Source organism: Lithobates pipiens, unplaced genomic scaffold (genome assembly GCF_037356315.1).
Source record: "Lithobates pipiens isolate NorthernLeopardFrog02 unplaced genomic scaffold, aLitPip1_a1.2 Scaffold_30, whole genome shotgun sequence".
NCBI lineage: Eukaryota > Metazoa > Chordata > Amphibia > Anura > Ranidae > Lithobates > Lithobates pipiens.
Genome location: NW_027507791.1, coordinates 171,277,275 through 171,412,142, shown reverse-complemented (window position 1 = coordinate 171,412,142; position 134,868 = coordinate 171,277,275). Strand labels below are relative to the sequence as shown.

The window sequence follows — 134,868 nt, the reverse complement described above, 5'->3', positions numbered from 1 at the left end:
CGTGCCTTCTACACTTGACCGAACAGCCTGTTCGAAAATACAAAAAAACCCTCACGATGCAACTCCTGAATGCCGCCCGGGCCTGCATTCCCGCACTGTGGAGGCAGCCTCAGCCCCCATCCAAGGTGCTGTGGTATTCCAAAGTCAATCATATTCTCCGGATGGAAGAATTGACCGCCACCCTTCACAACACTGAAGAGGCATTTAGTGTTACATGAAGGCCCTGGAGGTATTTTACTGCTACTCGAGACTACATTCGGGAGGTGAGCAGTGCCTCCGTCCCAGAAAACGACTGAACATCTAACGTTTACCTACGTAGGCCATGTCTGCCCTGGGTGGCATTCCCCCCTCCTTTTTGTCTTTATTTTTCTTTTTTTCCCCGTCGCCATCCCCCCACCTCCTCTCTCTCCGTCTTTGCACTCTCTTCTTCCCCCGTCCTCCCTTTTGACTATGCCTTGTCTCCTTACTAGCCTTCGGGACCCAGAAGAACCCCAGAGGCCGGCTAGTTTATACAGAGAGGCTAATGTGTACAAAAGACAGGCTAGTGTATACAAATAGGCTAGATTATAGAGAAGAACGTCCTGGGTATGCAGAGATGGAGGCTGGGTTACACAGAGAGGCTAGTGTATGCAAGCTTGCTAGTGTATACAGACGGACTAGTGTATACAGTAGACCAGCTAGTTTATACAGGGAGGCTAATGTCTACAGAAGACCGGCTAGTGTATACACATAGGCTAGATTATAGAGAAGAACGTCCTGGGTATGCAGAGATGGAGGCTAAGGTATACAGAGAGAGAAGTTGAGTTACAAAGAGAGGCTAGTGTATGCAGACTTGCTAGTGCATACCGGTGGACTAGTGTATACAGAGAGGCTTGGGTATACAGAGAGCTAATGTATAAAGAGATGCTAGTGTATACAAAAGACAACCAAGAGTAGACAGTGAGGCTCGTGTATACAGAAGACCGGCTACAGAGAAGCTAATTTGTACAAAAGACAGGCTAGTGTATACAGATAGGCTAGATTATACAGAGGAAGGTCCTGGGTATGCAGAGATGTAGGCTAGGGAATCCAGAGAGAGACTGTGTTACACAGAGAGGCTAGAGTATGCAGAAGAACGGCTATTTTTTTTTACAGATAGGCTTGTGTATACAGAAGACAGTCTGGGGAATTCAGTGAGGCTAGTGTATGCAGAGAGGCTGGGACACCGAGACTATTGTAAAAAGAAGGCAGGCTAGTGTATATAGATTACGGGCACCTGTATACAGAAGACAGAGAGGCTAGTCTATATTGAGTGGCTGGTGTACACAGAGAGATTAATGTATACAGAAAAGCTAGCGTGTAAAGAAGACAGGACTTTATTTTTTGCTAATGCAACTACTTTTGAAACATATAAAGTGCTTTTTTCATATTTTGGTGCTGTTAAAAAGTGGTGTGTTGTCAGTGGTGATATCAATGTGACAGTTAATGTGGAGAACTACAACTATTCAAAATAGAGCAAAAGAGTGCTAAGTTTACTTTGTTAAGTCATTGACTGATAGACGTTAAGTAATTGGCCGTTATTGGTTTGGCAGTACATGGTTTATTTTGATGTAAGATAGTTTTATTCTCTACTTATAGCCGTGTTTTAGACGACTTTATTATTAGCATTATTCGCATTATTCATATATATTATGCAGAGTGTAAGTATTGCAGTGAGACGATATTGCTTTTAAAAGATTTGTATTATTATACATAGCATTGTTAGCAGACCAATAGGACAATTTACATGGCTTAATATTGCAGAGCGTAATTTATCAGGAAAGAGATTCAAAGCGTTAGTTGCAGTAGCTTCATAAAACTGAGAAATCGTTGCATTACTCTAAATTTAAAATATGTTCCGGCAGCACTAAAAAGACGATATTAGATGAGTGATCTACGCATTTCGTTTACTATTTCACTATACCGGCTAAAAGTTAATATGTTAATATGTGCTGCGTGTAAGGTAGAAATTAGATGGTTTAGTGTGAGCTGGTTTACCAGGATTTAGAGATAGTAATCTTTTTATACTAGTAATAAATATAGCAAAATAACTATAACGGGTTTAAGTGAAAATACACGAAATAACAGCAACAACGTGTGTAGGTTTTTATCAATCAAGTTCATTACGTGTCTTTAATCATGTAGTGAATATACCCCAATATTGGAGCACAAGGATGAGAAAGCATAATAACTAACAGAGGATGACATGGCAAAAAGACAAACTGCATTAGAAATGTGAATATGAATTAGAGTTGAAATGCCAATCGCCACGGCTACGTACAGCAAAGTGTGAGCTAAGCAGCTAAATATTCTACAATAGCAGAGATTAAGTATTGCAGTCGAAATGAGATCGGAAGCGTTAGTTGCAGTAGCTCCAAAATGACTGAGACATCATTTCATTACTCTAAATGTAAAAGTTATCCCAGTAGCACTGAGTGGACTGATATTAGATGAGTGATCGTTCTAGTACAAATTCAGTTTCCTATAGCAGAGAGATACCAGCTAAATGTGAGACGAGCAATTAAACTGTTCACGGTAGCATTGCATTACTCTTAATATGTGCAGCGTGTAAAGAAGCAATAAGATGGTTTTGTATTATCCTAAAATTAGCAGTATAAAGGTGAGTAGGTAACCTGGATTTAGACATAGCAAACTCTATAATCTAATTTAGCAAAATTAGAAAAGATAATATTGAGACAGTATATACAGGTCGAGTTTAAGTGGAAATACACAAAATATCTAGCTTACCTTTACATTGTTCAATAGAGTAAATTGACGTAGCTTGAAAATTCCAACGTGTAAATCGTTCCATTAATTATGTTACGCACGAAGACGGCTTACACTGACTGTTTTCCGTTTCCACTGGTCATCGGCATAATGTATCAGTAACCATGAACATTAATAGTGATAGACAGCTTACATTAGGATGTATGCATGATGTGAATGTAAAATGAATGTAAAATAGTTGCATTATGTGTTATTAATGTAATCAAACTGTATTGTTATGCTTTGCTACTGCAACCACTTCTCAATCAAGTAAACCGTCCCACTGATTTTCTCACATTTTGCCGCTGTTAAAAAATGTGTTGCAAGTGTTATGTGTTACAAATGGTTATCAGTGTGACAGTTAATGTGGAGAAGAAGTAATACACAAAATAGAGTCAGAAAGAGAATCCTATTGCATAGAGGTAGCGAGAGATGGTTGCATTAATCTTAATGTGCAGTGTGTAAAAGGTTTTAAAAATATGGTTTTGTGTGACTTTTGCTTTAACGTAAAATTAGCTGTAGACATTATAACTTGTTACAATGATTTAGAGATAGTAATCTCTATAAAATAATAATAATAAGTATAGCAAAACAAATTAGGAATATTTTGAGGCAGTATGTATAGGTCGAGATATAGTGAATACACAAAAGGGATCAAGGGATAGTAGCAAAGTCAAGGGATAAATGCAAAGGTACTCTATTTAACAGTAAATTGACGTAGCTTGCAAATTCCAACGTGTAAATCGTTCCATTAATTTTGATGCTCAAGAAGACGGCTTACACTGACTGTTTTCCGTTTCCACTGGAAAGAGAATCCTATTGCATAGAGGTAGCGAGAGATGGTTGCATTACTCTTAATGTGTAAAGGTTTTAAAAAGATGGTTTTGTGTGAATTTTTCTTTAACGTAAAATTAGCTGTGGACATTATAACTATGGTTAGGTTTACAATGATTTAGAGTTAGTAATCTCTATAATATAATAATAATAAGTATAGCAAAACAAATTAGGAAAATATTGAGGCAGTATATATAGGTCGAGATAACGTGAATACACAAAAGGGATCAAGGGATAGTTGCAAAGTCAAGGGATAAATGCAAAGGTACATTATTTAAGAGTAAATTGACGTAGCTTGCAAATTCCAACGTGTAAATCGTTCCATTAATTTTGTTACGAACGAAGACGGCTTACACTGACTGTTTTCCGTTTCCACTGGAAAGAGAAACCTATTGTATAGAGGTAGCGAGAGATGGTTGCATATGGCAGAAAGACGGCTTACACTGCTTTTCTCACATTTTGCTGCGGTAAAAAGAAATGTTTTGTCACTGTGTTTTAACTGTGACAGATAAGGTGGAGAAAAAGAAGTAATACAGAAAATAGAGTCAAACAGTGGAAACGTTAAAAAATACAATTGGTATACGATTTTGGTATAACTGAGGTACAGGGCAATTACTATAGTATGACTTGCCAATGTTTATCATGTCTTGTTTATATCACACAAAGATGTATACAGTCTGACTAATTATATATGTCTGTGCCAACTATTGTTAATAAAAAACGGAGTTAAAAAAAAAAAAACAGTGGAAACGTTTATTTGTCATGACAGCTGATACTGGTTGAGCAATAAAACTGTTTTATTAAGATGTAAGACTAGTTTTATTCTCTACATATTGTTGTATAATATAGGCGACCAATAGGACATTTAAATGGCTTAATATTGTAGGGAGGAAGTATCGCTGTTCAAAGGTAAGAGATTGAAAGCTTAGCTTGAAAATGGCCGAGAAATAGTTGCGTTAGTCTAAATTTAAAGGATATGCTGGTACCAATGAGAAAGCTTATTGATTGACTAGTTGATCTTTGCATTACACAATTCTATTATTATTATTATTATTATTAAGATCATAGTGCAGAGAGATACTCAGTTAATGTCAGAGATACTCGGTCAATGTCAGAAAAGCAATAAAACTGTTTACATCGTTAGAGAGCGATGGTTACATTACTCTTAGTATGTGCAGCATGTCTGGTAGCAAATGGATGGTTTTGTGAACATTTTGCATTAAGGTACAATTAGCGGTAGAAGTGAATAGATTTAAGCGGATTTTGAGATAGTACTCTCCATTTCTAATAAGAAATAAAGAAAAATAAGTCAGGATGGTGTGTCAGGACTGTCACATACTCACAGTCCCGGTACAAATATGCAAAATAGAGCAAAAGAGTACATGGTTTATTTTGATTTATGATAGTTTTATTGCATGCTTGATGTTCTGTATTCACTAGCCTTTCTTCTGTATGCTGTAGTCTTTTATATATACTAGCCTCTCTGTACACCCTTGCATCTCTGTAATACACTAAATCCTCTGTATACCACAGCCTGTCTTCTGTATACACTAGACTGTAAACACTAGCTAGAATACACCAGCCTGGTTTACTAGGTTCACTAGATTCTCTGTATACACTACCCAGTCTTCTGTATACACTAGTCTCTCTATATCCACTGTCCTATCTGTATACACTCGACTCTCTCTATACACTAACCTCTCTATATACACTAACATCTTTGTATATACTAGCCTCTCTTTAAATTAGCCTCTCTGTGTACCCCAGCCTCATTGTTTACTCTAGCATCTCTGTATACTCAAGCCTATCTGCATTCACTAGCCTGTATTCACTAGCCTTATATATACTAGCTTCCTGCTTCTCTGTACACCCTTGCATCTCTGTACACTAGACTCTCTGAATACACTAAACCCTCAGTATACCACAGCCTGTCTTCTGTATACATTAGACTGTAAAAACTAGCTAGAATACACCAGCCTGTCTTCTTTACCCAATAGACTCTCTGTATGCACTACCCAGTCTTCTGTATACACTGTCAGCTTTGATGTATACCCAAGCCTGTCTTCTGTATACACTAGTTTCTCTATATGCATTGTCCTTTCTGTATACTCTCGACCTTCTCTATACATTAACCTCTCTATATACACTAACATCTTTGTATATACTAGCCTCTCTTTAAATTAGCCTCTCTGTGTACCCCAGCCTCACTGTTTACTCTAGCATCTCTGTATACTCAAGCCTATCTACATACACGAGTCTTCTGTATTGTGTATTAACTAGCCTTTCTTCTGTATGCTGTAGTCTTCTATATATACCAGCTTCTCTGTACACCCTTGCATCTCTGTAAACACTGTGTAAACTAGCCAGTCTTATGTATACACTCGCCAGCTGTATACACTAGACTCTCTGAATACACTAAACTCTCTGTATACCACAGCCTGTCTTCTGTATACACTAGACTGTAAAAACTAGCTAGAATACACCAGCCTGTCTTCTGTACCCACTAGACTCTCTGTATACACTACCCAGTCTTCTGTATAGAATGTCAGCTTTCATGTATACCCTTTCTGTATACACTAGCTTCTCTATATGCACTGTCCTTTCTGTATACACTCGACTCTCTCTATACACTAACCTCTCTATATACACTAACATCTTTGTATTTGTCTTTAAACTAGCCTCTCTGTGTACCCCAGCCTCACTGTTTACTCTAGCATCTCTGTATACTCAAGACTAGCTACATACACGAAACCTGTATTCTGTATTCACTAGCCTTTCTTCTGTATGCTGTAGTCTTCTATATATACCAGCTTCTCTGTACACCCTAGCACTGTAACAGTACTAGGTTCCTGTATTACAGAAACAGAACACCAGCAATAAGGTGTATACTGTGCAGGAGGCACACAACACCGACTCTAACTTCTGCACTGCAGATGCATGTATTGCAGAAATTGAACACCAGTAATAAAGGGTAGCTTCAGGTGTGTACTGTGCAGGAGGCACATAACACCCACTGTAACAGTGCTAGGTTCCCAAGCAGTAAAGACACTGTCCCTGCCTATCGTCCTCTTTCCCTGACCACCGCAACACACTATACAAGGCCGCCATGCTGGCGGCCTTATATAGTGTGGGGTGTGTACTAAACCCCCCTGAGCTATAATTGGCCACAGGAATCCTGCCTGTGGTGAATTGTGGCTCTCCTCACACAGGATGTCACATCTGTTCTTATTATATAGAACCTATTATGCTCCTCGTAAACTTTTTCAGTTTGGCCGAACGGCCGGACGCAAGTTGCCCCCGGTGCGGGAACATGGGGGGAGACATGATGCACATGTTTTGGAGATGCCCGAAGTTGATCCGCTACTGGACAGAGGTGACAGGAACCATTGATCGGGTGGTTGGAACCTCCACCAGGATGGAGGCGAAGTATTGTCTCCTGGGATTAGTTGAAGGAGTTGGAAACCCGGGAAGTAGCCAGATGGCAGTTCTGAGATGCCTATTTCAGGCAAGGAAACTGATTGCCCAACCCTGCTTAGCCTCCAATGTTGGCAATGACTTGGTTTTTTTCGCTTGTTTCCCAAGATGACCATGTTGGCGTTTGTCAAGATGGTTGAGAGTGCCCGAAGAGATCGCCTATGGCCCCATCACCTTGAAAGTGCCTGATCTTGTCTGATCTCGGAGGCTAAGCATTGTCGGGCCTGATTAGTAACTGGATGGGAGACCAACTGGGAATACCAGGTGCCGTAGCATTCTTTTTATGTTGTTGGCGTTGACATGTTTTTTTTTTTCCGCTTGTTTCCCAAGGTGATCATCTTGGCATTTGTCAAGAGGGCTGAGAGAGCCCAAAGAAATCTCCTACGGCCACATCCCCCTGAAAGCGCCCGATCTCATCTGATCTCAGAGGCTAAGCAGGGTCCGGCCTGGATAGTACCTAATTAAAGGTGCCGTAGGAATCTTTTTATATTGTTGGCTTTGACCTGTTTTTCTTTCGCTTGTTTCCCAAGGTGACCATTTTAGCATCAGTCAAGAGTTTTGAGTATGTCCCAAAGCGTTCGCCTGAGGTCACATCACCCTGAAAGCGCCCAATCTCAGAGGCTAAGCAGGGTCTGGGTCAGATGGGAGACCGCCAGGGTCTATGTTGTTGGCGTTGACCTTTTTTTTTTCACTTGTTTCCCAAGATAACCATCTTGGTATTTGTCAAGAGGGTTGAGAGTGTCTAAATAGAACACCTATGGCCACATCACCCTGAAAGTGCAGAATCTCATCTGATCTCGGAGGCCTAGCAGTGTACGGCCTGGTTAATACCTGTATGGGAGACCATCTGTGAATACCAGGTGCCGTAGGCTTCTTTTTATGTTGTTGGCTTTGAACTGTTTTTTTCGCTTGTTTCTCAAGGCGACCATCTTGGCGTTTGTCAAGAGGGTTGGCCGTGTCTTGAAGAGAACGCTTACGGCCACATCACACTGAAAGCACCCGATCTCGTCTGATTTCAGAGGCTTAGCAGCATCAGGCCTGGTTAGTACCTGGATGGGAGACTGCCTGGGAAGACCAGGTGACATAGAAGGATCTGGTCTGGTTAGTGTCTTGATTGGGAGATCGCCTGGGAATACCGGATGCCGTAGGATTCTTTTTATGTTGTTGGCTTTGACCTGTTTTTTTTCCCTTGTTTCCCAAGGTGACCATCTTGGCATTTGTCAAGAGGGTTAAGAGTGCACAAAGAAATTGCCTACGGGCACAACACCCTGAAAACGCCCAATCTCGTTTGGTCTCAGAGGCTAAGCAGGATTGGGCCTGGTTTGTACCTGGATCGGAGACCGCCTGGGTTTTCCAAATGCTGCAGGCTTCTTTTTATGTTGTTGGCGTTGACTTGTTTTTTTTGTTTGTTTCCCAAGGTGACCATCTTGGCGTTTGTCAAGAGGGTTGAGCGTGCATTTGATCTCAGAGGCTAAGCAGGGTTGGGACCTGGTTAGTACTGGGATGGGAAACCGCCTGGGATTTCTCGATGCCATAGGCTTTTTTTTTAAGTTGTTGGCATTGACTTATTTTTTTTTTTTTTGTTTTATTCTTTTATTAAGCATAAGTAGAACAATATAAATATAACAGTCAACCATACAGCATGACCCAGGGTCACAATTACATGCTAACAAAAAATAGGCAGCCAAATAACTCTGGGTTCTCAGAGGGGAGTCCTACAGTTTCATGCAGAAAATAGAGAAACCCCACCTCCGACATGTAGTACAGTATAACTAGTGCAGCTCCGTTCGGACAAATGTAATCATGGAGAACAACTGGGACCACAGCGAGCCAGCTTATCATGACCTACGTGAACCAGAGCAAAATATGAGCCGGTCATGTCCAGAACCCTGGGGTTCTTCTGGGTCCCGAAGGCTAGTAAGGAGACAAGGCATAGTCAAAAGGGAGGACGGGGGAAGAAGAGAGTGCAAAGACGGAGAGAGAGGAGGTGGGGGGATGGCGACGGGGAAAAAAAGAAAAATAAAGACAAAAAGGAGGGGGGGAATGCCACCCAGGGCAGACATGGCCTACGTAGGTAAACGTTAGATGTTCAGTCGTTTTCTGGGACGGAGGCACTGCTCACCTCCCGAATGTAGTCTCGAGTACCAGTAAAATACCTCCAGGGCCTCCATGTAACACTAAATGCCTCTTCAGTGTTGTGAAGGGTGGCGGTCAATTCTTCCATCCGGAGAATATGATTGACTTTGGAATACCACAGCACCTTGGATGGGGGCTGAGGCTGCCTCCACAGTGCGGGAATGCAGGCCCGGGCGGCATTCAGGAGTTGCATCGTGAGGGTTTTTTTGTATTTTCGAACAGGCTGTTCGGTCAAGTGTAGAAGGCACGCTACTGGGAACCCAAAAGTTCCTCAAGGTCGGGCATGCCCAGAAAGGGTGTCCCATGGTCCCCATATCTGAATTTCACCTCCAACAAACATCCGGGATCGATCTATCCATTTTATTCAGAAGGTATGGGACTCTATACCAGCGTGAGACTATCTTGTATCTTGATATTGGTTTGCGATGGAAGCTTTATGTACGAAGGTCAGGATCTTCCCTATCTGTTGTGGGGTAAATGTGATGCCTAAGTCCCTCTCCCATTTGTGGATAAATGGTGGGGGTCTACTCCTCCTCCTGACTACTTAATAGGTTGTACAGGAGGGAGAGGGTGTGTCGCACAGGTTCCCTTTTGTGACAGATGGATTTATAGGGTGTCAGGTCTCTAGGAGTGTAGGGGGCCCTTTGTATGGCCAGAAGAAAGTGACGAAGTTGATAAGCACTAAACAAGTCAAGCGGAGGGTCAGAAAGCTCGGCGACCGTTTACGTGGTCGGGAGCCCTCCCGTGGGCCACACCTCTCCCAGACGCTGTTTCCCCACCACTGTCAACTGTCGCAGTTTCTTGTTGGTAAATCCCGATGAAAAGTCTGGATTACCTATAACCGGAGTCATTGGTGATGGCAGGGGAGCAATGTGTGTGCAGCGGAACAACCTCCGCACAACAGCCAACGTAGCTCCCACTACGGGGTGACCTCTGAGGTCTTTTGGTAGGGAGGACAGGAGCCACGGGGAGGTCAATAGGGGAATGGATCCATCCTCAATCTCCATCTCCACCCACTGCTTGTGTGGGCCATTACAATGCCAATCAACGACTCTCGCTAGCAGAGTCACTCTGTAGTATTGTCTGAGATCTGGGAGACCCAGACCCCCCTTGTCCTTTGGTCTGGCAAGCAATTGCAAACGGGCTCTGGGCGGTTTGCGCGCCCAAATAAAGTCCCGGAGCAGCACCTACAGTTGTCTGAAAAAAATTGGGGGTAACCGGATCGGTAATGTCTGGAACATGTATAAGATCCGAGGGAGGGCCATCATTTTGAATGCATTACAGCGCCCAACCCAGGTCAGTGTTAAAGCATGCCAGTTTCCCAAATCAGATTTCAGTCTATCCAGGAGAGGGACAAAATCAAGCAGGTACAATTGCGCTAAATCCGCTGCGATGTCAACGCCCAGTTAACGTATAGATTTTTCAGCCCAGTAGAATGGAAAAGAGGAGCGGAGCCTCTTGGCCTCACCATCCGAGACCGATATATTCAATACAGCCGACTTGGCGCAATTGTTTTTATAGTGTGATAGGCTGCCGTGTCGCTGTAGAGACGCAAGTATTTTGGGAAGCAAAATGTGTGGATTGGAGACGGAAAAAATTAGATCATCAGCGTACGCCGCAATTTTGTGGTGTGCCGAGGGTTTGGATATGCCAGTAATATTCGGGTCATTCCGAACGTGACACATAAGTGGTTCCAGTGTCAGAATTAAAATTAGGGGAGACAGAGGGCACCCCTGCCTCGTCCCATTAGTGATGGGGAAAGAGTCTGAGCACCCCTCGGTCACCCGTACCGCTGCCGATGGCGTGGAGTAAAGCGACATTACCCAGCTCATCATGTTGGGGCCAAGACCTATATGTTCCAGGGTGGCCTGCATAAAGTGCCAGGCCACCCTGTCAAAGGCCTTCTCCGCGTCCGTTGACAACATAAGCAAGGGCCTTCCCTGTACATGCGCCGCATGGATTAAATTGAGGACTCGGGCCGTATTGTCTCTAGCTTCCGACTTATTTTTATTTTTTTGCTTGTTTCCCAAGGTGACCATCTTGGCGTTTGTCAAGAGGGTTGAAAGTGCCTGAAGAGATTGCCTACGGGCACATCACCCTGAAAGCACCCGATCTCGTTTGATGTTGGAGGCTAATAGAGTCGGGCCTTTTTTTTGCTTGTTTCCCAAGGTGACCATCTTGGCATTTGTCAAGAGGGTTGAGAGTGCCCAAAGAGATCGCTTACAGCAGCATCACCCTGAAAGAGCCCTATCTCTTCTCTTTTCTGAGGCTAAGAAGGGTTGGGCCTAGTTAGTACCTGGATGGGAGATGGCGTTGGAATACCAGGTGCCGTATTCTTCTTTTTATGTTGTTGACATTGACCTGTTTTTTTTTCACTTGTTTCCCAAGGTGACCATCTTGGCATTTGTCAAGAGGGTTGAGAGTGCCCGAAGAGATCACCTACAGCCCCATCACCCTGAAAGCGCCCAATCTCGTCTGATCTCGGATGCTAAACAGTGTCGGGCCTGGTTAGTACCTGGATGGGAGACCGCCTGGGAATACCAGGTGCCATAGGCTTCTGTTTTTTTTGTTTTTTTATTTAGTAGTATGCGACATACAATGCAAAGGCAACTTCACAGAATGTGTGATACAAATAGTTATAAACAAACGATCATATTGCATGGATATCAGAGCCAATGGTAAGAAGTATGAGGAGAATAGCACGTGTACAGCTTTGCGGTCATATCAAGATGAGATTAAAGCTCCATCTCGTTGGGATCCTCTACCACTTAAAATATTATTGATACTAGCCCTGCTACCCTCGAAGAGTTTAGATATCCATAGATAGGGGAAGAGTATTGTGTAGTAGTCAAATGGGGTCGGAACATACCATTTTCTTTTCCCTTTTTTGAGTTAAGAAGGGAAATAGTAGAACTGAAAGGAGGGAGAAGGGGAAAGAGAAGATTGGGGAAGGAAATGGCAGAAAAGGAAAAGAAGGGGTAAGGGGGTGTCGTGGGTAGAGTGGATAGGGTGGGGTCCCCTCCCAGGGAGCAAGAGACGCCCTCGGCTCACCAGCTCATCAGCTGTCCAACGTTTGGAACAGCGATCTCCAACGATCACCATGAGCTTACTATGTCTCGCGGAGGTATTCTTCCGAAAAGCGAAACTGGGTCCAGTAGAACCATCTGTTCCCATGCTCCTCCATTTTATCCCTCATTGTGGCAGTCAGGTCTGCCATTCGTTCAATATCATTTACCCTTGCGAACCACTGGGTCACCATTGGAGCAGATTGCTCTTTCCACTGACTTGGGATGCAGGCCCTAGCTGCATTGAGGAGATGTTTAAGTAAGGACTTATGATAACGCTTTCTCGACATAGGGGTTAGATTGAGAAGAACTGCTGCGGGATCATTGGCTAAGGAAATGTCTGTGAACTTGTGGATGAGTCTCAGGACAGGCTGCCCGAATGTTTGTAATTTAGGGCATTCCCTGAAAATGTGGAGAATGGTGCCAATCTGTTGCCCACAGCGACAGCAGCGGTCAGATTGACCGGGGAATATTTTGGCCAACACCACCGGTGTACGATACCAGCGTGTGATCAGCTTATATGAGATCTCCTGATATTTACTGCAGAGTGACGACTTATGGGCGAAAAAGAGTATTCTGTCCTTCTGTGGTTTGGAGAATGTAGTTTGTTAGTCCCTTTTCCATTTAGCTAGGAAGGGTGGATCCGTGGAGGATTGTGCGTCTGTCAGGATTTGGTAGGACCTAGAGAGGGAACCACGAATTGGGCCATCATCCAGGCAAAGTTCCTCGAAGGGGTGGAATTGGCTAGAGAAGAACGAATGGTTAGGTAGTGATCTGAGGAAATGGATTAGCTGTCTAGCTCTCCAGCTATCCAATGCAACAGGTACTTGCTCTAGCAGTATGGTCCCCATGGGAATCAAGCCCGTGGGTCCAAGAAATAGGGCTGCTCTCAGAAGCCCTTTCGGGGCTTGCCTGGTAAAGGCCTGGTCAGACAGGCCCGGAGGGAATCTAGGATGTCCAATAATTGGGGTCATAGGAGAAGGGAAGTTAGTCAGGTGGGAAAGATGAAAAAAACTATCCATCTCGGCGAGCGAGGGGCCAATTAACGGGTGAGTAGTCACACAGGGCTCCAATGGCCTCCCCGCCCAAGGCAGACCAGCCAGTGGAACCCGCGCCTTCTCCTGCTCTAGCTTGACCCATAGCTTCAGTTCCCCATGCCGGTGTCTTATCACATATGGTCCCCCATCGGATAGTGTCCGCTGTGTACTGCGCATGCGCAGTACACAGCAACACAGATTCCGAAAATTGCCGAGCATGAACGGCGCCTGCGCACTGAGTCCAGGTTCTATCCCCACTATCCAAGTGGACATAGAGTAAGAATATAAAAGAGCCGAGCGCAGCGAGGCCGAGCCCGAAGCGTGGCGAGCGAAGCTCGCCTGCGAGGGGCCCTCTAATATTCACAACCCTATGTCCGCTTGGATGGTGGGGCTACCACCTCCACTCACCGCGCAGGCGCCGTTCAGCTTCGGAGATTTTCCGAAGCTTCGTCTGCTCCGTACTGCGCATGCGCAGTACGGTGCGGACACTATATCATGGCCGGACAGTATATGGCAGAACACCGGCACCAGTCAACCACCGGTGTCATGTGCGTTGCTGTGTAATATAGAGCAGGGTCCGGGCAGCCAATACCTCCCCGCAATTTCGGTCGCAATAGCATTGCCCTACCAATACGCATACCGTATATACTCGAGTATAAGCCGAGATTTTCAGCCTCTTTTTTGAGGCTGAAAGTGCCCCCCTCGGCTTATACTCGAGTCATCGCTGTCTGCCCGCTCGATCAGCGTGTCGAGCAGACAGACAGCGGCCATTCTATTCAAAAGCCGCGCCTCCGGCTCCGCCTTCGCCTGTGACAGGCGGAACACTGAATTTCCCAGCAGCCTGTGTTCCGCCTATCACGGACATCGTATCATCCTCGTACTACGGACGAGGATGATACGACGTCTGTGATAGGCGGAACACAGGCTGCTGGGAAATTCAGTGTTCCGCCTATCACAGGCGAAGGCGGCGGCGCAGCTTTTGAATTTTACAATGGCCGCCGACGAAGAGGGCACGGGACGGAGGCAAGGCAAGGCACGGCACGGCACGGGACGGGACGGGACGGGGGCAAGGCAAGGCACGACACGGGACGGATGCAAGGCAAGGCACGGCACGGGACGGAGGCAAGGAGGCAAGGCACGGGACGGAGGCTCGGGACAAAGGTAGGCTGGACACACACACACACACACACACACACACACACACACACACACACACACACACACACACACACACAGGGATGGATGGAGACACACACAGGGATGGATGGATGGATGGATGGATGAAGACACACACACACAGGGATGGATGGATGGATGGATGGAGACACACACACACAGGGATGGATGGATGGATGGACACACACACACACAGGGATGGATGGACGGACACACAGGGATGGACGGACACACAGTGATGGACGGACACACAGGGATGGACGGACACACACACAGGGATGGACAGGCATGTCTCACCCTCGGCTTATACACGAGTCAATAAGTTTGCCAGTTTTTTTGGGGGTAAATTGGGGGCCTCGGCTTATATTCGGGTCGGCCTATACTCGAGTATATACGGTATGTTTCCCGCGCCAGAGGAACTTGATAAAGATTGAGCGAACCGCATGAAAGAAAGTCTGGGGTATTTTGATAGGTAAGGCTTGTAGTAGATAGAGAAGTCGTGGCATCGCGTTCATCTTCAACACATTACAGCGTCAGAACCATGACAGAGCTAGTGGGTCCCATCTTTTAAGGTCCGCTGTAAGCCCATAGGCTTCTTTTTATGTTGTTGGCTTTGACCTGTTTTTTTTGCTTGTTTCTCAAGGCGACCATCTTGGCGTTTGTCAAGAGGGTTGGGCGTGTCTTGAAGAGAACGCTTACGGCCACATCAACCTGAAAGCACCCAATGTCGTCTGATTTCCGAGGCTAAGCAGCGTCAGGCCTGGTTAGTACCTGGATGGGAGACTCCCTGGGAAGACCAGGTGCCATAGAAGGATCTGGTCTGGTTAGTGTCTTTTTTTTTTTTTTATTCTTTATTTACGGATTGCAGGTAATACAGAGACAAACTGTAAAAGACATAGATCCCTCAGTTTTCCAGGTTAACAAAAATACATAGTTAATACTTCGTGGGGGACCGGGGGAAACCTAACAACTTATGTCAGCAGCAGCCCCAGCCGTGGCTAGGCCACCACATTATCCCACTCTAATGATCTGGCACCCTAGTGTCTACTTATAAACCAGGGCAGTCCGCGGGGCGATCCCCCTCAAGGCCCAGACTGAGGGGCCTCTAACATCGGTCACCTTCATTCTATTGGTCAAAGAGCTCAGCCGGGACCACCCCGAGGGCCGCCAACCCCTGGCTGGGAAATCGAGGGAACAAAACGAAAAGATCCTTGCAATCACCATGTATTTTAATTATACTTGGGAGTTAGGGGGTAGGGAAAGAGGGGGGAGCAAATGGGCAGGAGAAGGGGATGGGGTAGAAAGAATGAAAGTTATAGGGGGCTAACAGTGCTACGAGGCAGACGGGGGAGAGAGTGAACCAGGGTGGTATACGAGAAGGGAGAGAAAGAAAGAGGACTCCGATGGGTTCCCACGGCCGGACCCTTCCCTCTATACACGTGCCAGAGCCTACAGATAGGATCTGTATGCGTCGGAAAACCTGAACAGGCTCCAAGACAACCAACAAGCAGTGTGCTCTTCCTCCCTGTCGCCTAACGCTGATGTGAGCTGTTCCATACTGTAGATGTCGCAAACTCTTGCAAACCAGTGAGACACCAGTGGAGCGGCCTGCTGTTTCCACATGCTAGGTATACATGCCCTGGCCCCACTCAGAAGATGTTTTAAGAGAGATTTATGGTACTTCTTGCTCGAGAGTGGGGTCAGATTGAGGAAGATCGTAGCTGGGTTGTTCTGGAGATCAATAGCCGTGAGGTCATAAATGATATTGAGAACCTGTCTCCAGAAATGGGCCAGTTGAGGGCATTCCCAGATTATACGTAGTAACGTGCCGGCTTGTTCACCGCATCGCCAGCACAAAGGGCTGTGACTGGGAAACATAGTCGCCAGGACAGTGGGGGTCCTGTACCATCGGGTCAAAATTTTATAAGCTATTTCCTGGTATTTACTACATAGGGATGACTTGTGCGCAAAAAGAAGCGCGCGGTCCTTCTGGTCTGGCGAGAGCCGGACATGCAGGTCTCGCTCCCATTTTTCCACGAACACCAGGTTACCCTGGGAGAGTTGGTCCAGTAGGATGCGATATGACAGGGAAAGAGACCTTCGGGTCGGTCCCTCTCCTGAGAATACCTCCTCAAACGATGTTAGGGGTCTGCAGAATTCGCCACTGTTTGGCAAAGATTTCAAGAAGTGGGAGAGTTGGGAAAGCTTCCACTGTCCCAGGGCCGTGGTTACTAACGCCTCGTACATAGTGGAGACCGCTGTCCACGTCCTAGGGCCAAGAAAAGAAGAGGCCCGCACAAGGTCCCAGTCAGGTTCGAGGCGGAAAGACTTTTCCGTCATGCCGGGTTCAAAGCGTGGGTGTCCAATAATAGGAGTCATGGGCGAAGGGAAACTGGGCACGCCCGTCAGGGTAAAATATCTGTCTAGCTCTTGTAACGTTGGCTCAATGTGTGGGTGTGCCCGCGTCGCTCCCGACCAGCCCGGTCCACTCCAGGGCAAACCCTCAAGTGGAAATGGTACGGATTCATGCTCCAGACGAACCCACAGCTTATCCTTCAGGTGTCTGCACCAGTCAACTACTCTGTTCATGTGCACCGCCGTATAGTACCATGCCGGATCTGGGAGGCCAATCCCTCCCTTGTCTTTTGGTCTGAGCAGTAATGTTCGGCTGAGTCTTGGAGGCCTGCCCTGCCATACGTATCGAATAAAGATGGAGCGCATGGCTTTAAAAAATGATTGGGGGATTTTTATCGGTAAGGCTTGTAATAGGTACAAGAGTCTGGGCATTACATTCATTTTGAGCACATTGCATCTCCCAAACCAAGAGGTCGCCAACTTTGACCACCTCTCTAGATCTACGGCAAATTTTTTTAGAAGCTGCTGGAAATTCAATTGGAAAATCAGATGTGGGTCCGGGGGAACCTTGGTACCCAGATATTGTATAGCCCCAGTTGCCCAACGAAAGGGAAAATTAGTGCTTAGACTCGTCTGGGCATTGGTAGACAGGGAGACGTTGAGTGCTTCCGATTTCTGTAAGTTAATTTTAAAATTTGACAGGGTGCCATATCGTCTTATTTCCGCTAAGAGATTCGGCAATGTAATGTGAGGCTCTGAGACATAGAACAAGAGGTCATCTGCAAAGGCTGCGACCTTATGGTGGTGTGAGGGGGTGTCCAGTCCCTTGATGTCTATGTTCTGCCTGATGTGGTGCAGCAAGGGTTCAAGCGATAGGACAAACAAAAGGGGGGACAACGGGCATCCCTGCCTCGTTCCATTGCCAATAGTGAAACGCGACGAGGCAAACCCATTGACCCTAACCATCGCCGTCGGTGACGAGTAAAGAGCTGTAACCCATGAAAGCATGGGGGGGGTACACCCAGGCTTCGCAGGGTGGCTAGCAAAAAAGGCCAGCTCACCCTGTCAAACGCTTTTTCTGTGTCCACAGAGAGCAACATAATCGGTAGTTTAAGGCGTCTGGCGCGTTCTATAACATTGATTGTCCTGGTAGTGTTGTCTCGGGCTTCCCTGTTACGAATAAACCCCACCTGATCCAGAGGTATCAGGCGTTGGAGAATGGGCACCAACCGCTCCGCCAGTATCTTAGTGAAGAGCTTAAGGTCGCTGTTTAATAAGGAGATGGGCCTGTAGTTCGCACAGAGAAGCGGATCCTTCTCCGGCTTGGGTATGACCGAGATGCTTGCCTGCAACAGCTCCGGTGGAAAGGTCTGGCCCTCCAATAGGGCGTTAAAAGCTGACACAAACGGCGTGGACAACAGGGAGAGGAAGGCCTTATAATAAGGGACCGTAAACCCATCTGGGCCTGGTGCCTTGCCCTTGGGTGAGTCTCTTAACGCTGCCGACAATTCCTACGGGGAGATAGGTTGCGAGAGAAGCTCTATCTCTTCCTGTGTAAGCGACGGGAGGTTTGCCGAAGCTAGGTACTCATCAATGGCCGCTGTGCCGGCCTGGAGGGCATCTCCTGAGTCCCGGGGGTGCAAGTTATAAAGGGCTTCATAGAAAGATCGGAAACACTCCGCTATCTCCCGTGAATCATGAAGCTTGGCACCCGAAGGGGAGGTTATGGTTGGAATGAAGGACGCGTTGCGTTGGGCACGCAGGGAGTTCGCTAGGGACCTACTACACTTGTCTCCATATTCATAATACGTCCTGCGGACCCACATGAGTCTGGTTCTAGCCTGAAAGAGAGAGAAATCTCTGATTTGTTCTCTAAGATCTCTCACCTCCAGCGCAGCAGTCGGCTGGGATTTGTGTCGTTGTTCACACGCATGCAACTTGGCAATAAGTTTGGAGAGAGCCTCAGTTTTGGCCACTTTGAGTCTATGACCATGTTTAATAAGAATGCCCCTAATGTAGCATTTATGAGCCGCCCATAACATGAGGGGGTTGGAAACAGAATCACGGTTATGATCAAAGTAACTTTCTAATTCCCTAAGCAGGTCTGCGTGGGTCTCAGGGTCCTTCAGGAGAGACTCGTTCAGTCTCCACCAGGACTGACCACGCGACTCCTGTTGTAGCTTCAGCATAAAAGAAATCGGGGCATGGTCAGACAGGGCTATGTGGCCTATCTGAGTGTCTGTGACCGCCGGGATAGCATTGTGGGTCGACTAAAAACATATCTATACGTGAGTAAGAACCATGAGCGGTGGAAAAGAACGTATAGTCCCTATCCTGTGGGTGAAGCGTACGCCACACATCGATCAGTCGGTGGGAGTGTAGCAGGTCTCTTATGTGTGAACGCGTTCTCGCAGAAATCGCAGAGGTGCCCGATGATGAGTCTCTGCGGGGGTCCAAGGTGAGGTTAAAGTCCCCCCCAACGATCAAAGTACCCTCCGAGAATGCAGCCAGGGCATCCAAGCATGCTTCTAAGGCCGGCAGCTGGTCCACATTCGGCATGTATAGGTTGGCAAGAGTAAAAGTTTGCGAGTGGAGAGTTCCCTTAATGAAGAGATATCTCCCTTCACTATCGGCTTGGACAGCTAACAGGCGCCACGGCAAGTTTTTAGCAAGAAGAACACACACTCCTCTCGATTTGGAAGTAGGGGACGTGCTGTGGTGGGCCAGGGGGAAGTGCTTACTATAAAGCCGTGGTATTTGGTCTGTCCTGAAATGGGTCTCCTGGAGGAAAACTATTTGGGGCTTCATCCGCCACAATTCTGTTAGGCAGCTGGACCTTTTTTCAGGTACATTCAGCCCTTTCACATTCCAGGAAACCAGCTTCAGGGCCATGACGGCAGTGGTACCCGGCCGGCGGTCCCCACCAGAGTCAGTAGTAGATATAGAGTTCAAGCACAGAGGAAGAGGAGGAGAAAAAGGAAAAGCAGTAACGAAGCGGAGAAGGTCCGGAGTTAGTAGGGAGGAGGAGGGTAGGAGGGGTGGGGATAGATCGGGGAATTGCTAAAGCTCCTATCGGAGAGAACCTGCCGGTTAGGGCAGAGGGGCCTAGTGGGGGAAGAGGTAAGGCACTGCAGAGGGAGGAACTCGTCGGTGCAGTACCCCTCCAGCATCCCATGGTCCATGCAGTCGCAATCGGGCGTGCACGGAGCTTCTTTGGCATCTTAACTACGACATCAAACGCATTATAGAACATCACTGCAGCAGGTATCGGGCAGTTAACAACAGTAGAACAGTGCATAATTAGACCAACATATTAAACTTTTCAACACAGAGTATAGATAAATTTATACCACCCAGGCACCCGCCCCTCCCCCCCCCAAAAAAAAATGGAAAAGGGGGGGGGGGAGAGGGGGAGGGAGCGGGAACGCCGCCCCGGGGCACCCGGGGGGCACCACCAGGCAGTCCAAAAACACAAAGAGCGCCGAGACTAGGGCACCTGTAGATAAACAGTAACGAGAATGGTGAACAGTACCGCCAATGACTCAGGGCTTCGTCCAGGAAGCGCAGTGTCCAACTCTGTTCTTCCAATGTCCTTCCTCTCCCCTAGCGGGGGCACTGGGAACAATGGCCCGTGGCATGGTAAACAACACAAAGCTGGATACTCCAGCCGTCTATGTTGGTAGAGAAAAAGAAAACAAAAAAAAAAGGGTATAACACAGGAATAATGGAAAATTACTGTACTCTCTCAGGGTTCACGATCTTGGGGGGCCTGCGATCTCTGACGTTGGGATCGACGGTGGCGTCTCACTCTCTGTGGCCTGGTTGAGGGGTTGTTCGTCTGGGCCACTGCTCCCTGGGGGACAACAGGAGCCAACCAGTCGGGGACCTGAACCGAGGGCAGGCCCAAAGCCTCCAGAAAGGACGGGACCTCCGAAGGGTGTCGTAGCGCAAGGGGCCTCCCATTTTTGCGCACTATAAGGTGAAACGGATGGCCCCACTTGTATGGAATCCTCCGTTCAGTTAGGTGTTCCAGAAGGGGTCGCAGACAGCGTCTCATCTGGAAGGTCTTGCGGGATACATCTGGCAGAAGGGTGACTTGGGCCCCGTCAAAATCAATGCTGCCTTTGCGGCACGATGCTTGCAGGACATCCTCCCTAACTGAGTAATTGTGGAGACAGCATAAAACGTCACGTGGCCGGTTCTCTGTGGGGCTCCTGGGGCCCAGGGTCCTGTGGACTCTATCAATGGCTATTACTGTGTCAGCAGCGCAGTCCAGACAGGCGTTAAATATAGCTGTAACTGTGGCTTTGAGGTCTGCCTGGCCAGTGGCTTCGGGCAAGTCTCTGATCCTGATGTTGCATCTGCGGTTGCGATTCTCAAGGTCATCCACTAGGAGTTGCAACTGTGCCACTCTGTCAGCAAGGGTATCATGTGCGGCTTGCAGGCCAGAAACATCAGTGGTCAGGGAGGTCACATCCGATGCCAGGGTGGTCACCCGCTCGTTCGTAGCCGACACGTCACGTTTGACCCCTGCGATTTCATGTCGCAAGGTCGTTTCAATCCTGGCTGCCATACAGCTAAAGTCTGCTTTAGTGGGAAGGTTTTGGAGTAAAGCTAGGATGGCCTTGTCCCCCAATAATGCTGGTGCTGGTGGCAGCGGTGGGTCCCCCTGTGTGTCTGAGGCGAGAGCAGCCTGGCCATTCGGTCCTGGGATGAGGCTTCCACTGCGGGAGGGTCTCTGGGACAGTTGGGAGTTGTGAGGGAACCAGGGTGGCAGGCCGCTATGGTCCGGGCTGTCAAGCGAGGCCATGGACAGTGAGCGGGGGAGACACGGGGACAAGTCACTAGGCGGGGAGAACGGGGGCATGTCGTGTCCCTGCATAGCAGTCTGCTCACCTTCCCTCTGTGCCGCGTGTCCTGGAGCGCCGGAGGCCGCGGGCGCCATCTTGGCTGGATCCGGCGTGGAGGCCGGAGGCTGCAGCGGGAACAAGTACCTGTCCATGGCAGCAGCGGCGGACCCCGCTCGGCTGGCTGTGTTCCGCCGAAGCGCGGAGATGTCGGCGATGCCGAAATATGCGACCAAACTGTGGTAAAGGGGTGCGGAGGGGTCACGGACCGGGAGCTCCGGAAAAGAGCGTCCTCACTCCTTCATGCCTAGGCCACGCCCCCCCTGGTTAGTGTCTTGATTGGGAGATCGCCTGGGAATACTGGATGCCGTAGGCTTCTTTTTATGTTGTTGGCTTTGACCTGTTTTTTTTAGCTTGTTTCCCAAGGTGACCATCTTGGCCTTTGCCAAGAGGCTTCAGAGTGCCCAAAGAGAGTGCCTACGGCCAAATCCCCTATATAGTATCTTATATATAATAACTAAAAATATTATTTATTATTATAGATATAGATATATAGTATAGTGATTTGGCCGTAGGCACTCTCTTTGGGCACTCTGAAGCCTCTTGACAAAGGCCAAGATGGTCACCTTGGGAAACAAGCTAAAAAAAACAGGTCAAAGCCAACAACATAAAAAGAAGCCTACGGCATCCAGTATTCCCAGGTGATCTCCCAATCAAGACACTAACCAGACCAGATCCTTCTATGGCACCTGGTCTTCCCAAGGAGTCTCCCATCCAGGTACTAACCAGGCCTGACGCTGCTTAGCCTCTGAAATCAGACGAGATCGGGTTCTTTCAGGTTGATGTGGCCGTAAGCGTTCTCTTCAAGACACGCCCAACCCTCTTGACAAACGCCAAGATGCTCACCTTGAGAAACAAGCAAAAAAAAACAGGTCAAAGCAAACAACATAAAAAGAAGCCTATGGGCTTACAGCGGACCTTAAAAGATGGGACCCACTAGCTCTGTCATGGTTCGGACGCTGTAATGTGTTGAAGATGAACGCGATGCCACGACTTCTGTATCTACTACAAGCCTTACCTATCAAAATACCCCAGACTTTCTTTCATGCGGTTCACTCAATCTTTATCAAGTTCCTCTGGCGCGGAAAACATATGCGTACTGGTAGGGCAATGCTATTGCGACCGAAATTGCGGGGAGGTATTGGCTTCCCGGACCCTGCTCTATATTACACAGCGATGCACATGACACCGGTGGTTGACTGGTGCCGGTGTTCTGCCATATACTGTCCGGCCATGATATAGTGTCCGCGCCGTACTGCGCATGCGCAGTACGGAGCAGACGAAGCTTCGGAAAATCTCCGAAGCTGAACGGCGCCTGCGCGGTGAGTGGAGGTGGTAGCCCCACCATCCAAGCGGACATAGGGTTGTGAATATTAGAGGGCCCCTCGCAGGCGAGCTTCGCTCGCCACGCTTCGGGCTCGGCCTCGCTGCGCTCGGCTCTTTTATATTCTTACTCTGTGTCCACTTGGATAGTGGGGATAGAACCTGGACTCGACATCTACAGTATGGAACAGCTCACATCAGCGTTAGGCGACAGGGAGGAAGAGCACACTGCTCGTTGGTTGTCTTGGAGCCTGTTCAGGTTTTCCGACGCATACAGATCCTATCTGTAGGCTCTGGCACGTGTATAGAGGGAAGGGTCCGGCCGTGGGAACCCATCGGAGTCCTCTTTCTTTCTCTCCCTTCTCGTATACCACCCTGGTTCACTCTCTCCCCCGTCTGCCTCGTAGCACTGTTAGCCCCCTATAACTTTCATTCTTTCTACCCCCATCCCCTTCTCCTGCCCATTTGCTCCCCCCTCTTTCCCTACCCCCTAACTCCCAAGTATAATTAAAATACATGGTGATTGCAAGGATCTTTTCGTTTTGTTCCCTCGATTTCCCAGCCAGTGGTTGGCGGCCCTCGGGGTGGTCCCGGCTGAGCTCTTTGACCAATAGAATGAAGGTGACCGATGTTAGAGGCCCCTCAGTCTGGGCCTTGAGGGGGATCGCCCCGGGGACTGCCCTGGTTTATAAGTAGACACTGGGGTGCCAGATCATTAGAGTGGGATAATGTGGTGGCCTAGCCACGGCTGGGGCTGCTGCTGACATAGGTTGTTAGGTTTCCCCCGGTCCCCCACGAAGTATTAACTATGTATTTTTGTTAACCTGGAAAACTGAGGGATCTATGTCTTTTACAGTTTGTCTCTGTATTACCTGCAATCCATAAATAAAGAATAAAAAAAAAAAAAGACACTAACCAGACCAGATCCTTCTATGGCACCTGGTCTTCCCAGGGAGTCTCCCATCCAGGTACTAACCAGGCCTGACGCTGCTTAGCCTCTGAAATCAGACGACATCGGGTGCTTTCAGGTTGATGTGGCCGTAAGCGTTCTCTTTAAGACACGCCCAACCCTCTTGACAAACGCCAAGATGGTCGCCTTGAGAAACAAGCAAAAAAAACAGGTCAAAGCCAACAACATAAAAAGAAGCCTATGGGCTTACAGCGGACCTTAAAAGATGGGACCCACTAGCTCTGTCATGGTTCGGACGCTGTAATGTGTTGAAGATGAACGCGATGCCACGACTTCTGTATCTACTACAAGCCTTACCTATCAAAATACCCCAGACTTTCTTTCATGCGGTTCGCTCAATCTTTATCAAGTTCCTCTGGCGCGGAAAACATATGCGTATTGGTAGGGCAATGCTATTGCGACCGAAATTGCGGGGAGGTATTGGCTTCCCGGACCCTGCTCTATATTACACAGCGACGCACATGACACCGGTGGTTGACTGGTGCCGGTGTTCTGCCATATACTGTCCGGCCATGATATAGTGTCCGCGCCGTACTGCGCATGCGCAGTACGGAGCAGACGAAGCTTCGGAAAATTTCCGAAGCTGAACGGCGCCTGCGCGGTGAGTGGAGGTGGTAGCCCCACCATCCAAGCGGACATAGGGTTGTGAATATTAGAGGGTCCCTCGCAGGCGAGCTTTGCTCGCCACGCTTCGGGCTCGGCCTCGCTGCGCTCGGCTCTTTTATATTCTTACTCTATGTCCACTTGGATAGCGGGGATAGAACCTGGACTCGGTGTGCAGGCGCCGTTCATGCTCAGCAATTTTCGGAATCTGTGTTGCTGTGTACTGCGCATGCGCAGTACACAGCGGACACTATCCGATGGGGAACCATATGTGATAAGACACCGGCATGGGGAACTGAAGCTATGGGTCAAGCTAGAGCAGGAGATGGCGCGGGTTCCACTGGCTGGTCTGCCTTGGGCGGGGAGGCCATTGGAGCCCTGTGTGACTACTCACCCGTTAATTGGCCCCTCGCTCGCCGAGATGGATAGTTTTTTTCACCTTTCCCACCTGACTAACTTCCCTTCTCCTATGACCCCAATTATTGGACATCCTAGATTCCCTCCTGGCCTGTCTGACCAGGCCTTTACCAGGCAAGCCCCGAAAGGGCTTCTGAGAGCAGCCCTATTTCTTGGACCCACAGGCTTGATTCCCACGGGGACCATACTGCTAGAGCAAGTACCTGTTGCATTGGATAGCTGGAGAGCTAGACAGCTAATCCATTTCCTCGGATCACTACCTAACCATTCGTTCTTCTCTAGACAATTCCACCCCTTCGAGGAACTTTGCCTGGATGATGGCCCAATTCGTGGTTCCCTCTCTAGGTCCTACCAAATCCTGACAGACGCACAATCCTCCACGGATCCACCCTTCCTAGCTAAATGGAAAAGGGACTTACAAACTACATTCTCCAAACCACAGAAGGACAGAATACTCTTTTTCGCTCATAAGTCGTCACTCTGCAGTAAATATCAGGAGATCTCATATAAGCTGATCACACGCTGGTATCGTACACCGGTGGTGTTGGCCAAAATATTCCCCGGTCAATCTGACCGCTGCTGTCACTGTGGGCAACAGACTGGCACCATTCTCCACATTTTCTGGGAATGCCCTAAATTACAAACATTCTGGCAGCCTGTCCTGAGACTCATCCACAAGTTCGCAGACATTTCCTTAGCCAATGATCCCGCAGCAGTTCTTCTCAATCTAACTCCTATGTCGAGAAAGCGTTATCATAAGTCCTTACTTAAACATCTCCTCAATGCAGCTAGGGCCTGCATCCCAAGTCAGTGGAAAGAGCAATCTGCTCCAATGGTGACCCAGTGGTTCGCAAGGGTAAATGATATTGAACGAATGGAAGACCTGACTGCCACAATGAGGGATAAAACGGAGGAGCATGGGAACAGATGGTTCTACTGGACCCAGTTTCGCTTTTCGGAAGAATACCTCCGCGAGACATAGTAAGCTCATGGTGATCGTTGGAGATCGCTGTTCCAAACGTTGGACAGCTGATGAGCTGGTGAGCCGAGGGCGTCTCTTGCTCCCTGGGAGGGGACCCCACCCTATCCACTCTACCCACGACACCCCCTTACCCCTTCTTTTCCTTTTCTGCCATTTCCTTCCCCAATCTTCTCTTTCCCCTTCTCCCTCCTTTCAGTTCTACTATTTCCCTTCTTAACTCAAAAAAGGGAAAAGAAAATGGTATGTTCCGACCCCATTTGACTACTACACAATACTCTTCCCCTATCTATGGATATCTAAACTCTTCGAGGGTAGCAGGGCTAGTATCAATAATATTTTAAGTGGTAGAGGATCCCAACGAGATGGAGCTTTAATCTCATCTTGATATGACCGCAAAGCTGTACACATGCTATTCTCCTCAGACTTCTTACCATTGGCTCTGATATCCATGCAATATGATCATTTGATTGTAACTATTTGTATCACACATTCTGTGAAGTTGCCTTTACATTGTATGTCGCATACTACTAAATAAAAAATAAAAAAAACAGAAGCCTATGGCACCTGGTATTCCCAGGCGGTCTCCCATCCAGGTACTAACCAGGCCCGACACTGTTTAGCATCCGAGATCAGACGAGATTGGGCGCTTTCAGGGTGATGGGGCCATAGGTGATCTCTTCGGGCACTCTCAACCCTCTTGACAAATGCCAAGATGGTCACCTTGGGAAACAAGTGAAAAAAAAAAACAGGTCAATGTCAACAACATAAAAAGAAGAATACGGCACCTGGTATTCCAACGCCATCTCCCATCCAGGTACTAACTAGGCCCAACCCTTCTTAGCCTCAGAGAAGAGAAGAGATAGGGCTCTTTCAGGGTGATGCTGCTGTAAGCGATCTCTTTGGGCACTCTCAACCCTCTTGACAAATGCCAAGATGGTCACCTTGGGAAACAAGAAAAAAAAAAAAACGAATCAACGCCAACAACATAAAAAGAAGCCTACAATAACTGGTAATCCCAGGTGGTCTCCCATCCAGGTACTAACCAGGCCAGACTCTTCTTAGCCTACAAGATCAGACGAGATTGGGTGCTTTCAGAGTGATGTGGCCATGGGCAATCTCTGCAGGCACTCTCAACCCTCTTGACAAACACCAAGATGGTCACTTTGGGAAATAAGCGAAAAAAAAAACAGGTCAACGCCAACAACATAAAAAGAAGTCTACGACACCTGGTATTCCCAGGCGGTCTCCCATCCAGGTACTAACAAGGCCCGACTCTATTAGCCTCCAACATCAAACGAGATCGGGTGCTTTCAGGGTGATGTGCCCGTAGGCAATCTCTTCAGGCACTTTCAACCCTCTTGACAAACGCCAAGATGGTCACCTTGGGAAACAAGCAAAAAAATATAAATAAGTCGGAAGCTAGAGACAATACGGCCCGAGTCCTCAATTTAATCCATGCGGCGCATTAACAGGGAAGGCCCTTGCTTATGTTGTCAACGGACGCGGAGAAGGACTTTGACAGGGTGGTCTGGCACTTTATGCAGGCCACCCTGGAACATATAGGTCTTGGCCCCAACATGATGAGCTGGGTAATGTCGCTTTACTCCACGCCGTCGGCAGCGGTACGGGTGACCGAGGGGTGCTCGGACTCTTTCCCCATCACTAATGGGACGAGGCAGGGGTGCCCTCTGTCTCCCCTAATTTTAATTCTGACACTGGAACCACTTATGTGTCACGTTCGGAATGACCCGAATATTACTGGCATATCCAAACCCTCGGCACACCACAAAATTGCGGCGTACGCTGACGATCTAATTTTTTCCGTCTCCAATCCACACATTTTGCTTCCCAAAATACTTGCGTCTCTACAGTGACACGGCAGCCTATCAAACTATAAAAACAATTGCGCCAAGTCGGCTGTATTGAATATATCGGTCCCGGATGGTGAGGCCAAGAGGCTCCGGTCCGCTTTTCCATTCTACTGGGCTGAAAAATCTATACGTTAACTGGGCGTTGACATCGCAGCGGATTTAGCGCAATTGTACCTGCTTAATTTTGTCCCTCTCCTGGATAGACTGAAATCTGATTTGGGAAACTGGCATGCTTTAACACTGACCTGGTTCGGGCGCTGTAATGCATTCAAAATGATGGCCCTCCCTCGGATCTTATACATGTTCCAGACATTACCGATCTGGTTACCCCCAATTTTTTTCAGACAACTGCAGGTGCTGCTCCGGGACTTTATTTGAGCGCGCAAACCGCCCAGAGCCCGGTTGCAATTGCTTGCCAGACCAAAGGACAAGGGGGGTCTGGGTCTCCCAGATCTCAGACAATACTACAGAGTGACTCTGCTAGCGAGAGTCGTTGATTGGCATTGTAATGGCCCACACAAGCAGTGGGTGGAGATGGAGATTGAGGATGGATCCATTCCCCTATTGACCTCCCCGTGGCTCCTGTCCTCCCTACCAAAAGACCTCAGAGGTCACCCCGTAGTGGGAGCTACATTGGCTGTTGTGCGGAGGTTGTTCCGCTGCACACACATTGCTCCCCTGCCATCACCAATGACTCCGGTTATAGGTAATCCAGACTTCCCACCGGGATTTACCAACAAGAAACTGCGACAGTTGACAGTGGTGGGGAAACAGCGTCTGGGAGAGGTGTGGCCCACGGGAGGGCTCCCGACCACGCAAACTGACGCCGAGCTTTCTGACCCTCCGCTTGACTTGTTTAGTGCTTATCAACTTCGTCCCTTTCTTCTGGCCATACAAAGGGCCCCCTAAACTCCTAGAGACCTGACACCCTATAAATCCATCTGTCACAAAAGGGAACCTGTGCGACATACCCTCTCCCTCCTGTACAACCTATTGAGTAGTCAGGAGGAGGAGTCGACCCCACCATTTATCCACAAATGGGAGAGGGACTTAGGCATCACATTTACCCCACAACAGATAGGGAAGATCCTGACCTTAGTACATAAAGCTTCCATCGCAAACCAATATCAAGATACAAGATAGTCTCACGCTGGTATAGAGTCCCATACCTTCTGAATAAAATGGATAGATCGATCCCGGATGTTTGTTGGAGGTGAAATTCAGATATGGGGACCATGGGACACCTTTTCTGGGCATGCCCGACCTTGAGGAACTTTTGGGTTCCCAGTAGCGTGCCTTCTACACTTGACCGAACAGCCTGTTCGAAATTACAAAAAAACCCTCACAATGCAACTCCTGAATGCCGCCCGGGCCTGCATTCCCGCACTGTGGAGGCAGCCTCAGCCCCCATCCAAGGTGCTGTGGTATTCCAAAGTCAATCATATTCTCCGGATGGAAGAATTGACCGCCACCCTTCACAACACTGAAGAGGCATTTAGTGTTACATGGAGGCCCTGGAGGTATTTTACTGGTACTTGAGACTACATTCGGGAGGTGAGCAGTGCCCCCGTCCCAGAAAACGACTGAACATCTAACGTTTACCTACGTAGGCCATGTCTGCCCTGGGTGGCATTCCCCCCCTCCCTTTTTGTCTTTATTTTTCTTTTTTTCCCCGCCGATATCCCCCCACCTCCTCTCTCTCTGTCTTTGCACTCTCTTCTTCCCCCGTCCTCCCTTTTGACTATGCCTTGTCTCCTTACTAGCCTTTGGGACCCAGAAGAGCCCCAGGGTTCTGGACACGACCGGCTCATATTTTACTCTGGTTCACATAGGTCATGATAAGCTGGCTCGCTGTGGTCCCAGTTGCTCTCCATGATTACATTTGTCCGAACAGGGCTGCATTAGTTATACTGTACTACATGTCCGAGGTGGGGTTTCTCTATTTTCTGCATGAAACTGTAGGACTCCCCTCTGAGAACCCAGAGTTATTTGGCTGCCTATTTTTTGTTAGCATGTAATTGTGACCCTGGGTCATGCTGTATGGTTGACTGTTATATTTATGTTGTTCTACTTAATAAAAGAATAAAAAAAAATAAAAAAAATAAGTCAATGCCAACAGCTTAAACCTAAAGCCTATGGCATCGAGAAATCCCAGGCGGTCTCCCATCCAGGTACTAACCATGTCCCAACCCTGCTTAGCCTCTGAGATCAAATGCACGCTCAACCCTCTTGACAAACGCCAAGATGGTCACCTTGGGAAACAAACAAAAAAAACAAGTCAACGCCAACAACATAAAAAGAAGCCTGCGGCATCTGGAAAACCCAGGCGGTCTCCCATCCAGGTACAAACCAGGCCCAACCCTGCTTAGCCTCTGAGACCAAACGAGATTGGGCGCTTTCAGGGTGTTGTGCCCGTAAGCAATTTCTTTGTGCACTCTCAACCCTCTTGACAAATGCCAAGATGGTCACCTTGGGAAACAAGGGAAAAAAAACAGGTCAAAGCCAACAACATAAAAAGAATCCTACGGTATCCGGTATTCCCAGGCGATCTCCCAATCAAGACACTAACCAGACCAGATCCTTCTATGTCACCTGGTCTTCCCAGGCAGTCTCCCATCCAGGTACTAACCAGGCCTGATGCTGCTAAGCCTCTGAAATCAGATGAGATCGGGTGCTTTCAGGGTGATGTGGCCGTAAGTGTTCTCTTCAAGACACGCCCAACCCTCTTGACAAACGCCAAGATGGTCGCCTTGAGAAACAAGTTCAAAACCAACAACAAAAAAAGAAACCTATGGCACCTGGTATTTCCAGGCGGTCTCCCATCCAGGTACTAACCAGGCCCGACACTGTTTAGCCTCTGAGATCAGATGAGATTGGGCACTTTCAGGGTGATGGGGCCATAGGTGATCTCTTTGGGCACTCTCAACCCTCTTGTTAAGCGCCAAGATGGTCACCTTGGGAAACAAGCGAAAATAAACAGGTAAAAGCCAACAACATAAAAAGAAGCCTACGGCACCTGGTATTCACAGATAGTCTCCCATACAGGTATTAACCAGGCCGTACACTGATAGGTCTCCGAGATCAATGAGATTGTGCGCTTTCAGGGTGATGTGGCCATATGTGTTCTATTTAGACACTCTCAACCCTCTTGACAAATACCAAGATGGTTATCTTGGGAAACAAGTGAAAAAAAAAGGTCAACGCCAACAACATAGACCCTGGTGGTCTCCCATCTGACCCAGACCCTGCTTAGCCTCTGAGATTTGGCGCTTTCAGGGTGATGTGACCTCAGACGAACGCTTTGGGACATACTCAAAACTCTTGACTGATGCTAAAATGGTCACCTTGGGAAACAAGCGAAAGAAAAACAGGTCAAAGCCAACAATATAAAAAGATTCCTACGGCACCTTTAATTAGGTACTATCCAGGCCGGACCCTGCTTAGCCTCTGAGATCAGATGAGATTGGGCGCTTTCAGGGGGATGTGGCCGTAGGAGATTTCTTTGGGCTCTCTCAGCCCTCTTGACAAATGCCAAGATGATCACCTTGGGAAACAAGCGGAAAAAAAAAACCATGTCAACGCCAACAACATAAAAAGAATCCTACGGCACCTGGTATTCCCAGTTGGTCTCCCATCCAGTTACTAATCAGGCCCGACAATGCTTAGCCTCCGAGATCAGACAAGATCAGGCACTTTCAAGGTGATGGGGCCATAGGCGATCTCTTCGGGCACTCTCAACCATCTTGACAAACGCCAACATGGTCATCTTGGGAAACAAGCGAAAAAAACCAAGTCATTGCCAACATTGGAGGCTAAGCAGGGTTGAGCAATCAGTTTCCTTGCCTGAAATAGGCATCTCAGAACTGCCATCTGGCTACTTCCCGGGTTTCCAACTCCTTCAACTAATCCCAGGAGACAATACTTCGCCTCCATCCTGGTGGAGGTTCCAACCACCCGATCAATGGTTCCTGTCACCTCTGTCCAGTAGCGGATCAACTTCGGGCATCTCCAAAACATGTGCATCATGTCTCCCCCCATGTTCCCGCACCGGGGGCAACTTGCGTCCGGCCGTTCGGCCAAACTGAAAAAGTTTACGAGGAGCATAATAGGTTCTATATAATAAGAACAGATGTGACATCCTCTGTGAGGAGAGCCACAATTCACCACAGGCAGGATTCCTGTGGCCAATTATAGCTCAGGGGGGTTTAGTACACACCCCACACTATATAAGGCCGCCAGCACGGCGGCCTTGTATAGTGTGTTGCGGTGGTCAGGGAAAGAGGACGATAGGCAGGGACAGTGTCTTTACTGCTTGGGAACCTAGCACTGTTACAGTGGGTGTTATGTGCCTCCTGCACAGTACACACCTGAAGCTACCCTTTATTACTGGTGTTCAATTTCTGCAATACATGCATCTGCAGTGCAGAAGTTAGAGTCGGTGTTGTGTGCCTCCTGCACAGTATACACCTTATTGCTGGTGTTCTGTTTCTGTAATACAGGAACCTAGCACTGTTACAGTGCTAGGGTGTACAGAGAAGCTGGTATATATAGAAGACTACAGCATACAGAAGAAAGGCTAGTGAATACAGAATACAGGTTTCGTGTATGTAGATAGGCTTGAGTATACAGAGATGCTAGAGTAAACAGTGAGGCTGGGGTACACAGAGAGGCTAGTTTAAAGACAAATACAAAGATGTTAGTGTATATAGAGAGGTTAGTGTATAGAGAGAGTCGAGTGTATACAGAAAGGACAGTGCATATAGAGAAGCTAGTGTATACAGAAAGGGTATACATGAAAGCTGACATTCTATACAGAAGACTGGGTAGTGTATACAGAGAGCCTAGTGGGTACAGAAGACAGGCTGGTGTATTCTAGCTAGTTTTTACAGTCTAGTGTATACAGAAGACAGGCTGTGGTATACAGAGAGTTTAGTGTATTCAGAGAGTCTAGTGTATACAGTCGGCGAGTGTATACATAAGACTGGCTAGTTTACACAGTGTTTACAGAGATGCAAGGGTGTACAGAGAAGCTGGTATATATAGAAGACTACAGCATACAGACGAAAGGCTAGTTAATACACAATACAGATGACTCGTGTATGTAGATAGGCTTGAGTATACAGAGATGCTAGAGTAAACAGTGAGGCTGGGGTACACAGAGAGGCTAATTTAAAGAGAGGCTAGTATATACAAAGATGTTAGTGTATATAGAGAGGTTAATGTATAGAGAGGGTCGAGAGTATACAGAAAGGACAGTGCATATAGAGAAACTAGTGTATACAGAAGACAGGCTTGGGTGCACATCAAAGCTGACAGTGTATACAGAAGACTGGGTAGTGCATACAGAGAGTCTATTGGGTAAAGAAGACAGGCTGGTGTATTCTAGCTAGTTTTTACAGTCTAATGTATACAGAAGACAGGCTGTGGTATACTTGAGGGTTTAGTGTATTCAGAGAGTCTAGTGTACAGAGATGCAAGGGTGTACAGAGAAGCGAGAAGCTAGTATATATAAGGCTAGTGAATACAGGCTAGTGAATACAGAATACAGACTCGTGTATGCAGATAGGCTTGAGTATACAGAGATGCTAGAGTAAACAATGAGGCTGGGGTACACAGAGAGGCTAATTTAAAGAGAGGCTAGTATATACAAAGATGTACGGCACCTGGTATTCACAGATAGTCTCCCATACACGTTTAGTGTATTACAGAGATGCAAGGGTGTACAGAGAAGCTAGTATATATAGAAGACTACAGCATACAGAAGAAAGGCTAGCGAATACAGAATAAAGGCTGGCTTCTACGGAGAGGCTACCACTACGGAGATGCAGAACACTATCTAGGGTATATAGAGAGGCTAGATTATACAGAGAGGCTAGTGCATAGAGTGAAGCTATTGTATATATAGAAGCCTGGTTAGTGTATACAGAGAAGCTAGTGTGTACAGAAGAAAGGCTAGACAGGCTATAAAGAGAGACAAGTTTTTACAGAAGACAGTTTGGGGTATACAGAGATGCTAGTTTATACAGAGGATACAGAAGACAGAAGACGGGCTAGTGTATTCAGAACATAGGCTAGTGTATATCGAAGACAGGCTATTGTATGCAGAAGACCGGCTAGTGTAAACATACTGGTGTATATAGAGAGGCTAGTGAATTTAGAGGGTAGGCTAAGTGATAACAGAAGACAATCTGGGCTATACAGAGACATCTCATCATTTCATCTAGCTCACATCTCTAATGGAGTTTGTCTCATTGCCATGTTATGCCTTTTCATTCTTATGCTAAATATAGATCACTACACGATTTTAATCATCCACATCAAGCATGCAATAAAACTATCATACATCAAAATAAACCATGTACGCTTTTTCTCTATTTTGCATATTTGTACCGGGACTGTGAGTATGTGACAGTCCTGACACACCATCCTGACTTATTTTTCTTTATTTCTTATTAGAAATGGAGAGTACTATCTCAAAATCCGCTTAAATCTATTCACTTCCATGAGTTCTACCGCTAATTGTACCGTAATGCAAAATGTTCACAAAACCATCCATTTGCTACCAGACATGCTGCACATACTAAGAGTAATGTAACCATCGCTCTCTAACGATGTAAACAGTTTTATTGCTTTTCTGATATTGACCGAGTATCTCTGACATTAACTGAGTATCTCTCTGCACTATGATCTTATTATTAATAATAATAATAATAATAATAATAGGATTGTGTAATGCAAAGATCAACTAGTCTAATATAAGCTTTCTCATTGGTACCGGCATATCCTTTAAATTTAGACTAACGCAACTATTTCTCGGCCATTTTCAAGCTAAGCTTTCAATCTCTTACCATTGAACAGCGATACTTCCTCCCTACAATATTAAGCCATTTAAATGTCCTATTGGTCGTCTATATTATACAACTCTCTGAAAAGCCTATATGTAGAGAATAAAACTAGTCTTACATCTTAATAAAACAGTTTTATTACTCAACCAGTATCAGCTGTCATGTACTGTATTACTTCTTTTTCTCCACCTTATCTGTCACAGTTAAAACACAGTGACAAAACATTTCTTTTTACCGCAGCAAAATGTGAGAAAAGCAGTGTAAGCCGTCTTTCTGCCATGTGCAACCATCTCTCGCTACCTCTATGCAATGGGATTCTCTTTCCAGTGGAAACGGAAAACAGTCAGTGTAAGCCGTCTTCGTGCGTAACAAAATTAATGGAACGATTTACACGTTAGAATTTGCAAGCTACGTCAATTTACTGTTAAATAGAGTACCTTTGCATTTATCCCTTGACTTTGCTACTATCCCTTGATCTTTTGTGTATTCACTATATCTCGACTGCCTCAAAATTTTCCTAATTTGTTTTGCTATACTTATTATTATTATTTTATAGAGATTACTATCTCTAAATCATTGTAACAAGTTATAATGTCTACAGCTAAATTTACGTTAAATCAAAAGTCACACAAAACCATCTTTTTAAAACCTTTTACACACTGCACATTAAGATTAATCTCTCGCTACCTCTATGCAATAGGATTCTCTTTCTGACTCTATTTTGTTTATTACTTCTTCTCCACATTAACTGTCACACTGATAACCATTTGTAACACATAACACTTGCAACACATTTTTTAACAGCGGCAAAATGTGAGAAAAGCAGTGGGACGGTTTACTTGATTGAGAAGTGGTTGCAGTAGCAAAGCATAGCAATACAGTTTGATTACATTAATAACACATAATGCAACTATTTTACATTCATTTTACATTCACATCATGCATACATCCTAATGTAAGCTGTCTATCACTATTAATGTTCATGGTTACTGATACATTATGCCGATGACCAGTGGAAACGGAAAACAGTCAGTGTAAGCCGTCTTCGTGCGTAACATAATTAATGGAACGATTTACACGTTGGAATTTTCAAGCTACGTCAATTTACTCTTAAATAACCTTTAGCTGCTTAGCTCACAACTTTGCTGTATGTAGCCGCGTTTACATGTAAATAACCAATGGGGATTGACATTTCATGTCCATCTCACATCTCTAATGCAATTTGTCTCTTTGCCATGTCATACTTTGCCAGTTATTATACTTTCTCATCCGATAGAAACCTAGTCGTTGCTGATATTTCATGATTACAGCAATCATCTCATCGAATTGCTATTCCGACATTTTGCCTTGGTATTACTTTGCAACGCTCTATTGAACAATGTAAAGGTAAGCTAGATATTTTGTGTATTTCCACTTAAACTCTACCTGTATATACTGTCTCAATATTATCCTTTCTAATTTTGCTAAATTAGATTATAGAGTTTGCTATGTCTAAATCCAGGTTACCTACTCACCTTTATTACGTATACTGCTAATTTTAGGATAATACAAAACCATCTTATTGCTTCTTTACACGCTGCACATATTAAGAGTAATGCAATGCTACCGTGAACAGTTTAATTGCTCGTCTCACATTTAGCTGGTATCTCTCTGCTATAGGAAACTGAATTTGTACTAGAACGATCACTCATCTAATATCAGTCCACTCAGTGCTACCGGAATAACTTTTACATTTAGAGTAATGAAATGATTTCTCAGTCATTTTGGAGCTACTGCAACTAACGCTTCCGATCTCATTTCGACTGCAATACTTAATCTCTGCTATTGCAGAATATTTAGCTGCTGACACGTAATGAACTTGATTGATAAAAACCTACACACGTTGTTGCTGTTATTTCGTGTATTTCCACTTAAACCCGTTATAGTTATTTTGCTATATTTATTACTAGTATAAACAGATTACTATCTCTAAATCCTGGTAAACCAGCTCACACTAAACCATCTAATTTCTACCTTACACGCAGCACATATTAACATATTAACATTTAGCCGGTATAGTGAAATAGTAAACGAAATGTGTAGATCACTCATCTAATATCGTCTTTCAGTGCTACCGGAACAACTTTTAAATTTAGAGTAATGCAACGATTTCTCAGTTTTATGAAGCTACTGCAACTAACGCTTTGGATCTCTTTCCTGATAAATTACGCTCTGCAATATTAAGCCATGTAAATTGTCCTATTGGTCTGCTAACAATGCTATGTATAATAATACAAATCTTTTAAAAGCAATATCGTCTCACTGTAATACTTACACTCTGCATAATATATATGAATAATGCGAATAATGCTAATAATAAAGTCGTCTAAAACTCCGCTATAAGTAGAGAATAAAACTATCTTAGATCAAAATAAACCATGTACTGCCAAACCAATAACGGACAATTACTTAACGTCTATCAGTCAATGACTTAACAAAATAAACTTTAGCACTCTTTTGCTCTATTTTGAATAGTTGTAGTTCTCCACATTAACTGTCACATTGATATCACCACTGACAACACACCACTTTTTAACAGCACCAAAATATGAAAAAAGCACTTTATATGTTTCAAAAGTAGTTGCATTAGCAAAAAATAAAGTCCTGTCTTCTTTACACGCTAGCTTTTCTGTATACATTAATCTATCTGTGTACACCAGCCATTCAATATAGACTAGCCTCTCTGTCTTCTGTATACAGGTGCCCGTAATCTATATACACTAGCCTGCCTTCTTTTTACAATAGTCTCGGTGTCCCAGCCTCTCTGCATACACTAGCCTCACTGAATTCCCCAGACTGTCTTCTGTATACACAAGCCTATCTGTAAAAAAAAAATAGCCGGTCTTCTGCATACTCTAGCCTCTCTGTGTAACACAGTCTCTCTCTGGATTCCCTAGGATACATCTCTGCATACCCAGGACCTTCCTCTGTATAATCTAGCCTATCTGTATACACTAGCCTGTCTTTTGTACAAATTAGCTTCTCTGTAGCCTGTCTTCTGTATACACGAGCCTCACTGTCTACTCTTGGTTGTCTTTTGTATACACTAGCATCTCTTTATACATTAGCTCTCTGTATACCCAAGCCTCTCTGTATACACTAGTCCACCGGTATACACTAGCAAGTCTGCCTACACTATCCTCTCTTTGTAACTCAACTTCTCTCTCTGTATACCTTAGCCTCCATCTCTGCATACCCAGGACGTTCTTCTCTATAATCTAGCCTATGTGTATACACTAGTCGGTCTTCTGTAGACATTAGCCTCTCTGTATAAACTAACCGGTCTTCTGTATACACTAGTCCGCCTGTATACACTAGCAAGTATGCATACTCTAGCCTCTCTCTCTGTATACCCTAGCCTCCATCTCTGCATACCCAGGACGTTCTTCTGTATAATCTAGCCTATCTGTATACACTAGCCTCTCTTTTGTACACATTAGCCTCTCTGTATAAACTAGCCGGTCCTCTGTATACACTAGTCCGTCTGTATACACTAGCAAGTCTGTGTAACCAAGCCTCTCCCTCTGCATACCCTAGCCTCCATCTCTTGCATAAACCAGGACCTTCTTCTGTATAATCTAGCCTATCTGTATAAACTAGCCTGTCTTTTGTACACATTAACCTCTCTGTATAAACTAGCCGGTCCTCTGTATACACTAGTCCGTCGATATACACTAGCATCTCTTTATACATTAGCTCTCTGTATACCCAAGCCTCTCTGTATACACTAGTCCACCGGTATACACTAGCAAGTCTGCATACACTAGCCTCTCTTTGTAACCCAACTTCTCTCTCTGCATACCCAGGACGTTCTTCTCTATAATCTAGCCTATTTGTATACACTAGCCTGTCTTTTGTACACATTAGCCTCTCTGTATAAACTAGCCGATCCTCTGTATACACTAGTCCATCTGTATACACTAGCAAGTATGCGTACTCTAGCGTCTCTCTCTGTATACCTTAGCCTCCATCTCTGCATACCCAGGACGTTCTTCTGTATAATCTAGCCTATCTGTATACACTAGCCATACATCTCTGCATACCCAGGACGTTCTTCTCTATAATCTAGCCTATTTGTATACACTAGCCTGTCTTTTGTACACATTTGCCTCTCTGTATAAACTAACCGGTCTTCTGTATACACTAGTCCGCCTGTATACACTAGCAAGTATGCATACTCTAGCCTTTCTCTCTGTATACCCTAGCAAGTCTGCATACTCCTGCCTCTCTGTGTAACCCAGCCTCACTCTCTCTCTGTATACCCTAGCCTTCATCTCTGCATACCCAGGACGTTCTTTTGTATAATCTAGCCTATCTGTATAAACTAGCCTGTCTTTTGTACACATTAGCCTCTCTGTATAAACTAGCCGGTCTACTGTATACACTAGCAAGTCTGCATACTCCTGCCTCTCTGTGTAACACAGTCTCTCTCTCTGTATACCCTAGCCTCCATCTCTGCATACCCAGGACGTTCTTCTGTATAATCTAGCCTGTGTTTTGTACACTTTGCCTCTCTGTATAAACTAGCCGGTCTTCTGCATACACGAGTCTCTCTGTATAACCTTGGATGTCTTTTGTATACACTAGCTGCTCTTTATACATTAGCTCTCTGTATACCCAAGCCTCTCTCCTCTCTGTATACAGAGGACCGACTAATGTGTACAGATAGGCTAGATTATACAGAAGAACGTCCTGGGTATGCAGAGCGCTCAGCTTCAAGGTATGGCCAACGCGAGTAATATGAGGGACACTCCTCACCCCCGCCCCCACCTACCAGATCTGACTTTCATCCCCTTGCCCTCTCTGCCCCGGTCATCTGGTGGCAGTTTTATGCACTCCCTGGCCCCCACCCATTCATAATCCTTACCGACCTTTCTTTCCGCTGCTCACAGAAACACACTGGATGACTTGTCTAATTAACCAACTTGTACAAGACACCGCTATCCTCCTGTCTGACACCGGTCCCCCTTGGAGGCTTTACCCCTCACTGTTTGGGTAGTCCCTGCCTCTCCCTGGATGCTCCACATATACCACAACGACATTGTCAGAGGGGCACCACTTGACAGGACACGGGGCTGTCATGCCGGTGGCATCTCCCATTGGAGGAAGGGATGATGGCCCCAACCCCTTGGCAGCAGGTTCTTTCATATACAGACCAGGGCGGCTCATCTTCCCTTCTGGAGTCTTGACCTTAGATGGGGGATTTGCACTTTGGGGGGTCTGAGTGATACCTAATGCGCTGTACTGGAAGGGCTTGACATTCCCGCATATGTGTCCCCTCCCCCTGGATGCGCCCCTTGTCCCCCCCTCTGGCTCCCACCTACTCTTTGCCGACATTGCCTTCTGCAGCTTTCGGGGACCCTGGATGACTTATTTATTGAGCCTATTGGTACGAGACACTGCTTCCCTCCAGGGTGACTCTGGACCCCCCTGGAGGATTTACCCCTTACTGTTTGGGCAGTCCCAGCCTCCCTCTGGATGCTCTACACAGCCCCCGATGGCGATGCAGGAGAGACACTAATTGGCGGGCCCCAGGACTGCTGCTCGGGTGAAGTCTCCCATTGGATGGAGGGATGGTGGCCCCAGCCCCTTGCCTGCCGGATTTTCCATGCACCGACCAGGGCTGCTTCTCTTTCATCTTGATGTGGTGACCATGGAGGGGAGGAGTTGAAATTTATGGGGTCCGGGTGTTTGCTGGTGGGAGTGCGCTAAAGGACTTGACATTTCTGCATGTTTGTCCCCTCTCCCCTGTTTCCCTCCTCCCTTCCCCCCCTTCCCATCCTTCCCTTCCCTCCTTTCCCTCCCCCTTTCCCCCTTCCACTCCCCATTTCCCCCCTTCCACTCCCCCTTTCCCCCCTTCCCTGCCCCTTTTCCCCCCGGGGCGTGGACGGGGGAGAGGGGGTAAGGAGAGGACAATCTGCCAAAGGGAGAAATGCATTTGTTCGGGGACTGCATGTACTTTAGGGGTATGGGACGGGGTGTGGTGGATCCCATTCTGTGATGCCTTTTCTGTTGTGACGGACTCCCTCGTGCATGCCTACGTTTAGGGCGAGCCGAGGAGACCCCTCAGTGCTAACAGTTATATGCTCTACCTCTGTTTTGGTTATACTATTGTTTTTTGTTTCTTTGATGTTACTGATTGTCTTTTATTTGCATACCGGTATCAGACGTGACATTTACCACTGCCGGGACTGGGGGGACTAGGATTCGGGGGCTCCCTCTCCAACCTGTCTACCCAATTACCCAAGTAGGACAGCGCGTTAAACCCAGTGTACATCTGGTAAGCGCTATAGCATAATTGTGCTGTATTAGTATACCCTTCCTGTACTGTACTGTACAAATGCAGAAAAATCTTAGCCAGGTCGGTAAAGGAGTTGAAATCTGGCTCTTACATACCACAGTTGATAGATGAGAATGGCCAGAGGGCCTCTACCCCAACCCAAATAGTCGAAGTCTTTGAAAAATGTTACTCTGATCTCTACAACCTGCCCGATTCAGGGTCTGGACAGGACAATATAGACAGATATGTAACCGGTTCTGGTCTACCAACCCTCTCATCGGAATCACGGGAGTACTTGGAGGACCCAATCACACTGGAAGAAGTCCAGACGGCCGTGGGACCTCCGAAGGTGGGTAAGGCTCCGGGCCCTGACGGATATACCGCACAATACTTTAAGACCTTCCTCCCTATTCTCGGCCCGCGCTTGGTGAATTTATTTAATACTCTGAGCTCGAATGGGGATTTTCCTGAGGATACCCTTAGAGCCCACATCTCGTTGATACCTAAGGAGGGCAAAGACCCGGGCCTATGTGGGAGCTACAGACCCATTTCCCTCCAAAATTCGGTCCTAAAACTATTCTCTAACTCCTCGCCACGTGATTGGCACATCACTTGTAGTCCCTTATACATATTGACCAGTTAGGTTTTATTCCCACCAGGGAAGATAGGGACAACACCACTAAGGTGCTTACCCTGATCCATAAAGCAAAGTCATCTGGGACCCCTTGTCTTTTCATGAGTACTGATGCCGAGAAGGCTTTTGATCGGGTCAAATGGACATTAATGTTCTCGGTCCTTCGCCATATAGGTCTGAGTGAACGGATGCTGGCATGGATAAGTAAGATATACTCACGTACTTACATTCCACCGGACATCGCACGTACGTTTATGTTGAACTTCCCCCCACCCCTTGTCACTAAGATCCGCAGTTTGCTTCACGGGTGGCATTCTGACCTCCATTCCTGGTTCAGCAGATGCAATCTCATTAAAATGAACATACTCCCTAAATTTACTTATCTTTTCCAAGCTCTCCCGATCCAGATTCCAGTCCTGTTTTTTAAGCAAGCTCAATCCTTGCTCACTCAATTTAACTGGGCCCACAAAAATCCCAGACTTAAGCGGTCACAGCTGACATTGTCTAAACAACAGGGAGGGTTGGTTCTCCCTAACTTGCGACGCTACTACCTGGCCTCCCATCTGGGGCGTGTATTGGACTGGAATCGAAACAAACTTTCTAAGCTCACTCCCGAATTCCGCTAAGAAGCGCCATGTGGTGCTATAAGTATTTACCCACAGAATTTATGTCACATCTCACTATAGGGGCTTAGTTGAAAGTCAGTCACCTGATCGCTACCCAAAACACACTCACGTCTTTGACTTCCCCCCTATTCCCTATACGTGGCCATCCAACCTTTGAACTGCGGACCCACTTAGAAATTCCAACCTAGTCAATGCGTCTAAATTCATCATTGATGGAAAATGGCCTTCTTTCTCAACCCTAACAGATCCGACAGGGCTTTTCCAACTGCCTTTTTGGAGAGCGGCGCAACGACATCATTTTCTCCATTCCATCCCCAATCCTCAAACGTTCGCCCGCCCTCAGACGGAGTTTGAGACTCTATGCAGGAGCGAAGGCCCTTTGGCCCACATTCTCTCTCAAACAGATTACCCACACTTAACCTGTCTGGCCAACTGGGAAAAGGACCTTAATTGCTAATTTTCCCCAGCACAGAGACAACGCATTATCACTTTGGCTCTCAAAATGTCGCTGTGCACGAAGATACAGGAGACGAATTTTAAACTTCTCACCAGGTGGTATTTGACACCATCAAAGCTGCAGAAATGTTTCCCCTCTTCCTCGAACATATGCTGGAGGTATGGAGAAGAAGAGGGCACGTTGCTGCACATTTTTTGGTCCTGCCTCAGTTTGGTGGACTTCTGCACAGAGATCCGATGCATGACACAAAAATTCACAGACTTCTCCATCCAGGAAGAGGCTGCATTCTTTCTCTTGCACCATTCACAGATTCCCATTAAGAAGTACAAAAAAATCTATTTTACGGCATGTGATAAATGCGGCGAAATCCTGCATCCCTCTCTATTGGAAAAAATGTTCCCCCCCTTTCATTACTCACTGGCTTAGGAAAATAGAGGACATTAAAAAAAATGGAGGACTTGATCCTCACATCACAAGGTAAACAAGAATTTTTTAAACAAACCTGAGACATCTGGAATACCTTTATATTCTCGCTGGAAGGATGTCGCTTGCTATCGCCTTAGTGCTCTGAGCTTTCCTTGACTGGCCCCTTGGACAGTGGCTGCCATCGTGTCTCGTCCCCTCTTCTCCTTTTCTGATGTTTCAACCCTTCTCTTTTCGGCCTTCCTCCCCTATCTCTCACCCCCTCCACCCCCTCTCTCTTTTGGAAAGAGTGGAAAATTGGGAATGACGGCCCCACACCCCCCTCTGGATGGATTATGCCGGAGGGACCTGGGGTTTGTGTGACCCTGGATCTTGGTACAGTACTTTATCCGTGCCTCGAATCATTGTGATTGATGGAAGGCAGACTCACAGTTGCGAATATACCTGTATCAAGTATTGTTCAGCTGCTTTTTGCTCTGTATTTCTCTGTTGCATTATGTACTCGGGGGACCGTCTTCCCCTATTTGGAGAAAAAATTATATTTGAAAAAAAAAGAAGCCTATGACACCTGGTATTCCCAGGCGGTCTCCCATCCAGGCATTAACCAGGCCGGACCCTGCTTAGCCTCCAAGATCACATGAGATGGAACAGATTCAGGGTGATGTGGCCGTAGCCAATATCTTCAGGCACTCTCAACTCTCTTGACAAACACCAAGATGGTCACCTTGGAAACAAGCAGAAAAAAATAGGTCAATGGCCACAACATAAAAAGAAGCCTACGGCATCTGGAAATCCCAGGCGGTCTCCCATCCAGGTACTAAACTGGTCCCAACCCTGCTTAGCCTCTGAGATCAGATGAGATTGGGCTCTTTCAGGGTGGTGTGGCCGTAGGAGATTTCTTCAGGCACTCTCAACCTTGACTAACGCCAATATGGTCACCTTGGGAAACAAACAAAAAAATCAAGTCAACGCCAACAACATGAGAAGAAGTCTACAGCACCTAGTATTCCCAGGTGGTCTCCCATCCAGGTATTAACAAGGCCCGACCCTGTTTAGTCTCTGAGATCAGACGAGATCTGGTGCTTTCAGGGTTATGTGGCCATAGGCGAGCTCTTCAAGCACTCTCAACCCTCTTGACAAACACCAAGATGGTCACCTTGGTAAACAAAAAAAAAAAAAACAAGTCAACGCCAACAACATAAAAATAAGCCTCCAGCACCTAGTATTCCCAGTTGGTCTCCAATCCAGGTACTAGCAAGGCCCGACCCTGTTTAGCCTCTGAGATCAGAGGAGATCGGGCGCTTTCAGGCTTATGTGCCCATAGGCAATCTCTTTGGGCACTCTCAACCCTCTTGACAAATGCCAAGATAGTCACCTTGGGAAACAAGCGAAAAAAAAAACAGGTCAATGTCAACAACATAAAAAGAAGACTACGGCACCTGGTATTCCAAAGCCATCTCCCATCCAGGGACTAACTAGGCCCAACCCTTCTTAGCCTCAGAGATGAGAAGAGATAGGGCTCTTTCAGGGTGATGCTGCTGTAAGCGAACTCTTTGGGCACTCTCAACCCTCTTGACAAATGCCCAGATGGTCACCTTGGGAAACAAGCGAAAAAAAACAAAAACGAATCAAGGCCAACAACATAAAAAGAAGCCTACAATAACTGGTATTCCCAGGTGGTCTCCCATCCAGGTACTAACCAGGCCTGACTCTTCTTAGCCTCCAAGATCAGACGAGATTGGGTGCTTTCAGAGTGCTCGGACTCTTTCCCCATCACTAATGGGACGAGGCAGGGGTGCCCTCTGTCTCCCCTAATTTTTATTCTGACACTGGAACCACTTATGTGTCACGTTCGGAATGACCCGAATATTACTGGCATATCCAAACCCTCGGCACACCACAAAATTGCGGCGTACGCTGACGATCTAATTTCTTTCGTCTTCAATCCACACATATCGCTTCCCAATATACTCGCGACTCTCCAGCGATACGGCAGCCTATCAAACTATAAAATCAATTGCACCTTTGTCTGTATTGAATATATCGGTCCCGGATGGTGAGGCCAAGAGGCTACGCTCCGCTTTTCCATTCTACTGAGCTGAAAAATCTATACGTTACCTGGGCGTTGACATCGCAGCGGATTTGGCGCAATTGTACCCGCTTAATTTTGTCCCTCTCCTGAATAGACTGAAATCTGATTTGGGAAACTGGCATGCTTTAACACTGACCTGGTTCAGGCGCTGTAATGCATTCAAAATGACGGCCCTCCCGCGGATTTTATACTTGTTCCAGACATTACCGATCCGGTTACCCCCAATTTTTTTCAGACAACTGCAGGTGCTGCTCCGGGACTTTATTTGGCCGCGCAAACCGCCCAGAGCCCGTTTGCAATTGCTTGCCAGACCAAAGGACAAGGGGGGTCTGGGTCTCCCAGATCTGAGACAATACTACAGAGTGACTCTGCTAGCGAGAGTCGTTGATTGGCATTGTAATGGCCAACACAAGCAGTGGGTGGAGATGGAGATTGAGGATGGATCCATTCCCCTATTGACCTCCCCGTGGCTCCTGTCCTCCCTACCAAAAGACCTCAGAGGTCACCCCGTAGTGGGAGCTACGTTGGCTGTTGTGCGGAGGTTGTTACGCTGCACACACATTGCTCCCCTGCCGTCACCAATGACTCCGGTTATAGGTAATCCAGACTTCCCACCGGGATTTACCAACAAGAAACTGCAACAGTTGACAGTGGTGGGGAAACAGCGTCTGGGAGAGGTGTGGCCCTCGGGAGGGCTCCCGACCACGCAATCTGTCGCCAAGCTTTCTGACCCTCTGCTTGACTTGTTTAGTGCTTATCAACTTCATCACTTTCTTCTGGCCATACAAAGGGCCCCCTACACTCCTAGAGACCTGACGCCCTATGAATCCATCTGTCACAAAAAAGGAACCTGTGCGACACACCCTCTCCCTCCTGTACAACCTATTAAGTAGTCAGGAGGAGGAGTCGACCCCCACCATTTATCCACAAATGGGAGAGGGACTTTGGCATCACATTTACCCCACAATAGATAGGAAAGATCCTGACATTAGTACATAAAGCTTCCATCGCAAACCAATATCAAGAATCAGGATACAAGATAGTCTCACGCTGGTATAGAGTCCCATACCTTCTGAATAAAATGAATAGATCGATCCCGGATGTTTGTTGGAGGTGCAATTCAGATACGGGGACCATGGGACACATTTTCTGGGCATGCCCGGCCTTGAGGAACTTTTGGGTGGAGGTGACCGAGACGATAAAAACTCTCAGAAATGTAGATATCGCAGACAACCCAGCAGCCTGCCTTCTACACTTGACCGAACAGCCTGTTCGAAAATACAAAAAAACACTCCCGATGCAACTACTGAATGCCGCCCGGGCCTGCATTCCCACACTGTGGAGGCAGCCTCAGCCCCCCATCCAAGGTGCTGTGGTATTCCAAAGTCAATCATATTCTCCGGATGGAAGAATTGACCGCCACCCTTCACAACACTGAAGAGGCATTTAGTGTTACATGGAGGCCCGGGAGGTATTTTTCTGGTACTTGAGACTACATTCGGGAGGTGAGCAGCGCCCCTGTCCCAGAAAAAGACTGAACATCTAACGTTTACCTACGTAGGCCATGTCTGCCCTGGGTGGCATCCCCCCCCCTCCCTTTTTGTCTTTATTTTTCTATTTTTCCCCGCCGCCACCCCCCCCCTCCTCTCTCTCCGTCTTTGCACTCTCTTCTTCCCCCGTCCTCCCTTTTGACTATGCCTTGTCTCCTTACTAGCCTTTGGGACCCAGAAGAGCCCCAGGGTTCTGGACACGACCGGCTCATATTTTACTCTGGTTCATATAGGTCATGATAAGCTGGCTCGCTGTGGTCCCAGTTGCTCTCCATGATTACATTTGTCCGAACAGGGCTGCATTAGTTATACTGTACTACATGTCCGAGGTGGGGTTTCTCTCTTTTCTGCATGAAACTCTAGGACTCCCCTCTGAGAACCTGAGTTATCTGGCTGCCTATTTTTTGTTACCATGTAATTGTGACCCTGGGTCATGCTGTATGGTTGACTGTTATATTTATGTTGTTCTACTTATACTTAATAAAAGAATAAAACAAAACAAAAAAAAATAAGTCAATGCCAACAACTTAAAAAAAGCCTATGGCATCGAAAAATCCCAGGCGTTCTCCCATCCAGGTACTAACCAAGTCCCAACCCTGCTTAGCCTCTGAGATCAAATGAGATTTGGCTCTTTCAGGGTGATGCAGCCATAGTAGATTTTTTCAGGCACGCTCAACCCTCTTGACAAACGCCAAGATGGTCACCTTGGGAAACAAACAAAAAAAAACAAGTCAACGCCAACAACATAAAAAGAAGCCTACCGCACCTAGTATTTCCAGACGGTCTCCCATCCAGGTATTAACAAGGCGCGACCCTTTCTAGCCTCTGAGATCAGCGGAGATTGGGCGCTTTCAGGGTGATGTGCCCATAGGCAATCTCTTTGGGCACTCTCATCCCTCTTGAAAAATGCCAAGATAGTCACCCTGGGAAACAAGCGAAAAAAAACAGGTCAACGCCAACAACATAGAAAGAAGACTACGGCACCTAGTATTCCAAGGCCGTCTCCCATTCAAGTACTAACTAGGCCCAACCCTTCTTAGCCTCTGAGATCAGAAGAGATAGGGTGCTTTCAGGGTGATGCGGCTGTAAGCGATCTCTTTAGGCACTCTCAACCCTCTTGACAAATGCCAAGATGATCACTTTGGGAAACAAGCGAAAAAAACAGGTCAACACCAACAACATAAAAATAAGCCTGCGGTATCTGGAAAACCCAGGCGGTCTCCCATCCAGGTACAAACCAGGCCCAACCCTGCTTAGCCTCTGAGACCAAACGAGATTGGGCGCTTTCAGGGTGTTGTGCTCGTAGGCAATTTCTTTGTGCACTCTCAACCCTCTGGACACATGCCAAGATGGTCACCTTGGGAAACAAGGGAAAATAAAACAGGTCAACGCCGACAACATAATGAGAAGCCTACGGCACCTGGTATTCCCAAGCTGTCTCCCATCCAGGTACTAACCAGGCCCATTGCTGCTTAGCCTCAGAGATCAGATGAGATTGGACTCTTTCAGGGTGATTTGGCCGTAGGCACTCTCTTTGGGCACTCTGAAGCCTCTTGACAAAGGCCAAGATGGTCACCTTGGGAAACAAGTTAAAAAAAACAGGTCAAAGCCAACAACATAAAAAGAAGCCTACGGCATCCAGTATTCCCAGGCGATCTCCCAATCAAGACACTAACCAGACCAGATCCTTCTATGGCACCTGGTCTTCCCAGGCAGTCTCCCATCCAGGTACAAACCAGGCCTGACGCTGCTTAGCCTCTGAAATCAGACAAGATCGGGTGCTTTCAGGTTGATGTGGCCGTAAGCATTCTCTTCAAGACACGCCCAACCCTCTTGACAAACGCCAAGATGGTCGCCTTGAGAAACAAGCAAAAAAAACAGGTCAAAGCCAACAACATAAAAAGAAGCCTATGGGCTTACAGCGGACCCTAAGAGATGGGACCCACTAGCTCTGTCATGGTTCGGATGCTGTAATATGAACGCAATGCCACAACATCTGTATCTACTACAAGCCTTACCTATCAAAATACCCCAGACTTTCTTTCATGCGGTTCGCTCAATCTTTATCAAGTTCCTCTGGCGCGGAAAACATATGCGTATTGGTAGGGCAATGCTGTTGCGACCGAAATTGCGGGGAGGTATTGGCTTCCCGGACCCTGCTCTATATTACACAGCGACGCACATGACACCGGTGGTTGACTGGTGCTGGTGTTCTGCCATATACTGTCCGGCCATGATATAGTGTCTGCGCCGTACTGCGCATGCCCAGTACGGAGCAGACGAAGCTTCGGAAAATCTCCGAAGCCGAACGGTAGCCCCACCATCCAAGCGGACATAGGGTTGTGAATATTAGAGGGCCCCTCGCAGGCGAGCTTCGCTCGCCACGCTTCGGGCTCGGCCTCACTGCGCTCGGCTCTTTTATATTCTTACTCTATGTCCACTTGGATAGTGGGGATAGAACCTGGACTCAGTGCGCAGGCGCCGTTCATGCTCGGCAATTTTCGGAATCTGTGTTGCTGTGTACTGCGCATGCGCAGCACACAGCGGACACTATCCGATGGGGGACCATATGTGATAAGACACCGGCATGGGGAACTGAAGCTAAGGGTCAAGCTAGAGCAGGAGATGGTGCGGGTTCCACTGACTGGTCTGCCTTGGGCGGGGAGGCCATTGGAGCCCTGTGTGACTACTCACCCGTTAATTGGCCCCTCGCTCGCCGAGATGGATAGTTTTTTTCACCTTTCCCACCTGACTAACTTTCCTTCTCCTATGACCCCAATTATTGGACATCCTAGATTCCCTCCGGGCCTGTCTGACCAGGCCTTTACCAGGCAAGCCCCCCGAAAGGGCTTCTGAGAGCAGCCCTATTTCTTGGACCCACGGGCTTGATTCCCATGGGGACCATACTGCTAGAGCAAGTACCTGTTGCATTGGATAGCTGGAGAGCTAGACAGCTAATCCATTTCCTCGGATCACTACCTAACCATTCGTTCTTCTCTAGACAATTCCACCCCTTCGAGGAACTTTGCCTGGATGATGGCCCAGTTCGTGGTTCCCTCTCTAGGTCCTACCAAATCCTGACAGACGCACAATCCTCCACGGATCCACCCTTCCTAGCTAAATGGAAAAGGGACTTACAAACTACATTCTCCAAACCACAGAAGGACAGAATACTCTTTTTCGCCTATAAGTCGTCACTCTGCAGTAAATATCAGGAGATCTCATATAAGCTGATCACACGCTGGTATCGTACACCGGTGGTGTTGGCCAAAATATTCCCCGGTCAATCTGACCGCTGCTGTCGCTGTGGGCAACAGGCTGGCACCATTCTCCACATTTTCTGGGAATGCCCTAAATTACAAACATTCTGGCAGCCTGTCCTGAGACTCATCCACAAGTTCACAGACATTTCCTTAGCCAATGATCCCACAGCAGTTCTTCTCAATCTAACTCCTATGTCGAGAAAGCGTTATCATAAGTCCTTACTTAAACATCTCCTCAATGCAGCTAGGGCCTGTATCCCAAGTCAGTGGAAAGAGCAATCTGCTCCAATGGTGACCCAGTGGTTCGCAAGGGTAAATGATATTGAACGAATGGAAGACCTGACTGCCACAATGAGGGATAAAACGGAGGAGCATGGGAACAGATGGTTCTACTGGACCCAGTTTTCGCTTTTCGGAAGAATACCTCCGCGAGACATAGTAAGCTCATGGTGATCGTTGGAGATCGCTGTTCCAAACGTTGGACAGCTGATGAGCTGGTGAGCCGAGGGTGTCTCTTGCTCCCTGGGAGGGGGCCCCATCCTATCCACTCTACCCACGACACCCCCTTACCCCTTCTTTTCCTTTTCTGCCATTTCCTTCCCCAATCTTCTCTTTCCCCTTCTCCCTCCTTTCAGTTCTACTATTTCCCTTCTTAACTCAAAAAAGGGAAAAGAAAATGGTATGTTCCGACCCCATTTGACTACTACACAATACTCTTCCCCTATCTATGGATATCTAAACTCTTCGAGGATAGCAGGGCTAGTATCAATAATATTTTAAGTGGTAGAGGATCCCAACGAGATGGAGCTTTAATCTCATCTTGATATGACCGCAAAGCTGTACACATGCTATTCTCCTCTGACTTCTTACCATTGGCTCTGATATCCATGCAATATGATCGTTTGTTTGTAACTATTTGTATCACACATTCTGTGAAGTTGCCTTTGCATTGTATGTTGCATACTACTAAATAAAAAAAAAAAAAAAAGAAGCCTATGGCACCTGGTATTCCCAGGCAGTCTCCCATCCAGGTACTGTTTAGCGTACTGTTTAGCATCCGAGATCAGACGAGATTGGGTGCTTTCAGGGTGATGGGGCCATAGGTAATCTCTTCGGGCACTCTCAACCCTCTTGACATACGCCAAGATGGTCACCTTGGGAAACAAGTGAAAAAAAAAACAGGTCAAGGCCAACAACATAAAAAGAAGCCTACAGCACCTAGTATTCCCAGGTGGTCTCCAATCCAGGTACTAGCAAGGCCCAACCCTGTTTAGCTTCTGAGATCAGAGGAGATCGGGTGCTTTCAGGGTTATGTGCCCATAGGCAATCTCTTTGGGCATTCTCAACCCTCTTGACAAATGCCAAGATAGTCACCTTGAGATACAAGCGATAAAAAACAGGTCAATGTCAACAACATAAAAAGAAGAATACGGCACCTGGTATTCCAACGCCATCTCCCATCCAGGTACTAACTAGGCCCAACCCTTCTTAGCCTCAGAGAAGAGAAGAGATAGGGCTCTTTCAGGGTGATGCTGCTGTAAGCGATCTCTTTGGGCACTCTCAACCCTCTTGACAAATGCCAAGATGGTCACCTTGGGAAACAAGCAAAAAAAAAAAAACTAATCAACGCCAACAACATAAAAAGAAGCCTACAATAACTGGTATTCCCTGGTGGTCTCCCATCCAGGTACTAACCAGGCCCGACTCTTCTTAGCCTCCAAGATCAGACGAGATTGGGTGCTTTCAGAGTGATGTGGCCATAGGCAAACTCTTCAGGCACTCTCAACCCTCTTGACAAACACCAAGATGGTCACTTTGGGAAACAAGCGAAAAAAAAACAGGTCAACGCCAACAACATAAAAAGAAGTCTACGACACCTGGTATTCCCAGGCGGTTTCCCATCCAGGTACTAACAAGGCCCGACTCTTCTTAGGCTCCAACATCAAACGAGATCGGGTGCTTTCAGGGTGATGTGCCCGTAGGCAATCTCTTCAGGCACTTTCAACCCTCTTGACAAAAGCCAAGATGGTCACCTTGGGAAACAAGTGGAAAAAAAAACAGGTCAAGGCCAACAACATAAAAGGAAGCCTACAGCACCTAGTATTCCCAGGTGGTCTCCAATCCAGGTACTAGCAAGGCCCAACCCTGTTTACCTTCTGAGATCAGAGGAGATCGGGCGCTTTCAGGGTTATGTGCCCATAGGCAATCTCTTTGGGCATTCTCAACCCTCTTGACAAATGCCAAGATAGTCACCTTGAGACACAAGCGAAAAAAAACAGGTCAATTTCAACAACATAAAAAGAAGAATACGGCACCTGGTATTCCAACGCCATCTCCCATCCAGGTACCCACTAGGCCCAACCCTTCTTAGCCTCAGAGAAGAGAAGAGATAGGGCTCTTTCAGGGTGATGCTGCTGTAAGTGATCTCTTTGGGCACTCTCAACCCTCTTGTCAAATGCCAAGATGGTCACCTTGGGAAACAAGCAAAAAAAAAAAAAACGAATCAACGCCAACAACATAAAAAGAAGCCTACAATAACTGGTATTCCCAGGTGGTCTCCCATCCAGGTACTAACCAGGCCCGACTCTTCTTAGCCTCCAAGATCAGACGAGATTGGGTGCTTTCAGAGTGATGTGGCCATGGGCAATCTCTTCAGGCACTCTCAACCCATCTTGGCCTTTGTCAAGAGGCTTCAGAGTGCCCAAAGAGAGTGCCTACGGCCAAATCACTATACTATATATCTATATCTATAATAATAAATAATATTTTTAGTTATTATATATAAGATACTATATAGGTGATTTGGCCGTAGGCACTCTCTTTGGGCACTCTGAAGCCTCTTGACAAAGGCCAAGATGGTCACCTTGGGAAACAAGCTAAAAAAAACAGGTCAAAGCCAACAACATAAAAAGAAGCCTACGGCATCCAGTATTCCCAGGCGATCTCCCAATCAAGACACTAACCAGGGTGGGCGTGACCTAGGCATGAAGGAGTGAGGACGCTCTTTTCCGGAGCTCCCGGTCCGTGACCCTTCCACACCCCTTTACCACAGTCTGGTCGCATATTTCGGCATCGCCGACATCCCCGCGCTTCGGCGGAACACAGCCAGCCGAGCGGGGTCCGCCGCTGCTGCCATGGACAGGTACTTGGTCCCGCTGCAGCCTCCGGCCTCCACGCCGGATCCAGCCAAGATGGCGCCCGCGGCCTCCGGCACTCCAGGACACGCGGTACAGAGGGAAGGTGAGCAGACTGCTATGCAGGGACACGACATGCCCCCGTTCTCCCCGCCTAGTGACTTGTCCCCGTGTCTCCCCCGCTCACTGTCCATGGCCTCGCTTGACAGCCCGGACCATAGCGGCCTGCCACCCTGGTTCCCTCACAACTCCCAACTGTCCCAGAGACCCTCCCGCAGTGGAAGCCTCATCCCAGGACCGAATGGCCAGGCTGCTCTCGCCTCAGACACACAGGGGGACCCACCGCTGCCACCAGCACCGGCATTATTGGGGGACAAGGCCATCCTAGCTTTACTCCAAAACCTTCCCACTAAAGCAGACTTTAGCTGTATGGCAGCCAGGATTGAAACGACCTTGCGACATGAAATCGCAGGGGTCAAACGTGACGTGTCGGCTACGAACGAGCGGGTGACCACCCTGGCATCGGATGTGACCTCCCTGACCACTGATGTTTCTGGCCTGCAAGCCGCACATGATACCCTTGCTGAAAGAGTCACACAGTTGCAACTCCTAGTGGATGACCTTGAGAATCGCAACCGCAGACGCAACATCAGGATCAGAGACTTGCCCGAAGCCGCTGGCCAGGCAGACCTCAAAGCCACAGTTACAGCTATATTTAACGCCTGTCTGGACCGCGCTGCTGACACAGTAATAGCCATTGATAGAGTCCACAGGACCCTGGGCCCCAGGAGCCCCACAGAGAACCGGCCACGTGACGTTTTATGCTGTCTCCACAATTACTCAGTTAGGGAGGATGTCCTGCAAGCGGCGTGGCGCAAAGGCAGCATTGATTTTGACGGGGCCCAAGTCACCCTTCTGCCAGATGTATCCCGCAAGACCCTCCAGATGAGACGCTGTCTGCGACCCCTTCTGGAACACCTAACTGAACGGAGGATTCCATACAAGTGGGGCCATCCGTTTCACCTTATAGTGCGCAAAAATGGGAGGCCCCTTGCGCTACGACACCCTTCGGAGGTCCCGTCCTTTCTGGAGGCTTTGGGCCTGCCCTCAGTTCAGGTCCCCGACTGGTTGGCTCCTGTTGTCCCCCAGGGAGCAGTGGCCCCGACGAACAACCCCTCAACCAGGCAACAGAGAGTGAGACGCCACCGTCGATCCCAACATCAGAGATCGCAGGCCCCTCAAGATCGTGAACCCTGAGAGAGTACAGTAATTTTCCGTTATTCCTGTGTTATACCCTTTTTTTTTTGTTTTCTTTTTCTCTACCAACATAGACGGCTGGAGTATCCAGCTTTGTGTTGTTTACCATGCCACGGGCCATTGTTCCCAGCGCCCCAGCTAGGGGAGAGGAAGGACATTGGAAGAACAGAGTTGGACACTGCGCTTCCTGGACGAAGCCCTGAGTTATTGGCGGTACTGTTCACCATTCTCGTTACTGTTTATCTACAGGTGCCCTAGTCTCGGCGCTCTTTGTGTTTTTGGACTGCCTGGTGGTGCCCCCGGGTGCCCCTGGGCGGCGTTCCTGCTCCCTCCCCCTCTCCTCCTCCCCCCCCCCCCCTTTTTTTCCTTTTTTTTTTTTCTGGGGGGGGGGAGGGGTGGGTGCCTGGGTGGTATAAAGTTATCTATACTCTGTGTTGAAAAGTTTAATATGTTGGTCTAATTATGCACTGTTCTACTGTTGTTAACTGCCCGATACCTGCTGCAGTGATGTTCTATAATGCGTTTGATGTCGTAGTTAAGATGCCAAAGAAGCTCCGTGCACGCCCGATTGCGACTGCATGGACCATGGGATGCTGGAGGGGTACTGCACCGACGAGTTCCTCCCTCTGCAGTGCCTTACCTCTTCCCCCACTAGGCCCCTCTGCCCTAACCGGCAGGTTCTCTCCGATAGGAGCTTTAGCAATTCCCCGATCTATCCCCACCCCTCCTACCCTCCTCCTCCCTACTAACTCCGGACCTTCTCCGCTTCGTTACTGCTTTTCCTTTTTCTCCTCCTCTTCCTCTGTGCTTGAACTCTATATCTACTACTGACTCTGGTGGGGACCGCCGGCCGGGTACCACTGCCGTCATGGCCCTGAAGCTGGTTTCCTGTAATGTGAAAGGGCTGAATGTACCTGAAAAAAGGTCCAGCTGCCTAACAGAATTGTGGCGGATGAAGCCCCAAATAGTTTTCCTCCAGGAGACCCATTTCAGGACAGACCAAATACCACGGCTTTATAGTAAGCACTTCCCCCTGGCCCACCACAGCACGTCCCCTACTTCCAAATCGAGAGGAGTGTGTGTTCTTCTTGCTAAAAACTTGCCGTGGCGCCTGTTAGCTGTCCAAGCCGATAGTGAAGGGAGATATCTCTTCATTAAGGGAACTCTCCACTCGCAAACTTTTACTCTTGCCAACCTATACATGCCGAATGTGGACCAGCTGCCGGCCTTAGAAGCATCCTTGGATGCCCTGGCTGCATTCTCAGAGGGTACTTTGATCATTGGGGGGGACTTTAACCTCACCTTGGACCCCCGCAGAGACTCATCATCGGGCACCTTTGCGATTTCTGCGAGAACGCGTTCACACATAAGAGACCTGCTACACTCCCACCGACTGATCGATGTGTGGCGTACGCTTCACCCACAGGATAGGGACTATACGTTCTTTTCCACCGCTCGTGGTTCTTACTCACGTATAGATATGTTTTTAGTCGCCCACAATGCTATCCCGGCGGTCACAGACGCTCAGATAGGCCACATAGCCCTGTCTGACCATGCCCCGATTTCTTTGATGCTGAAGCTACAACAGGAGTCGCGTGGTCAGTCCTGGTGGAGACTGAACGAGTCTCTCCTGAAGGACCCTGAGACCCACGCAGACCTGCTTAGGGAATTAGAAAGTTACTTTGATCATAACCGTGATTCTGTTTCCAACCCCCTCATGTTATGGGCGGCTCATAAATGCTACATTAGGGGCATTCTTATTAAACATGGTCATAGACTCAAAGTGGCCAAAACTGAGGCTCTCTCCAAACTTATTGCCAAGTTGCATGCGTGTGAACAACGACACAAATCCCAGCCGACTGCTGCGCTGGAGGTGGAGGTGAGAGATCTTAGAGAACAAATCAGAGATTTCTCTCTCTTTCAGGCTAGAACCAGACTCATGTGGGTCCGCAGGACGTATTATGAATATGGAGTCAAGTGTAGTAGGTCCCTAGCGAACTCCCTGCGTGCCCAACGCAACGCGTCCTTCATTCCAACCATAACCTCCCCTTCGGGTGCCAAGCTTCATGATTCACGGGAGATAGCGGAGTGTTTCCGATCTTTCTATGAAGTCCTTTATAACTTGCACCCCCGGGACTCAGGAGACGCCCTCCAGGCCGGCACAGCGGCCATTGACGAGTACCTAGCTTCGGCAAACCTCCCGTCGCTGGTTCCCCCGGACCCACATCTGATTTTCCAATTGAATTTCCAACCGCTTCTAAAATATGTTGCCGTAGATCTAGAGAGGTGGTCAAAGTTGGCGACCTCTTGGTTTGGGAGATGCAATGTGCTCAAAATGAATGTAATGCCCAGACTCTTGTATCTATTACAAGCCTTACCGATAAAAATCCCCCAATCATTTTTTAAAGCCATGCGCTCCATCTTTATTCGATACGTATGGCAGGGCAGGCCTCCAAGACTCAGCCGAACATTACTGCTCAGACCAAAAGACAAGGGAGGGATTGGCCTCCCAGATCCGGCATGGTAATATACGGCGGTGCACATGAACAGAGTAGTTGACTGGTGCAGACACCTGAAGGATAAGCTGTGGGTTCGTCTGGAGCGTGAATCCGTACCATTTCCACTTGAGGGTTTGCCCTGGAGTGGACCGGGCTGGTCGGGAGCGACGTGGGCACACCCACTCATTGAGCCAACGTTACAAGAGCTAGACAGATATTTTACCCTGACGGGCGTGCCCAGTTTCCCTTCGCCCATGACTCCTATTATTGGACACCCACGCTTTGAACCCGGCATGACGGAAAAGTCTTTCCGCCTCGACCCTGACCGGGACCTTGTGCGGGCCTCTTCTTTTCTTGGCCCTAGGACGTGGACAGCGGTCTCCACTATGTACGAGGCGTTAGCAACCACGGCCCTGGGACAGTGGAAGCTTGCCCAACTCTCCCACTTCTTGAAATCTTTGCCAAACAGTGGCGAATTCCGCAGACCCCTAACATCGTTTGAGGAGGTATGCTCAGGAGAGGAACCGACCCGAGGGTCTCTTTCCCTGTCATATCGCATCCTACTGGACCAACTCTCCCAGGGTAACCTGGTGTTCGTGGAAAAATGGGAGCGAGACCTGCATGTCCGGCTCTCGCCAGACCAGAAGAACCGCGTGCTTCTTTTTGCGCACAAGTCATCCCTATGTAGTAAATACCAGGAAATAGCTTATAAAATTTTGACCCGATGGTACAGGACCCCCACTGTCCTGGCGGCTATGTTTCCCGGTCACAGCCCTTTGTGCTGGAGATGCGGTGAACAAGCCGGCACGTTACTACATATCTTCTGGGAATGCCCTCAACTGGCCCATTTCTGGAGACAGGTTCTCAATATCATTTTTGACCTCACGGCTATTGATCTCCAGAACAACGCAGCTGCGATCTTCCTCAATCTGACCCCACTCTCGAGCAAGAAGTACCATAAATCTCTCTTAAAACATCTTCTGAGTGGGGCCAAGGCATGTATACCTAGCATGTGGAAACAGCAGGCCGCTCCACTGGTGTCTCACTGGTTTGCAAGAGTTTGCGACATCTACCGTATGGAACAGCTCACATCAGCGTTAGGCGACAGGGAGGAAGAGCACACTGCTCGTTGGTTGTCTTGGAGCCTGTTCAGGTTTTCCGATGCATACAGATCCTATCTGTAGGCTCTGGCACGTGTATAGAGGGAAGGGTCCGGTCGCGGGAACCCATCGGAGTCCTCTTTCTTTCTCTCCCTTCTCGTATACCACCCTGGTTCACTCTCTCCCCCGTCTGCCTCGTAGCACTGTTAGCCCCCTATAACTTTCATTCTTTCTACCCCCATACCCTTCTCCTGCCCATTTGCTCCCCCCTCTTTCCCTACCCCCTAACTCCCAAGTATAATTAAAATACATGGTGATTGCAAGGATCTTTTCGTTTTGTTCCCTCGATTTCCCAGCCAGGGGTTGGCGGCCCTCGGGGTGGTCCCGGCTGAGCTCTTTGACCAGTAGAATGAAGGTGACCGATGTTAGAGGCCCCTCAGTTTGGGCCTTGAGGGGGATCGCCCCGGGGACTGCCCTGGTTTATAAGTAGACACTGGGGTGCCAGATCATTAGAGTGGGATAACGTGGTGGCCTAGCCACGGCTGGGGCTGCTGCTGACATAAGTTGTTAGGTTTCCCCCGGTCCCCCACAAAGTATTAACTATGTATTTTTGTTAACCTGGAAAACTGAGGGATCTATGTCTTTTACAGTTTGTCTCTGTATTACCTGCAATCCGTAAATAAAGAATTAAAAAAAAAAAAAGTCACTAACCAGACCAGATCCTTCTATGGCACCTGGTCTTCCCAGGGAGTCTCCCATCCAGGTACTAACCAGGCCTGACGCTGCTTAGCCTCTGAAATCAGACGACATCGGGTGCTTTCAGGTTGATGTGGCCGTAAGCGTTCTCTTCAAGACACGCCCAACCCTCTTGACAAACGCCAAGATGGTCGCCTTGAGAAACAAGCAAAAAAAACAGGTCAAAGCCAACAACATAAAAAGAAGCCTATGGGCTTACAGCGGACCTTAAAAGATGGGACCCACTAGCTCTGTCATGGTTCGGACGCTGTAATGTGTTGAAGATGAACACGATGCCACGACTTCTGTATCTACTACAAGCCTTACCTATCAAAATACCCCAGACTTTCTTTCATGCGGTTCGCTCAATCTTTATCAAGTTCCTCTGGCGCGGAAAACATATGCGTATTGGTAGGGCAATGCTATTGCGACCGAAATTGCGGGGAGGTATTGGCTTCCCGGACCCTGCTCTATATTACACAGCGACGCACATGACACCGGTGGTTGACTGGTGCCGGTGTTCTGCCATATACTGTCCGGTCATGATATAGTGTCCACGCCGTACTGCGCATGCACAGTACGGAGCAGACGAAGCTTCGGAAAATCTCCAAAGCTGAACGCCGCCTGCGCGGTGAGTGGAGGTGGTAGCCCCACCATCCAAGCGGACATAGGGTTGTGAATATTAGAGGGTCCCTTGCAGGCGAGCTTAGCTCGCCACGCTTCGGGCTTTGCCTCGCTGCGCTCGGCTCTTTTATATTCTTACTCTATGTCCACTTGGATAGTGGGGATAGAACCTGGACTCAGTGCGCAGGCGCCGTTCATGCTCGGCAATTTTCGGAATGCGCAGTACACAGCGGACACTATCCGATGGGGGACCATATGTGATAAGACACCGGCATGGGGAACTGAAGCTATGGGTCAAGCTAGAGCAGGAGATGGCGCGGGTTCCACTGGCTGGTCTGCCTTGGGCGGGGAGGCCATTGGAGCCCTGTGTGACTACTCACCCGTTAATTGGCCCCTCGCTCGCCGAGATGGATAGTTTTTTTCACCTTTCCCACCTGACTAACTTCCCTTCTCCTATGACCCCAATTATTGGACATCCTAGATTCCCTCCGGGCCTGTCTGACCAGGCCTTTACCAGGCAAGCCCCGAAAGGGCTTCTGAGAGCAGCCCTATTTCTTGGACCCACGGGCTTGATTCCCGTGGGGACCATACTGCTAGAGCAAGTACCTGTTGCATTGGATAGCTGGAGAGCTAGACAGCTAATCCATTTCCTCGGATCACTACCTAACCATTCGTTCTTCTCTAGACAATTCCACCCCTTCGAGGAACTTTGCCTTTATGATGGCCCAGTTCGTGGTTCCCTCTCTAGGTCCTACCAAATCCTGACAGACGCACAATCCTCCACGGATCCACCCTTCCTAGCTAAATGGAAAAGGGACTTACAAACTACATTCTCCAAACCACAGAAGGATAGAATACTCTTTTTCGCCCAAAAGTCGTCACTCTGCAGTAAATGTCAGGAGATCTCATATAAGCTGATCACACGCTGGTATCGTACACCGGTGGTGTTGGCCAAAATATTCCCCGGTCAATCTGACCGCTCCTGTCGCTGTGGACCAAATGTGGCCCCATTCTCCACATTTTCTGGGAAAGCCCTAAATTACAAACATTCTGGCAGCCTGTCCTGAGACTCATCCACAAGTTCACAGACATTTCCTTAGCCAATGATCCCGCAGCAGTTCTTCTCAATCTAACTCCTATGTCGAGAAAGCGTTATCATAAGTCCTTACTTAAACATCTCCTCAATGCAGCTAGGGCCTGCATCCCAAGTCAGTGGAAAGAGCAATCTGCTCCAATGGTGACCCAGTGGTTCGCAAGGGTAAATGATATTGAACGAATGGAAGACCTGACTGCCACAATGAGGGATAAAACGGAGGAGCATGGGAACAGATGGTTCTACTGGACCCAGTTTCGCTTTTCGGAAGAATACCTCCGCGAGACATAGTAAGCTCATGGTGATTGTTGGAGATCGCTGTTCCAAACGTTGGACAGCTGATGAGCTGGTGAGCCGAGGGCGTCTCTTGCTCCCTGGGAGGGGACCCCATCCTATCCACTCTACCCACGACACCCCCTTACCCCTTCTTTTCCTTTTCTGCCATTTCCTTCCCCAATCTTCTCTTTCCCCTTCTCCCTCCTTTCAGTTCTACTATTTCCCTTCTTAACTCAAAAAAGGGAAAAGAAAATGGTATGTTCCGACCCCATTTGACTACTACACAATACTCTTCCCCTATCTATGGATATCTAAACTCTTCGAGGGTAGCAGGGCTAGTATCAATAATATTTTAAGTGGTAGAGGATCCCAACGAGATGGAGCTTTAATCTCATCTTGATATGACCGCAAAGCTGTACACGTGCTATTTTCCTCAGACGTCTTACCATTGGCTCTGATATCCATGCAATATGATCATTTGTTTGTAACTATTTGTATCACACATTCTGTGAAGTTGCCTTTGCATTGTATGTCGCATACTACTAAATAAAAAAACAAAAAAAACAGAAGCCTATGGCACCTGGTATTCCCAGGCGGTCTCCCATCCAGGTACTAACCAGGCCCGACACTGTTTAGCATCCGAGATCAGACGAGATTGGGCTCTTTCAGGGTGATGCTGCTGTAAGCGATCTCTTTGGGCACTCTCAACCCTCTTGACAAATGCCAAGATGGTCACCTTGGGAAACAAGCAAAAAAAAGAAAACGAATCAACGCCAACAACATAAAAAGAAGCCTACAATAACTGGTAATCCCAGGTGGTCTCCCATCCAGGTACTAACCAGGCCCGACTCTTCTTAGCCTCCAAGATCAGATGAGATTGGGTGCTTTCAGAGTGATGTGGCCATAGGCAATCTCTTCAGGCACTCTCAACCCTCTTGACAAACACCAAGATGGTCACTTTGGGAAATAAGCGAAAAAAAAACAGGTCAACGCCAACAACATAAAAAGAAGTCTACGACACCTGGTATTCCCAGGCGGTCTCCCATCCAGGTACTAACAAGGCCCGACTCTATTAGCCTCCAACATCAAACGAGATCGGGTGCTTTCAGGGTGATGTGCCCGTAGGCAATCTCTTCAGGCACTTTCAACCCTCTTGACAAACGCCAAGATGGTCACCTTGGCACTTTATGCAGGCCACCCTGGAACATATAGGTCTTGGCCCCAACATGATGAGCTGGGTAATGTCGCTTTACTCCACGCCATCGGCAGCGGTACGGGTGACCGAGTGGTGCTCGGACTCTTTCCCCATCACTAATGGGACGAGGCAGGGGTGGTCTCGGTCTCCCCTAATTTTAATTCTGACACTGGAACCACTTATGTGTCACGTTTGGAATGACCCGAATATTACTGGCATATCCAAACCCTCGGCACACCACAAAATTGCGGCGTACGCTGACGATCTAATTTTTTCCGTCTCCAATCCACACATTTTGCTTCCCAAAATACTTGCGTCTCTACAGCGACACGGCAGCCTATCAAACTATAAAAACAATTGCGCCAAGTCGGCTGTATTGAATATATCGGTCCCGGATGGTGAGGCCAAGAGGCTCCGCACCTCTTTTCCATTCTACTGGGCTGAAAAATCTATACGTTAACATCGCAGCGGATTTAGCGCAATTGTACCTGCTTAATTTTGTTCCTCTCCTGGATAGACTGAAATCTGATTTGGGAAACTGGCATGGTTTAACACTGACCTGGTTCGGGCGCTGTAATGCATTCAAAATGATGGCCCTCCCTCGGATCTTATACATGTTCCAGACATTACCGATCCGGTTACCCCCAATTTTTTTCAGACGACTACAGGTGCTGCTCCGGGACTTTATTTGGGCGCGCAAACTGCCCAAAGCCCGTTTGCAATTGCTTGCCAGACCAAAGGACAAGGGGGGTCTGGGTGTCCCAGATCTCAGACAATACTACAGAGTGACTCTGCTAGAGAGAGTCGTTGATTGGCATTGTAATGGCCCACACAAGCAGTGGGTGGAGATGGAGATTGAGGATGGATCCATTCCCCTATTGACCTCCCCGTGGCTCCTGTCCTCCCTACCAAAAGACCTCAGAGGTCACCCCGTAGTGGGAGCTAGGTTGGCTGTTGTGCGGAGGTTGTTCCGCTGCACACACATTGCTCCCCTACCATCACCAATGACTCCGGTTATAGGTAATCCAGACTTCCCACCGGGATTTACCAACAAGAAACTGCGACAGTTGACAGTGGTGGGGAAACAGCATCTGGGAGAGGTGTGGCCCACGGGAGGGCTCCCGACCACGCAAACTGTCGCCGAGCTTTCTGACCCTCCGCTTGACTTGTTTAGTGCTTATAAACTTTGTCACTTTCTTCTGGCCATACAAAGGGCCCCCTACACTCCTAGAGACCTGACACCCTATGAATCCATCTGTCACAAAAGGGAACCTGTGCGACACACCCTCTCCCTCCTGTACAAACTATTGAGTAGTCAGGAGGAGGAGTCGACCCCCACCATTTATCCACAAATGGGAGAGGGACTTAGGCATCACATTTACCCCACAACAGATAGGGAAGATCCTGACCTTAGTACATAAAGCTTCCATCGCAAACCAATATCAAGATACAAGATAGTCTCACGCTGGTATAGAGTCCCATACCTTCTGAATAAAATGGATAGATCGATCCCGGATGTTTGTTGGAGGTGAAATTCAGATATGGGGACCATGGGACACCTTTTCTGGGCATGCCCGACCTTGAGGAACTTTTGGGTTCCCAGTAGCGTGCCTTCTACACTTGACCGAACAGCCTGTTCGAAAATACAAAAAAACCCTCACAATGCAACTCCTGAATGCCGCCCGGGCCTGCATTCCCGCACTGTGGAGGCAGCCTCAGCCCCCATCCAAGGTGCTGTGGTATTCCAAAGTCAATCATATTCTCCGGATGGAAGAATTGACCGCCACCCTTCACAACACTGAAGAGGCATTTAGTGTTACATGGAGGCCCTGGAGGTATTTCACTGGTACTCGAGACTACATTCGGGAGGTGAGCAGTGCCTCCGTCCCAGAAAACGACTGAACATCTAACGTTTACCTACGTAGGCCATGTCTGCCCTGGGTGGCATTCCCCCCCCTCCCTTTTTGTCTTTATTTTTCTTTTTTTCCCCGTCGCCATCCCCCCACCTCCTCTCTCTCCGTCTTTGCACTCTCTTCTTCCCCCGTCCTCCCTTTTGACTATGCCTTGTCTCCTTACTAGCCTTCGGGACCCAGAAGAACCCCAGGGTTCTGGACATGACCGGCTCATATTTTACTCTAGTTCACGTAGGTCATGATAAGCTGGCTCGCTGTGGTCCCAGTTGTTCTCCATGATTACATTTGTCCGAACGGAGCTGCACTAGTTATACTGTACTACATGTCGGAGGTGGGGTTTCTCTATTTTCTGCATGAAACTGTAGGACTCCCCTCTGAGAACCCAGAAATATTTGGCTGCCTATTTTTTGTTAGCATGTAATTGTGACCCTGGGTCATGCTGTATGGTTGACTGTTATATTTATGTTGTTCTACTTAATAAAAGAATAATAAAAATAAAAAAATAAGTCAATGCCAACAACTTAAAACTAAAGCCTATGGCATCGAGAAATCCCAGGCGGTCTCCCATCCAGGTACTAACCATGTCCCAACCCTGCTTAGCCTCTGAGATCAAATGCACGCTCAACCCTCTTGACAAACGCCAAGATGGCCACTTTGGGAAACAAACAAAAAAAACAAGTCAACGCCAACAACATAAAAAGAAGCCTGCGGCATCTGGAAAACCCAGGAGGTCTCTCATCCAGGTACAAACCAGGCCCAACCCTGCTTAGCCTCTGAGACCAAACGAGATTGGGCGCTTTCAGGGTGTTGTGCCCGTAGGCAATTTCTTTGTGCACTCTCAACCCTCTTGACAAATGCCAAGATGGTCACCTTGGGAAACAAGGGAAAAAAAACAGGTCAAAGCCAACAACATAAAAAGAATCCTACGGCATCCGGAATTCCCAGGCGATCTCCCAATCAAGACACTAACCAGGCCAGATCCTTCTATGTCACCTGGTCTTCCCAGGCAGTCTCCCGTCCAGGTACTAACCAGGCCTGATGCTGCTAAGCCTCTGAAATCAGACAAGATCGGGTGCTTTTAGGGTGATGTGGCCGTAAGCGTTCTCTTCAAGACACGCCCAACCCTCTTGACAAACGCCAAGATGGTCGCCTTGAGAAACAAGCGAAAAAAACAGTTCAAAGCCAACAACAAAAAAAGAAGCCTATGGCACCTGGTATTTCCAGGCAGTCTCCCATCCAGGTAATAACCAGGCCCGACACTGTTTAGCCTCTGAGATCAGATGAGATTGGGCGCTTTCAGGGTGATGGGGCCGTAGATGATCTCTTTGGGCACTCTCAACCCTCTTGTTGGGCACCTGGTATTCACAGATGGTCTCCCATACAGGTATTAACCAGGCCGTACACTGCTAGGCCTCCGAGATCAGATGAGATTGTGCGCTTTCAGGGTGATGTGGCCATAGGTGTTCTATTTAGACACTCTCAACCCTCTTGACAAATACCAAGATGGTTATCTTGGGAAACAAGTGAAAAAAAAAAGGTCAACGCCAACAACATAGACCCTGCCGGTCTCCCATCTGACCCAGACCCTGCTTAGCCTCTGAGATCGGGCGCTTTCAGGGTGATGTGACCTCAGGCGAACGCTTTGGGACATACTCAAAACTCTTGACTGATGCTAAAATGGTCACCTTGGGAAACAAGCGAAAGAAAAACAGGTCAAAGCCAACAATATAAAAAGATTCCTACGGCACCTTTAATACTATCTAGGCCGGACCCTTCTTAGCCTCTGAGATCAGATGAGATCGGGCGCTTTCAGGGGGATGTGGCCGTAGGAGATTTCTTTGGGCTCTCTCAGCCCTCTTGACAAATGCCAAGATGATCACCTTGGGAAACAAGCGGAAAAAAAACCCCATGTCAACGCCAACAACATAAAAAGAATCCTACGGCACCTGGTATTCCCAGTTGGTCTCCCATCCAGTTACTAATCAGGCCCGACAATGCTTAGCCTCCGAGATCAGACAAGATCAGGCACTTTCAAGGTGATGGGGCCATAGGCGATCTCTTCGGGAACTCTCAACCATCTTGACAAACGCCAACATGGTCATCTTGGGAAACAAGCGAAAAAAAACAAGTCATTGCCAACATTGGAGGCTAAGCAGGGCTGGGCAATCAGTTTCCTTGCCTGAAATAGGCATCTCAGAACTGCCATCTGGCTACTTCCCGAGTTTCCAACTCCTTCAACTAATCCCAGGAGACAATACTTCGCCCCCATCCTGGTGGAGGTTCCAACCACCCGATCAATGGTTCCTGTCACCTCTGTCCAGTAGCGGATCAACTTCGGGCATCTCCAAAACATGTGCATCATGTCTCCCCCCATGTTCCCGCACCGGGGGCAACTTGCATCCAGCCGTTCGGCCAAACTGAAAAAGTTTACGAGGAGCATAATAGGTTCTATATAATAAGAACAGATGTGACATCCTGTGTGAGGAGAGCCACAATTCACCACAGGCAGGATTCCTGTGGCCAATTATAGCTCAGGGGGGTTTAGTACACACCCCACACTATATAAGGCCGCCAGCACGGCGGCCTTGTATAGTGTGTTGCGGTGGTCAGGGAAAGAGGACGATAGGCAGGGACAGTGTCTTTACTGCTTGGGAACCTAGCACTGTTACAGTGGGTGTTATGTGCCTCCTGCACAGTACACACCTGAAGCTACCCTTTATTACTGGTGTTCAATTTCTGCAATACATGCATCTGCAGTGCAGAAGTTAGAGTCGGTGTTGTGTGCCTCCTGCACAGTATACACCTTATTGCTGGTGTTCTGTTTCTGTAATACAGGAACCTAGCACTGTTACAGTGCTAGGGTGTACAGAGAAGCTGGTATATATAGAAGACTACAGCATACAGAAGAAAGGCTAGTGAATACAGAATACAGGTTTCGTGTATGTAGATAGGCTTGAGTATACAGAGATGCTAGAGTAAACAGTGAGGCTGGGGTACACAGAGAGGCTAGTTTAAAGACAAATACAAAGATGTTAGTGTATATAGAGAGGTTAGTGTATAGAGAGAGTCGAGTGTATACAGAAAGGACAGTGCATATAGAGAAGCTAGTGTATACAGAAAGGGTATACATGAAAGCTGACATTCTATACAGAAGACTGGGTAGTGTATACAGAGAGTCTAGTGGGTACAGAAGACAGGCTGGTGTATTCTAGCTAGATTTTACAGTCTAGTGTATACAGAAGACAGGCTGTGGTATACAGAGAGTTTAGTGTATTCAGAGAGTCTAGTGTATACATAAGACTGGCTAGTTTACACAGTGTTTACAGAGATGCAAGGGTGTACAGAGAAGCTGGTATATATAGAAGACTACAGCATACAGAAGAAAGGCTAGTTAATACACAATACAGAAGACTCGTGTATGTAGATAGGCTTGAGTATACAGAGATGCTAGAGTAAACAGTGAGGCTGGGGTACACAGAGAGGCTAATTTAAAGAGAGATATACAAAGATGTTAGTGTATATAGAGAGGTTAATGTATAGAGAGGGTCGAGAGTATACAGTAAGGACAGTGCATATAGAGAAACTAGTGTATACAGAAGACAGGCTTGGGTATACATCAAATCTGACAGTGTATACAGAAGACTGGGTAGTGCATACAGAGAGTCTATTGGGTAAAGAAGACAGGCTGGTGTATTCTAGCTAGTTTTTACAGTCTAATGTATACAGAAGACAGGCTGTGGTATACTGAGGGTTTAGTGTATTCAGAGAGTCTAGTGTACAGAGATGCAAGGGTGTACAGAGAAGCGAGAAGCTAGTATATATAAGGCTAGTGAATACAGGCTAGTGAATACAGAATACAGACTCGTGTACGCAGATAGGCTTGAGTATACAGAGATGCTAGAGTAAACAATGAGGCTGGGGTACACAGAGAGGCTAGTTTAAAGACAAATACAAAGATGTTAGTGTATATAGAGAGGTTAGTGTATAGAGAGAGTCGAGTGTATACAGATAGGACAGTGCATATAGAGAGACTAGTGTATACAGAAGACAGGCTTGGGTATACATCCAAGCTGACAGTGTATACAGAAGACTGGGTAGTGTATACAGAGATTCTAGTGGGTACAGAAGACAGGCTGGTGTATTCTAGCTAGTGTTTACAGTCTAGTGTATACAGAAGACAGGCTGTGGTATACAGAGGGTTTAGTGTATTACAGAGATGCAAGGGTGTACAGAGAAGCTAGTATATATAGAAGACTACAGCATACAGAAGAAAGGCTAGTGAATACAGAATAAAGGCTGGCTTCTACGGAGAGGCTACCACTACGGAGATGCAGAACACTATCTAGGGTATATAGAGAGGCTAGATTATACAGAGAGGCTAGTGCATAGAGTGAAGCTATTGTATATAGAAGCCTGGTTAGTGTATACAGAGAAGCTAGTGTGTACAGAAGAAAGGCTAGACAGGTTATAAAGAGAGACAAGTTTTTACAGAAGACAGTTTGGGGTATACAGAGATGCTAGTTTATACAGAGAGACTAATGTATACAGAAGACGGGCTAGTGTATTCAGAACATAGGCTAGTGTATATCGAAGACAGGCTATTGTATGCAGAAGACCGGCTAGTGTAAACATGCTGGTGTATATAGAGAAGGCTAGTGAATTTAGAGGGTATGCTAAGTGATAACAGAAGACAATCTGGGCTATACAGAGACATTTCATCATTTCATCTAGCTCACATCTCTAATGGAGTTTGTCTCATTGCCATGTTATGCCTTTTCATTCTTATGCTAAATATAGATCACTACAAGATTTTAATCATCCACATCAAGCATGCAATAAAACTATCATACATCAAAATAAACCATGTACTCTTTTGCTCTATTTTGCATATTTATAACGGGACTGTGAGTATGTGACAGTCCTGACACACCATCCTGACTTATTTTTCTATATTTCTTATTAGAAATGGAGAGTACTATCTCAAAATCCGCTTAAATCTATTCACTTCGATGAGTTCTACCGCTAATTGTACCTTAATGCAAAATGTTCACAAAACCATCCATTTGCTACCAGACATGCTGCACATACTAAGAGTAATGTAAATATCGCTCTCTAACGATGTAAACAGTTTTATTGCTTTTCTGACATTGACCGAGTATCTCTGACATTAACTGAGTATCTCTCTGCACTTGGATCTTAATAATAATAATAATAATAATAATAATAATAGGATTGTGTAATGCAAACATCAACTAGTCTAATATAAGCTTTCTCATTGGTACCGGCATATCCTTTAAATTTAGACTAACGCAACTATTTCTCGGCCATTTTCAAGCTAAGCTTTCAATCTCTTACCTTTGAACAGCGATACTTCCTCCCTACAATATTAAGCCATTTAAATGTCCTATTGGTCGCCTATATTATACAACTCTCTGAAAACCCTATATGTAGAGAATAAAACTAGTCTTACATCTAAATAAAACAGTTTTATTGCTCAACCAAGTATCAGCTGTCATGACAAATAAAGTTTCCACTGTTTGACTCTATTTTCTGTATTACTTCTTTTTCTCCACCTTATCTGTCACAGTTAAAACACAGTGACAAAACATTTCTTTTTACCGCAGCAAAATGTGAGAAAAGCAGTGTAAAGCCGTCTTTCTGCCATATGCAACCATCTCTCACTACCTCTATGCAATAGGATTCTCTTTCCAGTGGAAACGGAAAACAGTCAGTGTAAGCCGTCTTCTTGAGCATCAAAATTAATGGAACGATTTACACGTTGGAATTTGCAAGCTACGTCAATTTACTGTTAAATAGAGTACCTTTGCATTTATCCCTTGACTTTGCTACTATCCCTTGATCCCTTTTGTGTATTCACTATATCTCGACTATACATACTGCCTCAAAATTTTCCTAATTTGTTTTGCTATACTTATAATTATTATTTTATAGAGATTACTATCTCTAAATCATTGTAACAAATTATAATGTCTACAGCTAATTTTACGTTAAAGCAAAAGTCACACAAAACCATCTTTTTAAAACCTTTTACACACTGCACATTAAGATTAATGCAACCATCTCTCGCTACCTCTATGCAATAGGATTCTCTTTCTGACTCTATTTTGTGTATTACTTTTTCTCCACATTAACTGTCACACTGATAACCATTTGTAACACATAACACTTGCAACACATTTTTTAACAGCGGCAAAAAGTGAGAAAAGCAGTGGGACTTGATTGAGAAGTGGTTGCAGTAGCAAAGCATAGCAATACAGTTTGATTACATTAATAACACATAATGCAACTATTTTACATTCATTTTACATTCACATCATGCATACATCCTAATGTAAGCTGTCTATCACTATAAATGTTCATGGTTACTGATACATTATGCCGATGACCAATGGAAACGGAAAACAGTCAGTGTAAGCCGTCTTCGTGCGTAACATATTTAATGGAACGATTTACACGTTGGAATTTTCAAGCTACGTCAATTTACTCTTAAATACCCTTTAGCTGCTTAGCTCACACTTTGCTGTATGTAGCCGCGTTTACATGTAAGTAACCAATGGGGATTGACATTTCATGTCCATCTCACATCTCTAATGCAATTTGTCTCTTTGCCATGTCATACTTTGCCAGTTATTATACTTTCTCATCCGATAGAAACCTAGTCGTTGCTGATATTTCATGATTACAGCAATCATCTCATCTAATTGCTATTCCGACAATTCTGCCTTGGTATTACTTTGCAACGCTCTATTGAACAATGTAAAGGTAAGCTAGATATTTTGTGTATTTCCAGTTAAACTCGACCTGTATATACTGTCTCAATATTATCTTTTCTAATTTTGCTAAATTAGATTATAGAGTTTGCTATGTCTAAATCCAGGTTACCTACTCACCTTTATTACGTATACTGCTAATTTTAGGATAATACAAAACCATCTTATTGCTTCTTTACACGCTGCACATATTAAGAGTAATGCAAAGCTACCGTGAACAGTTTAATTGCTCGTCTCACATTTAGCTGGTATCTCTCTGCTATAGGAAACTGAATTTGTACTAGAACGATCACTCATCTAATATCAGTCCACTCAGTGCTACCGGGATAACTTTTACATTTAGAGTAATGAAATGATTTCTCAGTCATTTTGGAGCTACTGCAACTAACGCTTCCGATCTCATTTCGACTGCAATACTTAATCTCTGCTATTGCAGAATATTTAGCTGCTTAGCTCACACCTTGCTGTAAGTAGCCCTGGAGATTGGCATTTCAACACTAATTCATATTCACATTTCTAATGCAGTTTGTCTTTTTGCCATGCCATCCTCTGTTAGTTATTATGCTTTCTCATCCTTGTGCTCCAATATTGGGGTATATTCACTACATGATTAAAGACACGTAATGAACTTGATTGATAAAAACCTACACACGTTGTTGCTGTTATTTCGTGTATTTCCACTTAAACCCGTTATAGTTATTTTGCTATATTTAATACTAGTAAAAACAGATTACTATCTCTAAATCCTGGTAAACCAGCTCACAATAAACCATCAAATTTCTACCTTACACGCAGCACATATTAACATATTAACATTTAGCCGGTATAGTGAAATAGTAAACGAAATGTGTAGATCACTCATCTAATATCGTCTTTTCAGTGCTGCCGGAACATATTTTAAATTTAGAGTAATGCAACGATTTCTCAGTTTTATGAAGCTACTGCAACTAACGCTTTGAATCTCTTTCCTGATAAATTACGCTCTGCAATATTAAGCCATGTAAATTGTCCTATTGGTCTGCTAACAATGCTATGTATAATAATACAAATCTTTTAAAAGCAATATCGTCTCACTGCAATACTTACACTCTGCATAATATATATGAATAATGCGAATAATGCTAATAATAAAGTCGTCTAAAACTCGGCTATAAGTAGAGAATAAAACTATCTTACATCAAAATAAACCATGTACTGCCAAACCAATAACGGCCAATTACTTAACGTCTATCAGTCAATGACTTAACAAAATAAACTTAGCACTCTTTTGCTCTATTTTGAATAGTTGTAGTTCTCCACATTAACTGTCACATTGATATCACCACTGACAATACACCACTTTTTAACAGCACCAAAATATGAAAAAAGCACTTTATATGTTTCAAAAGTAGTTGCATTAGCAAAAAATAAAGTCCTGTCTTCTTTACACGCTAGCTTTTCTGTATACATTAATCTCTCTGTGTACACCAGCCACTCAATATAGACTAGCCTCTCTGTCTTCTGTATACAGGTGCCCGTAATCTATATACACTAGCCTGCCTTCTTTTTACAATAGTCTCGGTGTCCCAGCCTCTCTGCATACACTATCCTCACTGAATTCCCCAGACTGTGTTCTGTATACACAAGCCTATCTGTAAAAAAAAATAGCCGTTCTTCTGCATACTCTAGCCTCTCTGTGTAACACAGTCTCTCTCTGGATTCCCTAGCCTACATCTCTGCATACCCAGGACCTTCCTCTTTATAATCTAGCCTATCTGTATACACTAGCGTGTCTTTTGTACAAATTAGCTTCTCTGTAACCGGTCTTCTGTATACACGATCCTCACTGTCTACTCTTGGTTGTCTTTTGTATACACTAGCATCTCTTTATACATATACATATACAGCTCTCTGTATACCCAAGCCTCTCTGTATACACTAGTCCACCGGTATACACTAGCAAGTCTGCCTACACTATCCTCTCTTTGTAACTCAACTTCTCTCTCTGTATACCTTAGCTTCCATCTCTGCATACACAGGACGTTCTTCTCTATAATCTAGCCTATGTGTATACACTAGCCGGTCTTCTGTAGACATAAGCCTCCCTGTATAAACTAGCTGGTCTACTGTATACACTAGTCCGTCTGTATACACTAGCAAGCTTGCATACACTAGCCTCTCTGTGTAACCCAGCCTCCATCTCTGCATACCCAGGACGTTCTTCTCTATAATCTAGCCTATTTGTATACACTAGCCTGTCTTTTGTACACATTAGCCTCTCTGTATAAACTAGCCGGTCCTCTGTATACACTAGTCCATCTGTATACACTAGCAAGTATGCGTACTCTAGCCTCTCTCTCTGTATAACTTAGCCTCCATCTCTGCATACCCAGGACGTTCTTCTGTATAATCTAGCCTATCTGTATAATCTAGCCTATCTGTATACACTAGCCATCCATCTCTGCATACCCAGGACGTTCTTCTGTATAATCTAGCCTATCTGTATAAACTAGCCTGTCTTTTGTACACATTAACCTCTCTGTATAAACTAGCCGGTCCTCTGTATATACTAGTCCGTCTGTATACACTAGCAAGTCTGTGTAACCAAGCCTCTCTCTCTGCATACCCTAGCCTCCATCTCTTGCATAAACCAGGACCTTCTTCTGCATAATCTAGCCTATCTGTATACACTAGCCTGTCTTTTGTACACATTAGCCTCTCTGTGTAAACTAGCCGGTCTACTGTATACACTAGTCCATCTGTATACACTAGCAAGTCTGCATACTCCTGCCTCTCTGTGTAACCCAGCCTCGCTCTCTCTCTCTGTATACCCTAGCCTCCATCTCTGCATACCAAGGACGTTCTTCTGTATAATCTAGCCTATCTGTATAAACTAGCCTGTCTTTTGTACACATTAACCTCTCTGTATAAACTAGCCGGTCCTCTGTATACACTAGTCCGTCGGTATACACTAGCATCTCTTTATACATTAGCTCTCTGTATACCCAAGCCTCTCTGTATACACTAGTGCACCGGTATACACTAGCAAGTCTGCCTACACTAGCCTCTCTTTGTAACCCAACTGCTCTCTCTGCATACCCAGGACGTTCTTCTCTATAATCTAGCCTATCTGTATAATCTAGCCTATCTGTATACACTAGCCATCCATCTCTGCATACCCAGGACGTTCTTCTCTATAATCTAGCCTATTTGTATACACTAGCCTGTCTTTTGTACACATTTGCCTCTCTGTATAAACTAACCGGTCTTCTGTATTACACTAGTCCCCCTGTATACACTAGCAAGTCTGCATACTCCTGCCTCTCTGTGTAACCCAGCCTCACTCTCTCTCTGTATACCCTAGCCTCCATCTCTGCATACCCAGGACGTTCTTTTGTATAATCTAGCCTATCTGTATAAACTAGCCTGTCTTTTGTACATATTAGCCTCTCTATATAAACTAGCCGGTCCTCTGTATACACTAGTCCGTCTGTATACATTAGCACGTCTGTGTAACCAAGCCTCTCTCTCTGCATACCCTAGCCTTCATCTCTTGCATAACCAGGACCTTCTTATGTATAATCTAGCCTATCTGTATACACTAGCCTGTCTTTTGTACACATTAGCCTCTCTGTATAAACTAGCCGGTCTACTGTATACACTAGTCCATCTGTATACACTAGCAAGTCTGCATACTCCTGCCTCTCTGTGTAACACAGTCTCTCTCTCTGTATACCCTAGCCTCCATCTCTGCATAACCATGACGTTCTTCTGTATAATCTAGCCTGTGTTTTGTACACTTTAGCCTCTCTGTATAAACTAGCCGGTCTTCTGCATACACGAGTCTCTCTTTATACCCTTGGATGTCTTTTGTATACACTAGCTGCTCTTTATACATTAGCTCTCTGTATACCCAAGCCTCTCTATACACTAGTCCGTCTGTATACACTAGCAAGTCTGCATACACCAGCCTCTCTGTGTAACCCAGCCTCTCTCTCTGCATACCCAAGATGTTCTTCTCTATAATCTAGCCTATTTGTATACACTAGCCTGTCTTTTGCACACATTAGCCTCCCTATATAAACTAGCCGGTCTTCTGTATACACTAGTCCGTCTGTATACACTAGCAAGTATGCATACTCTAGCCTCTCTCTCTGTATACCCTAGCCTCCATCTCTGCATACCCAGGACGTTCTTCTGTATAATCTAGTTTATCTGTATACACTAGTGTATACAGACAGACTAGTGTATACAGAGGACCGACTAATGTGTACAAAAGACAGGCTAATGTATACAGATAGGCTAGATTATACAGAAGAACGTCCTGGGTATGCAGAGCGCTCAGCTTCAAGGTATGGCCAACGTGAGTAATATGAGGGACACTCCTCACCCCCGCCCCCACCTACCAGATCTGAGTTTCATCCCCTTGCCCTCTCTGCCCCGGTCATCTGGTGGCAGTTTTATGCACTCCCTGGCCCCCACCCATTCATAATCCTTACCGACCTTTCTTTCCGCTGCTCACAGGAACACACTGGATGACTTGTCTAATTAACCAACTTGTACAAGACACAGCTATCCTCCTGTCTGACACCGGTCCCCCTTGGAGGCTTTACCCCTCACTGTTTGGGTGGTCCCTGCCTCTCCCTGGATGCTCCACATATACCACAACGACATTGTCAGAGGGGCACCACTTGACAGGACACAGGGCTTTCATTCCGGTGGCATCTCCCATTGGAGGAAGGGATGATGGCCCCAACCCCTTGGCAGCAGGTTCTTTCATGTACAGACCAGGGCGGCTCATCTTCCCTTCTGGAGTCTTGACCTTAGATGGGGGAGTTGCACTTTGGGGGGTCTGAGTGATACCTAATGCGCTGTACTGGAAGGGCTTGACATTCCCGCATATGTGTCCCCTCCCCCTGGATGCGCCCCTTGTCCCCCCCTCTGGCTCCCACCTACTCTTTGCCGACATTGCCTTCTGCAGCTTTCGGGGACCCTGGATGACTTATTTATTGAGCCTATTGGTACGAGACACTGCTTCCCTCCAGGGTGACTCTGGACCCCCCTGGAGGATTTACCCCTTACTGTTTGGGCGGTCCCAGCCTCCCTCTGGATGCTCTACACAGCCCCCGATGGCGATGCAGGAGAGACACTAATTGGCGGGCCCTAGGACTGCTGCTCGGGTGAAGTCTCCCATTGGATGGAGGGATGGTGGCCCCAGCCCCTTGCCTGCCGGATTTTCCATGCACCGACCAGGGCTGCTCCTCTTTCATCTTGATGTGGTGACCATGGAGGGGAGGAGTTGAAATTTATGGGGTCCGGGTGTTTGCTGGTGGGAGTGCGCTAAAGGACTTGACATTTCTGCATGTTTGTCCCCTCTCCCCTGTTTCCCCCCTCCCTTCCCCCCCTTCCCACCCTTCCCTTCCCTCCTTTCCCTCCCCCTTTCCCCCTTCCACTCCCCCTTTCCCCCCTTCCCTGCCCCTTTTCCCCCCGGGGCGTGGACAGGGGAGAGGGGGTAAGGAGAGGACAATCTGCCAAAGGGAGAAATGCATTTGTTCGGGGACTGCATGTACTTTAGGGGTATGGGATGGGGGGTGGTGGATCCCATTCTGTGATGCCTTTTCTGTTGTGACGGGCTCCCTCGTGCATGCCTATGTTTAGGGCGAGCCGAGGAGACCCCTCAGTGCTGACAGTTATATGCTCTACCTCTGTTTTGGTTATACTATTGTTTTTTGTTTCTTTGATGTTACTGTTTGTCTTTTATTTGCATAGCGGTATCAGACGTGACATTTACCACTGCCGGGACTGGGGGGACTAGGATTCGGGGGCTCCCTCTCTGACCTGTCTACCCAATAACCCAAGTAGGACAGCGCTTTAAACCCAGTGTACATCTGGTAAGCGCTATAGCATAATTGTGCTGTTTTAGTATACCCTTCCTGTACTGTTGAGTGCGGACAACCCTTAATTTCCCTCTCCCCCTGGGGTTGGGGTGCCCGGCCTCTTTTTCCCTTTACCTTTCCTTCCATTTGCCCTTCCTTTCTCCCCCTTAGTTCCCGCCATGCATTACCTACCCAAAACCTACCTTGGTTCAACTTTCTTTGCTTTTCTCTGACGTCCCCCTCCCCCTCCCCGAGGAGCGATGGGAGACTCAGTCAAGGTCACCTCTCTAAACGTTAAGGGACTGAACTCCCCTGAAAAACGGTGGATCCTCCTGGGAAAACTGAACACATCCTGTACTGATGTGGCCTTTATACAAGAAACACATTTTAAAAATACTAGCCTCCCCTTTCTATGGTCGAGATCCTTCCCTAAGGTCTACCACTCTACTAACCCCTCCTCTCCATTCTGATCTCTAGCAGGCTCCCCTGGGTTCTCCAGGATTCTCTGGTGGACCCTGGGGGCCAATATCTTTTTCTTAGGGGCCACATTGGAGAGCGCCTTTTTACATTTGCCACTGTGTACGCTCCCAATGATCACCAAGACACGTTCCTCAGAACTACCCTGCACAGATTATGTGACTTTCGGGAGGGCCAATTGATATTAGGTGGGGACTTTAATGTCCCCTTTCGCCATCGGTTGACACTTCTGCCTCTTGCTCCTCGCTCCCTACCCCTCACCTAGGTCTCTATTCTGGCACCTTAATGAGAGCCTCATCCAGATACCGGAAGTTTTAGCAGATGTGACCAGGGAATTGAACCTTTATTTCCAAGAAAACTAAAGCAGGACTGTGACCCGGGGATAATTTGGGAGGCTCACAAGTCAGTACTCCGCAGGGTACTTATCAGGAACAGCTTGCTAATCTGTTTCGTGAACTTGCCTCTGTGGAAGCGAAACATAAACATACCCCCTTACGGACCTTAGAGATTGAATTGGGGACACTCCATACCCATATTGCTGTCCTTCTCCATTATAAAGCGAAAGCGGCACTCCAGTTCTGTCGTAAACTGACGTAGGAGTCAGAGGACAAATGCAGAAAAATCTTAGCCAGGTCGGTAAAGGAGTTGAAATCTTGCTCTTACATACCACAGTTGATAGATGAGAATGGCCAGAGGGCCTCTACCCCAACCCAAATAGTTGAAGTCTTTGAAAAATGTTACTCTGATCTCTACAACCTGCCCGATTCAGGGTCTGGACAGGACAATATAGACAGATATGTAACCGGTTCTGGTCTACCAACCCTCTCATCGGAATCACGGGAGTACTTGGAGGACCCGATCACACTGGAAGAAGTCCAGACGGCCGTGGGACCTCCGAAGGTGGGTAAGGCTCCGGGCCCTGACGGATATACCGCACAATACTTTAAGACCTTCCTCCCTATTCTCGGCCCGCGCTTGGTGAATTTATTTAATACTCTGAGCTCAAATGGGGATTTTCCTGAGGATACCCTTAGAGCCCACATCTCGTTGATACCTAAGGAGGGCAAAGACCCGGGCCTATGTGGGAGCTACAGACCCATTTCCCTCCAAAATTCGGTCCTAAAACTATTCTCTAACTCCTCGCCACGTGATTGGCACATCACTTGTAGTCCCTTATACATATTGACCAGTTAGGTTTTATTCCCACCAGGGAAGATAAGGACAACACCACTAAGGTGCTTACCCTGATCCGTAAAGCAAAGTCATCTGGGACCCCTTGTCTTTTCATGAGTACTGATGTCGAGAAGGCTTTTGATCGGGTCAAATGGACATTAATGTTCTCGGTCCTTTGCCATATAGGTCTGAGTGAACGGATGCTGGCATGGATAAGTAAGATATACTCACGTACTTACATTCCACCGGACATCGCGCGTACGTTTATGTTGAACTTCCCCCCACCCCTTGTCACTAAGATCCGCAGTTTGCTTCACGGGTGGCATTCTGGCCTCCATTCCTGGTTCAGCAGATGCAATCTCATTAAAATGAACATACTCCCTAAATTTACTTATCTTTTCCAAGCTCTCCCGATCCAGATTCCAGTCCTGTTTTTTAAGCAAGCTCAATCCTTGCTCACTCAATTTAACTGGGCCCACAAAAATCCCAGACTTAAGCGGTCACAGCTGACATTGTCTAAACAACAGGGAGGGTTGGTTCTCCCTAACTTGCGACGCTACTACCTGGCCTCCCATCTGGGCCGTGTATTGGACTGGAATCGAAACAAACTTTCTAAGCTCACTCCCGAATTCCGCTAAGAAGCGCCATGTAGTGCTATAAGTATTTACCCACAGAATTTATGTCACATCCCACTATAGGGGCTTAGTTGAAAGTCAGTCACCTGATCGCTACCCGAAACACACTCACGTCTTTGACTTCCCCCCTATTCCCTATACGTGGCCATCCAACCTTTGAACTGGGGACCCACTTAGAAATTCCAACCTAGACAATGCGTCTAAATTCGTCATTGATGGAAAATGGCCTTCTTTCTCAATCCTAACAGATCCGACAGGGCTTTTCCAACTGCCTTTTTGGAGAGCGGCGCAACGACATCATTTTCTCCATTCCATCCCCAATCCTCAAACGTTCGCCCGCCCTCAGACGGAGTTTGAGACTCTATGCAGGAGCGAAGGCCCTTTGGCCCACATTCTCTCTCAAACAGATTACCCACACTTAACCTGTCTGTCCAACTGGGAAAAGGACCTTAATTGCTAATTTTCCCCAGCACAGAGACAACGCATTATCACTTTGGCTCTCAAAATGTCGCTGTGCACGAAGATACAGGAGACGAATTTTAAACTTCTCACCAGGTGGTATTTGACACCATCAAAGCTGCAGAAATGTTTCTCCTCTTCCTCGAACATATGCTGGAGGTGTGGAGAAGAAGAGGGCACGTTGCTGCACATTTTTTGGTCCTGCCTCAGCTTGGTGGACTTCTGGACAGAGATCCGATGCATAACACAAAAATTCACAGACTTCTCCATCCAGGAGGAGGCTGCATTCTTTCTCTTGCACCATTCACAGATTCCCATTAAGAAGTACAAAAAAATCTATTTTACGTCATGTGATAAATGCGGCGAAATCCTGCATCCCTCTCTATTGGAAAAAATGTTCCCCCCCTTTCATTACTCACTGGCTTAAGAAAATAGAGGACATTAAAAAAAATGGAGGACTTGATCCTCACATCACAAGGTATACAAGAATTTTTTAAACAAACCTGAGACATCTGGAATACCTTTATATTCTCACTGGAAGGATGTCGCCTGCTATCGCCTTAGTGCTCTGAGCTTTCCTTGACTGGCCCCTTGGACAGTGGCTGCCATCGTGTCTCGTCCCCTCTTCTCCTTTTCTGATCTTTCAACCCTTCTCTTTTCTGCCTTCCTCCCCTATCTCTCACCCCCTCCACCCCCTCTCTCTTTTGGAAAGAGTGGAAAATTGGGAATGACGGCCCCACACCCCCCTCTGGATGGATTATGCCGGAGGGACCTGGGGGTTTGTGTGACCCTGGATCTTGGTACAGTACTTTATCCGTGCCTCGAATCATTGTGATTGATGGAAGGCAGACTCACAGTTGCGAATATACCTGTATCAAGTATTGTTCAGCTGCTTTTTGCTCTGTATTTCTCTGTTGCATTATGTACTCGGGGGACCGTCTTCCCCTATTTGGAGAAAAAATTATATTTGAAAAAAAAAAGAAGCCTACGACACCTGGTATTCCCAGGCGGTTTCCCATCCAGGCATTAACCAGGCCTGACCCTGCTTAGCCTCCAAGATCAGACGAGATGGAACAGATTCAGGGCGATGTGGCCGTAGCCGATATCTTCAGGCACTCTCAACTCTCTTGACAAACACCAAGATGGTCACCTTGGAAACAAGCGGAAAAAAATAGGTCAACGGCCACAACATAAAAAGAAGCCTACGGCATCTGGAAATCCCAGGCGGTCTCCCATCCAGGTACTAAACTGGTCCCAACCCTGCTTAGCCTCTGAGATCAGATGAGATTGGGCTCTTTTAGGGTGGTGTGGCCGTAGGAGATTTCTTCAGGCACTCTCAACCTTGACTAACGCCAATATGGTCACCTTGGGAAACAAACAAAAAAATCAAGTCAACGCCAACAACATGAGAAGAAGTCTACAGCACCTAGTATTCCCAGGTGGTCTCCCATCCAGGTATTAACAAGGCTCGACCCTGTTTAGTCTCTGAGATCAGACGAGATCTGGTGCTTTCAGGGTTATGTGGCCATAGGCGATCTCTTCAAGCACTCTCAACCCTCTTGACAAACACCAAGATGGTCACCTTGGTAAACAAACAAAAAAAAAAAAACAAGTCAACGCCAACAACATAAAAATAAGCCTTCAGCACCTAGTATTCCCAGGTGGTCTCCAATCCAGGTACTAGCAAGGCCCGACCCTGTTTAGCCTCTGAGATCAGAGGAGATCGGGCGCTTTCAGGCTTATGTGCCCATAGGCAATCTCTTTGGGCACTCTCAACCCTCTTGACAAATGCCAAGATGGTCACCTTGGGAAACAAGCGAAAAAAAAACAAAACGAATCAAGGCCAACAACATAAAAAGAAGCCTACAATAACTGGTATTCCCAGGTGGTCTCCCATCCAGGTACTAACCAGGCCTGACTCTTCTTAGCCTCCAAGATCAGACGAGATTGGGTGCTTTCAGAGTGCTCGGACTCTTTCCCCATCACTAATGGGACGAGGCAGGGGTGCCCTCTGTCTCCCCTAATTTTTATTCTGACACTGGAACCACTTATGTGTCACGTTCGGAATGACCCGAATATTACTGGCATATCCAAACCCTCGGCACACCACAAAATTGCGGCGTACGCTGACGATATAATTTTTTTCGTCTCCAATCCACACATTTCGCTTCCCAATATACTCGTGGCTCTCCGGCGATACGGCAGCCTATCAAACTATAAAATCAATTGCACCATCGGCTGTATTGAATATATCGGTCCCGGATGGTGAGGCCAAGAGGCTATGCTCCGCTTTTCCATTCTACTGAGCTGAAAAATCTATACGTTACCTGGGCGTTGACATCGCAGCGGATTTGGTGCAATTGTACCCGCTTAATTTTCTTCCTCTCCTGAATAGACTGAAATCTGATTTGGGAAACTGGCATGATTTAACACTGACCTGGTTCGGGCGCTGTAATGCATTCAAAATGACGGCCCTCCCGCGGATCTTATACTTGTTCCAGACATTATCGATCCGGTTACCCCCAATCTTTTTCAGACATCTGCAGGTGCTGCTCCGGGACTTTATTTGGGCGCGCAAACCGCCCAGAGCCCGTTTGCAATTGCTTGCCAGACCAAAGGACAAGGGGGGTCTGGGTCTCCCAGATCTGAGACAATACAACAGAGCGACTCTGCTAGCGAGAGTCGTTGATTGGCATTGTAATGGCCACCACAAGCAGTGGGTGGAGATGGAGATTGAGGATGGATCCATTCCCCTATTGACCTCCCCGTGGCTCCTGTCCTCCCTACCAAAAGACCTCAGAGATCACCCCGTAGTGGGAGCTACGTTGGCTGTTGTGCGGAGGTTGTTCCGCTGCACACACATTGCTCCCCTGCCGTCACCAATGACTCCGGTTATAGGTAATCCAGACTTCCCACTGGGATTTACCAACAAGAAACTGCGACAGTTGACAGTGGTGGGGAAACAGCGTCTGGGAGAGGTGTGGTCCTCGGGAGGGCTCCCGACCACGCAAACTGTCGCCGAGCTTTCTGACCCTCCGCTTGACTTGTTTAATGCTTATCAACTTCGTCACTTTCTTCTGGCCATACAAAGGGCCCCCTACACTCCTAGAGACCTGACGCCCTATGAATCCATCTGTCACAAAAAGGAACCTGTGCAACACACCCTCTCCCTCCTGTACAACCTATTAAGTAGTCAGGAGGAGGAGTCGACCCCACCATTTATCCACAAATGGGAGATTGCATTTGGCATCACATTTACCCCACAACAGATAGGGAAGATCCTGACATTAGTACATAAAGCTTCCATCGCAAACCAATATCAAGAATCAGGATACAAGATAGTCTCACGCTGGTATAGAGTCCCATACCTTCTGAATAAAATGAATAGATCGATTCCGGATGTTTGTTGGAGGTGCAATTCAGATACGGGGACCATGGGACACATTTTCTGGGCATGCCCGGCCTTGAGGAACTTTTGGGTGGAGGTGACCGGGACAATAAAAACAGCCTGTTCGAAAATACAAAAAAACCCTCACGATGCAACTCCTGAACGCCGCCCGGGCCTGCATTCCCACACTGTGGAGGCAGCCTCAGCCCCCATCCAAGGTGCTGTGGTATTCCAAAGTCAATCATATTCTCCGGATGGAAGAATTGACCGCCACCCTTCACAACACTGAAGAGGCATTTAGTGTTACATGGAGGCCCTGGAGGTATTTTACTGGTACTTGAGACTACATTTGGGAGGTGAGCAGCGCCCCTGTCCCAGAAAACGACTGAACATCTAACGTTTACCTACGTAGGCCAAGTCTGCCCTGGGTGGCATTCCCCCCCTTCCCTTTTTGTCTTTATTTTTCTTTTTTTCCCTGCCGCCATCCCCCCCCTCTTCTCTCTCCGTCTTTGCACTCTCTTCTTCCCCCGTCCTCCCTTTTGACTATGCCTTGTCTCCTTACTAGCCTTTGGGACCCAGAAGAACCCCAGGGTTATGGACACGACCGGCTCATATTTTACTCTGGTTCACGTAAGTCATGATAAGCTGGCTCGCTGTGGTCCCAGTTGTTCTCCATGATTACATTTGTCCGAACGGAGCTGCATTAGTTATACTGTACTACATGTCGGAGGTGGGGTTTCTCTCTTTTCTGCATGAAACTCTAGGACTCCCCTCTGAGAACCCAGAGTTATTTGGCTGCCTATTTTTTGTTACCATGTAATTGTGACTCTGGGTCATGCTGTATGGTTGACTGTTATATTTATGTTGTTCTACTTATACTTAATAAAAGAATAAAACAAAAAAAAAAAAATAAGTCAATGCCAACAACTTAAAAAAAAAGCCTATGGCATCGAGAAATCCCAGGCGGTCTCCCATCCCGGTACTAACCAGGTCCCAACCCTGCTTAGCCTCTGAGACAGGGCTGGTGCAAGGATCGTTGACACCCTAGGCGAAAACCTAATTTTGCCACCCCCCCCCGGCTGCGCCCATGACTCCACCTTACCCTGCCCTTGCTACACATGACCTATCTGACCCCTACACTGACCCCCTGACACATAAACTAATCCACCTGACTCCTACTTCCTGCACTACTCACATCACATTGACCCCTACACTGACCCACCTGATAATTACACTGACCCACCTGGCACCTACACCAACCCACCTGGCTACGACACTGCCAATTACACTGACCATCACGCTGACACCTACACTGACCATCACGCTGACACCTACACTGACCATCACGCTGACACCTACCCTGAAAACACATACCCTGAAAACACATACCCTGAAAACACATACCCTGAAAACACATACCCTGAAAACACATACCCTGACACATAAAATGGCACTGACGCATACACTGACGCATACACTGACATGACACATACACTGACACGACACATACACTGACACATTACACTGACACGACACATACACTGACACGACACATCACACTGGCATGACACATACAGTGGCATGACACATACACTGACACATCACACTGGCATGACACATACACAGACACATCACACTGGCATGACACATACACAGTCACATCACACTGACATGACACATACACTGACATGACACATACACAGACACATCACACTGACATGACACATACACTGACACATCACACTGACATGACACATACACTGACACATTACACTGACATGACACATACACTGACATGACACATACACTGACACATCACACTGGCATGACACATACACAGACACATCACAATGACATGACACATACACAGACACATCACACTGACATGACACATACACAGACACATTACACTGACATGACACATACACAGACACATTACACTGACATGACACATACACTGACACATTACACTGACATGACACATACACTGACACGACACATACACTGACACATCACACTGGCATGACACATACACTGACACATTACACTGACATGACACATACACTGACACATTACACTGACATGACACATACACAGACACATCACACTGACATGACACATACACAGACACATCACACTGGCATGACACATACACAGACACATCACACTGACATGACACATACACAGACACATCACACTGACATGACACATACACAGACACATCACACTGGCATGACACATACACAGACACATCACACTGACATGACACATACACAGACACATCACACTGACATGACACATACACAGACACACCACACTGGCATGACACTGACACACATCACACTGACCTACCTGACTCCTACTTCCTGCATTACTCACACACAAACCCCCTCCATACAGCTCAATGGATCCATCCTCCTCCTTACCTCTGCTCTTTGATGCTGCCTTCAGCGACCATCATCCCACCGGGCCTCTCCGACTCCTCCGCACTGCCAGCGCCATCCATCCGCTCCGCCGGGGCCACACCAGCGCCATCCACCCGCTCCGCCGGGGCCACACCAGCGCCATCCATCCGCTCCGCCTCCATCATATCCCCGCCGGGACCAGGCCAGCGCCGTCAACCCCGCTCCATGATGTCCCCGCCGGGCAGGAGGTCAGCTGACCGACCTCTCGAAGCTCCCATCTCCGCCGAGCCCCGCCCCTCCGCTGCACTCACACAGACACACAGCGCAGCTCCAGAGGGACAGGCTGGAGCAAAGGAGTCCCGGAGCGGCGCTGTGAGATGAGTACGGTGGGGCGCTCAGCGGGAAACATGGGGGATTGGTGGCGCCGGTGGAACACCACAGGGGGGGCGAGAGAGCAGAAGAGGAGCTCACACTGGGCAGAGGCCGTAGTTGCGCCCTAGTTGGTAGTGCGCCCTAGGCGGCTGCCTACTTCGCCTAGTGGTAGCGCCGGCCCTGCTATGAGATCAAATGAGATTTGGCTCTTTCAGGGTGATGCAGCCATAGTAGATTTTTTCAGGCACGCTCAACCGTCTTGACAAATGCCCAGATGGTCACCTTAGGAAACAAACAAAAAAAACAAGTCAACACCAACAACATAAAAAGAAGCCTACCGCACCTAGTATTTCCAGGCGGTCTCCCATCCAGGTATTAACAAGGCGCGACCCTTTCTAGCCTCTGAGATCAGCAGAGATTGGGCGCTTTCAGGGGGATGTGCCCATAGGCAATCTCTTTGGGCACTCTCATCCCTCTTGAAAAATGCCAAGATAGTCACCCTGGGAAACAAGCGAAAAAAAACAGGTCAACGCCAACAACATAAAAAGAAGAATACGGCACCTGGTATTCCAAGGCCGTCTCCCATTCAAGTACTAACTAGGCCCAACCCTTCTTAGCCTCTGAGATCAGAAGAGATAGGGTGCTTTCAGGGTGATGTGGCTGTAAGCGATCTCTTTAGGCACTCTCAACCCTCTTGACAAATGCCAAGATGATCCCTTTGGGAAACAAGCGAAAAAAACAGGTCAACACCAACAACATAAAAAGAAGCCTGCGGCATCTGGAAAACCCAGGCGGTCTCCCATCCAGGTACAAACCAGGCCCAACCCTGCTTAGCCTCTGAGACCAAACGAGATTGGGCGCTTTCAGGGTGTTGTGCCCATAGGCAATTTCTTTGTGCACTCTCAACCCTCTTGACACATGCCAAGATGGTCACCTTGGGAAACAAGGGAAAAAAAACAGGTCAACGCGACAACATAATGAGAAGCCTACGGCACCTGGTATTCCCAAGCTTTCTCCCATCCAGGTACTAACCAGGCCCATCGCTGCTTAGCCTCCGAGATCAGATGAGATTAGGCTCTTTCAGGGTGATTTGGCTGTAGGCACTCTCTTTGGGCACTCTGAAGCCTCTTGACAAAGGCCAAGATGGTCACCTTGGGAAACAAGCTAAAAAAAACAGGTCAAAGCCAACAACATAAAAAGAAGCCTATGGCATCCAGTATTCCCAGGCGATCTCCCAATCAAGACACTAACCAGACCAGATCCTTCTATGGCACCTGGTCTTCCCAGGCAGTCTCCCATCCAGGTACTAACCAGGCCTGACGCTGCTTAGCCTCTGAAATCAGACGAGATCGGGTGCTTTCAGGTTGATGTGGCCGTAAGCGTTCTCTTCAAGACACGCCTAACCCTCTTGACAAACGCCAAGATGGTCGCCTTGAGAACAACAGACAAAGCCAACAACATAAAAGGAAGCCTATGGGCTTACAGCGGACCTTAAAAGATGGGACCCACTAGCTCTGTCATGTTTCGGACGCTGTAATGTGTTGAAGATGAACGCGTTGCCACGACTTCTGTATCTACTACAAGCCTTACCTATCAAAATACCCCAGACTTTCTTTCATTCGGTTCGCTCAATCTTTATCAAGTTCCTCTGGCGCGGAAAACATATGCGTATTGGTAGGGCAATGCTATTGCGACCGAAATTGCGGGGAGGTATTGGCTTCCCGGACCCTGCTCTATATTACACAGCGAGGCACATGACACCGGTGGTTGACTGGTGCCGGTGTTCTGCCATATACTGTCCGGCCATGATATAGTGTCCGCTGTGTACTCCGAAGCTGAACGGCTCCTGCGCGGTGAGTGGAGGTGGTAGCCCCACCATCCAAGCGGACATAGGGTTGTGAATATTAGCCACTTCCCGACCAGCGCACGACGATGTGCGTCGACAGCATGGCACGGGCAGGCATATTGGCGTACATGTACGTCCAATATTCGTTGCCGCCGTGCCATCGGGAGCGCGCCGCCGGCGGCGCGCTCCCGCGCTGGTCGGGACCCCCGTGAGTCCGGTCGCGGGACCCGCGGACTCGATCGCCGCGGGCATCCCCGCGATCGTCTCACGGAGCCGCGGAAGTGAGGAAATGCTGTATAAACAACATTTTCTCATTCTGCCTAGCAACTAGTGACGCTGATCTCTGCTCCATGTGATTGGAGCAGAGATCAGTGTACACTAAATGAAAGCCCAACCCCCCCACAGTTAGTAACACTCCCCTAGGAACACTTAACCCCTACACTGCCACCCACTGGTTAACCCTTTCACTGCCAGTGTAATTTACACAGGAATCACTGCATTTATATAGCAGTGATTACTGTATAAATGACAATGGTCCCAAAAATGTGTCAAAAATGTCCGATGGGTCCCCGACAATGTCGCAGTCACAATAAAAATCGCAGATCGCCGCCATTACTAGTAAAAATAAAATAATTAAAAATTATTAATAAAAATGCTATAAAACTATCCCTATTTTGTAAACGCTATAACTTTTGCGCAAACCAATCAATAATCGCTTATTGCGATTTTTTTTACCAAAAATATGTAGACGAATACGTATTGGCCTAAATTGAGGGAAAAAAATGTTTTTTTATATATTTTTGGGGGATATTTATTATAACAAAAGGTAAAAAAATAATGCGTTTTTTTCAAAATTGTCGCTCTATTTTTGTTTATAGCGCAAAAAATAAAAACCGCAGGGGTGATCAAATACCACCAAAAGAAAGCTCTATTTGTGGGAAAAAAAGGACGTTAATTTTGTTTGAGAGCCACGTCGCACGACCGCGCAATTGTCAGTTAAAGCGACGCAGTGCCGAATCGCAAAAAGTGGTCTGGTCTTTGACCAGCAAATTGGTCCGGTCTGAAAGTGGTTAGAGGGCCCCTCGCAGGCGAGCTTCGCTCGCCACGCTTCGGGCTTGGCTTCGCTGCGCTCGGCTCTTTTATATTCTTACTCTATGTCCACTTGGATAGTGGGGATAGAACCTGTACTCAGTGCGCAGGTGCCGTTCATGCTCGCAATTTTTGGAATCTGTGTTGCTGTGTACTGCGCATGCGCAGTACACAGCGGACACTATCCGATGGGGGACCATATGTGATAAGACACCGGCATGGGGAACTGAAGCTATGGGTCAAGCTAGAGCAGGAGATGGCGCGGGTTCCACTGGCTGGTCTGCCTTGGGCGGGGAGGCCATTGGAGCCCTGTGTGACTACTCACCCATTAATTGGCCCCTCGCTCGCCGAGATGGATAGTTTTTTTTACCTTTCCCACCTGACTAACTTCCCTTCTCCTATGACCCCAATTATTGGACATCCTAGATTCCCTCCGGGCCTGTCTGACCAGGCCTTTACCAGGCAAGCCCCGAAAGGGCTTCTGAGAGCAGCCCTATTTCTTGGACCCACGGGCTTGATTCCCATGGGAACCATACTGCTAACGCAAGTACCTGTTGCATTGGATAGCTGGAGAGCTAGACAGCTAATTCATTTCCTCGGATCACTACCTAACCATTCGTTCTTCTCTAGACAATTCCACCCCTTCAAGGAACTTTGCCTGGATGATGGCCCAATTCATGGTTCCCTCTCTAGGTCCTACCTAGTCCTGACAGATGCACAATCCTCCACGGATCCACCCTTCCTAGCTAAATGGAAAAGGGACTTACAAACTACATTCTCCAAACCACAGAAGGACAGAATACTCTTTTTCGCCCATAAGTCGTCACTCTGCAGTAAATATCAGGAGATCTCATATAAGCTGATCACATGCTGGTATCGTACACCGGTGGTGTTGGCCAAAATATTCCCCGGTCAATCTGACCGCTGCTGTCGCTGTGGGCAACAGGCTGGCACCATTCTCCACATTTTCTGGGAATGCCCTAAATTACAAACATTCGGGCAGCCTGTCCTGAGACTCATCCACAAGTTCACAGACATTTCCTTAGCCAATGATCCCGCAGCAGTTCTTCTCAATCTAACTCCTATGTCGATAAAGCGTTATCATAAGTCCTTACTTAAACATCTCCTCAAGGCAGCTAGGGCCTGCATCCCAAGTCAGTGGAAAGAGCAATCTGCTCCAATGGTGACCCAGTGGTTCGCAAGGGTTAATGATATTGAACGAATGGAAGACCTGACTGCCACAATGAGGGATAAAACGGAGGAGCATGGGAACAGATGGTTCTACTGGACCCAGTTTCGCTTTTCGGAAGAATACCTCCGCGAGACATAGTAAGCTCATGGTGATCGTTGGAGATCGCTGTTACAAACGTTGGACAGCTGATGAGCTGGTGAGCCGAGGGCGTCTCTTGCTCCCTGGGAGGGGACCCCATCCTATCCACTCTACCCACGACACCCCCTTACCCCTTCTTTTCCTTTTCTGCCATTTCCTTCCCCAATCTTCTCTTTCCCCTTCTCCCTCCTTTCAGTTCTACTATTTCCCTTCTTAACTCAAAAAAGGGAAAAGAAAATGGTATGTTCCGACCCCATTTGACTACTACACAATACTCTTCCTCTATCTATGGATATCTAAACTCTTCGAAGGTAGCAGGGCTAGTATCAATAATATTTTAAGTGGTAGAGGATCCCAACGAGATGGAGCTTTAATCTCATCTTGATATGACCGCAAAGCTGTACACGTGCTATTCTCCTCGGACTTCTTACCATTGGCTCTGATATCCATGCAATATGATCGTTTGTTTGTAACTATTTGTATCACACATTCTGTGAAGTTGCCTTTGCATTGTATGTCGCATACTACTAAATAAAAAAAAAAAAAAAAAAAAAAAGCCTATGGCATCTGGTATTTCCAGGCGGTCTCCCATCCAGGTACTAACCAGGCCCGACACTGTTTAGCATCCGAGATCAGACGAGATTGGGCGCTTTCAGGGTGATGGGGCCGTAGGTGATCTCTTTGGGTACTCTCAACCCTCTTGACAAACGCCAAGATGGTCACCTTGGGAAACAAGTGAAAAAAAAAACAGGTCAAGGCCAACAACATAAAAAGAAGCCTACAGCACCTAGTATTCCCAGGTGGTCTCCAATCCAGGTACTAGCAAGGCCCAACCCTGTTTAGCTTCTGAGATCAGAGGAGATCGGGCGCTTTCAGGGTTATGTGCCCATAGGCAATCTCTTTGGGCATTCTCAACCCTCTTGACAAATGCCAAGATAGTCACCTTGAGATACAAGCGAAAAAAAACAGGTCAATGTCAACAACATAAAAAGAAGAATACGGCACCTGGTATTCCAACGCCATCTCCCATCCAGGTACTAACTAGGCCCAACCCTTCTTAGCCTCAGAGAAGAGAAGAGATAGGGCTCTTTCAGGGTGATGCTGCTGTAAGCGATCTCTTTGGGCACTCTCATCCCTCTTGACAAATGCCAAGATGGTCACCTTGGGAAACAAGCAAAAAAAAAAAAACGAATCAACGCCAACAACATAAAAAGAAGCCTACAATAACTGGTATTCCCAGGTGGTCTCCCATCCAGGTACTAACCAGGCCCGACTCTTCTTAGCCTCCAAGGTCAGACGAGATTGGGTGCTTTCAGAGTGATGTGGCCATAGGCAATCTCTTCAGGCACTCTCAACCCTCTTGACAAACACCAAGATGGTCACTTTGGGAAACAAGCGGAAAAAAAACAGGTCAACGCCAACAACATAAAAAGAAGTCTACGACACCTGGTATTCCCAGGCGGTCTCCCCTCCAGGTACTAAGAAGGCCTGACTCTTCTTAGCTTCCAACATCAAACGTGATCGGGTGCTTTCAGGGTGATGTGCCTGTAGGCAATCTCTTCAGGCACTTTCAACCCTCTTGACAAACGCCAAGATGGTCACCTTGGGAAACAAGCAAAAAAATAAAAATAAGTCGGAAGCTAGAGACAATACGGCCCGAGTCCTCAATTTAATCCATGCGGCGCATGTACAGGGAAGGCCCTTGCTTATGTTGTCAACGGACGTGGAGAAGGCCTTTGACAGGGTGGCCTGGCACTTTATGCAGGCCACCCTGAAACATATAGGTCCAATATATATATATATATCCAATGCAACAGGTACTTGCTCTAGCAGTATGGTCCCCATGGGAATCAAGCCCGTGGGTCCAAGAAATAGGGCTTCTCTCAGAAGCCCTTTCGGGGCTTGCCTGGTAAAGGCCTGGTCAGACAGGCCCGGAGGGAATCTAGGATGTCCAATAATTGGGGTCATAGGAGAAGGGAAGTTAGTCAGGTGGGAAAGGTGAAAAAAACTATCCATCTCGGCGAGCGAGGGGCCAATTAACGGGTGAGTAGTCACACAGGGCTCCAATGGCCTCCCCGCCCAAGGCAGACCAGCCAGTGGAACCCGCACCATCTCCTGCTCTAGCTTGACCCATAGCTTCAGTTCCCCATGCCGGTGTCTTATCACATATGGTCCCCCATCGGATAGTGTCCGCTGTGTACTGCGCATGCGCAGCGAGGCCAAGCCCGAAGCGTGGCGAGCTAAGCTCGCCTGCGAGGGGCCCTCTAATATTCACAACCCTATGTCCACTTGGATGGTGGGGCTACCACCTCCACTCACCGCGCATGAAAATCTCCGAAGCTTCGTCTGCTCCGTACTGCGCATGCGCAGTACGGCGCAGACACTATATCATGGCCGGACAGTATATGGCAGAACACCGGCACCAGTCAACACCGGTACCAGTCAACACCGGTGTCATGTGCGTCGCTGTGTAATAAAGAGCAGGGTCCGGGAAGCCAATACCTCCCCGCAATTTCGGTCGCAATAGCATTGCCCTACCAATACGCATATGTTTTCCACGCCAGAGGAACTTGATAAAGATTGAGCGAACCGCATGAAAGAAAGTCTGGGGTATTTTGATAGGTAAGGCTTGTAGTAGATACAGAAGTCGTGGCAACGCGTTCATCTTCAACACATTACAGCGTCCGAACCATGACAGAGCTAGTGGGTCCCATCTTTTAGGGTCCACTGTAAGCCCATAGGCTTCTTTTTATGTTGTTGGCTTTGACCTGTTTTTTTTGCTTGTTTCTCAAGGCGACCATCTTGCCGTTTGTCAAGAGGGTTGGGCGTGTCTTGAAGAGAACGCTTACGGCCACATCAACCTGAAAGCACCCGATCTCGTCTGATTTCAGAGGCTAAGCAGCGTCAGGCCTGGTTAGTACCTGGATGGTAGACTGCCTGGGAAGACCAGGTGCCATAGAAGGATCTGGTCTGGTTAGTGTCTTGATTGGGAGATCGCCTGGGAATACTGGATGCCGTAGGCTTCTTTTTATGTTGTTGGCTTTGACCTGTTTTTTTTAGCTTGTTTCCCAAGGTGACCATCTTGGCCTTTGTCAAGAGGCTTCAGAGTGCCCAAAGAGAGTGCCTACGGCCAAATCACCCTGAAAGAGCCCAATCTCATCTGATCTCGAAGGCTAAGCAGCGATGGGCCTGGTTAGTTCCTGGATGGGAGACAGCTTGGGAATACCAGGTGCCATAGGCTTCTCATTATGTTGTCGGCGTTGACCTGTTTTATTTTCCCTTGTTTCCCAAGGTGACCATCTTGGCATGTGTCAAGAGGGTTGAGAGTGCACAAAGAAATTGCCTACGAGCACAACAACCTGAAAGCGCCCAATCTCGCTTGGTCTCAGAGGCTAAGCAGGGTTGGGCCTGGTTTGTACCTGGATGGGAGACCGCCTGGGTTTTCCAGATGCCGCAGGCTTCTTTTTATGTTGTTGGTGTTGACCTGTTTTTTTCGCTTGTTTCCCAAAGTGATCATCTTGCCATTTGTCAAGAGGGTTGAGAGTGCCTAAAGAGATCGCTTACAGCCACATCACCCTGAAAGCACCCTATCTCTTCTGATCTCAGAGGCTAAGAAGGGTTGGGCCTAGTTAGTACTTGAATGGGAGACGGCCTTGGAATACCAGGTGCCGTATTCTTCTTTTTATGTTGTTGGCGTTGACCTGTTTTTTTTCGCTTGTTTCCCAGGGTTTTTCAAGAGGGATGAGAGTGCCCAAAGAGATTGCCTATGGACACATCACCCTGAAAGCGCCCAATCTCCGCTGATCTCAGAGGCTAGAAAGGGACGCGCCTTGTTAATACCTGGATGGGAGACCGCGTGGAAATACTAGGTGCGGTAGGCTTCTTTTTATGTTGTTGGCATTGACTTGTTTTTTTTGTTTGTTTCCCAAGGTGACCATCTTGGCGTTTGTCAAGAGGGTTGAGCGTGCCTGAAAAAATCTACTATGGCTGCATCACCCTGAAAGAGCCAAATCTCATTTGATCTCAGAGGCTAAGCAGGTTTGGGACCTGGTTAGTACGTGGATGGGAGACCGCCTGAGATTTCTCGATGCCATAGGCTTTTTTTTTAAGTTGTTGGCATTGACTTATTTTTTATTTTTTGTTTTATTCTTTTACTAAGTACAAGTAGAACAACACAAATGTAACAGTCAACCATACAGCATGACCCAGGGTCACAATTACATGGTAACAAAAAATAGGCAGCCAAATAACTCTGGGTTCTCAGAGGGGAGTCCTAGAGTTTCATGCAGAAAAGAGAGAAACCCCACCTCCGACATGTAGTCCAGTATAACTAATGCAGCTCCGTTCGGACAAATGTAATCATGGAGAACAACTGGGACCACAGCGAGCCAGCTTATCATGACCTACGTGAACCAGAGTAAAATATGAGCCGGTCGTGTCCAGAACCCTGGGGTTCTTCTGGGTCCCAAAGGCTAGTAAGGAGACAAGGCATAGTCAAAAGGGAGGACGGGGGAAGAAGAGAGTGCAAAGACGGAGAGAGAGGAGGGGGGGGATGGCGGCGGGGAAAAATAGAAAAATAAAGACAAAAAATGAGGGGGGGGGGAATGCCACCCAGGGCAGACATGGCCTACGTAGGTAAACGTTAAATGTTCAGTCGTTTTCTGGGACAGGGGCGCTGCTCACCTCCCGAATGTAGTCTCAAGTACCAGTAAAATACCTCCAGGGCCTCCATGTAACACTAAATGCCTCTTCAGTGTTGTGAAGGGTGGCGGTCAATTCTTCCATCCGGAGAATATGATTGACTTTGGAATACCACAGCACCTTGGATGGGGGCTGAGGCTGCCTCCACAGTGTGGGAAAGCAGACCCGGGCGGCGTTCAGGAGTTGCATCGTGAGGGTTTTTTTGTATTTTCGAACAGGCTGTTCGGTCAAGTGTAGAAGGCACGCTGCTGGGTTGTCTGCGATATCTACATTTCTGAGAGTTTTTATCGTCCCGGTCACCTCCACCCAAAAGTTCCTCAAGGCCGGGCATGCCCAGAAAATGTGTCCCATGGTCCCCGTATCTGAATTGCACCTCCAACAAACATCCGGGATCGATCTATTCATTTTATTCAGAAGGTATGGGACTCTATACCAGCGTGAGACTATCTTGTATCCTGATTCTTGATATTGGTTTGCGATGGAAGCTTTATGTACTAATGTCAGGATCTTCCCTATCTGTTGTGGGGTAAATGTGTTGCCAAATGCAATCTCCCATTTGTGGATAAATGGTGGGGTCGACTCTTCCTCCTGACTACTTAATATGTTGTACAGGAGGGAGAGGGTGTGTCGCACAGGTTCCTTTTTGTGACAGATGACTCATAGGGCGTCAGGTCTCTAGGAGTGTAGGGGGCCCTTTGTATGGCCAGAAGAAAGTGACGAAGTTGATAAGCATTAAACAATTCAAGCGGAGGGTCAGAAAGCTCGGCGACAGTTTGCGTGGTCGGGAGCCCTCCCGAGGGCCACACCTCTCCCAGACGCTGTTTCCCCACCACTGTCAACTGTCGCAGTTTATTGTTGGTAAATCCCGGTGGGAAGTCTGGATTACCTATAACCGGAGTCATTGGTGACGGCAGGGGAGCAATGTGTGTGCAGCGGAACAACCTCCGCACAACAGCCAACGTAGCTCCCACTACGTGGTGATCTCTGAGGTCTTTTGGTAGGGAGGACAGGAGCCACGGGGAGGTCAATAGGGGAATGGATCCATCCTCAATCTCCATCTCCACCCACTGCTTGTGTGGGCCATTACAATGCCAATCAACGACTCTCGCTAGCAGAGTCGCTCTGTTGTATTGTCTCAGATCTGGGAGACCCAGACCCCCCTTGTCCTTTGGTCTGGCAAGCAATTGCAAACGGGCTCTGGGCGGTTTGCGTGCCCAAATAAAGTCCCGGAGCAGCAGCTGCAGTTGTCTGAAAAAAATTGGGGGTAACCGGATCGGTAATGTCTGAAACAAGTATAAGATCCGCGGGAGGGCCGTCATTTTGAATGCATTACAGCGCCCGAACCGGGTCAGTGTTAAAGCATGCCAGTTTCCCAAATCAGATTTCAGTCTATTCAGGAGAGGGACAAAATTAAGCGGGTACAATTGCGCCAAATCCGCTGCGATGTCAACGCCCAGGTAACGTATAGATTTTTCAGCTCAGTAGAATGGAAAAGCGGAGCGTAGCCTCCTGGCCTCACCATCCGGGACCGATATATTCAATACAGCCGACGGTGCAATTGATTTTATAGTTTGATAGGCTGCCGTATCGCTGGAGAGCCGCGAGTATATTGGGAAGCGAAATGTGTGGATTGGAGACGAAAAAAATTAGATCGTCAGCGCATGCCGCAATTTTGTGGTGTGCCGAGGGTTTGGATATGCCAGTAATATTCGGGTCATTCCGAACGTAACACATAAGTGGTTCCAGTGTCAGAATAAAAATTAGGGGAGACAGAGTACACCCCTGCCTCGTCCCATTAGTGATGGGGAAAGAGTCCGAGCACTCTGAAAGCACCCAATCTCATCTGATCTTGGAGGCTAAGAAGAGTCAGGCCTGGTTAGTACCTGGATGGGAGACCACCTGGGAATACCAGTTATTGTAGGCTTCTTTTTATGTTGTTGGCCTTGATTCGTTTTGTTTTTTTTTCGCTTGTTTCCCAAGGTGACCATCTTGGCATTTGTCAAGAGGGTTGAGAGTGCCCAAAGAGTTCGCTTACAGCAGCATCACCCTGAAAGAGCCCTATCTCTTCGCATCTCTGAGGCTAAGAAGGGTTGGGCCTAGTTAGTCCCTGGATGGGAGATGGCTTTGGAATACCAGGTGCCGTAGTCTTCTTTTTATGTTGTTGACATTGACCTGTTTTTTTTTCGCTTGTTTCCCAAGGTGACTATCTTGGCATTTGTCAAGAGGGTTGAGAGTGCCCAAAGAGATTGCCTATGGGCACATAAGCCTGAAAGCGCCCGATCTCCTCTGATCTCAGAGGCTAAACAGGGTCGGGCCTTGCTAGTACCTGGATTGGAGACCACCTGGGAATACTAGGTGCTGAAGGCTTATTTTTATGTTGTTGGCGTTGACTTGTTTTTTTTTTTTTGTTTGTTTACCAAGGTGACCATCTTGGTGTTTGTCAAGAGGGTTGAGAGTGCTTGAAGAGCTCGCCTATGGCCACATAACCCTGAAAGCAACAGATCTCATCTGATCTCAGAGACTAAACAGGGTCGGGCCTTGTTAATACCTGGATGGGAGACCACCTGGGAATACTAGGTGCTGTAGACTTCTTCTCATGTTGTTGGCGTTGACTTGATTTTTTTGTTTGTTTCCCAAGGTGACCATATTGGCGTTAGTCAAGGTTGAGAGTGCCTGAAGAAATCTCCTACGGCCACACCACCCTAAAAGAGCCCAATCTCATCTGATCTCAGAGGCTAAGCAGGGTTGGGACCAGTTTAGTACCTGGATGGGAGACCGCCTGGGATTTCCAGATGCCGTAGGCATCTTTTTATGTTGTGGCCATTGACCTATTTTTTTCCGCTTGTTTCCAAGGTGACCATCTTGGTGCTTGTCAAGAGAGTTGAGAGTGCCTGAAGATATCGGCTACGGCCACATCACCCTGAATCTGTTCCATCTCGTCTGATCTTGGAGGCTAAGCAGACCAGCAGGCCTGGTTAATGCCTGTATGGGAAACCGCCTGGGAATACCAGGTGTCGTAGGCTTCTTTTTTTTTTTCAAATATAATTTTTTCTCCAAATAGGGGAAGACGGTCCCCCGAGTACATAATGCAACAGAGAAATACAGAGCAAAAAGCAGCTGAACAATACTTGATACAGGTATATTCGCAACTGTGAGTCTGCCTTCCATCAATCACAATGATTCGAGGCATGGATAAAGTACTGTACCAAGATCCAGGGTCACACAAACCCCCAGGTCCCTCCGGCATAATCCATCCAGAGGGGGGTGTGGGGCCGTCATTCCCAATTTTCCACTATTTCCAAAAGAGAGAGGGGGTGGAGGGGGTGAGAGATAGGGGAGGTAGGCAGAAAAGAGAAGGGTTGAAAGATCAGAAAAGGAGAAGAGGGGACGAGACACGATGGCAGCCACTGTCCAAGGGGCCAGTCAAGGAAAGCTCAGAGCACTAAGGCGATAGCAGGCGACATCCTTCCAGCAAGAATATAAAGGTATTCCAGATGTCTCAGGTTTTTTTAAAAAATTCTTGTATACCTTGTGATGTGAGGATCAAGTCCTCCATTTTTTTTAATGTCCTCTATTTTCCTAAGCCAGTGGGTAATGAAAGGGGGGGAACATTTTTTCCAATAGAGAGGGATGCAGGATTTCGCCGCATTTATCACATGCCGTAAAATAGATTTTTTTGTACTTCTTAAAGGGGAGGGCCACCCTGAAAAACAAAAAAATGTTAAAAATTACAAAAAATCTAAAAAAAAAAAAAATGAAAAAAAATTTTTTTTTTTACTTACCAGAAATGCCTGTTGCTAGGCACTTTCTCCTAATCTTCCTCTTCCTCCTCCGCGGAGATCTTCTGTCTTCTGTCTTCGTCGCGGCGTCTTCTGGGTAATGAGTCGCGCTGTGTTCTGGGAACTGTGTGTTCCAGAACACAGCGCGTCCCATTCAGAAAGCGCTGTGGGACTCGCGCATGCGCAGTAGCTGCGGGACTCGCGCATGCGCAGTAGGAAACGGGCAGTGAAGCCATAAGGCTCCGCTGCCTGTTTCCCTTACAAGGGATGGCGGCGCCGGGACCCGAGAGCCGAGGGACGGGTCGGCCTCGGGCAGCCGACATCGCGGGCGCCCTGGACAGGTGAGTGTGTTTATTAAGTCAGCAGCTGCAGTGTTTGCAGCTGCTGACTTTTTTTTTTTTTTTTTTTTTTTTTATAACCGGCCCTCCACTTTAATGGGAATCTGTGAATGGTGCAAGAGAAAGAATGCAGCCTCTTCCTGGATGGAGAAGTCTGTGAATTTTTGTGTTATGCATCGGATCTCTGTCCAGAAGTCCACCAAGCTGAGGCAGGACCAAAAAATGTGCAGCAACGTGCCCTCTTCTTCTCCACACCTCCAGCATATGTTCGAGGAAGAGGAGAAACATTTCTGCAGCTTTGATGGTGTCAAATACCACCTGGTGAGAAGTTTAAAATTCGTCTCCTGTATCTTCGTGCACAGCGACATTTTGAGAGCCAAAGTGATAATGCGTTGTCTCTGTGCTGGGGAAAATTAGCAATTAAGGTCCTTTTCCCAGTTGGACAGACAGGTTAAGTGTGGGTAATCTGTTTGAGAGAGAATGTGGGCCAAAGGGCCTTCGCTCCTGCATAGAGTCTCAAACTCCGACTGAGGCCCGCGAACGTTTGAGGATTGGGGATGGAATGGAGAAAATGATGTCGTTGCGCCGCTCTCCAAAAAGGCAGTTGGAAAAGCCCTGTCGGATCTGTTAGGGTTGAGAAAGAAGGCCATTTTCCATCAATGACGAATTTAGACGCATTGTCTAGGTTGGAATTTCTAAGTGGGTCCCCAGTTCAAAGGTTGGATGGCCACGTATAGGGAATAGGGGGGAAGTCAAAGACGTGAGTGTGTTTTGGGTAGCGATCAGGTGACTGACTTTCAACTAAGCCCCTATAGTGGGATGTGACATAAATTCTGTGGGGGAATACTTATAGCACCACATGGCGCTTCTTAGCGGAATTCGGGAGTGAGCTTAGAAAGTTTGTTTCGATTCCAGTCCAATACATGCCCCAGATGGGAGGCCAGGTAGTAGCGTCGCAAGTTAGGGAGAACAAACCCTCCCTGTTGTTTAGACAATGTCAGCTGTGACCGCTTAAGTCTGGGATTTTTGTGGGCCCAGTTAAATTGAGTGAGCAAGGATTGAGCTTGCTTAAAAAACAGGACTGGAATCTGGATCGGGAGAGCTTGGAAAAGATAAGTAAATTTAGGGAGTATGTTCATTTTAATGAGATTGCATCTGCTGAACCAGGAATGGAGGCCAGAATGCCACCCGTGAAGCAAACTGCGGATCTTAGTGACAAGGGGTGGGGGGAAGTTCAACATAAACGTACGCGCGATGTCCGGTGGAATGTAAGTACGTGAGTATATCTTACTTATCCATGCCAGCATCCGTTCACTCAGACCTATATGGCGAAGGACCGAGAACATTAATGTCCATTTGACCCGATCAAAAGCCTTCTCGGCATCAGTACTCATGAAAAGACAAGGGGTCCCAGATGACTTTGCTTTATGGATCAGGGTAAGCACCTTAGTGGTGTTGTCCCTATCTTCCCTGGTGGGAATAAAACCTAACTGGTCAATATGTATAAGGGACTACAAGTGATGTGCCAATCACGTGGCGAGGAGTTAGAGAATAGTTTTAGGACCGAATTTTGGAGGGAAATGGGTCTGTAGCTCCCACATAGGCCTGGGTCCTTGCCCTCCTTAGTTATCAACGAGATGTGGGCTCTAAGGGTATCCTCAGGAAAATAAATTCACCAAGCGCAGGCCGAGAATAGGGAGGAAGGTCTTAAAGTATTGTGCGGTATATCCGTCAGGGCCCGGAGCCTTACCCACCTTCGGAGGTCCCACGGCCGTCTGGACTTCTTCCAGTGTGATCGGGTCCTCCAAGTACTCCCGTGATTCCGATGAGAGGGTTGGTAGACCAGAACCGGTTACATATCTGTCTATATTGTCCTGTCCAGACCCTGAATCGAGCAGGTTGTAGAGATCAGAGCAACATTTTTCAAAGACTTCGACTATTTGGGTTGGGGTAGAGGCCCTCTGGCCATTCTCATCTATCAACTGTGGTATGTAAGAGCCAAATTTCAACTCCTTTACCGACCTGGCTAAGATTTTTCTGCATGTGTCCTCTGATTCCTACGTCAGTTTACGACAAAACTGGAGTGCCGCTTTCGCTTTATAATGGAGTAGGACAGCAATATGGGTATGGAGTGTCCCCAATTCAATCTCTAAGGTCCGTAAGGGGGTATGTTTATGTTTCGCTTACACAGAGGCAAGTTCATGAAACAGATTAGCAAGCTGTTCCTTCCGTGTTCGTTTGATGCGCGCCCCGTGCCTGATAAGTACCCTGCGGAGTACTGACTTGTGAGCCTCCCAAATTATCCCCGGGTCACAGTCCTGCTTTAGTTTTCTTGGAAATAAAGGTCCAATTCCCTGGTCACATCTGCTAAAACTTCCGGTATCTGGAGGAGGCTCTCATTAAGGTGCCAGAATAGAGACCTAGGTGAGGGGTAGGGAGCGAGGAGCAAGAGGCAGAAGTGTCAACCGATGGCGAAAGGGGACATTAAAGTCCCCACCTAATATCAATTGGCCCTCCCGAAAGTCACATAATCTGTGCAGGGTAGTTCTGAGGAACATGTCTTGGTGATCATTGGGAGCGTACACAGTGGCAAATGTAAAAAGGCGCTCTCCAATGTGGCCCCTAAGACAAAGATATTGGCCCCCAGGGTCCACCAGAGAATCCTGGAGAACCCAGGGGAGCCTGCTAGAGATCAGAATGGAGAGGAGGGGTTAGTAGAGTGGTAGACCTTAGGGAAGGATCTCGACCATAGAAAGGGGAGGCTAGTATTTTTAAAATGTGTTTCTTGTATAAAGGCCACATCAGTACAGGATGTGTTCAGTTCTCACAGGAGGATCCACCATTTTTCAGGGGAGTTCAGTCCCTTAACGTTTAGAGAGGTGACCTTGACTGAGTCTGCCATCGCTCCTCGGGGAGGGGGAGGGGGACATCAGAGAAAAGCAAAGAAAGTTGAACCAAGGTAGGTTTTAGGTAGGTTTTGGGTAGGTAATGCATGGCGGGAACTAAGGGGGAGAAAGGAAGGGCAAATGGAAGGAAAGGTAAAGGGAAAAAGAGGCCGGGCACCTCAACCCCAGGGGGAGAGGGAAATTAAGGGTTGTCCGCACTCAACAGTACAGGAAGGGTATACTAAAACAGCACAATTATGCTATAGCGCTTACCAGATGTACACTGGGTTTAAAGCGCTGTCCTACTTGGGTTATTGGGTAGACAGGTCGGAGAGGGAGCCCCCGAATCCTAGTCCCCCCAGTCCCGGCAGTGGTAAATGTCACGTCTGATACCGGTATGCAAATAAAAGACAATCAGTAACATCAAAGAAACAAAAAACAATAGTATAACCAAAACAGAGGTAGAGCATATAACTGTCAGCACTGAGGGGTCTCCTCGGCTCGCCCTAAACATAGGCATGCACGAGGGAGCCCGTCACAACAGAAAAGGCATCACAGAATGGGATCCACCACCCCCCGTCCCATACCCCTAAAGTACATGCAGTCCCCGGACAAATGCATTTCTCCCTTTGGCAGATTGTCCTCTCCTTACCCCCCTCTCCCCCGTCCACGGCCCGGGGGGAAAAGGGGCAGGGAAGGGGGGAAAGGGGGAGTGGAAGGGGGGAAAGGGGGAGGGAAAGGAGGGAAGGGAAAGGTGGGAAGGGGGGGAAGGGAGGGGGGAAACAGGGGAGAGGGGACAAACATGCAGAAATGTCAAGTCCTTTAGCGCACTCCCACCAGCAAACACCCGGACCCCATAAATTTCAACTCCTCCCCTCCATGGTCACCACATCAAGATGAAAGAGGAGCAGCCCTGGTCGGTGCATGGAAAATCCGGCAGGCAAGGGGCTGGGGCCACCATCCCTCCATCCAACGGGAGACTTCACCCGAGCAGCAGTCCTGGGGCCCACCAATTAGTGTCTCTCCTGCATCGCCATCGGGGGCTGTGTAGAGCATCCAGAGGGAGGCTGGGACCGCCCAAACAGTAAGGGGTAAATCCTCCAGGGGGTCCAGAGTCACCCTGGAGGGAAGCAGTGTCTCGTACCAATAGGCTCAATAAATAAGTCATCCAGGGTCCCCGAAAGCTGCAGAAGGCAATGTCAGCAAAGAGTAGGTGGGAGTCAGAGGGGGGGACAAGGGGCGCATCCAGGGGGAGGGGACACATATGCGGGAATGTCAAGCCCTTCCAGTACAGCGCATTAGGTATCACTCAGACCCCCCAAAGTGCAACTCCCCCATCTAAGGTCAAGACTCCAGAAGGGAAGATGAGCCGCCCTGGTCTGTACATGAAAGAACCTGCTGCCAAGGGGTTGGGGCCATCATCCCTTCCTCCAATGGGAGATGCCACCTGAATGAAAGCCCCGTGTCCTGTCAAGTGGTGCCCCTCTGACAATGTCGTTGTGGTATATGTGGAGCATCCAGGGAGAGGCAGGGACCACCCAAACAGTGAGGGGTAAAGCCTCCAAGGGGGACCGGTGTCAGACAGGAGGATAGCGGTGTCTTGTACAAGTTGGTTAATTAGACAAGTCATTCAGTGTGTTCCTGTGAGCAGCGGAAAGAAAGGTCGGTAAGGATTATGAATGGGTGGGGGCCAGGGAGTGCATAAAACTGCCACCAGATGACCGGGGCAGAGAGGGCAAGGGGATGAAACTCAGATCTGGTAGGTGGGGGCGGGGGTGAGGAGTGTCCCTCATATTACTCACGTTGGCCATACCTTGAAGCTGAGCGCTCTGCATACCCAGGACGTTCTTCTGTATAATCTAGCCTATCTGTATACATTAGCCTGTCTTTTGTACACATTAGTCGGTCCGCTGTATACACTAGTCTGTCTGTATACACTAGTGTATACAGATAAGCTAGATTATACAGAAGAACGTCCTGGGTATGCAGAGATGGAGGCTAGAGTGTATACAGACGGACTAGTGTATACAGAAGACCGGCTAGTTTATATAGGGAGGCTAATGTGTGCAAAAGACAGGCTAGTGTATACAAATAGGCTAGATTATAGAGAAGAACATCTTGGGTATGCAGAGAGAGAGGCTGGGTTACACAGAGAGGCTGGTGTATGCAGACTTGCTAGTGTATACAGACGGACTAGTGTATAGAGAGGCTTGGGTATACAGAGAGCTAATGTATAAAGAGCAGCTAGTGTATACAAAAGACATCCAAGGGTATACAGAGAGACTCGTGTATGCAGAAGACCGGCTAGTTTATACAGAGAGGCTAAAGTGTACAAAACACAGGCTAGATTATACAGAAGAACGTCCTGGGTATGCAGAGATGGAGGCTAGGGTATACAGAGAGAGAGACTGTGATACACAGAGAGGAAGGAGTATGCAGACTTGCTACTGTATACAGATGGACTAGTGTATACAGTAGACCGGCTAGTTTATACAGAGAGGCTAATGTGTACAAAAGACAGCCTAGTGTATACAGATAGGCTAGATTATACATAAGAAGGTCCTAGTTATGCAAGAGATGGAGGCTAGGGTATGCAGAGAGAGAGGCTTGGTTACACAGACTTGCTAATGTATACAGACGGACTAGTGTATACAGAGTACCGGCTAGTTTATACAGAGAGGTTAATGTGTACAAAAGACAGGCTAGTTTATACAGATAGGCTAGATTATACAGAAGAACGTCCTGGGTATGCAGAGATGGAAGCTAGGGTATACAGAGAGAGAGAGCGAGGCTGGGTTACACAGAGAGGAAGGAGTATGCAGACTTGCTAGTGTATACAGATGGACTAGTGTATACAGTAGACCGGCTAGTTTACACAGAGAGGCTAATCTGTACAAAAGACAGGCTAGTGTATACAGATAGGCTAGATTATACAGAAGAAGGTCCTGGTTTATGCAAGAGATGGAGGCTAGGGTATGCAGAGAGAAAGGCTTGGTTACACAGACTTGCTAGTGTATACAGACGGACTAGTGTATACAGAGGACCGGCTAGTTTATACAGAGAGTCTAATGTGTACAAAAGAAAGGCAATTGTATACAGATAGGCTAGATTATACAGAAGAACGTCCTGGGTATGCAGAGATGGAGGCGAGGGTATACAGAGAGAGAGGCTAGAGTATGCATACAGGCTAGTGTATACAGTTAGGCTAGATTATACAGAAGAAGGTCCTGGTTTATGCAAGAGATGGAGGCTAGGGTATGCAGAGAGAGAGGCTTGGTTACACAGACTTGCTAGTGTATACAGGCGGACTAGTGTATACAGAAGACCGGTTAGTTTATACAGAGAGGCAAATGTGTACAAAAGATAGGCTAGTGTATACAGATTATTATACATAGCATTGTTAGCAGACCAATAGGACAATTTACATGGCTTAATATTGCAGAGCGTAATTTATCAGGAAAGAGATCCAAAGCGTTAGTTGCAGTAGCTTCATAAAACTGAGAAATCGTTGCATTACTCTAAATTTAAAATATGTTCCGGTTGCACTGAAAAGACGATATTAGATGAGTGATCTACACATTTCGTTTACTATTTCACTATACCGGCTAAATGTTAATATGTTAATATGTGCTGCGTGTAAGGTAGAAATTAGATGGTTTAGTGTGAGCTGGTTTACCAGGATTTAGAGATAGTAATCTGTTTATACTAGTATATAAATATAGCAAAATAACTATAACGGGTTTAAGTGGAAATACACGAAATAACAGCAACAACGTGTGTAGGTTTTTATCAATCAAGTTCATTACGTGTCTTTAATCATGTAGTGATATTGGAGCACAAGGATGAGCAAGCATAATAACTAACAGAGGATAACATGGCAAAAAGACAAACTGCATTAGAAATGTGAATATGAATTAGAGTTGAAATGCCAATCTCCAGGGCTACGTACAGCAAAGTGTGAGCTAAGCAGCTAAATATTCTGCAATAGCAGAGATTAAGTATTGCAGTCGAAATGAGATCGGAAGCGTTAGTTGCAGTAGCTCCAAAATGACTGAGAAATCATTTCATTACTCTAAATGTAAAAGTTATCCCGGTAGCACTGAGTGGACTGATATTAGATGAGTGATCGTTCTAGTACAAATTCAGTTTCCTATAGCAGAGAGATACCAGCTAAATGTGAGACGAGCAATTAAACTGTTCACGGTAGCTTTGCATTACTCTTAATATGTGCAGCGTGTAAAGAAGCAATAAGATGGTTTTGTATTATCCTAAAATTAGCAGTATACGTAATAAAGGTGAGTAGGTAACCTGGATTTAGACATAGCAAACTCTATAATCTAATTTAGCAAAATTAGAAAGGATAATATTGAGACAGTATATACAGGTCGAGTTTAACTGGAAATACACAAAATATCTAGCTTACCTTTACATTGTTCAATAGAGCGTTGTAAAGTAATACCAAGGCAGAATGTAGGAATAGCAATTAGATGAGATGATTGCTGTAATCATGAAATATCAGCAACGACTAGGTTTCTATCGGATGAGAAAGTATAATAACTGGCAAAGTATGACATGGCAAAGAGACAAATTGCATTAGAGATGTGAGCTGGACATGAAATGTCAATCCCCATTGGTTACTTACATGTAAACGCGGCTACATACAGCAAAGTGTGAGCTAAGCAGCTAAAGGGTATTTAAGAGTAAATTGACGTAGCTTGAAAATTCCAACGTGTAAATCGTTCCATTAAATATGTTACGCACGAAGACGGCTTACACTGACTGTTTTCCGTTTCCATTGGTCATCGGCATAATGTATCAGTAACCATGAACATTAATAGTGATAGACAGCTTACATTAGGATGTATGCATGATGTGAATGTAAAATGAATGTAAAATAGTTGCATTATGTGTTATTAATGTAATCAAACTGTATTGCTATGCTTTGCTACTGCAACCACTTCTCAATCAAGTCCCACTGCTTTTCTCACTTTTTGCCGCTGTTAAAAAATGTGTTGCAAGTGTTATGTGTTACAAATGGTTATCAGTGTGACAGTTAATGTGGAGAAAAAGTAATACACAAAATAGAGTCAGAAAGAGAATCCTATTGCATAGAGGTAGCGATAGATGGTTGCATTAATCTTAATGTGCAGTGTGTAAAAGGTTTTAAAAAGATGGTTTTGTGTGACTTTTGATTTAACGTAAAATTAGCTGTAGACATTATAATTTGTTACAATGATTTAGAGATAGTAATCTCTATAAAATAATAATAATAAGTATAGCAAAACAAATTAGGAAAATTTTGAGGCAGTATGTATAGACGATCAAGGGATCAAGGGATAGTAGCAAAGTCAAGGGATAAATGCAAAGGTACTCTATTTAACAGTAAATTGACGTAGCTTGCAAATTCCAACGTGTAAATCGGGATCAAGGGATAGTAGCAAAGTCAAGGGATAAATGCAAAGGTACTCTATTTAACAGTAAATTGACGTAGCTTGCAAATTCCAACGTGTAAATCGTTCCATTAATTTTGATGCTCAAGAAGACGGCTTACACTGACTGTTTTCCGTTTCCACTGGAAAGAGAATCCTATTGCATAGAGGTAGCGAAAAAGAAGTAATACAGAAAATAGAGTCAAACAGTGGAAACTTTATTTGTCATGACAGCTGATACTTGGTTGAGCAATAAAACTGTTTTATTTAGATGTAAGACTAGTTTTATTCTCTACATATAGGGTTTTCAGAGAGTTGTATAATATAGGCGACTAATAGGACATTTAAATGGCTTAATATTGTAGGGAGGAAGTATCGCTGTTCAAAGGTAAGAGATTGAAAGCTTAGCTTGAAAATGGCCGAGAAATAGTTGCGTTAGTCTAAATTTAAAGGATATGCCGGTACCAATGAGAAAGCTTATATTAGACTAGTTGATGTTTGCATTACACAATCCTATTATTATTATTATTATTATTATTAAGATCCAAGTGCAGAGAGATACTCAGTTAATGTCAGAGATACTCGGTCAATGTCAGAAAAGCAATAAAACTGTTTACATCGTTAGAGAGCGATATTTACATTACTCTTAGTATGTGCAGCATGTCTGGTAGCAAATGGATGGTTTTGTGAACATTTTGCATTAAGGTACAATTAGCGGTAGAACTCATCGAAGTGAATAGATTTAAGCGGATTTTGAGATAGTACTCTCCATTTCTAATAAGAAATATAGAAAAATAAGTCAGGATGGTGTGTCAGGACTGTCACATACTCACAGTCCCGTTACAAATATGCAAAATAGAGCAAAAGAGTACATGGTTTATTTTGATGTATGATAGTTTTATTGCATGCTTGATGTGGATGATTAAAATCGTGTAGTGATCTATATTTAGCATAAGAATGAAAAGGCATAACATGGCAATGAGACAAACTCCATTAGAGATGTGAGCTAGATGAAATGATGAAATGTCTCTGTATAGCCCAGATTGTCTTCTGTTATCACTTAGCATACCCTCTAAATTCACTAGCCTTCTCTATATACACCAGCATGTTTACACTAGCCGGTCTTCTGCATACAATAGCCTGTCTTCGATATACACTAGCCTATGTTCTGAATACACTAGCCCGTCTTCTGTATACATTAGTCTCTCTGTATAAACTAGCATCTCTGTATACCCCAAACTGTCTTCTGTAAAAACTTGTCTCTCTTTATAACCTGTCTAGCCTTTCTTCTGTACACACTAGCTTCTCTGTATACACTAACCAGGCTTCTATATACAATAGCTTCACTCTATGCACTAGCCTCTCTGTATAATCTAGCCTCTCTATATACCCTAGATAGTGTTCTGCATCTCCGTAGTGGTAGCCTCTCCGTAGAAGCCAGCCTTTATTCTGTATTCACTAGCCTTTCTTCTGTATGCTGTAGTCTTCTATATATACTAGCTTCTCTGTACACCCTTGCATCTCTGTAATACACTAAACCCTCTGTATACAACAGCCTGTCTTCTGTATACACTAGACTGTAAACACTAGCTAGAATACACCAGCCTGTCTTCTGTACCCACTAGAATCTCTGTATACACTACCCAGTCTTCTGTATACACTGTCAGCTTGGATGTATACCCAAGCCTGTCTTCTGTATACACTAGTCTCTCTATATGCACTGTCCTATCTGTATACACTCGACTCTCTCTATACACTAACCTCTCTATATACACTAACATCTTTGTATATACTAGCCTCTCTTTAAATTAGCCTCTCTGTGTACCCCAGCCTCATTGTTTACTCTAGCATCTCTGTATACTCAAGCCTATCTGCGTACACGAGTTTGTATTCTGTATTCACTAGCCTGTATTCACTAGCCTTATATATACTAGCTTCTCGCTTCTCTGTACACCCTTGCATCTCTGTACAATAGACTCTCTGAATACACTAAACCCTCAGTATACCACAGCCTGTCTTCTGTATACATTAGACTGTAAAAACTAGCTAGAATACACCAGCCTGTCTTCTTTACCCAATAGACTCTCTGTATGCACTACCCAGTCTTCTGTATACACTGTCAGATTTGATGTATACCCAAGCCTGTCTTCTGTATACACTAGTTTCTCTATATGCACTGTCCTTACTGTATACTCTCGACCCTCTCTATACATTAACCTCTCTATATACACTAACATCTTTGTATATCTCTCTTTAAATTAGCCTCTCTGTGTACCCCAGCCTCACTGTTTACTCTAGCATCTCTGTATACTCAAGCCTATCTACATACACGAGTCTTCTGTATTGTGTATTAACTAGCCTTTCTTCTGTATGCTGTAGTCTTCTCTATATACCAGCTTCTCTGTACACCCTTGCATCTCTGTAAACACTGTGTAAACTAGCCAGTCTTATGTATACACTAGACTCTCTGAATACACTAAACTCTCTGTATACCACAGCCTGTCTTCTGTATACACTAGACTGTAAAATCTAGCTAGAATACACCAGCCTGTCTTCTGTACCCACTAGACTCTCTGTATACACTACCCAGTCTTCTGTATAGAATGTCAGCTTTCATGTATACCCTTTCTGTATACACTAGCTTCTCTATATGCACTGTCCTTTCTGTATAGACTCGACTCTCTCTATACACTAACCTCTCTATATACACTAACATCTTTGTATTTGTCTTTAAACTAGCCTCTCTGTGTACCCCAGCCTCACTGTTTACTCTAGCATCTCTGTATACTCAAGCCTATCTACATACACGAAACCTGTATTCTGTATTCACTAGCCTTTCTTCTGTATGCTGTAGTCTTCTATATATACCAGCTTCTCTGTACACCCTAGCACTGTAACAGTGCTAGGTTCCTGTATTACAGAAACAGAACACCAGCAATAAGGTGTATACTGTGCAGGAGGCACACAACACCGATTCTAACTTCTGCACTGCAGATGCATGTATTGCAGAAATTGAACACCAGTAATAAAGGGTAGCTTCAGGTGTGTACTGTGCAGGAGGCACATAACACCCACTGTAACAGTGCTAGGTTCCCAAGCAGTAAAGACACTGTCCCTGCCTATCGTCCTCTTTCCCTGACCACCGCAACACACTATACAAGGCCGCCGTGCTGGCGGCCTTATATAGTGTGGGGTGTGTACTAAACCCCCCTGAGCTATAATTGGCCACAGGAATCCTGCCTGTGGTGAATTGTGGCTCTCCTCACACAGGATGTCACATCTGTTCTTATTATATAGAACCTATTATGCTCCTCGTAAACTTTTTCAGTTTGGCCGAACGGCCGGACGCAAGTTGCCCCCGGTGCGGGAACATGGGGGGAGACATGATGCACATGTTTTGGAGATGCCCGAAGTTGATCCGCTACTGGACAGAGGTGACAGGAACCATTGATCGGGTGGTTGGAACCTCCACCAGGATGGGGGCGAAGTATTGTCTCCTGGGATTAGTTGAAGGAGTTGGAAACTCGGGAAGTAGCCAGATGGCAGTTCTGAGATGCCTATTTCAGGCAAGGAAACTGATTGCCCAACCCTGCTTAGCCTCCAATGTTGGCAATGACTTGTTTTTTTTCGCTTGTTTCCCAAGATGACCATGTTGGCGTTTGTCAAGATGGTTGAGAGTGCCCGAAGAGATCGCCTATGGCCCCATCACCTTGAAAGTGCCTGATCTTGTCTGATCTCGGAGGCTAAGCATTGTCGGGCCTGATTAGTAACTGGATGGGAGACCAACTGGGAATACCAGGTGCCGTAGGATTCTTTTTATGTTGTTGGCGTTGACATGGTTTTTTTTTTCCGCTTGTTTCCCAAGGTGATCATCTTGGCATTTGTCAAGAGGGCTGAGAGAGCCCAAAGAAATCTCCTACGGCCACATCCCCCTGAAAGCGCCCGATCTCATCTGATCTCAGAGGCTAAGCAGGGTCCGGCCTGGATAGTACTTTGACCTGTTTTTCTTTCGCTTGTTTCCCAAGGTGACCATTTTAGCATCAGTCAAGAGTTTTGAGTATGTCCCAAAGCGTTCGCCTGAGGTCACATCACCCTGAAAGCGCCCGATCTCAGAGGCTAAGCAGGGTCTGGGTCAGATGGGAGACCGGCAGGGTCTATGTTGTTGGCGTTGACCTTTTTTTTTCACTTGTTTCCCAAGATAACCATCTTGGTATTTGTCAAGAGGGTTGAGAGTGTCTAAATAGAACACCTATGGCCACATCACCCTGAAAGCGCACAATCTCATCTGATCTCGGAGGCCTAGCAGTGTACGGCCTGGTTAATTCCTGTATGGGAGACCATCTGTGAATACCAGGTGCCCAACAAGAGGGTTGAGAGTGCCCAAAGAGATCATCTACGGCCCCATCACCCTGAAAGCGCCCAATCTCATCTGATCTCAGAGGCTAAACAGTGTCGGGCCTGGTTAGTACCTGGATGGGAGACTGCCTGGAAATACCAGGTGCCATAGGCTTCTTTTTTTGTTGTTGGCTTTGAACTGTTTTTTTCGCTTGTTTCTCAAGGCGACCATCTTGGCGTTTGTCAAGAGGGTTGGGCGTGTCTTGAAGAGAACGCTTACGGCCACATCACCCTAAAAGCACCCGATCTTGTCTGATTTCAGAGGCTTAGCAGCATCAGGCCTGGTTAGTACCTGGACGGGAGACTGCCTGGGAAGACCAGGTGACATAGAAGGATCTGGCCTGGTTAGTGTCTTGATTGGGAGATCGCCTGGGAATTCCGGATGCCGTAGGATTCTTTTTATGTTCTTGGCTTTGACCTGTTTTTTTTCCCTTGTTTCCCAAGGTGACCATCTTGGCATTTGTCAAGAGGGTTGAGAGTGCACAAAGAAATTGCCTACGGGCACAACACCCTGAAAGCGCCCAATCTCGTTTGGTCTCAGAGGCTAAGCAGGGTTGGGCCTGGTTTGTACCTGGATGAGAGACCTCCTGGGTTTTCCAGATGCCGCAGGCTTCTTTTTATGTTGTTGGCGTTGACTTGTTTTTTTTGTTTGTTTCCCAAAGTGGCCATCTTGGCGTTTGTCAAGAGGGTTGAGCGTGCATTTGATCTCAGAGGCTAAGCAGGGTTGGGACATGGTTAGTACCTGGATGGGAGACCGCCTGGGATTTCTCGATGCCATAGGCTTTAGTTTTAAGTTGTTGGCATTGACTTATTTTCTTTATTTTTATTATTATTTTATTAAGTAGAACAACATAAATATAACAGTCAACCATACAGCATGACCCAGGGTCACAATTACATGCTAACAAAAAATAGGCAGCCAAATATTTCTGGGTTCTCAGAGGGGAGTCCTACAGTTTCATGCAGAAAATAGAGAAACCCCACCTCCGACATGTAGTACAGTATAACTAGTGCAGCTCCGTTCGGACAAATGTAATCATGGAGAACAACTGGGACCACAGCGAGCCAGCTTATCATGACCTACGTGAACTAGAGTAAAATATGAGCCGGTCATGTCCAGAACCCAGGGGTTCTTCTGGGTCCCGAAGGCTAGTAAGGAGACAAGGCATAGTCAAAAGGGAGGACGGGGGAAGAAGAGAGTGCAAAGACGGAGAGAGAGGAGGTGGGGGGATGGCGACGGGGAAAAAAAGAAAAATAAAGACAAAAAGGGAGGGGGGAATGCCACCCAGGGCAGACATGGCCTACGTAGGTAAACGTTAGATGTTCAGTCGTTTTCTGGGACGGAGGCACTGCTCACCTCCCGAATGTAGTCTCGAGTACCAGTGAAATACCTCCAGGGCCTCCATGTAACACTAAATGCCTCTTCAGTGTTGTGAAGGGTGGCGGTCAATTCTTCCATCCGGAGAATATGATTGACTTTGGAATACCACAGCACCTTGGATGGGGGCTGAGGCTGCCTCCACAGTGCGGGAATGCAGGCCCGGGCAGCATTCAGGAGTTGCATTGTGAGGGTTTTTTTGTATTTTCGAACAGGCTGTTCGGTCAAGTGTAGAAGGCACGCTACTGGGAACCCAAAAGTTCCTCAAGGTCGGGCATGCCCAGAAAAGGTGTCCCATGGTCCCCATATCTGAATTTCACCTCCAACAAACATCCGGGATCGATCTATCCATTTTATTCAGAAGGTATGGGACTCTATACCAGCGTGAGACTATCTTGTATCTTGATATTGGTTTGCGATGGAAGCTTTATGTACTAAGGTCATGATCTTCCCTATCTGTTGTGGGGTAAATGTGATGCCTAAGTCCCTCTCCCATTTGTGGATAAATGGTGGGGGTCGACTCCTCCTCCTGACTACTCAATAGGTTGTACAGGAGGGAGAGGGTGTGTCGCACAGGTTCCCTTTTGTGACAGATGGATTCATAGGGTGTCAGGTCTCTAGGAGTGTAGGGGGCCCTTTGTATGGCCAGAAGAAAGTGACAAAGTTTATAAGCACTAAACAAGTCAAGCGGAGGGTCAGAAAGCTTGGCGACAGTTTGCGTGGTCGGGAGCCCTCCCGTGGGCCACACCTCTCCCAGATGCTGTTTCCCCACCACTGTCAACTGTCGCAGTTTCTTGTTGGTAAATCCCGGTGGGAAGTCTGGATTACCTATAACCGGAGTCATTGGTGATGGCAGGGGAGCAATGTGTGTGCAGCGGAACAACCTCCGCACAACAGCCAACCTAGCTCCCACTACGGGGTGACCTCTGAGGTCTTTTCGTAGGGAGGACAGGAGCCACGGGGAGGTCAATAGGGGAATGGATCCATCCTCAATCTCCATCTCCACCCACTGCTTGTGTGGGCCATTACAATGCCAATCAACGACTCTCTCTAGCAGAGTCACTCTGTAGTATTGTCTGAGATCTGGGAGACCCAGACCCCCCTTGTCCTTTGGTCTGGCAAGCAATTGCAAACGGGCTTTGGGCAGTTTGCGCGCCCAAATAAAGTCCCGGAGCAGCACCTGCAGTTGTCTGAAAAAAATTGGGGGTAACCGGATCGGTAATGTCTGGAACATGTATAAGATCCGAGGGAGGGCCATCATTTTGAATGCATTACAGCGCCCGAACCAGGTCAGTGTTAAAGCATGCCAGTTTCCCAAATCAGATTTCAGTCTATCCAGGAGAGGGACAAAATTAAGCAGGTACAATTGCGCTAAATCCGCTGCGATGTTAACGTATAGATTTTTCAGCCCAGTAGAATGGAAAAGAGGTGCGGAGCCTCTTGGCCTCACCATCCGGGACCGATATATTCAATACAGCCGACTTGGCGTAATTGTTTTTATAGTTTGATAGGCTGCCGTGTCGCTGTAGAGATGCAAGTATTTTGGGAAGCAAAATGTGTGGATTGGAGACGGAAAAAATTAGATCGTCAGCGTACGCCGCAATTTTGTGGTGTGCCGAGGGTTTGGATATGCCAGTAATATTCGGGTCATTCCAAACGTGACACATAAGTGGTTCCAGTGTCAGAATTAAAATTAGGGGAGACAGAGACCACCCCTGCCTCGTCCCATTAGTGATGGGGAAAGAGTCCGAGCACCACTCGGTCACCCGTACCGCTGCCGATGGCGTGGAGTAAAGCGACATTACCCAGCTCATCATGTTGGGGCCAAGACCTATATGTTCCAGGGTGGCCTGCATAAAGTGCCAAGGTGACCATCTTGGCGTTTGTCAAGAGGGTTGAAAGTGCCTGAAGAGATTGCCTACGGGCACATCACCCTGAAAGCACCCGATCTCGTTTGATGTTGGAGGCTAATAGAGTCGGGCCTTGTTAGTACCTGGATGGGAGACCGCCTGGGAATACCAGGTGTCGTAGACTTCTTTTTATGTTGTTGGCGTTGACCTGTTTTTTTTTCGCTTATTTCCCAAAGTGACCATCTTGGTGTTTGTCAAGAGGGTTGAGAGTGCCTGAAGAGATTGCCTATGGCCACATCACTCTGAAAGCACCCAATCTCATCTGATCTTGGAGGCTAAGAAGAGTCGGGCCTGGTTAGTACCTGGATGGGAGACCACCTGGGATTACCAGTTATTGTAGGCTTCTTTTTATGTTGTTGGCGTTGATTCGTTTTCTTTTTTTTGCTTGTTTCCCAAGGTGACCATCTTGGCATTTGTCAAGAGGGTTGAGAGTGCCCAAAGAGATCGTTTACAGCAGCATCACCCTGAAAGAGCCCAATCTCGTCTGATCTCGGATGCTAAACAGTGTCGGGCCTGGTTAGTACCTGGATGGGAGACCGCCTGGGAATACCAGGTGCCATAGGCTTCTGTTTTTTTTGTTTTTTTATTTAGTAGTATGCGACATACAATGCAAAGGCAACTTCACAGAATGTGTGATACAAATAGTTACAAACAAATGATCATATTGCATGGATATCAGAGCCAATGGTAAGACGTCTGAGGAGAATAGCACGTGTACAGCTTTGCGGTCATATCAAGATGAGATTAAAGCTCCATCTCGTTGGGATCCTCTACCACTTAAAATATTATTGATACTAGCCCTGCTACCCTCGAAGAGTTTAGATATCCATAGATAGGGGAAGAGTATTGTGTAGTAGTCAAATGGGGTCGGAACATACCATTTTCTTTTCCCTTTTTTGAGTTAAGAAGGGAAATAGTAGAACTGAAAGGAGGGAGAAGGGGAAAGAGAAGATTGGGGAAGGAAATGGCAGAAAAGGAAAAGAAGGGGTAAGGGGGTGTCGTGGGTAGAGTGGATAGGGTGGGGTCCCCTCCCAGGGAGCAAGAGACGCCCTCGGCTCACCAGCTCATCAGCTGTCCAACGTTTGGAACAGCGATCTCCAACGATCACCATGAGCTTACTATTTCTCGCGGAGGTATTCTTCCGAAAAGCGAAACTGGGTCCAGTAGAACCATCTGTTCCCATGCTCCTCCGTTTTATCCCTCATTGTGGCAGTCAGGTCTTCCATTCGTTCAATATCATTTACCCTTGTGAACCACTGGGTCACCATTGGAGCAGATTGCTCTTTCCACTGACTTGGGATGCAGGCCCTAGCTGCATTGAGGAGATGTTTAAGTAAGGACTTATGATAACGCTTTCTCGACATAGGAGTTAGATTGAGAAGAACTGCTGCGGGATCATTGGCTAAGGAAATGTCTGTGAACTTGTGGATGAGTCTCAGGACAGGCTGCCAGAATGTTTGTAATTTAGGGCTTTCCCAGAAAATGTGGAGAATGGTGCCACATTTGGTCCACAGCGACAGCAGCGGTCAGATTGACCGGGGAATATTTTGGCCAACACCACCGGTGTACGATACCAGCGTGTGATCAGCTTATATGAGATCTCCTGACATTTACTGCAGAGTGACGACTTATGGGCGAAAAAGAGTATTCTGTCCTTCTGTGGTTTGGAGAATGTAGTTTGTAAGTCCCTTTTCCATTTAGCTAGGAAGGGTGGATCCGTGGAGGATTGTGTGTCTGTCAGGATTTGGTAGGACCTAGAGAGGGAACCACGAACTGGGCCATCATCCAGGCAAAGTTCCTCGAAGGGGTGGAATTGTCTAGAGAAGAACGAATGGTTAGGTAGTGATCCGAGGAAATGGATTAGCTGTCTAGCTCTCCAGCTATCCAATGCAACAGGTACTTGCTCTAGCAGTATGGTCCCCATGGGAATCAAGCCCGTGGGTCCAAGAAATAGGGCTGCTCTCAGAAGCCCTTTCGGGGCTTGCCTGGTAAAGGCCTGGTCAGACAGGCCCGGAGGGAATCTAGGATGTCCAATAATTGGGGTCATAGGAGAAGGGAAGTTAGTCAGGTGGGAAAGGTGAAAAAAACTATCCATCTCGGCGAGCGAGGGGCCAATTAACGGGTGAGTAGTCACACAGGGCTCCAATGGCCTCCCCGCCCAAGGCAGACCAGCCAGTGGAACCCGCGCCATCTCCTGCTCTAGCTTGACCCATAGCTTCAGTTCCCCATGCCGGTGTCTTATCACATATGGTCCCCCATCGGATAGTGTCCGCTGTGTACTGCGCATTCCGAAAATTGCCGAGCATTAACGGCGCCTGCGCACTGAGTCCAGGTTCTATCCCCACTATCCAAGTGGACATAGAGTAAGAATATAAAAGAGCTGAGCGCAGCGAGGCAAAGCCCGAAGCGTGGCGAGCGAAGCTCGCCTGCAAGGGGCCCTCTAATATTCACAACCCTATGTCCGCTTGGATGGTGGGGCTACCACCTCCACTCACCGCGCAGGCGCCGTTCAGCTTTGGAGATTTTCCGAAGCTTCGTCTGCTCCGTACTGTGCATGCGCAGTACGGCGCGGACACTATATCATGGCCGGACAGTATATGGCAGAACACCGGCACCAGTCAACCACCGGTGTCATGTGCGTCGCTGTGTAATATAGAGCAGGGTCCGGGAAGCCAATACCTCCCCGCAATTTCGGTCGCAATAGCATTGCCCTACCAATACGCATATGTTTTCCGCGCCAGAGGAACTTGATAAAGATTGAGCGAACCGCATGAAAGAAAGTCTGGGGTATTTTGATAGGTAAGGCTTGTAGTAGATACAGAAGTCGTGGCATCGTGTTCATCTTCAACACATTACAGCGTCCGAACCATGACAGAGCTAGTGGGTCCCATCTTTTAAGGTCCGCTGTAAGCCCATAGGCTTCTTTTTATGTTGTTGGCTTTGACCTGTTTTTTTTGCTTGTTTCTCAAGGCGACCATCTTGGCGTTTGTCAAGAGGGTTGGGCGTGTCTTGAAGAGAACGCTTACGGCCACATCAACCTGAAAGCACCCGATGTCGTCTGATTTCAGAGGCTAAGCAGCGTCAGGCCTGGTTAGTACCTGGATGGGAGACTCCCTGGGAAGACCAGGTGCCATAGAAGGATCTGGTCTGGTTAGTGACTTTTTTTTTTAAAATTCTTTATTTACGGATTGCAGGTAATACAGAGACAAACTGTAAAAGACATAGATCCCTCAGTTTTCCAGGTTAACAAAAATACATAGTTAATACTTTGTGGGGGACCGGGGGAAACCTAACAACTTATGTCAGCAGCAGCCCCAGCCGTGGCTAGGCCACCACATTATCCCACTCTAATGATCTGGCACCCCAGTGTCTACTTATAAACCAGGGCAGTCCCCGGGGCGATCCCCCTCAAGGCCCAAACTGAGGGGCCTCTAACATCGGTCACCTTCATTCTACTGGTCAAAGAGCTCAGCCGGGACCACCCCGAGGGCCACCAACCCCTGGCTGGGAAATCGAGGGAACAAAACGAAAAGATCCTTGCAATCACCATGTATTTTAATTATACTTGGGAGTTAGGGGGTAAGGAAAGAGGGGGGAGCAAATGGGCAGGAGAAGGGTATGGGGGTAGAAAGAATGAAAGTTATAGGGGGCTAACAGTGCTACGAGGCAGACGGGGGAGAGAGTGAACCAGGGTGGTATACGAGAAGGGAGAGAAAGAAAGAGGACTCCGATGGGTTCCCACGACCGGACCCTTCCCTCTATACACGTGCCAGAGCCTACAGATAGGATCTGTATGCGTCGGAAAACCTGAACAGGCTCCAAGACAACCAACGAGCAGTGTGCTCTTCCTCCCTGTCGCCTAACGCTGATGTGAGCTGTTCCATACGGTAGATGTCGCAAACTCTTGCAAACCAGTGAGACACCAGTGGAGCGGCCTGCTGTTTCCACATGCTAGGTATACATGCCCTGGCCCCACTCAGAAGATGTTTTAAGAGAGATTTATGGTACTTCTTGCTCGAGAGTGGGGTCAGATTGAGGAAGATCGCAGCTGCGTTGTTCTGGAGATCAATAGCCGTGAGGTCAAAAATGATATTGAGAACCTGTCTCCAGAAATGGGCCAGTTGAGGGCATTCCCAGAAGATATGTAGTAACGTGCCGGCTTGTTCACCGCATCTCCAGCACAAAGGGCTGTGACCGGGAAACATAGCCGCCAGGACAGTGGGGGTCCTGTACCATCGGGTCAAAATTTTATAAGCTATTTCCTGGTATTTACTACATAGGGATGACTTGTGCGCAAAAAGAAGCACGCGGTTCTTCTGGTCTGGCGAGAGCCGGACATGCAGGTCTCGCTCCCATTTTTCCACGAACACCAGGTTACCCTGGGAGAGTTGGTCCAGTAGGATGCGATATGACAGGGAAAGAGACCCTCGGGTCGGTTCCTCTCCTGAGCATACCTCCTCAAACGATGTTAGGGGTCTGCGGAATTCGCCACTGTTTGGCAAAGATTTCAAGAAGTGGGAGAGTTGGGCAAGCTTCCACTGTCCCAGGGCCGTGGTTGCTAACGCCTCGTACATAGTGGAGACCGCTGTCCATGTCCTAGGGCCAAGAAAAGAAGAGGCCCGCACAAGGTCCCGGTCAGGGTTGAGGCGGAAAGACTTTTCCGTCATGCCGGGTTCAAAGCGTGGGTGTCCAATAATAGGAGTCATGGGCGAAGGGAAACTGGGCACGCCCGTCAGGGTAAAATATCTGTCTAGCTCTTGTAACGTTGGCTCAATGAGTGGGTGTGCCCACGTCGCTCCCGACCAGCCCGGTCCACTCCAGGGCAAACCCTCAAGTGGAAATGGTACGGATTCACGCTCCAGACGAACCCACAGCTTATCCTTCAGGTGTCTGCACCAGTCAACTGCTCTGTTCATGTGCACCGCCGTATATTACCATGCCGGATCTGGGAGGCCAATCCCTCCCTTGTCTTTTGGTCTGAGCAGTAATGTTCGGCTGAGTCTTGGAGGCCTGCCCTGCCATACGTATCGAATAAAGATGGAGCGCATGGCTTTAAAAAATGATTGGGGGATTTTTATCGGTAAGGCTTATAATAGATACAAGAGTCTGGGCATTACATTCATTTTGAGCACATTGCATCTCCCAAACCAAGAGGTCGCCAACTTTGACCACCTCTCTAGATCTACGGCAAAATTTTTTAGAAGCGGCTGGAAATTCAATTGGAAAATCAGATGTGGGTCCGGGGGAACCAGCGACGGGAGGTTTGCCGAAGCTAGGTACTCGTCAATGGCCGCTGTGCCGGCCTGGAGGGTGTCTCCTGAGTCCCGGGGGTGCAAGTTATAAAGGGCTTCATAGAAAGATCGGAAACACTCCGCTATCTCCCGTGAATCATGAAGCTTGGCACCCGAAGGGGAGGTTATGGTTGGAATGAAGGACGCGTTGCGTTGGGCACGCAGGGAGTTCGCTAGGGACCTACTACACTTGACTCCATATTCATAATACGTCCTGCGGACCCACATGAGTCTGGTTCTAGCCTGAAAGAGAGAGAAATCTCTGATTTGTTCTCTAAGATCTCTCACCTCCACCTCCAGCGCAGCAGTCGGCTGGGATTTGTGTCGTTGTTCACACGCATGCAACTTGGCAATAAGTTTGGAGAGAGCCTCAGTTTTGGCCACTTTGAGTCTATGACCATGTTTAATAAGAATGCCCCTAATGTAGCATTTATGAGCCGCCCATAACATGAGGGGGTTGGAAACAGAATCACGGTTATGATCAAAGTAACTTTCTAATTCCCTAAGCAGGTCTGCGTGGGTCTCAGGGTCCTTCAGGAGAGACTCGTTCAGTCTCCACCAGGACTGACCACGCGACTCCTGTTGTAGCTTCAGCATCAAAGAAATCGGGGCATGGTCAGACAGGGCTATGTGGCCTGAGCGTCTGAGCGTCTGTGACCGCCGGGATAGCATTGTGGGCGACTAAAAACATATCTATACGTGAGTAAGAACCACGAGCGGTGGAAAAGAACGTATAGTCCCTATCCTGTGGGTGAAGCGTACGCCACACATCGATCAGTCGGTGGGAGTGTAGCAGGTCTCTTATGTGTGAACGCGTTCTCGCAGAAATCGCAAAGGTGCCCGATGATGAGTCTCTGCGGGGGTCCAAGGTGAGGTTAAAGTCCCCCCCAATGATCAAAGTACCCTCCGAGAATGCAGCCAGGGCATCCAAGGATGCTTCTAAGGCCGGCAGCTGGTCCACATTCGGCATGTATAGGTTGGCAAGAGTAAAAGTTTGCGAGTGGAGAGTTCCCTTAATGAAGAGATATCTCCCTTCACTATCGGCTTGGACAGCTAACAGGCGCCACGGCAAGTTTTTAGCAAGAAGAACACACACTCCTCTCGATTTGGAAGTAGGGGACGTGCTGTGGTGGGCCAGGGGGAAGTGCTTACTATAAAGCCGTGGTATTTGGTCTGTCCTGAAATGGGTCTCCTGGAGGAAAACTATTTGGGGCTTCATCCGCCACAATTCTGTTAGGCAGCTGGACCTTTTTTCAGGTACATTCAGCCCTTTCACATTACAGGAAACCAGCTTCAGGGCCATGACGGCAGTGGTACCCGGCCGGCGGTCCCCACCAGAGTCAGTAGTAGATATAGAGTTCAAGCACAGAGGAAGAGGAGGAGAAAAAGGAAAAGCAGTAACGAAGCGGAGAAGGTCCGGAGTTAGTAGGGAGGAGGAGGGTAGGAGGGGTGGGGATAGATCGGGGAATTGCTAAAGCTCCTATCGGAGAGAACCTGCCGGTTAGGGCAGAGGTGCCTAGTGGGGGAAGAGGTAAGGCACTGCAGAGGGAGGAACTCGTCGGTGCAGTACCCCTCCAGCATCCCATGGTCCATGCAGTCGCAATCGGGCGTGCACGGAGCTTCTTTGGCATCTTAACTACGACATCAAACGCATTATAGAACATCACTGCAGCAGGTATCGGCCAGTTAACAACAGTAGAACAGTGCATAATTAGACCAACATATTAAACTTTTCAACACAGAGTATAGATAACTTTATACCACCCAGGCACCCACCCCTCCCCCCCCCCCCAGAAAAAAAAAAAAAGGAAAAAAAGGGGGGGGGAGGAGGAGAGGGGGAGGGAGCAGGAACGCCGCCCAGGGGCACCCGGGGGCACCACCAGGCAGTCCAAAAACACAAAGAGCGCCGAGACTAGGGCACCTGTAGATAAACAGTAACGAGAATGGTGAACAGTACCGCCAATAACTCAGGGCTTCGTCCAGGAAGCGCAGTGTCCAACTCTGTTCTTCCAATGTCCTTCCTCTCCCCTAGCTGGGGCGCTGGGAACAATGGCCCGTGGCATGGTAAACAACACAAAGCTGGATACTCCAGCCGTCTATGTTGGTAGAGAAAAAGAAAACAAAAAAAAAAGGGTATAACACAGGAATAACGGAAAATTACTGTACTCTCTCAGGGTTCACGATCTTGAGGGGCCTGCGATCTCTGATGTTGGGATCGACGGTGGCGTCTCACTCTCTGTTGCCTGGTTGAGGGGTTGTTCGTCGGGGCCACTGCTCCCTGGGGGACAACAGGAGCCAACCAGTCGGGGACCTGAACCGAGGGCAGGCCCAAAGCCTCCAGAAAGGACGGGACCTCCGAAGGGTGTCGTAGCGCAAGGGGCCTCCCATTTTTGCGCACTATAAGGTGAAACGGATGGCCCCACTTGTATGGAATCCTCCGTTCAGTTAGGTGTTCCAGAAGGGGTCGCAGACAGCGTCTCATCTGGAGGGTCTTGCGGGATACATCTGGCAGAAGGGTGACTTGGGCCCCGTCAAAATCAATGCTGCCTTTGCGCCACGCCGCTTGCAGGACATCCTCCCTAACTGAGTAATTGTGGAGACAGCATAAAACGTCACGTGGCCGGTTCTCTGTGGGGCTCCTGGGGCCCAGGGTCCTGTGGACTCTATCAATGGCTATTACTGTGTCAGCAGCGCGGTCCAGACAGGCGTTAAATATAGCTGTAACTGTGGCTTTGAGGTCTGCCTGGCCAGCGGCTTCGGGCAAGTCTCTGATCCTGATGTTGCGTCTGCGGTTGCGATTCTCAAGGTCATCCACTAGGAGTTGCAACTGTGTGACTCTTTCAGCAAGGGTATCATGTGCGGCTTGCAGGCCAGAAACATCAGTGGTCAGGGAGGTCACATCCGATGCCAGGGTGGTCACCCGCTCGTTCGTAGCCGACACGTCACGTTTGACCCCTGCGATTTCATGTCGCAAGGTCGTTTCAATCCTGGCTGTCATACAGCTAAAGTCTGCTTTAGTGGGAAGGTTTTGGAGTAAAGTTAGGATGGCCTTGTCCCCCAATAATGCCGGTGCTGGTGGCAGCGGTGGGTCCCCCTGTGTGTCTGAGGTAAGAGCAGCCTGGCCATTCGGTCCTGGGATGAGGCTTCCACTGCGGGAGGGTCTCTGGGATAGTTGGGAGTTGTGAGGGAACCAGGGTGGCAGGCCGCTATGGTCCGGGCTGTCAAGCGAGGCCATGGACAGTGAGCGGGGGAGACACGGGGACAAGTCACTAGGCGGGGAGAACGGGGGCATGTCGTGTCCCTGCATAGCAGTCTGCTCACCTTCCCTCTGTACCGCGTGTCCTGGAGCGCCGGAGGCCGCGGGCGCCATCTTGGCTGGATCTGGCGTGGAGGCCGGAGGCTGCAGCGGGACCAAGTACCTGTCCATGGCAGCAGCGGCGGACCCCGCTCGGCTGGCTGTGTTCCGCCGAAGCGCGGGGATGTCGGCGATGCCGAAATATGCGACCAGACTGTGGTAAAGGGGTGTGGAGGGGTCACGGACCGGGAGCTCCGGAAAAGAGCGTCCTCACTCCTTCATGCCTAGGTCACGCCCACCCTGGTTAGTGTCTTGATTGGGAGATCGCCTGGGAATACTGGATGCCGTAGGCTTCTTTTTATGTTGTTGGCTTTGACCTGTTTTTTTTAGCTTGATTCCCAAGGTGACCATCTTGGCCTTTGTCAAGAGGCTTCAGAGTGCCCAAAGAGAGTGCCTACGGCCAAATCACCTATATAGTATCTTATATATAATAACTAAAAATATTATTTATTATTATAGATATAGATATATAGTATAGTGATTTGGCCGTAGGCACTCTCTTTGGGCACTCTGAAGCCTCTTGACAAAGGCCAAGATGGGTTGAGAGTGCCTGAAGAGATTGCCCATGGCCACATCACTCTGAAAGCACCCAATCTCGTCTGATCTTGGAGGCTAAGAAGAGTCGGGCCTGGTTAGTACCTGGATGGGAGACCACCTGGGAATACCAGTTATTGTAGGCTTCTTTTTATGTTGTTGGCGTTGATTCGTTTTTTTTTTTTTTGCTTGTTTCCCAAGGTGACCATCTTGGCATTTGACAAGAGGGTTGAGAGTGCCCAAAGAGATCACTTACAGCAGCATCACCCTGAAAGAGCCCTATCTCTTCTCTTCTCTGAGGCTAAGAAGGGTTGGGCCTAGTGGGTACCTGGATGGGAGATGGCGTTGGAATACCAGGTGCCGTATTCTTCTTTTTATGTTGTTGAAATTGACCTGTTTTTTTTCGCTTGTGTCTCAAGGTGACTATCTTGGCATTTGTCAAGAGGGTTGAGAATGCCCAAAGAGATTGCTTATGGGCACATAACCCTGAAAGCACCCGATCTCCTCTGATCTCAGAAGGTAAACAGGGTTGGGCCTTGCTAGTACCTGGATTGGAGACCACCTGGGAATACTAGGTGCTGTAGGCTTCCTTTTATGTTGTTGGCCTTGACCTGTTTTTTTTTCCACTTGTTTCCCAAGGCGACCATCTTGGCTTTTGTCAAGAGGGTTGAAAGTGCCTGAAGAGATTTCCTACGGGCACATCACCCTGAAAGCACCCGATCTCGTTTGATGTTGGAGCCTAAGAAGAGTCGGGCCTTGTTAGTACCTGGATGGGAAACCGCCTGGGAATACCAGGTGTCGTAGACTTCTTTTTATGTTGTTGACGTTGACCTGTTTTTTTTTCGCTTGTTTCCCAAAGTGACCATCTTGGTGTTTGTCAAGAGGGTTGAGAGTGCCTGAAGAGTTTGCCTATGGCCACATCACTCTGAAAGCACCCAATCTCGTCTGATCTTGGAGGCTAAGAAGAGTCGGGCCTGGTTAGTACCTGGATGGGAGACCACCAGGGAATACCAGTTATTGTAGGCTTCTTTTTATGTTGTTTGCGTTGATTCGTTTTTTTTTTTTTTGCTTGTTTCCCAAGGTGACCATCTTGGCATTTGTCAAGAGGGTTGAGAGTGCCCAAAGAGATCGCTTACAGCAGCATCACCCTGAAAGAGCCCTATCTCTTCTCTTCTCTGAGGCTAAGAAGGGTTGGGCCTAGTTAGTACCTGGATGGGAGATGGCGTTGGAATACCAGGTGCCGTATTCTTCTTTTTATGTTGTTGACATTGACCTGTTTTTTATCGCTTGTATCTCAAGGTGACTATCTTGGCATTTGTCAAGAGGGTTGAGAATGCCCAAAGAGATTGCCTATGGGCACATAACCCTGAAAGCACCCGATCTCCTCTGATCTCAGAAGCTAAACAGGGTTGGGCCTTGCTAGTACCTGGATTGGAGACCACCTGGGAATACTAGGTGCTGTAGGCTTCTTTTTATGTTGTTGGCCTTGACCTGTTTTTTTTTTCACTTGTTTCCCAAGGTGACCATCTTGGCGTATGTCAAGAGGGTTGAGAGTGCCCGAAGAGATTACCTATGGCCCCATCACCCTGAAAGCACCCAATCTCGTCTGATCTCGGATGCTAAACAGTACGCTAAACAGTACCTGGATGGGAGACTGCCTGGGAATACCAGGTGCCATAGGCTTCTTTTTTATTTTTATTTTATTTAGTAGAATGCAACATACAATGCAAAGGCAACTTCACAGAATGTGTGATACAAATAGTTACAAACAAACGATCATATTGCATGGATATCAGAGCCAATGGTAAGAAGTCAGAGGAGAATAGCATGTGTACAGCTTTGCGGTCATATCAAGATGAGATTAAAGCTCCATCTCGTTGGGATCCTCTACCACTTAAAATATTATTGATACTAGCCCTGCTATCCTCGAAGAGTTTAGATATCCATAGATAGGGGAAGAGTATTGTGTAGTAGTCAAATGGGGTCGGAACATACCATTTTCTTTTCCCTTTTTTGAGTTAAGAAGGGAAATAGTAGAACTGAAAGGAGGGAGAAGGGGAAAGAGAAGATTGGGGAAGGAAATGGCAGAAAAGGAAAAGAAGGGGTAAGGGGGTGTCGTGGGTAGAGTGGATAGGATGGGGTCCCCTCCCAGGGAGCAAGAGACACCCTCGGCTCACCAGCTCATCAGCTGTCCAACGTTTGGAACAGCGATCTCCAACGATCACCATGAGCTTACTATGTCTCGCGGAGGTATTCTTCCGAAAAGCGAAACTGGGTCCAGTAGAACCATCTGTTCCCATGCTCCTCCGTTTTATCCCTCATTGTGGCAGTCAGGTCTTCCATTCGTTCAATATCATTTACCCTTGCGAACCACTGGGTCACCATTGGAGCAGATTGCTCTTTCCACTGACTTGGGATACAGGCCCTAGCTGCATTGAGGAGATGTTTAAGTAAGGACTTATGATAACGCTTTCTCGACATAGGAGTTAGATTGAGAAGAACTGCTGTGGGATCATTGGCTAAGGAAATGTCTGTGAACTTGTGGATGAGTCTCAGGACAGGCTGCCAGAATGTTTGTAATTTAGGGCATTCCCAGAAAATGTGGAGAATGGTGCCAGCCTGTTGCCCGCAGCGACAGCAGCGGTCAGATTGACCGGGGAATATTTTGGCCAACACCACCGGTGTACGATACCAGCGTGTGATCAGCTTATATGAGATCTCCTGATATTTACTGCAGAGTGACGACTTATGGGCGAAAAAGAGTATTCTGTCCTTCTGTGGTTTGGAGAATGTAGTTTGTAAGTCCCTTTTCCATTTAGCTAGGAAGGGTGGATCCGTGGAGGATTGTGCGTCTGTCAGGATTTGGTAGGACCTAGAGAGGAAACCACGAACTGGGCCATCATCCAGGCAAAGTTCCTCGAAGGGGTGGAATTGTCTAGAGAAGAACGAATGGTTAGGTAGTGATCAGAGGAAATGGATTAGCTGTCTAGCTCTCCAGCTATCCAATGCAACAGGTACTTGCTCTAGCAGTATGGTCCCCATGGGAATCAAGCCCGTGGGTCCAAGAAATAGGGCTGCTCTCAGAAGCCCTTTCGGGGCTTGCCTGGTAAAGGCCTGGTCAGACAGGCCCGGAGGGAATCTAGGATGTCCAATAATTGGGGTCATAGGAGAAGGGAAGTTAGTCAGGTGGGAAAGGTGAAAAAAACTATCCATCTCGGCGAGCGAGGGGCCAATTAATGGGTGAGTAGTCACACAGGGCTCCAATGGCCTCCCCGCCCAAGGCAGACCAGTCAGTGGAACCCGCACCATCTCCTGCTCTAGCTTGACCCATAGCTTCAGTTCCCCATGCCGGTGTCCTATCACATATGGTCCCCCATCGGATAGTGTCCGCTGTGTGCTGCGCATGCGCAGTACACAGCAACACAGATTCCGAAAATTGCCGAGCATGAACGGCGCCTGCGCACTGAGTCCAGTTTCTATCCCCACTATCCAAGTGGACATAGAGTAAGAATATAAAAGAGCCGAGCGCAGCGAGGCCGAGCCCGAAGCGTGGCGAGCTAAGCTCGCCTGCGAGGGGCCCTCTAATATTCACAACCCTATGTCCGCTTGGATGGTGGGGCTACCACCTCCACTCACCGTGCAGGCGCCGTTCGGCTTCGGAGATTTTCCGAAGCTTCGTCTGCTCCGTACTGCGCATGCGCAGTACGGCGCAGACACTTTATCATGGCCGGACAGTATATGGAAGAACACCAGCACCAGTCAACCACCGGTGTCATGTGCGTCGCTGTGTAATATAGAGCAGGGTCCGGGAAGCCAATACCTCCCTGCAATTTCGGTCGCAACAGCATTGCCCTACCAATACGCATATGTTTTCCGCGCCAGAGGAACTTGATAAAGGTTGAGCGAACCGCATGAAAGAAAGTCTGGGGTATTTTGATAGGTAAGGCTTGTAGTAGATACAGAAGTCGTGGCATTGCGTTCATATTACAGCGTCCGAACCATGACAGAGCTAGTGGGTCCCATCTCTTAGGGTCCGCTGTAAGCCCATAGGCTTCTTTTTATGTTGTTGGCTTTGACCTGTTTTTTTTGCTTGTTTCTCAAGGCGACCATCTTGGCGTTTGTCAAGAGGGTTGGGTGTGTCTTGAAGAGAATGCTTACGGCCACATCAACCTGAAAGCACCCGATCTCGTCTGATTTCAGAGGCTAAGCAGCGTCAGGCCTGGTTTGTACCTGGATGGGAGACTGCCTGGGAAGACCAGGTGCCATAGAAGGATCTGGTCTGGTTAGTGTCTTGATTGGGAGATCGCCTGGGAATACTGGATGCCGTAGGCTTCTTTTTATGTTGTTGGCTTTGACCTGTTTTTTTTAGCTTGTTTCCCAAGGTGACCATCTTGGCCTTTGTCAAGAGGCTTCAGAGTGCCTAAAGAGAGTGCCTACGGCCAAATCACCCTGAAAGAGCCCAATCTCATCTGATCTCGGAGGCTAAGCAGCAATGGGCCTGGTTAGTACCTGGATGGGAGACAGCTTGGGAATTCCAGGTGCCGTAGGCTTCTCATTATGTTGTCGGCGTTGACCTGTTTTATTTTCCCTTGTTTCCCAAGGTGACCATCTTGGCATGTGTCAAGAGGGTTGAGAGTGCACAAAGAAATTGCCTACGAGCACAACACCCTGAAAGCGCCTAATCTCGTTTGGTCTCAGAAGCTAAGCAGGGTTGGGCCTGGTTTGTACCTGGATGGGAGACCGCCTGGGTTTTCCAGATGCCGCAGGCTTATTTTTATGTTGTTGGTGTTGACCTGTTTTTTTCGCTTGTTTAACAAAGTGATCATCTTGGCATTTGTCAAGAGGGTTGAGAGTGCCTAAAGAGATCGCTTACAGCCGCATCACCCTGAAAGCACCCTATCTCTTCTGATCTCAGAGGCTAAGAAGGGTTGGGCCTAGTTAGTACTTGAATGGGAGACGGCACTAGGCAGGGCCAGATTAAGAACATTGTGGGCCTGGTGCTGAGGATTTTGATGGGGCCTTTTATAAACAATAAATAAATAAAAATGCAAACTATTTTTTGTTATAACAAATTAAATGAAAGAGAGAGAGGGGATGAAAGAGGTGTGAGGGGTAAGGGAGGGAGGATGAGAGAGAAAGGGGGGGATGGGAGAAAGAGGGAATGACATCAACGCAGCCTGGCCAAGGCAAATGACGGAAGGCACAGAACCCAGAACGAAGACCGGGTGAAGATGGAAGTGCCCGGGCCCCGCCGGACTGATCACAGCACAGCACTGGAGGTCTGACAGGTAAGTGTACCCTAATGTGCTAATATGCTGGGCACACTTGTACATTATGGCATAACCTCCCCAAGGGCCTCTAAAAAGTAGTAATGTTAGAAAAGTTTACTACCGCTTTACTATCACCGGAGCCTCTCATGTGGCCCTACTGACCCTGTGGCCCTTGGGCAGTGCCTAAGTACATGGTTGTCAACATTTCAAATATATTTTAGGGTTGCTTTTTTTACAAGTGCTATATTTAGAGTAGCTGACATCCCCCGTGTTCCTCTATACATCACAATAGTCATTACAAAATAAAATAAGTACTAATAATGGGGCAGAACAAATATGAGGACTGTGAGATTTCCTTTAGTTGAACTGACAAAAGTGCCCATTCTAGAGCTGGTAACATTGAGGAACATATAATTTTAACATATAATTTTAAAGAACAGTTTTTTGTGGGTAAGAGGCATAAGGGAGGAGTGTGGATGGTATAAAAGTGGGAAGTATGTGCAGGTGAGGGAGAGGAATGTGGAAGTTCTAACAGTGGGCACTATGTACATGAGAGGAGTGCAGAGGGTATGGCAGAAGGCACTATGTACAGGAGAGGAGTGTGAAGGGTAAGACAGTGGGCAGTATGCACAGCAGAGGAGTGTAGAGGGTATGAAATTGGGCACTATGTATAAGAGAAGAGTGTGGAGGGTATGACAGTGGGCACTATGTACAGGAGAGTAGGACAGTAAGCAGTAATTACAGGAGAGGAGTGTGGAGGGAGGATATGACGGTGGGCACTATGTATAGGAGAGGAGTATGGAGGGTATGAAAGTTAGTAGTATGTACAGGAGTGGAGGGTATGATAGTGGGCACTATGTATAGGAGAGAAGTGTTGGAGGTATGGCAGTGGGCACTATGTATAGGAGAGAAGTGTTGGAGGTATGACAGTGGGCACTATGTATAGGAGAGGAGTGTGGAGGGTATGACAGTGAGTAGTATGTACAGGAGAGGAGTATGGAGGGTATAGCGGTGGGCACTATGTATAGGAGAGAAGTATGGAGGGTATGGCGGTGGGCACTATGTATAGGAGAGGAGTATGGAGGGTATGTCGGTGGGCACTGTATAGGAGAGGAGTGTGAAGGGTACGACAGTGGACACTATGTACAGGAGAGAAGTGTATGACAGCGGGCACTATGTATATGAGAGGAGTATGGAGGGTATGATAGTGAGTAGTATGTACAGGAGAGGAGTGTGGAGGGTATGACAGTGGGCACTATGTATAGGAGAGAAGTGTTGGAGGTATGGCAGTGGGCACTATGTATAGGAGAGAGGTGTTGGAGGTATGACAGTGGGCACTATGTATAGGAGAGGAGTGTGAAGGGTATGACAGTGAGTAGTATGTACAGGAGAGGAGTATGGAGGGTATAGCGGTGGGTACTATGTATAAGAGAGGAGTATGGAGGGTATGGCGGTGGGCACTATGTATAGGAGAGGAGTATGGAGGGTATGTCGGTGGGCACTGTATAGGAGAGGAGTGTGAAGGGTACGACAGTGGACACTATGTACAGGAGAGAAGTGTATGACAGTGGGCACTATGTACAGGTGAGGAGAGTGTAGGATATGACAGCGGGCGTTATGTATAAGAGAGAAGTGTGGAGGGTATGACAGTGAGCAGTATGTACAGGAGAGAAGTGTGGAGAGTATGACAGTGGACACTATGTATAGGAGAGAAGTGTGGAGAGTATGACAGTGGGCACTATGTATAGGAGAGAAGTGTGGAGAGTATGACAGTGGGCACTATGTATAGGAGAGAAGTGTGGAGAGTATGACAGTGGGCACTATGTATAGGAGAGAAGTGTGGAGAGTATGACAGTGGGCACTATGTATAGGAGAGAAGTGTGGAGAGTATGACAGTGGGCACTATGTATAGGAGAGAAGTGTGGAGGGTATGACAGTGGGCACTATGTATAGGAGAGAAGTGTGGAGAGTATGACAGTGGGCACTATGTATAGGAGAGGAGGATGAAGTAATCTGGGAAGGAAAAATGTAAAGGTTTGTGGAAGGATGTTTAGGGGCTGTGTAGTGGTTAAGCGGGCCAGACATGGATTGAAATTACACCAATTAGGCAGAGACCAGCCATAGTCGATCTATGTATGGGCTAGCTGGTTTTACACAAGTCAACCTATTAACCGACTTGAGTGCAACCAGCCTGTCAGGTTTTCCCCAAAATAATCAGTGCTGCCACCTATAGTTAGCAACACTAATCATTGTATTCACTGGCAGAACACAATAACACTGCGGGAGTGATTGAATAACACTGCGGGAGTGATTGCCCCATTCACAGGGCAGCAGGTGAGAGGGTGTGTGGGGACAGGCTGGGAGAGATACTAGTCAGTCCCTGGGTAGGCACCGGTTAGTATCAGAGCCAGATACACACAGGTTACATACGCCAAGATCATTAGAGCGAGAGCAATAATTCTAGCACTAGACCTCCTCTGTAACTCTAAACATGTAAACTGTAAAAAAATGTAAAGCATCGCTTAGTACACAACAAAAAATCGTCCTAACTTTAGTGTTTTTTTTTATGAATGAAACAGTTTCTTTCCAACATAAAAAGTTGCAAATACCACCATTTTATTCCATAGGGTCTCTGCTAAAACAATATATAATGTTTGAGGGTTCTGAGTAATTTTCTAGCATAAAAAAATGATGATTTTTACATGTAGGAGAGAAGTCTCAGAATGGGCCTGGTTGCCAAGGGGTTAATTATCATAAGTAATATACAAATAATTATTATGAGCTCTGTGAGTTCATCCTCTCAGTCTGCTGCAGAGTGTTCCAGCTTGTATTTATACTGCCGCTCTGTATGTAGCTTCTGACAGGCTGCGCAAGGAACCCTGTATCTCCGGAACCATAGATGATAGCAGCCCCATATTTTAACCAGTGCTGGGGTGGGTCTTTAGCTACATACCCACCAAATATGGGGTCTCTGTGACTCCTGGTCGCCGAGCTAAAATCCTCTAGGTCGATCTTTTTTTTTTTTTTTTTGATTTTTTTTTTTTTGGGCAAATGGGCCTATCTTGAGAAAGGGGCCTGGAGCTGCAGCTCCAATAGCCCCTATGTTAATCCGGCCCTGGCACTAGGTGCCGTAGTCTTCTTTTTATGTTGTTGGCGTTGACCTGTTTTTTTTCGCTTGTTTCCCAGGGTGACTATCTTGGCATTTTTCAAGAGGGATGAGAGTGCTCAAAGAGATTGCCTATGGGCACATCACCCTGAAAGCGCCCAATCTCCGCTGATCTCAGAGGCTAGAAAGGGTCGCGCCTTGTTAATACCTGGATGGGAGACCGTCTGGAAATACTAGGTGCGGTAGGCTTCTTTTTATGTTGTTGGCGTTGACTTGTTTTTTTTTGTTTGTTTCCCAAGGTGACCATCTTGGCATTTGTCAAGAGGGTTGAGCGTGCCTGAAAAAATCTACTATGGCTGCATCATCCTGAAAGAGCCAAATCTCATTTGATCTCAGAGGCTAAGCAGGGTTGGGACCTGGTTAGTACCTGGATGGGAGAACGCCTGGGATTTCTCGATGCCATAGGCTTTTTTTAAGTTGTTGGCATTGACTTATTTTTATTTTTTTTGTTTTATTCTTTTATTAAGTATAAGTAGAACAACATAAATATAACAGTCAACCATACAGCATGACCCAGGGTCACAATTACATGGTAACAAAAAATAGGCAGCCAAATAACTCTGGGTTCTCAGAGGGGAGTCCTAGAGTTTCATGCAGAAATGAGAGAAACCCCACCTCGGACATGTAGTACAGTATAACTAATGCAGCCCTGTTCGGACAAATGTAATCATGGAGAGCAACTGGGACCACAGCGAGCCAGCTTATCATGACCTATGTGAACCAGAGTAAAATATGAGCCGGTCGTGTCCAGAACCCTGGGGCTCTTCTGGGTCCCAAAGGCTAGTAAGGAGACAAGGCATAGTCAAAAGGGAGGACGGGGGAAGAAGAGAGTGCAAAGACGGAGAGAGAGGAGGGGGGGGGATGGCGGCGGGGAAAAATAGAAAAATAAAGACGAAAAGGGAGGGGGGGGGATGCCACCGAGGGCAGACATGGCCTACGTAGGTAAACGTTAGATGTTCAGTCTTTTTCTGGGACAGGGGCGCTGCTCACCTCCCGAATGTAGTCTCAAGTACCAGAAAAATACCTCCAGGGCCTCCATGTAACACTAAATGCCTCTTCAGTGTTGTGAAGGGTGGCGGTCAATTCTTCCATCCGGAGAATATGATTGACTTTGGAATACCACAGCACTTTGGATGGGGGGCTGAGGCTGCCTCCACAGTGTGGGAATGCAGGCCCGGGCGGCGTTCAGGAGTTGCATCGGGAGGGTTTTTTTGTATTTTCGAACAGGCTGTTCGGTCAAGTGTAGAAGGCACGCTGCTGGGTTGTCTGCGATATCTACATTTCTGAGAGTTTTTATCGTCTCGGTCACCTCCACCCAAAAGTTCCTCAAGGCCAGGCATGCCCAGAAAATGTGTCCCATGGTCCCCGTATCTGAATTGCACCTCCAACAAACATCCGGGATCGATCTATTCATTTTATTCAGAAGGTATGGGACTCTATACCAGCGTGAGACTATCTTGTATCCTGATTCTTGATATTGGTTTGCGATGGAAGCTTTATGTACTAATGTCAGGATCTTGCCTATCTGTTGTGGGGTAAATGTGATGCCAATGTCCCTCCCCCATTTGTGGATAAATGGTGGGGGTCGACTCCTCCTCCTGACTACTTAATAGGTTGTACAGGAGGGAGAGGGTGTGTCGCACAGGTTCCTTTTTGTGACAGATGGATTCATAGGGTGTCAGGTCTCTAGGAGTGTAGGGGGCCCTTTGTATGGCCAGAAGAAAGTGATGAAGTTGATAAGCACTAAACAAGTCAAGCGGAGGGTCAGAAAGCTTGGCGACAGTTTGCGTGGTCGGGAGCCCTCCCGAGGGCCACACCTCTCCCAGACGCTGTTTCCCCACCACTGTCAACTGTCGCAGTTTCTTGTTGGTAAATCCCGGTGGGAAGTCTGGATTACCTATAACCGGAGTCATTGGTGACGGCAGGGGAGCAATGTGTGTGCAGCGGAACAACCTCCGCACAACAGCCAACGTAGCTCCCACTACGGGGTGATCTCTGAGGTCTTTTGGTAGGGAGGACAGGAGCCACGGGGAGGTCAATAGGGGAATGGATCCATCCTCAATCTCCATCTCCACCCACTGCTTGTGTGGGCCATTACAATGCCAATCAACGACTCTCGCTAGCAGAGTCACTCTGTAGTATTGTCTCAGATCTGGGAGACCCAGACCCCCCTTGTCCTTTGGTCTGGCAAGCAATTGCAAACGGGCTCTGGGCGGTTTGCGCGCCCAAATAAAGTCCCGGAGCAGCACCTGCAGTTGTCTGAAAAAAATTGGGGGTAACCGGATCGGTAATGTCTGGAACAAGTATAAAATCCGCGGGAGGGCCGTCATTTTGAATGCATTACAGCGCCTGAACCAGGTCAGTTTTAAAGCATGCCAGTTTCCCAAATCAGATTTCAGTCTATTCAGGAGAGGGACAAAATTAAGCGGGTACAATTGCGCCAAATCCGCTGCGATGTCAACGCCCAGGTAACGTATAGATTTTTCAGCTCAGTAGAATGGAAAAGCGGAGCGTAGCCTCTTGGCCTCACCATCCGGGACCGATATATTCAATACAGCCAAAGGTGCAATTGATTTTATAGTTTGATAGGCTGCCGTATCGCCGGAGAGCCGCGAGTATATTGGGAAGCGAAATGTGTGGATTGGAGAC

At 47.3% G+C, this 134,868-nt stretch overlaps 32 pseudogenes; 13 read left to right on the top strand and 19 right to left on the bottom strand.

Annotated features, from left to right (window-relative positions):
* Window positions 1-11,665: 11,665 nt before the first annotated feature.
* Window positions 11,666-11,784, top strand: LOC143948330 (5S ribosomal RNA; annotated as a pseudogene).
* Window positions 11,785-26,615: 14,831 nt separating this feature from the next.
* Window positions 26,616-26,734, bottom strand: LOC143946356 (5S ribosomal RNA; annotated as a pseudogene).
* A 3,986-nt stretch (window positions 26,735-30,720) lies between these two features.
* LOC143948458 (5S ribosomal RNA) lies at window positions 30,721-30,839 on the bottom strand (annotated as a pseudogene).
* A 693-nt stretch (window positions 30,840-31,532) lies between these two features.
* LOC143949554 (5S ribosomal RNA) lies at window positions 31,533-31,651 on the bottom strand (annotated as a pseudogene).
* Window positions 31,652-44,011: 12,360 nt separating this feature from the next.
* Window positions 44,012-44,131, bottom strand: LOC143949134 (5S ribosomal RNA; annotated as a pseudogene).
* Window positions 44,132-44,226: 95 nt separating this feature from the next.
* On the bottom strand, window positions 44,227-44,345 carry LOC143948969 (5S ribosomal RNA; annotated as a pseudogene).
* Window positions 44,346-48,288: 3,943 nt separating this feature from the next.
* On the bottom strand, window positions 48,289-48,407 carry LOC143949788 (5S ribosomal RNA; annotated as a pseudogene).
* A 2,942-nt stretch (window positions 48,408-51,349) lies between these two features.
* On the bottom strand, window positions 51,350-51,468 carry LOC143948415 (5S ribosomal RNA; annotated as a pseudogene).
* A 321-nt stretch (window positions 51,469-51,789) lies between these two features.
* On the bottom strand, window positions 51,790-51,908 carry LOC143946966 (5S ribosomal RNA; annotated as a pseudogene).
* Window positions 51,909-52,228: 320 nt separating this feature from the next.
* Window positions 52,229-52,347, bottom strand: LOC143949224 (5S ribosomal RNA; annotated as a pseudogene).
* Window positions 52,348-52,669: 322 nt separating this feature from the next.
* On the bottom strand, window positions 52,670-52,788 carry LOC143947431 (5S ribosomal RNA; annotated as a pseudogene).
* An 8,640-nt stretch (window positions 52,789-61,428) lies between these two features.
* LOC143949298 (5S ribosomal RNA) lies at window positions 61,429-61,547 on the bottom strand (annotated as a pseudogene).
* A 103-nt stretch (window positions 61,548-61,650) lies between these two features.
* Window positions 61,651-61,769, bottom strand: LOC143947610 (5S ribosomal RNA; annotated as a pseudogene).
* Window positions 61,770-65,902: 4,133 nt separating this feature from the next.
* LOC143949553 (5S ribosomal RNA) lies at window positions 65,903-66,021 on the bottom strand (annotated as a pseudogene).
* A 14,536-nt stretch (window positions 66,022-80,557) lies between these two features.
* LOC143949767 (5S ribosomal RNA) lies at window positions 80,558-80,677 on the bottom strand (annotated as a pseudogene).
* Window positions 80,678-80,772: 95 nt separating this feature from the next.
* On the bottom strand, window positions 80,773-80,891 carry LOC143948640 (5S ribosomal RNA; annotated as a pseudogene).
* Window positions 80,892-86,506: 5,615 nt separating this feature from the next.
* On the bottom strand, window positions 86,507-86,625 carry LOC143949913 (5S ribosomal RNA; annotated as a pseudogene).
* Window positions 86,626-90,343: 3,718 nt separating this feature from the next.
* On the bottom strand, window positions 90,344-90,462 carry LOC143949208 (5S ribosomal RNA; annotated as a pseudogene).
* A 101-nt stretch (window positions 90,463-90,563) lies between these two features.
* On the bottom strand, window positions 90,564-90,682 carry LOC143948746 (5S ribosomal RNA; annotated as a pseudogene).
* A 321-nt stretch (window positions 90,683-91,003) lies between these two features.
* On the bottom strand, window positions 91,004-91,122 carry LOC143946579 (5S ribosomal RNA; annotated as a pseudogene).
* Window positions 91,123-92,910: 1,788 nt separating this feature from the next.
* Window positions 92,911-93,029, top strand: LOC143949647 (5S ribosomal RNA; annotated as a pseudogene).
* Window positions 93,030-96,959: 3,930 nt separating this feature from the next.
* Window positions 96,960-97,078, top strand: LOC143949468 (5S ribosomal RNA; annotated as a pseudogene).
* A 95-nt stretch (window positions 97,079-97,173) lies between these two features.
* Window positions 97,174-97,293, top strand: LOC143949893 (5S ribosomal RNA; annotated as a pseudogene).
* A 13,319-nt stretch (window positions 97,294-110,612) lies between these two features.
* Window positions 110,613-110,731, top strand: LOC143949551 (5S ribosomal RNA; annotated as a pseudogene).
* Window positions 110,732-111,311: 580 nt separating this feature from the next.
* On the top strand, window positions 111,312-111,430 carry LOC143949727 (5S ribosomal RNA; annotated as a pseudogene).
* A 3,397-nt stretch (window positions 111,431-114,827) lies between these two features.
* LOC143947609 (5S ribosomal RNA) lies at window positions 114,828-114,946 on the top strand (annotated as a pseudogene).
* A 103-nt stretch (window positions 114,947-115,049) lies between these two features.
* On the top strand, window positions 115,050-115,168 carry LOC143949520 (5S ribosomal RNA; annotated as a pseudogene).
* An 8,642-nt stretch (window positions 115,169-123,810) lies between these two features.
* On the top strand, window positions 123,811-123,929 carry LOC143947430 (5S ribosomal RNA; annotated as a pseudogene).
* A 322-nt stretch (window positions 123,930-124,251) lies between these two features.
* LOC143949192 (5S ribosomal RNA) lies at window positions 124,252-124,370 on the top strand (annotated as a pseudogene).
* A 320-nt stretch (window positions 124,371-124,690) lies between these two features.
* LOC143946965 (5S ribosomal RNA) lies at window positions 124,691-124,809 on the top strand (annotated as a pseudogene).
* Window positions 124,810-125,131: 322 nt separating this feature from the next.
* Window positions 125,132-125,250, top strand: LOC143948414 (5S ribosomal RNA; annotated as a pseudogene).
* A 2,964-nt stretch (window positions 125,251-128,214) lies between these two features.
* LOC143948334 (5S ribosomal RNA) lies at window positions 128,215-128,333 on the top strand (annotated as a pseudogene).
* Window positions 128,334-134,868: the final 6,535 nt, after the last annotated feature.